At 49.1% G+C, this 142,421-nt stretch overlaps 2 protein-coding genes across 6 annotated transcripts; both read left to right on the top strand.

The window, feature by feature from the left end:
• The first annotated feature begins 49,044 nt into the window (after window positions 1-49,044).
• Window positions 49,045-82,066, top strand: LAPTM5 (lysosomal protein transmembrane 5). 5 transcript variants are annotated; one of them, XM_058819784.1, is made up of 9 exons: window positions 49,045-49,208; window positions 55,058-55,151; window positions 62,847-62,923; window positions 64,001-64,129; window positions 66,560-66,685; window positions 67,335-67,430; window positions 73,740-73,832; window positions 80,614-80,676; window positions 81,874-81,990. In XM_058819784.1, the coding sequence occupies exons 1-8, from the start codon at window positions 49,122-49,124 to the stop codon at window positions 80,659-80,661; spliced, it is 750 nt and encodes a 249-aa protein (XP_058675767.1). In that variant the 5' UTR covers window positions 49,045-49,121; the 3' UTR covers window positions 80,662-80,676; window positions 81,874-81,990. The 5 variants fall into 5 exon arrangements, with proteins under 5 accessions (XP_058675767.1, XP_058675765.1, XP_058675764.1 ...); XM_058819782.1 differs by lacking the exon at window positions 80,614-80,676 and having other exon boundaries at window positions 66,563-66,685; window positions 81,874-82,066; XM_058819781.1 differs by lacking the exon at window positions 80,614-80,676 and having other exon boundaries at window positions 81,874-82,066.
• A 6,781-nt stretch (window positions 82,067-88,847) lies between these two features.
• Window positions 88,848-112,328, top strand: MATN1 (matrilin 1). Its single transcript, XM_058819837.1, has 8 exons — window positions 88,848-88,935; window positions 93,155-93,501; window positions 99,605-99,827; window positions 103,449-103,574; window positions 103,818-104,231; window positions 107,595-107,747; window positions 110,024-110,104; window positions 112,279-112,328. Exons 1-8 carry the CDS (start codon window positions 88,848-88,850, stop codon window positions 112,326-112,328), a joined length of 1,482 nt encoding a protein of 493 aa, XP_058675820.1.
• Window positions 112,329-142,421: the final 30,093 nt, after the last annotated feature.

Raw genomic sequence — 142,421 nt, 5'->3', positions numbered from 1 at the left:
TGGATTTATAAATCCAGGCATGACAATATCAGATAAAAACCCCTTCTGCCAGCCCAGTGGGACAGGAATGCCCCAGGAACATTCCCTGTGGTTCCATCCTTTTCCCAGTGGGTCTGAGCAGCCTCTCCAGTCTGATTTGGGAATCCAGGAGCCGCTAAAATTGTTCTGAGCTGTACCCAGCTCATCAAGGATTCAATTGGAATCACAGCATTTCTAATGGATTTAAGGGGAAAAAAATAATTCCCTTCATGAATTATTTATTTACTCCACAAATTTATGGAGTGGGAAATGTGCTGTGTGAGCTGGGAGAAGTGCACAGCCAGCACAGGCAGGGGAAAAGGCTCAAATATTCCCTTCACCATCAGGGTCAGGGACATTCCAGGTGCTGCTGTGTGACCATGTTCACAGGGATTCTTGGATGAGTGAAGAGATGATCTGACTCCACGTTTTAGAAGGCTGATTTATTATTTTATGATATATATTACATTAAAACTATACTAAAAAAATAGAAGAAAGGATTTCATCAGAAGGCTGGCTAAGAAGAGAATAGGAAAGAAGAATAACAAAAGATTCTGTCTTGGACAGAGAGCTCGAGCCAGCTGACTGTGATTGGCCATTAATTAGAAACAACTCTTTGAGACCAATCACAGATGCACCTGTTGCATTCCACAGCAGCAGATAATCAATGTTTACATTTTGTTCCTGAGGCCTCCCATCTTCTCAGGAGGAAAAATCCTAAGGAAAGGATTTTCCATAAAAGATGTCTGTGACACTGCTGGATGGAGGAAATGCCAGCCTGAGCTCAGGAACTGATCCCAGCTCTGATTTCCAGCCTGGTGCTCCAGGTGCCGTCTCAAATCCCAGGCTGAATGGAAAACAACTCCTGGGGGAACAGAGCCTGGAGCCCTCCCTTGCCCTGTGCTGTTTCTATTGTGAGCTGGCAAATCCCTCCCCTGGAGGAGTCCCAGGCTGCAGTTTGGGATCTCAGCTCCTTCCAGGAGATGGGAAAAGACTCCAGGAAATGTTTGGGAGGGTCTCACATAAATCCTGGGAGATGCAGGTTCCATGGAAAGAGCAAAAGGCACCTTCCCTGGAGGAGTCTGGGGCTGTTCCTCGGGATGTCAAGGGCCTAAACCAGAGAGGAAAAGGCTCTGGAAGATTCCTGGGAAGAATCTCAGGTGAATCCAGGAGAATACAATTCCCTGCCAAAGAAAAAAAATCACCTGGAGCAGCTTCCTTGGAGGAATCTGAGGCTGGTTTTCCACCCAGAGATTTTGGGATGACCCTGTGGGGGTGGATGCTCCAGGAATGGCCCCACAGACAGGAATTCCTGCAGGGAAGGATGGAATGCTGAGCTCCTCTGGCAGGGAGAGCTGGGACTGCTGCTCTTCCAGAAGCTCCTGAGTGCAGTAATTAATTTTCTCCTCATTCCTTCTTTCCCCCAGGCTGAGTTCCATCCCCTGGGCCTGGTGACCTCTCCCTGCCCTGGGAGCAGGGTCTCCACCAGCCCCAGAGCAAAGGAATCCTGAATTTCCATCACTCCTGAAAATAAATGACAGGGAATTAACGTCCCCTAATGAGCCAATTTGTCACTGCTGCCAGGCCTGGCTTTACCGGGGTGGGAGGGTTAAAACCAGCACCAGGAGTTCCTGGGCTTTGCTATTCCCTGTTAAAGGGTGGGTTTTCTCTAAGTTTTCTGTACGCAAAAACATAAGTGTTATTGCATAAGCAAAAACATAAGCATCACACTAGTGTTTCTTCATGCAATAACACTTCAGTCTGGACTAGAAAATTATTAGATTCTAAAGATTTCCATTGTATGAGCAATAAATTATTTTCATTCCTTATATATATATATATATCAGGCGTGCTGCCTTTTCCTATAAACAATTTGGAGCAGAAAAACTTGTGGCTAAACAATGTCCTGAAGATATTTCCCTACTATACATCATTTACAAAAAAATTATAGGACATATGTAATCAGATTTGCTTTCCAAGAAATTAATTTCACCTTAGAGAAATGAAGGAATTTACTGGGAAAGCAGGGAGACAGAGGGGGATGGATCCAAGGATGAACACAAAGGAATGAGGCACTGCCCATCAGCTGTGGAGACAGCACAAGAAATTTGGGATTTTCCTGCACCCAGGAATATCCAGAGAGAAATTATTAGACCTTTTCACACAGTACCAGTGGCACAGCTGCTGATTGATTGGAAAAACTCAGTTTTCAAATTTTTTGGGAACAAGGGATTGAAAATCTGCCAGGAAAAGGCTGTGCAGAGCTGGAGCTGAGATGAGATTAAATTTCCTCAGAGCTGTCACTGTCGGGCCAGGCTCAGATAGAAAATGTCATTTTTAATGTTAAAAATCCTGGGAAAATGTGGAGCTCTCCATATTTATATATTTAAATTTAGGGAATATACACCTGAATGTTCAACTTTTTATTCCCCAATTCTACAGAAGTTTATATTGAAGAAATTCTGCGGAAAAAAAAGTTTCCTGCAGTTTTTTTTTTTTTTTTTTTTTTTTTTTTTTTTTTTTTTTTTTTTTTTTTTTTTTAATGAGAACCTCAGAGTTTTCAGCTTCTCTGGAAAACGTCACTGAAATCAGGAAAAAAATTTTTTATTGGGATAAAAAAATGAAGCAACCCCATGTTTTCCAATAGGCAATGGATCCCTTGGAAGAGCAGAGCCACCCTAATTCCCAGGAATTCACTGAGAGTGACCTCCAGAGTTAAAACATCAACCCAGGGCAACGCCTGAGGCTTCAGGGTAAATCATTGCTGCCATTAATCCATCCTTGGCTTTGCAGGGGCATCCATGGGATGGGGAAGAGGGAAGGGAAAAGTTCCCCCACATGACCAGAGGTGCTGGAAATGCATCCCCACCTTCACAAACCTTTGCTCCCAGTTTTACATGGAAAAATCCAAATCCTGTGGAAGGGATTTCTGACTTGGAGAAGTCCCTCCTGACTGAGAGGTTTTCCAAGTTTTCCAAGGAAAAACCTGAATCCTGTGGAAAGGCAGAGCCCCATTGAAGGGTTTGCGCTCAGTTTTCCAAGGAAAAAAGCAAATCCTGTAGAAAGTCAGGGTCTGACTGAAGGATTTCCTCCCAGTTTTCCAAAGAAAATCCTCTGGAAGGGCAGAGCATCATTGAAGGATTCCAGGAGGAAGAGCTGCTCAGCCCCTAGAGCCACGGGAACTTGAGATGCTCCTTCCAAAGGCCAAGGACATGGTGAAGCATAGACAGACAACTCTTCAACGAATTAAAGTTGAAAAGAGGGTTCATTTATTGCAGCACTGGGCACATGGGGAGTAACTTTCCAAAGATGTGTAAAAAAGTCACAAAGTCCTGCTCTCTATTTATCCAAAAAGGTTTTACATGTTCAGATGGATTCCAAGATGGTCTCTACAATGCCTATTACATAAACATTAGCTCTCACCTCGTATTATAATTAGCTGAATGTCCATTGGCTGCACAAAATCCTCAAACCAACTAAAAAACCCCAAGAAAAATCCCATTAAAAATGTAAATCCTGCCATGTTTTACAGCCTTTTTTTCTCCTTGCAGGAGACAGTGAGGCTCAGCCTCAGAGATGATTCCCTTTCCCTGGGCACAGGGAGCAGCAACATTCCCAAAATTCTCCCATCATTCCCATCCCATTCCCTGGGCTGTTCCAGGCAAGGAAACCCTGAAATCCACCCAGAACTTCCTAATTCTAGCCAGGATTTATGGATCCCAAGGGCATGCTGTGGCCCAGAGCCATTAACATTCCAGGGCAGTGAAAACTTCCAGCCTAAATCCGCTGGAGTTGGGATGTCAGGAGCATTTCCACGGTTGAGAGCAGGAGAGGAGATTTCAGTCCTGAACACAGCAACTTCCATGGAGTTTAAATCCAAAAGTATCCTGCTTTTCTCTTTCTCTTTTTTCTTTTTTTCCCCCTCTTTATTCTTTATTTTTGGCCTCTCGCTTTGAAGGAGAAGTAAGGAAGAAGGGAGAACATCGGCGCTGATCCCATCATTCCAATCCTGGGATGGAATTGGGGTCAGGATGTTATTAATCATTTCAAAGGGAATTTAATCAGTCATTAAAAAATCCAGGAGTGAGGAGAGAAATGTCAAGGAGAAGGAAAATACATTCCAGAGGCAACATTGGGAATATTGGACCTCCTGCTCTGGGACTTTCAGCAAGGAAAGAAAATTTTCCTCATCAAAGTTAATTAATTCCTAATGAGTTCCTGGTGGGAGTTGCCAGGTCAGGGCAGGGTTTCCTGGGATTTATCTCCAGGTAAGAGCCACCCCTGCCTTCCTGAAGGGCTCATCCCAAATCTAGAAACCAATCCAATCCCATCCCACCTTCCCGCTGGGAGAACCAGCCTGGAAAAATGGGAATGACGCTCTGACATGCTCTAGAAACAGAACAACCTTATCCCAAAGATGGAATTCTGGAGCTAAATGGAAAAGGCCAGGAAAGACAGAATTATGGATCTAAATGGAAGAGCCCAGGGATCCTTGGGGAACCGCCAAAGCCCCTGAACAACCAAAGCCTTGGGGAACCACCCAAAGCCCTGAATTCCTCCATGTCCCAAAGTGTCCTCACACAATTTGTCACCCAAATCCTCAAACAGCACAGGAATAGCCACCAACATTCACACAGAATTCCCAGAATCACTGGGTTGGAAGAGACCCTCAAGACCATCGAGTCCAACCCAGCCCCAGCACCTCAACTCAACCCTGGCACCCAGTGCCACATCCAGGCTTTGTTAAACACCCTCAGGGATGGTGACTCCACCACATCCCCGGACAGAACATTCCAGAACTTTATCACCTTTCTGTAAAAATCCTTTTCCTGATATCCAACCTGTATTTCCCTTGGTGCAGCTTGAGGCTGTGTGCTCTGGTTCTGTCAGTGCCTGCAGACAGAGCCCAGCCCCAGCTGAGCTCAGGCACCTTTCAGGAGCTGTGACAGTGATGGGGGCACCCCTGAGTCTCCTTTTCTCCAGGCTGAGCACCCCCAGCTCCCTCAGGGCTTCCTCACAGGGTTTGTGTTCCCAGCCCCTCTCCATCCTCGTTGCCTCCTCTGGATGGGCTCCAACCCCTCAAGGTCCTTCCCAAGCTGAGGGCCAGCTCTGGACACAGCACTCAGGGTTTGCCCTCACCAGTGCTGAGCTCAGGGGCACAATGACCTCCCTGCTCCTGCTGGCCCCACCATTCCTGCTCCAGGCCAGAGCCCTTGGCCTTCTTGGCCACCAGGGGACTCTGATGGCTCCTGTCCAGCCCATTGTCCATCAGTGTCCCCAGGAATGCCAGCAGGATCCATTCACGGATAACCCCACGAAGGGGGAGCTGAGGTTTATTTGGGAATAATCACTGACGTTTGCAGCCAGCTGAGCTATTTATAGAAGCCCATTAAAACAAATCCCAGCTCCTCACGCCTCGTTCTCCTTCATCCCGTTCCAGAGCCTGGGGCCATGGGGATCGGGGCTGGTATCCACAGCTGGGAACTGGGTTAGAATCCAAAGGAATAAAATCAGGCCAAAATAGCACAGCTCCCACCTGGGATGAGGCCGTGGACACCAATTCCAGCACAGCTCCCACTGGCAATCTGGGGAATTGTTACCTGTTCCCAAGCTCTGCCTCCTCTGGATTTACACCCCTTTCCTCAGCACCAGGATTTTGGGATTATGGGAATATCACGAATCATTATAGATATGTATGTATATGTATATAAATATATATATAAATATATATATACACACACATAATACAGTGTGCAATATATAAATACATAATATATAAAATATATTATATTATATATTATAGATATAATAATTCATATGCAATTGCATATATTTATTAATATTCATATATTATAACTATAATACAATACAATATTTAATATGTATAATGTAATGTGTATTACATATATATTCATTATATGCATATATCTATACATATTTATATTTATATAAAATATTGGAAGAGGTATTTAGTGAAAATATCAGTGCTGAGCGCCCATGGGAGTGTAAGAGTGGGAATGAAGAGGTGATTTGGGATGGGGATCCATACCCATATCCATGTCCAATGCTTTGCTTGGAAATAGGGATGGGTTGGAAATTCAAACCCTGTCTGATCCAAGAAGAAATTCCTCCCAGCTCCCCATCAATCCCAGCTGGGAGCAGGTATCTCCCGCTCATCCTGCAGCCTCTGGAAGCCCCATTTAGCTCCTGCCTTTCCCCCAGGAAAATCCTGGGGGAATTTTCCATGTCCTCAGCTCCTGCCTTTCCTCCAGGAAAATCCTGGGGGAATTTTCCATGTCCTCAGCTTCTGCTTTTCCCCCAGGAAAATCCTGGGGGAATTTTCCATGTCCTCAGCTCATTCCCACCCCTCCCCTGTGGTTGAGCAGGGCTCAGGGCACTTGGCCTGGCTCAGCAAAGCCTCTCCTCTCCTTGGAAATTCCCAGCCCTCATCCCTCAAAGGTCTTTCCCCATCCCAGCTTCTCCAGACCTCCAGGGAGGCAGAGAAATCCCCCTCATGGAGGGATCCGCGCTCTGAGCCCTCATCCCACCAGATCTCCAGGCATTTTGCACTTTTTGGGAGCCACAACCAGCAAACCCATGAAGAATATCCCAGTGCCCTGGGTTAACTGGGATTCAGGATGTCCTGGTGACGCTCTGGGAGCTGTCACCCTCTCCTGAACCCCAAACCCACCTGAGCACACCCAGCGCCCCCAGAGCTGCCAGGAGCAGATCTGTGCCTCACAATTCCAGCTGTTCCATGCTGAGGAGCCTCTGGAGTCCTTGGATATGAAAAGTTGCAGGCCCAGAGCCAAATCACCCCCCAGGCCACAATTTCTGGGGTTTTTAAAGGGAAATTGGAGTGGAATTGATCTCTGCAAATCTCCCCAGAAAACCCAGCTCTGTGCCAGGCTTATCTCAGCCCTCTTCCTGCACCTCCCATAACGGGGTTTATTTATGGCCTCCTCAGAAATAAACCACATTTTAAAGCCATTTCCACAAGATCAGCTCTGCTTCTCCAGCAGATGGATAAATAATGATAATGCAGCTCCCAACATGGTTCAGATCCAGGGCTTTGGCAGCACGGAGCTGCAGGAGCCTCTGCAGATGTTCCACCTCCATGGGCAGCACATGGAGTCTCTTCTCAGAGCACAAAAGCTCCTTTGAGCCTGGAGGAGGGGCTGGAATTCCAGCCCTGCCTGCTGGGAACGCTGTTCCCACCCCAACACCAACGCCAAAGTTACCTCTCTTTATCTCTCACTATCAGCACCTGCTTCTCCAGAGGTGACAAATGCTTCCAGAGCCTCTGGAAGTGGCACAAACCCATCCCATGGCAGGGCTGGGAGTGGGGCAGGGGCTGCTGTCCATGAAGGGGATGGGGCCTGGTGGGCAGAGCCTGGAAAACTGAAATTCCAACAGTCCCATAATTATAACACTCCCATAATTATGATCTATAATTATTAAACATCCCTGCAGAGTTGGGGTCACTCCCTGAGCAGCACAGAGGGGAGATGTTCCACTGTGGGCTCTGACACCTCCTCAGAATCCCAGTCCTGATCCCAATCCCAATCCCAGAGCTCAGGGAGAGCTGTGACTTTGGCACCACTGCTCTTCAACCCCAAACCAAATTCCCAGCCCTTCAATTCCAATCCCAAGCCTGATCCCAATCTCAATCCCAATCCAGGGTTCAGGAGGAGCTGTGGCTCTGACACCTCCCCAGCCCTTCCATCTCAATCCCAACCCCAATCCCAGAGCTCAGGGAGAGCTGTGGCTCCTGCGCTGCCGCCCTTCAATCCCAATCCAAATCCCCAGACCTTCAATCCCAATCTTGATCCTGATCCCAATTCCAATCCTGATCCTGATCCCAATCCCAATCTCAATCCCAATCCCAACCCCAATCCCAGAGCTCAAGGAGAGCTGTGACTCCTACACCTCTGCCCTTCAATCCCAATCCCAACCCAAGTCCCCCATCCTTCAATCCCAATCCCAATCCCAATCTCAATCTCAATCCTAATCCCGATCCCAATCTCAATCTCAATTCCAGTCCTGATCCCAGTCCTGATCCTGATTGCAATCCCAGTCCCAGAGTTCAGGGAGAGCTGTGGCTCCTACACCGCCACCCTTCAATTCCAATTCCAATCTCAATCTCAATCTCAATCTCAATCCTGATCCCGATCCCAATCTCAATCTCAATCCCGATCCCAATCCCAATCCCAGAGCTCAGGAAGAGCTGTGGCTCCGACCCCTCTGCAGCCATTCCTGGCAGGATCCTGTCAGTCAGCTGCTCTCCTCACTCCCAGGCGGATTTTATTCCTACAAATTGCCTTCCCAGGAGGCTGCCATGAATATGCATTTTCCTGCTCTCCCTTATCAATTCCAGGATATCTGCATCCATCCCAGACTTCCCTGATAGCCCCAGTGCTCATGTTGATTCTGCCTGGGCAGGGCAGGGCAGGGCAGGGCAGGGCAGGGCAGGGTAGGAGGCAGCAGGAATTCACATCCTGCTGGATTTATCCCTGTGCTGGTGGTGTGAGAAAAACCATGCTCACTTCCAAGAATTTAACAGGTTCATTGAAACCTTATCAAAAACACAACAGCAGACTGAATAGAGAAAATATCCCAGCACCAGGAGCAGAGGATGTTCCCCACCATGTGCTCACCCACACCATGGAGGTTTCACCTTTTAACCCTTAGGCCCCCCCAAAGTTCTGTCCATGACTCCTCCTGCCCTGCCCAGGGGTGGAGATCCCTGCCTGGCACCTGGATTGGGGGGCAGCTGTTGCCATGGGAACGAGTGACCCTCCCAAATGTCCCAAACCCACCCAGGGCACCCCTGAGAACAACACAAGGGGGTAAAACACAACTATAAATCTATAAAACTGCTCCTGACACAGATACAGGATATTTGTCTTTTAATGTGAGCGTCAGCCATGGCATTGCTCATCTGTCGCAGTGGGAAGCCCCACAGGGCTGGGCTTGTCCCCATGGATGCAGGGGGGACACTGGAATGTGCTATTGGATCCTCAATGCCCTCCTGGACTGCTTGGAGTGAAGGGCAGAATTCAGAGGAACAATAAAAATATAGGACGGTATTGAAGAAACCTGAAAGCCAGTTTGAGATTTGGGGTTTAGCTCTGCCTGTGCTGCAAAAGTTTTGGGAATGTGGGTGGATCCTGGGATGTCTCTGCTTCCTTCCTCCCATCCCGCTGCTGCCTCGTGGAAAGGATGGACGGGGCTGTGGGATGGGTGGAGAGGGGCTGGCGACAAGGATGGAGGGACAGGAGGCAGGGAATGGCTGCCAGTGCCAGAGGGCAGGGCTGGATGGGATCTTGGCAATTGGGAATTGTTCCCTGGCAGGGTGGGCAGGGGCTGGGCTGGAATTGCCAGAGCAGCTGTGGCTGCCCCTGGAGCCCTGGCAGTGCCCAAGGCCAGGCTGGGCATTGGGGCTGGCAGCACCTGGCACAGTGGCAGGTGTCCCTGCCATGGCAGGGTGGGATGGGATGGGATTTAAGGTCCATTCCCACCCAAACCAGTCTGGGATTCCTTGAAATCATCAATTCCATTAAAAATCCCTTTCCGCTGAGTTGAAGCTGTAGCTTTTGTCCAGTTTGAGGTTCTTTTATTCCACTTTTCCCTCATTTTCTTCCACCTGGGACAAAAGTACCACTCGAGGCTCTTCCTGCTGAAGATCCTGTGACCTTCCCTGAGCCTCCACTGAGCATCATCAAATCCCCCCAATCAACATCAGCAATTTGGGCCCCGCTGGGCATCCCGGGGTGTGACAGTGACACCCTTTAATGTGTAACCACATCCCCGGGGCTGTGACAGTGACACCTTCGAGAGGTGACCAAACCCCTGTGAGCGAGGAGCTCACTCCCAGAAGTAGCAGAAGGATTAGAATCATCCTTCTAAAAATGTCAGGATATTTTTGTGACATTGTCCCCCTCTCTCTGTTCTCATTCTTATTTTTACCCTTTTTTTTTTCCCATTCCCCTCCACTTGATTTTCCCCATCTGGACAGCTGGGTCCTGTTCACAGCAGATTTGTGGCTGCTTGGGCTGGGTGTGATGGATAAATCCTGCTGGGATTGATGTTTGGGGAGCCCTCAGGGATTTTATTTCATTCTCCATGGCTGGGGCTCTCCCTGGGCTCAGCATTTCCCTGCTGGAACTGCTCAGGTGTCTGATTATCCCAGCAGGGCTCAGCAGCCTGAATTCCTCACTCAGGTGGAGTTTATTTCTTTTCTTCCCCAGATTTATTATTTAAATCCCCCAAAATGATGCCAGCCATGGGCATGGTGGGAGCTCCATGGATTTATGGACACCCAGGAGCTGAATATCTGACCCAGGACAGGTGAAAACTTTTTGATCCTCAGCCCATGTAAATTTATTTGAGGCTCACTGAGATCCCTCCTTGCTCTGCCCTGGCCACACCTGGCTGGGTAAAGAACCCTCCAGGACTGCCAGCACTGACACAGCCTGGATCTGCCAGCATTTTCAGGAAAAAATTGCTCTGAAATGCTCTGATTTCTGCACTGCTGTTGTTCCCACCCTGTGGGAAGGGGCAGGGCTGTGACATTTCCTCCTCCATTCGGGAGGTGACAGCACAAAGCTCCAGTTTGGGCACAGTTGAATTAAACACCAATTTTAACAGATTTTTTTTTTTTTTTTGGCTCGGCGAGGCAGAGCTGACAGGAGATCGTTGGAGCTCTGCTCTGCCAGGTGAACCCACAGCAGTGCCCAGTGCTTTTCCAGGCTCTGCATCCATTGAATTTTAACCTTTTTGGGATGTGTGGCACTCCCGGAGTCGGGGAGGGATTTCCCTACTGCAGGAACCCCTGAGCAGCAGCAAACGCCCTAAGAGCAATTTCCCCTTCCACCTCCTGAATATTTTGAAAGCAGAAAAGCAGAGGGCGTGAATTTAAATGAAGACAAGGAAAATTATCCCCCCCAGCCAGCCCAGGCCCAGCTTCCCATCCTTCCTGAGCTGTTTGAACAACAGGTGCCCAATTTGGAAAATTGCAGCAGCCCCAACAAAAATAAACCCAGCAGGGGACGAGCTGCAATTCCCGAGGCTGCCACGGACAGAGCTGGGGTGGGAGGAGGAGGAAAAATCCATTATCCAGCTCCTTGTGTGTATTCCAGAGCCTGGGAGGACCTTGATTGCAGAGCCAGGGTGAATCTGTCCCTTGCTCTGAGCGTTATCTGCATGGCTCTGATAATCTCTGCAGATAAACCAATAATTCTCCTCTGGCTGTGGCTGAACACCAACCAGAGGTGACAATAATCCTTCAGTTTGAGCCTCTGGGGTTCCCAAGGAGGGCTCCAGGGGCAGATCACCTGGTGGATATTCAATTTTCAGCAAGGAAAACTGATGGGGGATATTTCTTTATTGCAGAGTGATTCTCCATCAAAAGGTGACTGGGGAAAGGAGGGGGAGTTTTACCACTGAGGAAATCCAGTCCGTTGAGGCAGAAATTGCTTCTTTTCTCCATTAAAACCCCTAGAACAACAACAAACCAGGAAATCTCACAATGTTTGGATGTTTAGGGCAGCTGGGTTTGAAAATTGCTTGGAATCTTTTGGGGAATCATTCTTTATCTGAGGAGAGGAACATTCAGCTCCAGCTTCAGTGGAAATGAAATGTCCGACCCAAGGCGGGTGTTGATACAGCAGGAAAAATCCTGTCCTTGGGAAGGGAAATGTCTCGTCCTTGTGGGGAGAAAATCCTGTCCCTGGGAAGGGAAAAATCCCATCCTTGGGGGGGAAAATCCCATCCTTGGGATGGGAAATGTCCCCTCCTTGGGATGGGAAAAATCCTGTTCTTGGGATGGAAAAGATCCTGACGTTGGGATGAGAAATGCCCCCTCCTTGGGACAGCAAAATCCCATATTTGGCGGGGAATATGTTCCATCCTTGGGATGGGGAACGTCCTGTCCTTGGGATGGGAAATGTCCCCTCCTTGGGATGGATGTGCCTCATGCGCCACCTGAGCCCCCTCCCACCCTCGGGAAAGGCTGAACCTCTCCATGGTGCCGATTTCTCCAGGGGCTGGAAGAGGATCCCAGAGTTCAGAGAGTTCTCATAGAACTTCATTAATGGAAAAACCTGGTAAAAATCATGGAGTCATCAAATTATTGAGGTTGGAAAAGAGCTCCCAGAGCATCAAATCCCAGCTGTGCTCAATGCTCACCTTGTCCACAGCCTAGAGCACTCAGTGCCACCTCCAGGAATTCCTGAGACACCTGCAGGGATGGGCACTGCAAACCTCCCTGGGCAGCCCCTGACAAGACCTGAGCCCCCTTTGCATGGGGAAATTTCCCCCCAATATGCAAAAATGGGATTTTAAGGGCCTTCAGGGCTCCTTTTCTGTTGTTGGTGTGAGGGGTTTGGAGCTGTGGGGAACAGGAAATGTTCCCTGCCAGAAGGGGCTGGGGCAGGGACACCTCTGCTGCTGGGCTTGCACTGGATGGATATTCCCTTGTGGGAAAAGCCTTTGGGATTCTGGTGTTCAGGATGCAGAGATGAGGTGGGAAAAGAGCTCCAAGGACATCGAGTCCCAGCTGATGCCACCTTGTCCCCGGCCCAGAGCTCTGAGTGCCACCTCCAGGAATTGCTGGGGCACCTGCAGGGATGGGCACTGCAAAGCTCCCTGGGCAGCCCCTGGCAAGGCCTGAGCCCCCTTTGCATGGGGAAATTCCTGCTGTGCCCACCCTGAGCTGCCCTGGCCCAGCCTGAGGCCGTTCCCTCTGCTCCTGTCCCTGTTCCCTGGGGCACAGCCCGACCCCCCCGGCTGTGCCCTCCTGGCAGGAGCTGTGCAGAGCCACAAGGGCCCCCTGAGCCTCCTTTGCTCCAGGCAGGGACGTGCCAGGCCATGAAATCCAAGGAATTGGGGATTCCTGAACTCTCTGGGCTGGATCTCGGGCTCTCCCACCAGCGCAGAGATTTTGGGGAGCTCTGCCCCGTGTCCCAGCCTGTCCCACACCCCAGCACCCGCATCCCACCCTGGGCTCCTCATCCCCGGTCCCTCTCTCCCGCTGCCCCCGGGGCTCCAAGGAAGGCTCCAGGAGCCGTTTTGGGCTGAGATTCCAAACATTTGGTGTTTCCAGGCTGGGATCCCTCCTACAGGAGCCTCCTTCCCCCTCTGCTGTGAGGGGCTGCGGACACCGCCTCGCCCTCCAGGCAGGAACATTCCCCTGGAAAAGGGGGAAAAGCGCGTTTGAGAGCGGACTTTAGGGCAGGGACCCATCCCAAATAAATCCCCGCTGTAAAAATCCCAGGGGAGCAGCCTTAGGGCAAAATCCAAGGAAGAACAAAATCAAAGGAAGTGGAAAACCTGGATTTTGCTGGAGTCAGGTGGGATGGAACCAGGGGAATCTCTTCCAATCACTCTAATAATTGTGTCGTTAATTGCCCATTGATTTAATGAGCTCGTGCTGTCACCACTTGACTCCCACCGATTGTGTCACTGCCATTCCCGGGATCGGTGACACCAGAGCTGCTCCACGAGGGGATTTGGCCTTGCCAGGGGTGGCTCCAGGCTGGAATCCCTCACAATTCCCTGCAAACACTGGGCCCTGCAGCCTTGCCAAGGCTCATTAGGGCCCCTGGACAATTGGATATTTTGATCTGAGATAATTAAGTAATTATTGTGTGTAATGGAGAGAGCAGTCAGTTGGACCCAGGCTGCTTCTATTTCCATTGTGGTAGGAAAAAGGAATATTTCCATGGGTTTCCCTTGCCTTGCCTTGCCTTGCCTTGCCTTGCCTTGCCTTGCCTTGCCTTGCCTTCCTTTCCCTTCCCTTCCCTTCCCTTCCCTTCCCTTCCCTTCCCTTCCCTTCCCTTCCCTTCCCTTCCCTTCCCTTCCCTTCCCTTCCCTTCCCTTCCCTTCCCTTCCCTTCCCTTCCCTTCCCTTCCCTTCCCTTCCCTTCCCTTCCCTTTCCCCTTTCCCCTTTCCCCTTTCCCCTTTCCCCTTTCCCCTTTCCCCTTTCCCCTTTCCCCTTTCCCCTTTCCCCTTTCCCCTTTCCCCTTTCCCCTTTCCCCCCTTTCCCCCCTCCTTTCCCCCCCCTTTTTCCCCTCTATTTGGTGCCAAATTAACCTCGACAACACCAAAATCTCAGTGAAACAAAAGCAGCCAAAGCAGCCCCTGAGCTGGGGTTTCACTCCCAGCCTGGCCCGAACTCTCCCCCGCACCGGGGATGTTGAATCCACCTCCGGCCTCTCCCGGGGCCGTTCCCAGGTGTCCCGGGACGGGGAGGATGCTCAGCCCCGGTTCCCGCTCCCGGCCAAACCTCGGGAGCCTCCCGAGTGCTTTCGAGAGCTTGGATCTCCCTCTTGTGGCTGCACCGGGTGGATTCGGGATGGACATTCCAGGCTGGGAACCTCAGAGGTCTGGGGGGAGAGGGGCTGGAGTTCCCTGGGTGCTTGTGCCCTAATCCATGGGAAAGGGGCTTGGAATTAGTTTAGTTCAAATTCATTTTAATTTTAATTATAGTTTTTAGTTTTAATCTTTATTTAATTTTAATTTTAATTTTAATTTTAATCTTGATTTTAATTTTAATTTTTAGATTTTCAAATTTTATTAAAAAATCTTTAATTTTAATTGGTTTAATTTTTAGTTTTTTTAAATTATTTAAATTCTTTTTTTTCTTGAATTCTTCAAATTCTTGCTTTTTCCCTGCTGAAATTCTGCTCAGTTTCTGTCTTGCTGTATCCAGGTCCTGGCACAGGGAATATGCAGGGATCCAAACTCAGGCCTTTTCTGCATCACCCCCATTTCCACAGCCATTCCCTGCAGGAATGCAGAATGGTATTTTTTGGGATCATCAAAAAGCAGAGCTGTGAAGGCACATTCCCACTGAGGAGAAATCCAGGATATTCCCAAGAGAAGGGGAAAAAAGGAGAAAAAAAAAAAGGCAGCAAATAAACCCAAACAATGGAAAAGAGCTATGAAATGTGAGGAATTAAAACACAAATCCTGGCTCAGGTTACCCAGAGCAGCTGTGGCAGCCGCTGAATCCCTGGAAGTGTCCAAGGCCAGTTTGGAATGGGATGATCCATAAATTGCCTCCCAGCCCAGCCAGCTCTGGGGTCTCTCAGGGGTTTCCAGGCCGGCCCCTCTGGCACTGGTGGGATTCTGCTGCATCCCAGGAACATCTCCCATCCCCTCTGCCTCCCATCCCACTTAAATTCCCACATTTCCTTTGCACCTCGGCCCTTCCCTCAGTTCCTTTCCCAGCTCCGCTTTTCCCATTCCGGTTCTCAGCTGGGAGTGGCTCCCGAATGGGCTGGACACAAAAATTCCTTTATTTGAGAGCAGGGACCTCCCACGACATTCCTGGCACTCGGCCGCCCTTCCCAGCCCCGAGGGGAGCCAGGATGGGAAAGGGGCTGGGATGGGAAAGGGGCCAGGATAGGAATGGGGATGGGGATGGGGATGGGGAATGGGGATGGGGATGGGAATGGGGACGGGAATGGGGATCAGGATGGGGATGGGGAGGGGGATCAGGATGGGGCCAGGCTGGGGAAGAAACTGGGATGGGGAAGCAGCTGGCATGGGGAAGGGGCTGGGATGGGGATCAGGAAGGAGCTGGGATCAGGAAGGGGCTGGGATGGGGATGGGGATTGGGAAGGGCCTGGGATCAGGAAGGGGCAAGGATGGGGAAGGGCCTGGGATGGGGATGGGATGGGGATGAGGATTGGAAAGGGGCCAGGATGGGTAAGGGGAAGGGGCCGGGATCAGGAAGGGGCCAGGATTGGGAAGGGGCTGGGAAGGGGATCTGGATGGGGATGTAGATGGGGATTGGGAAGGGGATCTGGATGGGGATGTAGATGCAGATGGGGATTGGGAAGGGGCCGGGAAGGGGATGGGGAAGAGGATCTGGATGGGGATGGGGAAGGGGCTGGGATGAGGATTGGGATCGCAATGGGGATGGGGTTCTGGGAGGCGCCAGGATCTCAGGTCCCTCTACAAACACCTTTCCCCCTTTCCCGATCCCTGGACCAGCCGGGAGCGTTGCCAGGGTGACGCTCCTCGTTGCCATGGCTCTGTCACTGTCACCCCCTCCTGCTGCCACCTCCTCCCGAATGTCCCTTTGACGGCGGGGACATCAATGGGGCGATGGAACTGCGGCCCTGGATGGGATCTGTGGGACACAAACCAGGAATTCCCATTTCCTCGGGGTTTTCCCTCCCAGGATCCCTCTGCCGGGGGCTCTCAGGTGGCACCAGGGGTGGGTTTGGCCCTGGTCACCTCCAGTTCCTTCCAGGCACTTCCAGACTGCAGAAATTTGGGATAATCTTGGATATCCTTGGCTAAAAACATGGTTTGATGGATGATGGCCCTGCTCAGAGAATCAGGGAATTAGAGAATTAGGGAATCAGAGAATTAGAGAAAATAGAATAATAAAATTATAGAATCAAAATTATGGAACCATAGAATTATAGAATAATAGAATTGTGGAATTCTAGAATTAGAGAATAATGTAATTATAGAATCACAAAATTACAGAATCATGGAATTACAGAATCAGAGAATAATGAAATTATAGAATTACAGAATCATAGAAATATAGAATCATAAAATTATAGAATTGTAGAATCAGAGAATTACAGAATCATGGAATTACACAATCCCAGAATTATAGAACCACAGAATGACAGAATGATAGAATTACAGAATCACAGAATTACAGACTTGACAGAAGAACTAAAACTTCTTTTATTCCATGGACAAATGCCAATAATTTTAAAATATCCAAATCCCAAATCCAGTAATTTTAGGGCATTACAAGAATAAACAGAACAGGGGATCTCCTTGGCTCCACAGAATAGAAATCTTTCATTAAGGATAAATATTTTAATCCCTATAAAATAATTGCATTAATAATGTCCTTAAAAGGGGTTTGTGGGGTGCTTTTGAGAAGACCAAAGCCTGATTTAAACAAAATGAGCACTTTCCATCCCGCTGCAGCTTATTAAAAACAAAACAAAATAAAGGAACAAATGGAAATTCAGCTTTTCTAGGTAAATATTCCTTTAGTCCAAAAAAGAACCAACTTTGAGGAGCCCCCTCCTCTCAGGGAGCTGTGCAGAGCCACAAGGGCCCCCTGAGCCTCCTTTGCTCCAGGCTGAGCCCCTGCCCAGCTCCCTCAGCCTCTCCTGGGGCTCCAGACCCTTCCCAGCCCCTCCAGGTCTGTTTCTGATGGGCCCAAAATTGAGTTTTAGAGCTTGACCTCAGACTGAGGAGAGCCCAGAACAGCCCTAAACCTGTGATAATCCTGTCTCTGACTGGAATTTAGGAAAAGGATCAGGAAAAGCCTCATTTGATTCCAGTTATGTGGAAATCCAGAGCAGCGACTGATCCACAATAATTCAGGAGCCAGGGCAGCTCTGGACAAGCAGCAGGACTTCTGTCACCTCCAGAGGCTCACAAGAACTTTCCCAGGAAAACAAGGATTCCCATGGATTTCCATCTCAGACCCATCTCGAATTGCTGAGCACACCCTGGGATTTTTTTCCTTGCTCATCTTGGGAGGAAGAGATGGAAAATTCAGTTCTCAGGATGGAAATTCCAGTTCTGAGCTTGTGAAATCCTGGGAATTCATTGAACCTCACCCCCTTTCCATGACTGGATTTCTCAGAGGCTCCCAGTGCATTTCCCATCCCAGGAAGCAGCAGTGGGATTAATTTTCCTGCTGGCCCAGGTGTCCTGGTTTAGGGCAAATTTGGGAGAAAACTTCCAAAGGGGCCCCTCCAGAAAGCAAACCCACACAACCACTTCAGGAAGGATTCCTTGGAGAGAAGTGGAAAGAACCTGTTTATTTAACAGGCACAGCACCCCCAGCACACAGAATGAACAATACCAGATGACACCACTCTGTCACCGCTCTGACAAAGATGACAAATTCAGAAAGTCTCTCTGGGGGTGGTCGCTCTGTTCTCAGTCCCTCCTGTGCTGGGGCAGCTGCTGCAGCCACAAGGTGCAAACTCTCGGTGTTCCCAGGTCCCAGCCCAGAGCAGGTTCGAGTGGGTCCAAAAAAGGGAAAGGAGAAACAGTCCAGGGAAAATTTGGACTGCTGAGCTAAACTAAATAATGAGCAGGAGCAAAAAGCAAGAGCAAAGCAGGAGCAAAGCGGGAGCAAGAGCAAAGGGAAAAGCAAAGCAAAAAGCAAAAGCAGCACCATGCCCTGCCCTGTCTGTGTGTCCCACCAGCCGTGGGGGAGCGGCTGAGAGCAAAACCAAAACAAAACATTCACTCTGCAGAGCCAGTCTGGAAGGCACAGAACAGATATCCAGCACGAACAGAACACAGGAATAGGGATACAGCATCATAACCTCACCCTAGGACTCCTGGGCTGGATTAGACCTGAGAGATTCAGAGCTGAGGGATCCAGATGTGGAGCACAGCTGGATCAGATCCAGGTGTGTTTGGGATCTCCTTGTGTCTATAATGAAACACTTTGGGATCAAGATGGGAATTTGCTCCATGACTTTCTGGCTCCCTACTCTGCTGGAATAAGTTCCTTTCCATCTGGAAAAGCTGGATTTGAAGTTGATTCACTCCTATCACAATAATTCTTTCTTTTTTTGAGGATCCTTTGTGTTCCTTCACTGTCCCTGAACTCGGCTGCCTGCAGGGATTGTGTTCAGCTCGTCCATACAAAACAATCTCTGAGCATGAAAAATTCACTCCAAAAGATGAAAAAGTGGGAAAATGTTCGGAGTTCATGGAAAAAGGGATTTCTGCAGGATTGCAGCCTCCCCTGGAGCTGCCCTGGGCTCCCTCACACTCACAGGGCCAAAGCTCCAGCAGCTTAATGGATCAAACTTGGAGCCTAAAGCCTCGGGAATAATCATCCCATGGGATCCTTCAGCTCAGAGGAGGTGGGATAATTCCCCGGAATGGGAAAGGCCTGATGTGCAACTCCCACTGAAAATCCCAATGGAGGAGTGGTGCCTTTCCCCCTCCATGGCAGGGAGCAGAGCTCTGGATTTGGGGCTGATTTTGGGCTGCTTCACTTCAGAGGAGCTGCAAAGTCAGCAGGATAATTCCTTGAATGGCAAAAATAGGAATCTGGAATGGGAAAGGCCTGATGTGCAATTCCCACTGAAAACCAAATGGATGAGTGGTGCCTTTCCTTCTTCGTGGGAATGAGCAGAGCTCTGGGTTTGAAATGAATTTGAAGTGGATTTGAAGTGAATTTTAAGTTGATTTGAAGCTGATTTGAATCTGATTTTTAGATGATTTTAAGCTGCATCCCCACCCCATATCCTTCCAGATATCCTGGACAGGGATTCTGAGCTGCTTTCAGAGCTGATTTTGGGCAGCTTCACTTCAGAGGAGCTGCAAAGTCACCGGGCTAATTCCTTGAATGGCAGAAACAGGAATGTGGAATGGGAAAGGCCTGATGTGCAATTCCCACTGAAAATCCCCCTGGAAGACTGGTGCCTTTCCCCCTCCATGGCAGCTAGCAGAGCTCTGGATTTGAAGTGGATTTGAACCTGTTTGGATTTGAAGCTGATTTGAATTGGATTTCAGGTTAATTTGAAGTGGATTTGAAGTGAATTTTAGGTTGATTTGAATCTGCTTTTTAGATGATTTTATGCTGATTTTAAGTTGCATGCCCACCCCAGATACTTCTGGATATCCTGGACAGGGGTTCAGAGCTGCTTTTCAGGAAACCCTCAGAAAGAACCAGAGGCTCCAGCCATGAATAAATGTGATTTATGAAGCACTAAGAGCCTTTTGGGAGCAGCGTGAACGATTCAAATCCAATCCAATTAGAGCCCAATCCCAATTAAACAGCTCCTGGGGTTCAGGCAGCCCCTCCCATGGCCAGGGGAGGTTCAGCTCCTTTGTTTGTGGCATCAAACCCTCCCTGTGAGCAGATCCTGAAGCTGTGTGGGCTGAAGGATTTGGATTAATAGAAATAAGAATTATATAAATAATCAGAATAATAATTATATAACAACAACAACAACAACAACAACAACAACAACAACAATAATAATAATAATAATAATAATAATAATAATAATAATAGTAATAATAATAATAATATAATTAATAGGAATAATCAGCAGAGCAGCTGAGACTGGAATGGGGGGCAGGGAGGGCTGATTCTTGTGGCATTCCAGTGCTGGTCCTGTCCTTGGCACACAGCTCCAAACCCTTTTATCAGAGTGTGGTTTAATTAATCAGGTTTAATTAATCACAAGACAGATTAGTTTTTGGGTGGCCTTGGGAGTGGCACTTTCAATTTTTGGGTTGGTTTTGTGAACAGAACAAACTCCTCAGCATTTAAACAACAATTCCCAAATGAGTGTGACCTCCTGAGGGAAAACTGGGGTTGTTTGGGGCTTTTCTTGCTGAAGTTTGCTCCAGGAATGGCAAAATGAGGATTGGGATCGATTTGTGTCCCTCAGATCACCAGGGCTGGGCTGGAGTCCCAGGAACACGTGGGACAGAGGGCAGATCCTGCTGGGGCAGCACTGATACCACAGAGCTTGGGAATTCCCAGTTCCTTGGATTTCATGGCCTGGCACGTCCCTGCCTGGAGCAAAGGAGGCTCAGGGCGCCCTTGTGGCTCTGCACAGCTCCTGCCAGGAGGGCACAGCCGGGGGGGTCGGGCTGTGCCCCAGGGAACAGGGACAGGAGCAGAGGGAACGGCCTCAGGCTGGGCCAGGGCAGCTCAGGGTGGGCACAGCAGGAATTTCCCCATGCAAAGGGGGCTCAGGCCTTGCCAGGGGCTGCCCAGGGAGCTTTGCAGTGCCCATCCCTGCAGGTGCCCCAGCAATTCCTGGAGGTGGCACTGAGCTCTGGGCTGGGAACAAGGTGGCATCAGCTGGGACTCGATGTCCTTGGAGCTCTTTTCCCACCTCATCTCTGCATCCTGAACACCAGAATCCCAAAGGCTTTTCCCACAAGGGAATATCCATCCAGTGCAAGCCCAGCAGCAGAGGTGTCCCTGCCCCAGCCCCTTCTGGCAGGGAACATTTCCTGTTCCCCACAGCTCCAAACCCCTCACACCAACAACAGAAAAGGAGCCCTGAAAGTCCTTAAAATCCCATTCAAAGTCCCATTTCCATTTTAGAACAATTAATGTCACCTGCTTAAAATAAACAGCTTAATTAGGAATGATCCTTATTAACATCTGCCTGGGCAAGGCCTGGGGGTTGGAGGTTGAGTGAGTGCTGCACATTTTTCATCCCCAAATGCTGTTTGGAGGACACTGGGGGAGCTTGTGTCCTCACTGATTATGCACAGGGCTGTGATTTGCATAGGGAAGTCAAATTTCATTTCTTTTTTCTTTTTCAGGGGGGAACGTTTCCTGGCAGGATGGAATTGTACAGGCAGCAGAGAAGGACTTGGGGAAGGAGAAGAAAACAATTAAAAATTAGGACTGGGAGAGGTGGGGCTGCTTCAACCCGTGTTGGCAGGGCAGAATGAACTCCCCATCACATCCAGAATTTTGAGGGATGTGGGTTTTGAAGGGAATGTTAAGCAGGGATGGAGCCCCAGGAAATGAAGTGAGAATGTCCTGTTGTTGGAAAGAGGCTGGGCTGAGCCTGGGTGGAGGTTTCAGTTTGAAACCAGGTGGAAACACCAATTTTGTGTAGGGGTCTTGGTTTGCCAATTTGAGATTTTACCAATTTGAGATTTCCTGGCCAATGCACCGAGTGTGTGCATACTGACAGCCTGCTCAGAGAGATAAAGCCAGATAAACTTTCCCAGGAATTGTTCTGAGGAGTTGTCACAATCTGCTAGGGCAAGTGAGGTCATGATGGTTCATTTCCAGATCCCTAAAATGCAAAAGACAAAAAGCAGGGGACTGTCAGTTTAATCACAACAAATGCACTTTTATTGAGGGCCAACAGCAAATGCGAGGGATCAGAAAAGGAAATAAAGGATAGAAAGAAAAAGAGGGCAAAGGGAATATAGCTACCAATGAGACAGAATCCTCAAGGTCCAGCCACCCGATTTCACCATCATCCATGGGGGTTCACCAAAGTGATGTCAAAAGTTACATTTTATACAGTCTCAATCCAAAGTGAGTGGCTGTAGCCACATTTCTCTTCACAGAGAAAAGCAAGGCACAATTCTTCCCAAGAATATTTCTGGGTTTCACATTCTCTGAACGTCAGAGAAAGAAAACACAATTCTTATCTCATTTGCTGTGCCTGTGTTTGTGCCAAAGTAGAATGCAAAATGGAGATTGTTCACCCACAGTGATGGTGTTTTGGTTCCTTGGCCTGTCAGGGCCAGGTGTGTGTGTGTGTGTGTGTTGGGACTGTGGGGTGACAGTCATGAGATTCAGTGCAGTGTGTGCAGGGTTGAGTGCTTGGCAGATTCAGTTTTAGATGTATAGAATAATATAGTATAATAAAGTAATTAATTAGCCTTCTGATATCCATGGAGTCCTCCTCATCATTCTCTCCCCTCGCTGGGGCCATCCCAGCATTGCTGTGTCCTCATGGTTCAGCCACACAGATTCGCCGTTGTCTGTGGGGGTTCACCAAAGTCATCTCAAGAGTTACAGTTTATACAGTCTGCATAGTTTATATAGTCTCAATCCAAAGGAGTGGCATCTGGCCAAAAGGTGGGGAAGATTAATGGCCCATTGTGTTGAGACCTCTTGGTCTGTGAGGGAGGTGTGAGCGTGCAAGGACAAACCACCAAGTAAGAACTCATGGGGCAGGTGCAGGTGTGCAAGGACAAGCCACCATTCATCAGAACCTGTTCAAAGCAGTGTCCTGTGAAAGCACAGCGAGCACACCTACAAACGATCAATCACTTGGAAATGTCCACCTCAGCCAGGCCAGAACTCCTGTTGGGGTCTTCAGGATCCTCGGACGATCATGAGGCAAATGCAGGAAACCTCAGACTGTCTCTTACAGGAATTTTGAGAAGGCTGAGAGAAAGAATTAATGCAATCTTGCAGCTGGTGTTTTGAACAGTTGTTTTCTCATAAGATGTTTACCAAAGGGGGTCTTCTTAATTAGCCAACAATGACAGTATGTTGATTAAATGACCAATGAGGTCTGTAAGACTCTGTCTGGACGGGCTGTTTGGGTCCAACCTGGCTAGCTACGGACCTTAGCCCACATGAGCTTACATGGATGAAAGCAAAGGACTGGAAGTGCTCTTCTCCATGTGGGGATGAATGTCCTCTGCTTATTGACTTGAGTACCACCAGATGGAAAAACCCACATTGAAAGAGGACAGCTAGGTGCCTGTAGGGGGCTTTTATACCTGGGGAATGGGGGTGGAGGAAGAGGACCACGGCCAATGGGATACCAGTGAGGAGTGGTGAGGGGGCACTAAATGAGGGAAGAGACCACCAGGGCTGACACCAGGGTGGGGAAGAGGAAGACTGTGTGGTCATAGGATACAAATCATGTGAACACTGCAAATCACCAAACACCCAGTGCAAACAACTAAATAACTATTTAGTGCAACACAACAGAGGTCCACCTGTATTGGCGCAGTGTATAAAAAAGAATGTTTCTAATAAACTCAGTATTAGCCTCCTGAAGAGAGTTAGACTTTATGTGTCACCTGACTCCTGTTGCTGACCCAACATGACATGACTGTGGTGGTTTCAGGGCTGGCCCTCACCAGGATGCACTCACCCATTCCTGCTGTGAGCCAGGACCAGGAGAAAGGAAAAGCAGGCTCAAAACTCTAAAAGGGTATAAAGAAAAATTTATTAAGTGTAACTAAAAGAAAGAGTAACAAGAATCAGAACAAAACCTTCAGAGCACTTCTCCTCTCCCCACAACCTTTTCTTTCCCATTGACAATGTATAGAAATAAAATTTAAAATTTCAGTCAGTTTAGAATACTCTAGAATAGTCTAGACCTCTAGAATAGTCTTTCTTCAGTTCACTTAGGGAGAGAAGTCCTTCTTGTTCCTGTTATGGAGACTTCTCCACAAGAAAAAAAAAATTCTCTCATGGCTCCCTCACAAATAGCAGCCATGTGGGGAAATCTGGAATTGTGAAATCCCTCCCATTCTCCACAAGCTTTTCCCACAGCTGTGTTTATGGGCCGTGTCAACTTCTGGGGTACCATTTTAAAGATGAGCTGTTCAAAGGCAGAATTCTCATTATCTATCTCTAAAATCATCTTCATCCCTGGGAACCGAGATCTGCTTCTCATGGGGGCACAGCGTTTTCATTACTCTTCTTCCTCTCTGCTCAAACTTCTCATAGATCACAAATACTTTAATAATATCTGCTCACTCTGGCATGGGGGGCCTTTCCTCGACGTCAATTTAAACCCTTCAACTCCCCAGGCTTTTGTGTATTACAGTGAAACAGAGCATCAACAGAATATCAGTGAAGTATCGATAGAGTAGCAACTGGGTTTCAACTGAGTATCAACTGAGTATCGAAGCCAGAGATGTATCCATTATATCTTTCTCCAAGGCTTTACAAGAGGATTTCAGCCGGCAGCTCTGGATCTTGGTTCTGGAGCAGAATTTGAGAGATTCTGGAGCTGAATTTGAGAGATTCTGGAACTGAATTTGGGGTTGAGGGCTGGCCCTGTGTGGTAACTCAGTCTGAACTCCTTCAGAACCCCATCAAAAAGGTGGGATTGCTCTACCCAGTGCTCCAAAGGTTTATCCCAAGCATTTCTCTCACCTGAGCTACCACACAGCACAACTGAGAGTTAAAATCCCTTTTTTTTTTTTTCCTGTGGAGCCAAGAATGGAGCTGATCCTACAAGTGGTTGGACTGTTCACACAGAGGGAAAACCCCACAGCGTGATCAGCCAAATTTTAGGTATCACATAATTTCATTGGAGCTCAAATTATTCTCACACAGGAGCTGGATAACCCAATCCAGCTGGAATTCTGCTCTCCTGTTCACCCAGGACTGGGGGGGCATCACTTCAGTCCTTAAACCTTGGGTGCTGGAGGAATAAATCTTGAAAATCTGACCAAAAACAGCCATGAAAAATTCCCCCCTTCTCCCAAAACTCTGAAAGCTTTTGCAGCAGTGGAGAAATCAGGTGATTGATGATATCAGTGCTTCTGGAACTGGGGCAAGATAAATACGGAGAAAATGAGTGAGAGATGGACAATGGGGAATCCTAAAGCAAACAGGATTTAGGAGGGAAATTTATTGGATGTTTGGAGCATTTCTGGGCTCTTACAGAGCACCTGTTGTTTTATTTCCTTGAAAATTAATATCCAGGGTTTGCTGCACTCAAACAGAGCCTGGAGGAATTTTGAGACCTTAAACTTCATCAACAGGACTTGATTGAGAGCTGGGACTCTTCTATGAGGAAAAACTCATCCTAAACTTTATTTGGCTCATTCATCCCTATTTATTAAGTGGCTTTGGGGATTTTCCTGCAGATTTAGGGAGTGATTCTTTCTAATATTCCGCCCCAAAATGATGATTTTGCTGTGTCCATGAAGAGTTCCTTGGTCCAGTCAGCAGAGGGAATACTTCCCTCAGCAGAGAGGCCACAGGGATCAGGGCTCATGGAAAGGCTGGAATTATCTCTGCCCTTGGAATTTTGGGAGCTCTCCCCTTGGCTCCCTGCTCTGGCTGTGCTGGAGACCCCCAGGATTGGGGCAGGTTCAAAGGTTGTGGCATTTCCCAGATTTCCAACTCAAAACCAGATCTGGAAATTCTCCATGGAAATTCCTGCTCCCCCTGGAAGGGTGCAGAGCTGGCCTGTGGCCTTCCGGAATCAGACTGAAAGATTGGGAGGATTAAATTAAATTAAATTAATTGATTTTAAACATAGATTTCTCCTGGATTTTCCAAATCCAGCTCTATTTAATGAACACAAGTTTGAGAGCTCCAGCTCCAAAGGCAGATAAAGGGAATGGGGATGGGAGAGGGATTGAGTGACATCAGAAATTGCAGTCTGAGCATTTTTCATGGATTGAAGGGTGCCTGGAATAACAGGGAGAGTCCTGGATACAGGAAACTTTTCCTGCAGGAAACAGGGATTTTGGAACTGTCGTTCCACAGCCACTTTTTATGCAGGGTTCCCATTTTTCTCCAGAAAAGCAAACACACAAAGAGGAAATTGGGTGTTTTGGTGAAATTTTCCTTATTCTGGTCCGGCCCTGGCTGCCCAGAGCAGCTGTGGCTGCCCCTGGATCCCTGGCAGTGCCCAAGGCCAGGCTGGACATTGGGGCTGGCAGCACCTGGCACAGGGGGAGGTGTCCCTGCCATGGCAGGGGTGGGTGGGATGGATGGATGGATGGATGGATGGATGGATGGATGGATGGATGATGGATGGATGGATGGATGGATGGATGGATGGATGGATGGATGGATGATGGATGATGGATGGATGATGGATGATGGATGGATGATGGATGGATGGACGGACGGATGGATGGATGGATGGATGGATGGATGGATGGATGGATTTAAGGTCCATTCCAACCCAAACCATTCCAGCATTCTGGGATCTCCAGGACAACTCAGCTTCCCAAAGGGATCTCTCAGGGCCTCCCAGTGCCCCTCCAGAGGAGAAGTGTTCTCCTGACATCCTCTCCTGCATTTCCCAGGCACGGTCCATGCCTCGGGTGCCCTCAGGGTGCTCCAAATGAAATAAATTCTCAAGGAATTGAATTGCACCCAGGATCTTTGGGGACTCTGATGGGAAGTTGGACACTTGTGGGACCATGGGCCTTAAATCCCCTTAATCTGCAGGTAAATCCTTTCCAAGTCCCATGGGATAAATGGGTTCTCCATGGAGAGGGACATTTTGTGTCCCTTTGAAACCTCTGACCCCACAGTGGCAGCTTTTTAGCAGAGGAGCTGCTTCCCAAATTCTCCCTTCCCAAATCCTTTGGGGAGCGATCCCATCCAGGCATCACTGCTGCCATTCCTGCCTCACGGAATCTCAGAATGGATTGGGTTTGAGGGACCTGAAATTCCATGTCAGGGACACCTCCCACTGTGCCAGGTGCTCCCAGCCCCAATGTCCAGCCTGGTCTTGGGCACTGCCAGGGCTGGGAACCCACAGTTCCTCCATGCCAGGGCTTCCCCATCCAGGTCTGGAGACTTTTCCTGGTCCCTGAAGTGTTCCCAGAACTTGGATGCTGCAGAAACCCAAACTGGGGCTTTCCAGAGCTGGCCTAAAGCAATTCCTGCTTTTTAGGGCTTTTCCTGATGTTCAGCAGCATTTCCAGAGAGCCTGAGAAGGATCTGCCCTTGTTGTCTGCAAGGGAAGTGATTTTGGGCAGCTTTGGTTGTTCCCATCTGAGATCTCCACGTAGGATCCCAAATATCGCCCATGGAAAAGTGGAATGTGCATCAGCCCAGGATGAAGGCAGAGCTTGGGGTTCAGAAAAGGTTTGAGCTCTTTGGGGAGCAGAACCAGCTCAGGATGAGAGCTTGGCCCCAGGAGAGGCTCAGCAGACATGTGGGAGCAGCTGTGGAGCAGCAAGGAGCCAAAAGAGAAGGAACCTTTCCCTGGAAAATGACGGGATCGAACCCATCTTTGACCTTTCCCCAGATCAGGAACATTTCCCTGGAAATACAAGGGGATTGAACTCTGTTTCTGACCTTTCCCCAGGGAAAGAAGAGGGGATTTAATCCATTTAGACCTTTCCTTGGAAAAATTAGGGTATTGAACCCATCTTTGACCTTCCCTAGGAAAAGGAGGGGATTGAACTCATCTTAGACCTTTACCGAGATCAAGATCCTTTTCCTGGAAAAAAAAGGGGATTGAACCATGGCTCTGACCTTTACCTAGGAAAATGAGGGGATTTAACCCATTTTGACCTTTCCCTGAGAAAAGGAGGGGATTGAATCCAGACTTTGACCTTTCCTGTATCAGGAGCATTCCTCAGGGATTGAATCCAGCCACAAGTCCCTGTGAGGTGAAAAATTCCCCCGCTCCTTCACCATCCCAGCCTTCTGCAGTGTCCTCAGCCCCAAACTGGGGGATTTGGGCTCTCCAGATCCCAAATCCAGAGGCAGCTGGATCCAAACCCTCCCAGTGTGAGTTCGGGGCTGAACAAGAGGCTCCTTTTTCCTTTTTCAGCCAAACCTGGATGAGCTTCACCTTCATTCCCTGGGAGTCATTCAGGATTTGTTTTCCCAGATGTGTCCCATCCCTGTCCACACTTCCCTCCATTCCCAAGGAGGGGCTGGAATGAGAGCCCAGGCTCTGGGAGTGAGGTGGGAGCCAGCCAGAGCTTGTCCTCCTGCAGATTCCCAAAAAAACATGCCAGGGACAGCCTGTCCTCCCGGATCCAGGTATGCCATGTTTACATTTAGTCTGGAATTAATTCAGTCCTGTCTTTCAAATGCAAATGTCCAGGGAAGAAATAACCCCAGATTTTTGGGGAATGTGTATAAATAACAGATATAAATATATGTATTTTTTCTCCCCTTCAGAAATGGGTTGTGCTGGAGCTGTTTGCAATCCCTCAACCCCACAGCATTCCCAGGTGAACAGGACGTGGAAATGTTCCTTTTTCTCCTCTTTAATAAATATAAATAATTCAAAACTGGCACTGGCTGAAGCAAATTCTGCTTTAAAAGTAACTGCTTACTTGTGTTTTGATTTTTCCTGGTGACCTTCCCAAAAACCAGAAATGCTGAGACAGAAGGATTCAGGAATCAGCAGAGTGTTGAGAAACAAGGAAAGATCTGCTAATTAGTGATTTTTGCACCAGGAGCGGAATGTCCTTGGCTTTTCCCACCGGAGCTCACCTGGAATTTTTGAAGGCTCAGCAGCATTTCCTCCCCATTGGATGTGATATTCCATTATAAACCCATTGATACATGGAATTCCTGGAGGCACAGCAGCATTTCCTTTCTATTGGATTTGTGTCTTGGTTTGAACAGACAGGTGCCTGCTAAGGAAGGCAGGAGCCTCCCCTGAAATGGAGAATGTAACACCCCTCCCTCTAAATTGCTATGAATTTTAAATTAAGGGTCTTTCAGGCAAAAAATAATATGGGAGCAGGAATAACAGTTCTTTAATAGGGAAGAAAATAAAGGATAAAATAAACAATGCAGTGAACTAAACCAACAGTGGCAGAGTCAGAACCCAACCTGACACCCTGTGGGTCAGGCTGTTGGCAGCAGTGCCATTGGAATTGTGGCTCAGCCCTCCTGCAGTGTCAGGGCTGGTTCTGCTGGAGCAGGGATCCTGCAGAAAGGTGCAGTCTCTGCCTCTGAAGATCCAGGGGCAGAGGCAGCTGCTGTTCCTCTGGGCAATGCAGTGCAGAAGCCGTGCTGGTGTTGCAGAATCTCCAGATTCTATCCGGGTAGGAATGCTTGGCTCCTCCCTCTGGGCTCCCATCTCCCAATGGGATGCTGTAGTTCTTATCAGCCATGCAGGGACATTCAATAGCTGTTATCAGCAGGGGTCTGCCTAGAGGGAGGAGTGGGTGTGGAAGAGATAAGGAAAACTGCCCATGAACAGAAGCCAACTGCCACACAGATGGCAAATAGAATCCATATTGCCTTGTGATCTGGGACAATGTGATATTCCATGATAATCCCATTGTTACATGGAACTACTGGAGGCTCAACAGCACTTCCTTTCCATTGGTTGCTCCATTGTGGTATTTCACACCCTGATTCTGCCTGAGGATGTTCATATCCATGGAGAAAACTCTCCTTTCCTCCTGTAAAGTGGATTTATGTGGATTTCTCATCCCTGAACTTGTCCATCCTTCCCTCAACACTCATGGCAGGAGTTTCATTTCCCAATTCTGCCTGAGGCTGTTCATGTCCATGGAGAATCCTCTCCTTTGCTCCTCTCTCCCTTATTTTGATGCTGTCTGGATCTCCCTTTGGATCAGGCAGTGGTTGATCCATTCCTGGGCAGTTTTCCAATGTTTTTTCCAATTCTCCCTGAGCAAAAGGAAGAATGTTCTTGGTGTGGAGGGGGCTCTGGTGTGGGAACAATGGGATCAAGGCCTGTTCCTGGGCAAAGCCAGATGGTTCTGTGAGGGTTCAGCAGAAATTCCAGGAGAATTGGGGCTGGAATTGTCCCTGAGCCATCTCAGAATGTCCAGAGCAGCAGGAACGTGCTCCTGCCTTGCAGGCAGCAGCAGGAGGTGTTAATTCCCTCCTCAAACAGGTTTATTATGGAACATGATGTCCCAAAGCCCCTTCCAGACATCCACAGGGACCAACACAAATCCCCCTTTGTGTGTCCTGGAGCTGCTTTTCCAAAATTTTCCCCCCCAGGAACCCCTATCCCTGGGAATGTGTTCTTGGACTTTTCTTTGCATTTCTAGGACCTTTTCCTAGTGCCACAAATCCCTCTGGGAGCACAGCTGGGATCTGTTGGGATCAGAGTCAGAGGCACCATGGAGGAAAATCCACACTGAGGTTCCATTCATGGGCTCCAGAGGCCTGGGAATGAGCAGGGTTTTAGGGAAGGGCTCTTGTCTTCCTGCCAGAGGCTGCTGATAAACACTGGCAGCTCATTCACGCCCAGGGCTGAGCCAGCAAACAGCTGGCACCTCTGGATGTGGGGCAGGAAAGTTTTGGGATTTGAGGGAAATGGCTTGGGGGAAAGCTGGAGTGACTGGGAAGGGCAGGAATTCCATCCCTGACAGGGATGAGACACGAGGAGAAGCCGCTCAGGGGCTTGTGTTGGCCAGGAAGGTTTGGCTGGTACAGTCAGAGCACAAATAAATCCAAATATTCCTGGCTCAGCCTTTTTGCCTGTTTGGATCCAAGGTGCTGATGGGGGAATTTTGCTGTGAACTCAGGGGGTTAAAGCAGAAGGAAAAAACAAAACCCCAAAACCTGTGGTGATTTCAGAACCCTCTGCCTCATTCTTGGCTGTGCTTAACCACAAACAAACTCCAGTAAATCCATTTTCACCCAGCTCACTCCCACCCTCCGTGTCCTTGCTGACTTCTGGGAATGCCAGGTGAATTCCCATCCCGAGCTGCAGGACCAAGAAAAGCTGTGAGAATTCATGGAGAGGCCAAGAGCTGATCTCCAACCCAAACGCTGCCGCTCCAAGCCTGGCCCTGCAGCCAAGGTTCTCACCTCACCTCTGTGAAAAGCAGAATTTCAGGCTGCAAATGAGGGGTTTTGGTGAAATGTCTGAGCAGGCTGGAAATTAAACCCCTTGCTACCCTCTCCAGTGCATTTTTCCAGTGGTTTTCCCAGCATGGGAGTGCTGCATTCCCATGGGATGACACAGGACAAGGGGGTGACAGAGGAAATGTGAGGAAAGCCCCAAAAATCGGCAGAATTCCTGGCCTCAGCCTCATCCCCCATTCCTGAGACCTCAAATGCAGCTGGTTGGGAACCCAAAAATCCTGTGGCTGCCAGGCCTGGATGTGGAACTGATGGTGGGGAAGAGGGAGAGCAGGGAAGGAGCAGGGGAAAGGTGTTTTAAGGTGGTTTTATGTCTCATTATTATTTTCTTAGCAATAAATCCAATTAAAATCCCTAATTCCAGCCTTGTTTCCCCATGATGGAGGGATCTCTCATGATCCTGAACTCGACCCACAACATTTTGTTCCATTTGCTCTCCCTGTCCAGCTCTGAGAGAGGCTTTGGTGGAGGTTTGGTGTCCCCAGGGTCACGCCACCAAGGGAAGAGCTGGCACAGGATCTGATTCACTCCATCCTAAAAAAGAGTGGATTTGCTCTGGTTCTGTGCCAGAAAAACCTCAAAATCCTTAGGAATTAGGAGGAAAAGTCATTGATATTCCAGGCTTTTCTTCCCCAGAATAATTCCATATCTCCAGTGCTGGCCTGCAGCTGTGGGGGATAACGGAGGGACCTGCTCCAAGGTGACAAAATTGGATTTTCCAATGAAGAAATTAAAGACTGGAACCCCTTTTTGGAATGGAAAGGAACAACTTGAACTCTCTCCAAAAATAAATTAGCTTGGTAAAAAATTTGGGAAATAAAAAGAGCCTGATTGCCCATGGAGAGGAAAATTAAATTGGATTTGTTTCCACTCAGGGGTTGTGGTTGTAGGGAGAATTCTTAAAGGGAAAACCCCAAATAAAGCCATAAAGAATGATTTTACCACTCCAAATCCTTAATTTTTTGTGGATTTCTTGTTGTTTCCCTTTCTTCTCCCAGCAGAAAATTAAAGCAGATGAGATTTTGTTATGAAGGGAATTTTTGAGGTTCTAAATTACCAAACCCAGCTTCATAAGAGGTAGAATTAGTCACAATTAATTACACCTGCAGAGAATGGCTTCACCTGTCCTCATTAGCCCTTGAGAGATCCTGCAGGGAGGCCTGGCCATCACCTCTGCTCTGGGGAAAGGCACAAAATGTTGGGAATATTTCCCAGAGGGACAGAGCTCCCTCTTCCCCAGGGATGGGGTGGGTGCTGCAGGTCAGATCTCAGTGGAAAAAGTTCCAATTTATTTAAAACCTCAAATTTCCACATTTTCTTTAGTCATTTCCATTTCAATCTTGCCTTTTTATCAGTGCTGTGTTGAACTGCAGCCCCAGAACAGACCTGAGGCACGATGAAAGGCTTTGGGGAGAATTCCTAAATAGGAGAAATCCTAAATAGGATTCCCTACCCTGGGAGCACTGACTCCAGCGTGTTCCACACTGGTGGATATTCAGGATCCCCTTTCCCCAGTCAAACATTGCCTTTTCTCCTTTGCCTACCTCTTCTTGTTGAGCAGCCTGGAAATCTCTGGGATTTGTGACAGCCAGGGTGGAAATGGGATTGATGCCTTTGGAAAGTCAGAGTTGGGATCTCGCCATCATAATTTTCCCATTTGTAGGCAACTCCTTGTGTGGGGAGCTGGGCAAAGGAGTTGCCATGATCCAGGCTCCTATGGATCACAGGAGGTTCTTTTTGGGAAGAAGGGTGGGGAATTCTGTCACCCTTAGGTTCTTGGCTGCAGGAATGGGATTGAGGAACATCCCTGAATCCAAGTGTGTGGTTCCATTCTGGAGTGTCACAGCTGCTGTGGGGAGTACAGGCCAGTGAAACTCCACCTTTTCTTCAGAGTCACAGGAAAATTCTTGGATCTGCTGGAATAAAAGCCAGGAAGAACAGGCAGGCAGGACACAAGTTCAGATTCTGCTGTGTCCTGGAGTTCAGGAATGTTCTGAGAGAGGAAAATCTCAGAGAACTCCTGTTCCAGGCTGCTTTGGCAGCTCTTGGCCTTATCTTGGGTGCACAACTCTGAGCACCCCAGAAATCCCCTTTTATTTCCTCCAACTCCCACAATTTGCATCTCATTACCCACCTTGGCACTCCTGCATCCCAAGGATGCGCTCAGAGCCCACATTCCCTGCTCCAGATCCCACTGGGATCACCTGGACCTTGGCAGGAACATCAGAACCACCCAAAGCATCCCCTCAGAAATCCCAAACCTGTCCCAAATTGATGCTCCATCCCAGCCATGCTCCACTGGTGGCTCCTAAGGGACACTCACTGCTAAAATTGGGAATTATCTCCTCTCTGCATGCTCTCCATTCCCTGGCTCCCACAATTCCTCATTAACTCCTTCCATTTCTCTACAATGTTCATTGAAGCAAACAGGAAATTCTGATTTTTATTCTGTAGATACTGCTCAGGAATTTTAGGTTTGGAGAGATCAATGAAGATTCCCCTGGTTAACGCCGATGGCGCCGCCGCTTTTGTTTGGGCATCTTGGTTTGAACAGCCAGGTGTCTGCTGAGGGAGGCAGGAACCTCCCTTGAAATGCAAAATGCAAACCTCCTCTCTCAGAATTATTATAATTTTGAAATTAAGGGGCTCTCAGGCAAAGATATGGGAACAGGACTAACAGTTCTTTATTAGGGAAGAAAATAAAAATAAAATAAAAAATGCAGCAATACAAAACAAAGTATTCTGCCCTGGCAGAGTGAGAGCAGGCCCTGGCACGCTGTGGCTCAGGCTGGTGGCACAGCCCCATGCCATGGGGGCTCAGCCCTCCTGCAGTGCCAGCTGTGGCTCTGCTGCAGCAGGGATCCTGCACAAGGGGGGAGTTTTCCTCTGCAGCTCCAGGGCTGCTGCAGATGGGCCTGGGCTCCCTCTGGCCATGCAGGGCAGCAGAAAGCTGCTCCTCTGGCAATGCAGGGGGCAAAGGCTGCTGTGCTGTGCCAGGCTCAGATTGCATCCAGGCAGGAATGCTTGGCTCCTGCCCTGGGCGCAGCATCTGCCCATGGGATGCTGGAATTGGATCAGCCCTGCAGGGACACTCAGTGGCCATGGAGAGCAGAGATCTCCTGGAGGGAGGATTGGCTGTGGGAGAGATGAAGAAAACTGCCCCAAGCACAGCAGAGAACTGCCCCAGCTCTGACAGGTGGGCACAGAACACACAGCCCCAGACACATCTTACAACTGAAGGCACTTGGAAAGACTTCATCCAAACAAGTCCCATTCTGTGAGCAGCACCATTAATGCTGGGATTCAGGGAATTTTGGGGAGGTGGAGATGGCACCAGGGCAGACTCCGCTCTGTGTTTTCCGGAGCAGAATCCCAGAGTGAGGCGCCAGAGGATGATGGAGCTCCAGCTGCGCCACACACACTTGGTGCTCATTCACGGTTAAACCAGGACACGGGGAAGGGGGGAAAGATGAGATGCAGGGTTGAGATGACTGGGATTGGAAGAGGAGAAGGAGGGAATTCATGGTTCAGATGTCTGGGATTGGAGAAGGGGTGTTTGTGTTCCCAATCCTGGATTTGATGGAGTAACAATAAAAGAACTGGGAGGACAACAATGGAAAATAATCTGAATTTGGCCCCCCAAAAGCAGTATTTAGATAAATTGGAGCCCTAAATATTGGCTGTGACAGCAGCAGGGCCCATCTCAGATTAGCAGGACTGGACAGCTCCTGTTGCCCTCCAGGATGTTTTGTCTGCGGGGAATGTGGTGGTGATTGGAAATGTCAGACCAAGGCTCCTCCCTGGACTCCTGTAATGTGGATTTGTATCCTCCCTTGGAAGTGTCAGTGGGGCTTTTCAGGAGTGTCCTCTTTGGGGTTTTGGTGCTCTCCAGGAATATCCTTTTTGGGTTTTTCCTGAAGTGTCCTCTGTGGGGTTTTGGGGCTTTCCAGGTGTCTCCTCTTTGGGGTTTGGAGCTCTACAGAAGTCTCTTCTCTGGAATTTTGGAGCTCTCCAGGCATTTGGGTTTTGGAGAGCAGCTTCTCCACGGGTGGCCTGGGAGTGAGGAGAGGTCAGATCAGGGATTCCCGGGATTCCCACCCTGACCCTTTGGCTTGGCAGGGGTGGAGCTCTCCCAGAAGAGGCTCCTCTGAGTGTAAATCAGAAATTCCTCCAGGGAAAGCTGCCCCTGGCACCAAACCCTCCCTGCTGGAGCTGTGGAGCAGCTGTAGAGCTGAGCCAGGTTGGGAAAATCTGGCTCCCAAAATTTGGCTCCAATCCCAGGAGAGCACAGAGTCCCCTCCCTGCCCTGCCCATAATTCCTGCAGTCACTCCCTTGTGGGGATGGGGTTTTCCCTCAGCAGGAATTCCCTGTGCCTGTGGGATGGATGGATTTGTGCCCAGGGACTGCAGCACCAGAGCCAGTAGAGAATTGTCCTGTGGGCTCAGATTTCCAAAGTTCATCCCTGGAGACAAGAGAACCCAGGAATCCTGAAGCACTATCCCAAAAAAGAGGCAGGTGGACACAGAGCTGGCAGTGGAATCACTTAGGGAGTTTATTTTTGATCTAAGAAGTCAAACCATTGGGGGGAAAAATTCCTACCTATTCCCGTTTTATTACAGCTGCTTTAGAGGAACAAAACTTTTTCCCTGCAAAAACTTAATTCTAGCATTTTAAAACTAGGTTTGCCAAATTTTTCATTCAGTGCATCCAGCAGGGAAAGGAGCAGCCCCAAAGGCTGGATTGGGATGCCAAGGTTGGGTTAACCCCAGATCCCTCCTTGGGTTCAAAAGGCACCAGGAAAGGAGGAATTGCCAGAATTAAATGCTTCCAAGGATCCTGGGCTGAGTTTCAACCTTTGAGGAGAAAACCTGTAAATCAAAGTAGGATTTTGGACAGGCACCAGCATCAGAGGGCACTCCCAGCTGATGGGGCTCCTCCAGAGCTGCTCCCAAAGCTGTGGAACATTGAAAATCCACAGGAACATCCAATGGGTACGTGAAGAAGGGATATTTCTATTCAAAAAACTTCCCATCAGCCCCACCTCTAGGCCCTCCCAACTGGATCCATGAAAACAGATGAAGTCATCAGTGAATTTCATGGAATCTCAACTCCTTTCTCCTGCTGGGTTTATAAAAACTCTGCTCAGATCACTTTTCTTGGAGTGCAGAAAGGAGAGGAAGAGGCAGCTCTGTGTTTTGTTCTGGTTCAGGCTGTGCTGCTGAAGAAGAATGGGTCAGTAATTGCCAAACGTTTCCAGCTATTTTTCTCCCTTTCCTTCACTGAAATCTCAAAAAAAGGTCCAATCAACTCCACAGTCCCACAACTGCATTGAGAAGCTCTCAGAGAAATTCCTTTCAATCGTTTTGAAGAACTCCTGATCACGGTTTTAAAATTATTGTTATAAATTCCACTTCTGGGGATGAAACTGCCTCTGATCATTGAGGAGTTTCACCCAAAGTCCATGGCAGTGAATCATGGAGGTTTTTAAGCCAAGGTCCATTTTAATGAGGAATTGTTTAAATCTGAGGTAGTTCCAGTCTAAGCTGACATGTCCACTCTGCCTTACTCTAGCTGGAATTTATCTGAGCAAGCTCCATCCCAAAATTCACCATCAAATTGGATTTTGTTCTCCATTCAGGTTTCTGTTTTAGGTTAAAGTACTAAAATGACTCAAATAAAGGTACTCATGTGAGGGCTGAGTGCTCCATTCCCAAAAGCAGGAATCAAACCCACACTAGAGGAATCAAAACTCTCCATACTTCCTTTATATTACTTTCTAGTAGAGTCAGCTAAACAAGCTATCGGGCCCATACCCTGAAAATGATGGTTCAACTCCTTCCCCTGCTAATGAACCCCCAGGCAAATCTAACCTTCACCACTAACCTACTCCTAGGAACAACCATTACTATCTCAAGTAACCACTGAATTATGGCCTGGACCAGCCTTGAAATCAACACACTCGCCATCCTCCCATTAATCTCAAAATCCCACCACTCACAAGCCATTGAAGCCACCACCAAATACTTCGTGACCCAAGCAGCAGCTTCTGCCCTTGTCTTGTTCTCCATCATAACCAACACATGACATACTGGACAATGGGACATTACCCACAATCTCCACACAGAACCCTCGATCTTGCTGGAAAAACTCCTATTGGAGTAACATTTCTCCTCAAAACTCCACCCAAATTGTGTTTTCCAGGCAGCAAAGCACCTTCAGAAATGAGTGTCAGAGTGGCCTTGGGGCTCTGCTGACCTGGGGCAGTGAGGGTGTCCCTGCCGTGGTGGCACCGGGAGCTCCATTCCCACATCACCCATTCCACGATCCTGTGAGGGATGTGGGACCTGCCCTGCATGGGGGCATCTCCAGCTGTCGCACTGAAATCCCTGCAGGATTTTGGGATGTGGATGTTTGGGATGAAGGATGAGAACAAAGGAGGGCTCTGTGAAAGAGCTGCACCCACTTCATTCAAAACCAAATCCAAGTCCCACCCCAAGGCCTCATTGACCCGATGGGAGCAGGAATTGGAATCTCAGCCCCTTCTCAAGGGGCTGCAGGATAAATTCCATTTGTTTCTACTCTAGATGGAATTAATCTCTGGCCAGGAAATCAGCTTAAGGCCTCTTCCCTCCTTCAATCCCTGCAAGGCCTCTGTGGCTCACTCGAGTAATCATTGATTGGGTTCTGGAGAGCTCTGGCTAATTACAGCTGGGAATGACTCAAGTGAGGCCTTGGGCAGTGCTGAAATTTGGAATTAAAAAAGAAAGAAAATCAGCCTGAAAGGATTCAAAGCTGTGGTGTCCTGAAAAACCAGGCTGTCAAAATCTGGTCAAGTGAAACGTTTTGAGTTGATTGCTGCAGGGTTTTTTTTCCCATATATAACTCAGAGACATATTCCGAGGTCAAATGTTTTCTCAACCTGAGGAGGTGAAATGTTTCATTTGGAAAATGGCAAAACAAAATGCTCCCGTTCTTGTATTTGTGGGTGGATGAATTTTCTTTTTAAAAACTCTGCAAAGTTTTCATGCTTTTGGAGAGAGCTCCAGCTTCTCCTCAGCTGAGGTTTGGGCTTCAAATATTTTGGTTTAGACTTCAACATTTTGTGCGATCTATACTAAAGGTGAGGCACCTGCACAGGGGCTCTGTCACCAATAATTGTGGGAATATTTGGAGAACATGGATTGCTCTTATCCTTGCAGAAAAGATGGACTTTGTGTGATCTGAGCACAAAACACAGAATTCAAACAAGAATTTGGGATCAGTGTGAGTGAGGACATGTTGGGGAAGACAAAACAGGAAAGCCTTATAAATATGATTGCCTGGCAAAAGAATATGAAAATATGGAAACTATAAGCAAGATTTAAATGAAAGCAAGCTTTAAGATCCCTTATTTACTGAACAACTGGAAAACAATGGCAGGGCCAGCTGAAGGTGATCCCCTTTGGATCAAACAATCCCCTCTGCTTGCAGACAGGCCCAAGGCTCAGAGCAGACCCTGCCAGCTTGGCAGAAGGGGCCCAAAGAGGAGTTTTTAGGGTTTAAAATGTAACCCAGTGTGGGAATGTAATGATTCTTATAGGCTGTATGGAAATGCTGTAGGATTTGTATCTTGTACTAGATTGGTTAGTGAGAATGAGAATATTCAGCACAGAAAAAGATTTATTGTATTGTAACAGGAACCTCACTCTCTTATGCTTTTGCTCTCTCACCCTTTTTACTCTCTTACCTTTTTTACTCCCTTATGCTCTTACTCTTTTACCCTCTCACCCTCTCTCCCCCTCTCTTCTCTCAGCCTGCTCTGAGCTGTGGCTGGCAGCTCCCAGCAGGGCCCTGCACCCAGGCCCTTTGCAATAAACCCCAAGTTCCCAGCCCTGGCTGCAGAGATCTCTGGTCCCTGTCCATCCCGACCATCCTACCCCCCAACGCTCCTACAGGGACAGCCACAAGAACTTGCAGCTCAATGCAAGCATCATAATGTTGATGTTTCCTTGTAGGAGTGGGTGAAACTGCTGGGAAGGTTTCTCCCAGGCAGACCCAGAGGGTTGGGATCAGCTGGGATCAGCTGTGCTGTGGGGACACCCAGAGCCACAGCTGTGCTGGGGACTCTGCCAGCTCCCAGAGCGGGAGGTGGGGACAGCAGTGCCACTCTCAGGGACATCCCTAAGGCCAGGACACAGCCCAGGGTGACCCTGAGGTGCCACCTCCCAACCCTGACCTGGCCAGCACCCCCTGTACTGAGGCAGAACAGAGCAGGGATGGGGCTGTGCTGAGTAAATGCCCCAAAAATGGGATTTACTGGGAAGCCCCTGCAGGCCAGGATGAGCAGGAGCTGGAGCCCTGCAGAGGCACAGCAGGGTCTCCAGCCTTGGAGAAGGATTTCACACTGAGCTTTTGAGGGGAAGAAAAAGATGTTGTTTCTGAAAAATGCACAGCTGGGTCCTCTTCCCATTTCCCGGGAGAAAGCAGCGCAGGGATCAAATGGCGAAGTCTCCTTCTCCTGTGGAATTTTACCCAGCTGCTCATGTCAGCACAGCAAAACTTCCCTTTCCACTCAGGACAGGGGGGATTTATTATCCCATTTTCCCTCCTTCCCTACGACTCCACCAACACAACAGCTCCAGGAGCTTTTAGCTTTTCTGAGCTCGGCTTACAGCTCGTGCTGCTTGAAGAGGCTTCACTCTGCTGCCCAAAAATCCCTGTTTTCCTACATTTCCTGGCTGTTGCTGCTGGCTGTGGCTGGTTTGTTATAAAAACCTGTCAGGAATTTCTCTCCCTGCTGCGAATATCTTTGGGAATGGGGGCAGGAGCAGGAGCAGGAGCAGCCTCCCTGCCCCAGGCTCAAGGAACGTGGAAACATTGGAGAGGTCACTGAGTTACCCACACAGGGTGTCCTGCCAAGCTTGGTGCAGGAACTCTCACCTTTTTTGGTGTCTCCTAATAAATATTTTGGGGGTTGCAGGCAGAGCAGCAGCCATGCTCCCTCTCCAGCTCAGTAACCCACTGGTTTCTTGTTTTCCCTTTTGCAGAGCAGATCAGGGATGGAGAAGTGGGAATGGGAGGGAATTGCAGATGGGACAGTGAGAGAGGAGGGCAGGCTGGGCACAGAGCTCAGGAAGGGATAAGGTTTTCCCCTGGTGATTCAATCCCAGAAATATCTTGTTTTCCCACTGTGGGAAGAGCTAATGGAGCAAATGTCCTGTGGTTTGCAGCGGGCAGGGCCCAGCCCTGGGCTGCCCTTTGCCCTCAGATGAGGTGAGTTTGGCTCTGCATGTGAACCCTCCCATAGAGTTTTGTCTCCTGGCCCGAGCTGATCCCTGTGCTGGAGCAGGACCAGCACTGCCCAGCATTCCCAGTGCTCTGGAGCTCAGTGGATGCTCCCAGGGATGACCTGGTGCTGCAGGAGCCTGGAGCTGGGTCCCAGGAGTGCTTTTTGGGGTTGTGGCTACCCATGGGATCATGCCCCGTGTCCCAGCCCCTGCCAGGCACAGAACCCCCTGGGGGCTCTGAGGGGTTGTGGGACACACTCTGAGCCCCAAATCCTCCCCATTTTGGGGTGATCTGCTCAGGGTGTCTGGAGCACTGCAAAAGGGATCCCTCTCTGCCAGTGAGTTGTTTATGAGCAAGGTGCTGCTCCAGGCTCCTCATCCAGGGAGAAATCATCCCAAAGATCTCAGACTGGACACTGAGAGTGGGAATCAGCTCCAGGTGAAGGAACAGCATTTTGGAACAACATGGGACAGTGGAAAGTGCCCCTGTCCATAGCACAGGAATGATATGAGTTTCAAATCCCTTCCCTCCCAACCATCCCACGATCCTGTGTGGGAAGCTGAACCCAGCATTTAATTTTTTAAGGTTTATCAGCGTGGGAGGGATCTCTCCATGAATCCTCCATTAATAAAAATTAAACAGCAGCAGTGGTTAATTGATTTATCCTTGCTGGGTGAATCTTGCAGGGAAGCTGCTGCCTCCCTTCAAACCAAAGTATCATCCTGTCCTCGCAGAGCTGTGTGAGGAAAAGGCAAAGCAGCAGCTCCCTCCATCCAGCTGAATGACAACAATGGACTTGCACCTCTGTGAGCACTTAAATATCCTCCAGATTATGATTTTTTATCTCTGAGTGAGGCAGGAGCCGTGCAAGGTAATGGATAAATCCAGGAAGGTGGATCCACGGGGAGGCTGCGTGGACATCAAGCATAGCAAAGCTGCTATAAAATATAATGAAGGAATAAAGCAGGGAAGAGGCTGCCATAAATCCTCAAGCAGGGCCCAGCGCGAGGAGAAAAGGAATAATAAATGGCCAAACACACATCAGCACAGACATAAAGCATAATGAGCTGCTGGCTGAAAGTCACATTAACGGAGAGGTTCTGTTGTCACTCCCAATAAGCAAAATGATAATTTTGTCTTTGGAGCCCTCAGAGAGCTCCTGGCTGCTGTGGGAGGGGTTGGGATTTCTCACTCAGCAATGAATGATTTCTGACACCTGCAAATCCTTCTGCTGGATGTTAGGAGCAGCCCCAAACCCCTGCCAGGCTGGGAACGTTTGGTGTGGGGCTCAGGGGGGGTTGGACACAGCAGGACAGGCTGGGGACACAGGGCAGGGACAGGACAGCACCTCCAGGTCCTGGGAGGAGGGGCTAAATGTCAGATTGAGCCCTTTTCTGACCCAGAGATGGGGTAATTGAGAGGTGTTTTAAAAACTTTTATTCCATTTTCATTCTCATGGGAAGGGTGAGACAATACAGATGTTATAATTCATGCTATTACAATCAGAAGCCAATTATTTCCTAATTACTGTACACTGAAAGTGTTTCTTGGCCTATCAGCTTTAGCACACCATGCTGTAAATGCGCAGGTAAAACTGGGAATGCTGGAAAGTCCAGGCTGTGCACAGCCCCCTCCCCATGGGAATCACTTGGGTTTAACAAGGCCAAGTCTGGCGCTGACCCTGAGATGGAGAAACTCCTGGGATGGATCCAGATGGAGCAGCCCTGGGAGAAGGATTTGGGGGTGGTGGTGGGTGAAACTTGGCATAACCCAGTCCAGAACCCCCAGCCCTGGGCTGATCCCAGGGGGCAGCAGGAAAAAGGGGATCGTGCCTCTGTGGCCCCCTCAGGTGATTCCCCACCTGCAGAGCTCAGAATTCCAACCTCAGCAGCACCTGGAGCTGCTGGAGAGAGCCCAGAGGAGCCCACGGAGCTGCTGGAGGGCTGGAGCCCCTCTGGAGCCAGGCTGGGAGAGCTGGGGGTGCTGCCCTGGAGAGGAGAAGGCTCCAGGAGAGCTCAGAGCCCCTGCAGGGCCTGAAGGGGCTCCAGGAGAGCTGCAGAGGGACTGGGGACAAGGATGGAGGGACAGGAGGCAGGGAATGGCTGCCAGTGCCAGAGGAATGGCAGGGCTGGATGGGATCTTGGCAATTGGGAATTGTTCCCTGGCAGGGTGGGCAGGGGCTGGGCTGGAATTGCCAGAGCAGCTGTGGCTGCCCCTGGAGCCCTGGCAGTGCCCAAGGCCAGGCTGGAGAGTGGGAGGTGTCCCTGCCATGGGATGGGATTTAAGGTTCCTTCCCAGTCAAACCATTCCATGATCCCATAATTCTGTGACTTCTGGAGAAAGCCCCATCTGCCCCCCTGTCCCCCCAACACTTCCAGCTGGGATCTGGCAGATCCTGTGATTACATCACTGCACAGTTCCTCACCTCCATCCCACCCTTTGGACCAACCTCCCTGTGCAAATCCATTTGGGATTTTAAAACATCCATGTCATTTAATTAGGGCACTCAAGAAGCAGAACCCATTTCCCTGCCACTCAACCTTTTCCCTGGCAGCAGCAGAGCCTGAGTCTGCCTCAAATTGGAGCAGAAATTTGTGGTGGCAGCCCCAGTGCCAAGCTCTGGCAGGGATTTATTGCATTTATTGCTGGCAACAAATGCAACATTCCCCTCGTTAGGGCCCTTACGTTGTTTGGCTTCTTGTGGAGGGAGGGTGAATCCACCATGCAAAACCTTGGGAGAAGCCAGTCAGGAATGGTATGAATAACTATATTTGTATATAATAAATATATTATATATAATACTATATAATAAATATATTTGTGATAAATATACATATTGATATAAATAAAAATATAATAGAAATAATTATATATAGAATAAAATTATATAATGTGTATGCTGAAATTATTTATAATAATAAATAATTATATAATAATTATATATTTTATATATAATAGATATTGATGTATAATATAAATATATATAAAAATATACAAAATATATGATCTATTTTATATATAATATATTAAATACATATTATATATTATAGATTTGTTATTTGTTATATATATTTATATTATACATAAATATTTATAATATATAAATATATATTGAATATATAGTATTATAATATATATAATGTCAATATAGTTATTGGCTATCACCAATATATAAATATTAATTTGTATATTAACTTTTGTTTTGCAAGTTATTATTGATCACAAAAATCCTGATATAGTACAATTTGTAATTTCTGCTTTTGATATAATCTGTCAGTTCATGTATGCACTGTATAGCTTTTATAAATAGTAGTGTAATACAGTGTAATATATACTATTATATGGTGTAATAATATTATACAGTGTAAATATAGTGTAATATATACTATTATATGGTGTATTATGATTATATAGTGTAAATATAGTGTCATTTGTATTATATGGTGTAATAGTATTATACAGTGTAAATATATTGTAATGGATATTATTACATGGTGTAATGCTATTATATAGCGTAAATATAGTGTAATATATAGTTATATGGTGTTATTCTACTATATAGTGTAAATACAGTGTAATACATACTATTTTTGACTGAAGCATAATAGAGACTGTGAAATGTTGGAATGCTTTTTCATATAACTAACTCAGGAAATGGTGTAAGAGAATTAGGTGATTTCCCACGTTTGGGGACTATCTTATCTGAAAGACAAGATAACGGAAACAAAAACCAGAATACTGAAAAAGAAAAAGAAGAATTTGTTGACCCTCGTTATCAGGGAGTGAAAATACAACAGGGTGGAACCACAAGAAGAAATATTAGTTTAATCTACAGGATGGCATGAAGACAAGTCAAAGTTTAAAACCAAACAAAAAACCTCAGAAACTAAACTAAAACTAATCTAAACTCAAAGGAATGTTTGAATATGTATAAATTTTATGAATATGCATGTCCCCCTGAAATGTAACAGCATATAAAGAGATGGATTAAGTTAAGGTGTGCTTCTAGCAAAGAGCCAAGCACCCCAGCACTAGATTTTGTCCCTTTTACCCCTTAATAAACTTTTATTTATAAAATTTTCAACAGTGAGCTGTGTTTCTCACAGGAAGGACAGAGGAAATGTTTCCCAGGGCTGGTGGGGACTGAAAGCTGGACAGGAGATTTGGGCAGGAGCTGAGCCCAGCTTGGATCTGGGACAAACTCGGGAATTTCCTCATGCTCTCTTTGCCCACCCATGATGGCAGCACAGACCCAAAGCTTTATGTCCCAACCCCACCTCTTGCCCCTTCCACAGAGCAACGAGTGCCCCAAAACACCTCTGGAATGGGCAGAAAGGGTTTGGCAGGGAAATTTCCTGAGTGCCTGCCAAACCCCGAAATTTCCCCCAAATCCACCCCCCAAAAATTCCCCAGTCTCCCTAAATTTTCTCCCAACCCCACCCAAATCCCCTCTAAATATCTCAAATCCGCCCTAAACCCCCAATCCCTCCCACATTCCCCCAAACTCCCCCAAACCACCTTAAATCCCCTCTAAACCTCCCCATGCCCCCCAAATCCCCCCTAAATCCCCAATTATTCCCATATCCTCCCCAAATTCCCCCAAAACCCTTTAAATCCCCTCTAAACCTCCCCATGCTCCCCAAATCACTCCTTAACCCTCCCAGTTTTCCCCAATCCTTCTCAAATCCTCCTAAACGCCCTCAGCCTTCCCAAAACTTCAGAAATCGTCCCAAACTTCCACAAATGCCCCTCAACCCCCGTCAAATCCCCCTGAACCCCCCAATCCACCCCAAATCTCCCTCAAATCCCCCCATGGATTTTATAGTTCTCTACTTTTTTGGCATAGATATTTATTTGTATTTTTATATTTAGGTATCTTTAAATAATATAATAAATATATCTATCAAAATACATTATTATATTGTCTTAGGGTGACTTTATGACACTTGTATCCCCAGTCTGTTCTGTTTATGCTGGATATCAAGTTTAACCTTTAAGCCTGATTCCAAGAGTAAAGAGGGGAGAACTAGTTAGAGGAGAGCCAGCTTGAATTTATTTTCTAAAGAAAACCACTTCAAAAGTTTCCTCCTAAATTTGTCCTAAACCAAGACATATATTTATATCTATTTATATTTATTTTATTTGACATTTTTATATTTACCTATACTTATATAATATAAACATTCAGATATTAATATTATATAAATAGAAAATATTAACATATTTCAATAATATAATATTGTATATATTATATCTATTATGTCCGTTACATCTTATTTATTTTTGTGTATTTATATAATTACATTGTTATATTGTTATGATTATATTTATATTGCTATATTTATATAGAACATATTATGTCACATATATTCTATCATATAATGATATTATATTTATTTTTATTCTTATTTATTTTATCTTTATTTATTATTGGCATGTTAATGTTTATTTACCTATTTATTTATTGTTAGATTTATTCCCAATGGCTGCCCCACTGTCCAGCCCAGCTTTCCTTGAGGAGCAGCTCACACAGGGCTGGAATTCTTCCCTCCTCTGGGGACAAGGGACAGGACCTGGTCCCAGCCTCTCCTGGTGGGAGATGCTCTGATGACCTCTCCAAGGAGAAATTCCAGCTGGAATTGCTTCCAGGAAGGAGTCACAGACAAAGCACCACAAAACACCTCAAATCCATGTCCAAGGCTGTGGCCATTTGAGCAGAGTAACCTCCTAAAACCTGGACTACCCAGAGGTGACACGAGGGTGGCACTGCCAGGCCTCAGTGGCCTCCAGGCTCCAGCAGCACCCCAGGCCCAGCTTTTGCCAGTTTTCATCATTCATAAAAACACTTCTGATTCTTGGAGATTGCTCCATGGCCTGAGGAACATCAACGAGATCACAGAGGACATCGGGCCTCTGCAGCCTGGACTTCCCTCTTTTTCAAAGAGAGATGTGGATGTGACAGGCTGGTCAGAGAGAGAGAAAGCCAGATAAGTTTTTCCAGAATCAGCCTGGGAAGCTTTAGGGAGCTGGAGATAAACAATGATAGCCAAATATTAAAACAGACTGCAGGTGGTGTTTTTCTAATATCTGTTTTCCTATTATTCTCATAAGATTGTTCACAAATGGGTGTCTTGTTAGTTAGCTAATCATGTGAAATGATTAAATGACCAATCTGATCCACCTGTATCAGACCAGTTTATAAAAGAAGCGGCTTCAGTGAAAACAGCATGCTCATGCAACTCAGCCTTCTGACTAACTCTGTGTCATTTCTGACTTAACAGTGCCAAGAGACAGGCCACCTGTTCTCATCAACTTAAAAGATTGTGTTCTCAGCATTCTACTGCATGCAGAGGATGCTCCTGGATTTGCCTTTTTGGTCCCAAAAAGGTAAAACCGCTGCAAAAGTTTTACCTCGAGGTTTTACCACTGGACAGTTTTGCCTCAAGGGATGAAAAAGTTTGCCTACTATTTGTCAATATTTCATGGCAAAAGCTTTGTCTCCATCCCGACAAAAACGCCCATGGTCAAGGATTTCACACTACATGGATGATTTGCTCATTGCAGCACCAACTTGAAAAGAAATGGAACAAACTTGTGTCTGTTTGTGTTTGTTTTTCCACAGCCAGAGCTCAGTTTGGGTCTGGAATGCTTGGGCACACAAGGAGAGCTCTGTGTGCCCCTGAGGGGGCAAGGGGCAGGGGCAGATCATAAACCAGCTTTTCAGATCTGCAGGAAATGCTTCATCCTCCTGCACCTCCTTCCACAAACCGGCTTGGAGGGGAGGCAGCCCCTGAAGAAAACACATTTCATGTGGGGAAGGCAAAGCCAAGCCTGTTGTAAAGGAAAGATGCTCAAAATTATCTATTAAAAAAAAAAAAAAAACCTTATTTTTAGCTCTATTTATCAGGGGTGGAGACAGCCCCTAAAGAAAACACTTTTCATGTGGGAAAGGCAAAACCAAGCCCGTGTTTGCATCTGGTTTGTAAAGGAAAGATGCTCAAAATTATCTATTTATAAAAATAAACCTGATTTTTAAGCCTATTTTGCACGGGTGGATGCAGCTGCAGGGGTGCTGGTGGATGTGGTGCCCTCAGTCTGCACCTGCAGCTTTGTACTTTCCCTGCTGGTGAAGAGATTTCACCCTCCTGCTCCACCAAGGATTCATCAAGGAGCATTTGCAGCTGGATTTGTATTTGTGAAGCACCCAGGTGGAGTCTCTGCATTTAATTCCGTAAAAAACACCAAGAAGCCCCTCTGCTGCATCACTGCAGGGATGCTGTGCTGGGAATGCTCCTGGAGGCATCAAACAGCAAATCCAGGGAGCGTTTTTGGGATCTGACACCCACAAGAGCTCATGTGAGCCCAATTCTCATTTATTTACCTGCATTTCCCTCCTGGAGAGCTGTCCCCTGCTGGGACACATCAAACCTTTGTCAGAAAGCCCAAAACTCTGAGCAATCCACTCCACAGTGGAGTCTAAAGAGGGAATTTCTGTCCCATGGGGTGGGGGAAGAGGAAAAGAGACTTAAAAATGGGGGTTTTAATGAGAACAGTAAAAAATCTCTGTCAAAGCGCACATTTTGGTTAGTTCAGGCAGGGGGACACCCCGATGTCCTGCACAGTGACAAAGCCACCACGCTCAGATCCTGCTGGTTTCATTTCCAGGAGATGAGGACACAAATCACATCCCCAGGAGCTGGGACCAGAGCTGCAGATTCCCCAGCCAACACTGATGCCTTAGGATTTTAGCTTTTATATTTTTCGTACATTTGTAATCCTGCAGTTCCTTAGTGTGTAACTCTAAGCTCCATGTACAGTGTGAGCTGCTGCTTCCCCATTTTGGGCAGACACAACAATTCCTCTCCAGGCCTGGCAATCAAGGACACCTCACTGCCTCAGTGAGAGATGGAAACAAAAGTGAGTTGGGGGCAGCATAGTTGGGGTCAATGACTTCATTAGCTGAAGTAATTGGAACAGTAACCCCCAATATGCAAATGGACCAAATTTATTAAAGTGTGAAAACCAGTGACCCCTGGTCCATTTTTGGGTGTAGCCTCTGGGGAGCTTTGTCTGCCCTAAATGTACCTGAAGGCCCTTCAATAAATAGAACTGCTTTTTATTCCCTTAATTTTGTCTGGCCTGTGTTTTTAGGTAGCCCCAAAGAAGCACCAACACCCTCTGCCATCCTCCTTCTCCTTGCAAAGCCTCTGGGGGCCTTTGTCTGCCCAAAAGGTACCTGAAGGTTCTTCAATAAATATAACTGCTTTTCATTCCCTTAGTTTTGTCTGGCCTGTGTTTTTAGGTAGCCCAAAAAGGCACCAACACCCTCTGCCATCCTCCTCCTCCTCCTCACAGAGCCCAGGGCTGCTCCAGCAGCAGCTCCAGAGAACGGAGCCTTTGCTGGCAGGGAACGCCAGCTCAAAGGGAGGAACTTGGATGCTTCACTGCAAAAACAGCAGGGTGAGTTTGAGGTGAAATTCCTGGCCCCTGTTTTATTCCTGAGGATTTTTGTAGGACAAAGCCCCATCCTGCTCCTGATGGTTCTCTCCAGACACCCCGTGCTGGACACAGCACTGGGGCTCCGATTTCCCAGCTGGATGTGCTGAAAAAGCCCCCCAGTTTTGCTTTCTTTGTGATTGAGAAACCCTCATGTGACTTTGTAGATGACTTCACACATTCAGAGAGCAGGAAGGAAGCCGAGCTGCTCTCACTTCGTGTTCCGTGGGGCAGCTGCAAATCCGACCTCATTATCTCAGGAGCACCCATAGGGATCTGAAAATGAGCCCCCAAACCCCCCCTGAGCCCCCCAAATGCTGCTGCTTCAACATCAAGACAGCAACAGTGGCCCTGGGGATCTTCCACATGGTGAGTCCTGCATGGGGGACAGGGAGGCAGGAAAACAGAGGCGGAACCTCTCCAGGAGGTGCCTTGTTGTGGTTCACAGGGCTCCTGACACTGGAATGTTCTCTGTTCCCAAGAGGAAAACCCAATGAGTTAAGAGGGATGAACAAAAGGTGGTGGGGGACAGGGAGAAGCAGAATTCGCTGCACTGGGAGGAGTTTTGAAGAATTTTTTTCCTGACTCTGCCAATTGGAGCTCAGGGAAACTCGCTCTGCTTCCTGTTTTTCTGCTCAGTGCAGGAGCTCCTACCTGAGTGTACCCAGAGCCTGCTGGGTGGGAATGGGCAGCACTGGCAGTGGGAATGTGGGAATGGGGCGCTGGAGGGATTTGGGAGCTGGATAAGCAGAGGGTGATGGGCAGAGCTGCCTCCTCTGGGCCTCTTTTGGTTTCCACTGGGATCATGGCCGTGTCTAGAAGCTGTTCAGGGCAGGGATGGCAGAGCAGGACAGCCTGGAGGCCCCTCTCTCCCACGCTCCTGGTGGCACTGAGGAGTTTTAGGTGTTTTCAACCGTCCTGAGGATGTGGTTTCTTGCATGGCTGGGTTATTAAAATAATCCCTGTGCTGCCCTGGTTGTGCACAGTCATGGTTTGGGAGCCCCTGGGGTGGTAATGGGGCTGTCACAGGTTCCTGGGACAACAGAGGGGGATCTGGGGACCTGCAGCCTGCAGGAATCCTGTGGGACCAGCAGCTGTGGCACAGGAAGGACATTCCGTGATCCCCCCACAGCTCTGGCTGTGCACAGTCAGGGTTTTGGGCCCTTGAGGTGATAATGGGGCTCTCAGCACTCCTTGCCCAGCAGAGGGGCTCTGGGGAGAGCTGCAGCATGCAGGAATCCCATGGGAATGGCAGCTGTGGCACAGGAAAGACATTCCAAGGTCCCCCCTCTTCCCTGGAGCAGCAGGAGCTGTGCCATCCCTCTGGCCCTTGGAAAACAGGGTCATTTTTGGATAGATCTTGTCTTGCTTTAAGAGCTGTCACACAATACCCATCATTTCTCCCCCTGCCCTCTTCTCTCCCTTTCTGATGGTGCAGCTGGGCCGGGAGAGGGAAAGGGAAAAGGGGATTTCTACCTTGGCTGATTTGCTCCAGCAGTGCTGGGGCTTTGGGTCAGGATAAATTCCTGCTGCAGGTGCCAGGGATGAATCCCAGCCATGCTGGGTGACAGCAGTGCCACCAAAGAGCTCTCAGGCTCTGTGGCAAGGTCTTCTCCTCCCGTAAATCAGCTCTGCCTCGCTGCTGATCTCTGCAGAGACAACTGGAATAAATCCTGGGTGTTCTGGAGCAGACAGGGAGGGAGGAGGGGAGTGAGGAGAGGATGGGGGTGTATGATCAGCAAAGCTCTGTGGTGTGGGGAGGTGACCTGCAGGTGACTTTCAAAGACAGCACTGGGGAGTTTGTCCTGCTCCTCAAGCCTCGAGGTGCTTGACAGAGAGATTTGAGGTCAGGGCTGGAAACCTGCTCTAGTGCAGGAACAGAATTCCCTTCCTGCTGCTCCTTGATTGGAGCCAGAGGAGCCTTGGGAAGCAGCATCAGCACCGTGTCTGGCCTCAGCTGCACTCCAGCCCCACTTTTGGCAGCTCTGTAACTCACAGAGCAGAAATTCAGCTCTGGAACCCTCCCAGGCCCTGTCATCACCTCTGGATGTGACTCAGGTGAGCTCAGAGGGATTCACTGAGCTCTCACCAGGCTGGACTGACCCAGGTGTCCCACAGAGCCCGAGCTGCTTCTCCTGGAGCAGCTCAACCAAGGAGGCAGCAGGAGGAGATGAAATGTGAAAGGAAAGAAAATGAGAACTCCAAGCTCTCCTCACTTCACCCGCGGCTGCCACAAGAACCACTCAGAAATTCAAGGGAGAAAAGGAGAAGCTGTGACAGGGCAGCGTTTTTGGGTAGTGCTCTTTGTGCTGGTGTCCCCAGAAGCTCCCAGGACCCAGAGCACCCTGTCCCTGTCCTTTTCCCTGTCCGTATCCCTGTCCCTGTCCTTTTCCCTGTCCGTATCCCTGTCCCTGTCCCTTTCTTTGTCCCTATTCCTGTCCCTGTCTCTGTCCCTGTCTCTGTCCCTGTCCCTGTCTCTGGCCCTGGCCCTGGCCCGAGGGGCTCCTGTTCCCCACAGCTTCAAGCTCCCCTGGCAAAAACCCCTCCTGTGAAGCAGCAGAGGAGCAACCTCGCACCAGGGCCATGTGCACGAAGATAAATCACCTGGAGATCAGTCAAGCTGCAAATATTTCAGAAAAAAACCTGGCACCAAGTGACCTCAAAGAGCAGTTGAACCCCACTGCAGCTGCAGCAGGATTGTCCCCAGGGAATGGGGGCTCTGTGTGTCAGACTCTGCCTTCAAGATTCCCTTATTTATCTCCCGCAATTTAATGACTGGATTTATCTCAGTTCTACATTATTTCAGCATATCATGGAATCCCAGAATGTCCCGAGCTGGAAGGAACCCACAGGGATCATCCAGTCCAGCTCCTGTCCCTGTTCAGCCCCCCAACAACCCCACCTGGGCATCCTGGGCTGGAATATCCACAGGGATCATTGATCCAGCTCCTGGACCCAACAACCCCAGCCTGGGCATCCCTGGAGCTCTGGCAGCCTCGGGGCCGTGCCCATTGCCTGGGCAGCCTGGGTAGTGCCAGCACCCTCTGGGGGAAGAGCCTTGCCCTGATCTCCAGCCTGAGCTGCCCTGGCCCAGCTCCAGCTGTTCATTTCCTGGGGGTTCAAATTTCTTCCACCAAGAAATGTGAAGCTCCTTTTACAGACAGGCAGCAACAAAAGTTGTTCCAGCTTGAGGAGATCAGGGAGGAAGGGCTGGAGAGGGCCTGGGAATGGAGTACCTGGAAGTGAAATCCTCCATTTTAAACCTGCATTTGTCCTGCTGTGGCATTGCAAAGGGAAAGGAAACTGAGGTGTTTTTCTGTGTGAAATGAGAAGTTTTTGGTTTGTGCTGAAGCTGAGCAGTGGATCTGCAGTGGGAGCAGCTGAGCAAGGAGAGCAGGGCAGGCACCACATCCATCTTTCTCTGCCTTTCCCCAAAAGGCCCCTCTGCAGAGGGTTCACCCCCTGGATGCGCATTCCCTACAGGAATAAGGAAGGCTCCACATCCCAGCTGCTGGAGAGGTGTCCTGTGCCAGCCTGGCTCTCCATGCCAGGAGAAAGACCTGGAGGGCTCTGCCTGCTCGCAGCTCAGTGCTTCTTTCTTTCTACACAAAATGGAAAATTTTAAACCCACTCTTGCCTTAAAATTCTCCTGAATCTCTCAGGCTGGGCTGGGGTTTCCTGCCATGTCCTTATCTTGTGTGCCTGCCTTGGTCTGGGCTGTGTGGCTCACTTCCCCCAGAAAGGAAACCAGGGCCTCGTTTTTCTCTAGCACACATCAGAGAGGGTTCCTCAACTTCAGCCTCCAGATCTGCTGGATGGGATGGGGGAATTTGGGGTTTGCTGTCCTGCTCTCAGCCACTCCTCCTTCAGAGCAAAACTGATATTTAAGGCCCAGCTCATCCATTTTGCTCAGGCCTCTTTTAAGTTGAACCTGAAAAAGCAATTTCTGCCCGTATTTCCCAAGCTGGCAATTGAGGGGTTGGACCAACAGCAGAAATAAAAGGAGCAGAATGTGTTTGGGAGCCTGAACACAAAACCTCTCAGCCACCTTGCAGTCAGGTGTGATCTCCATGTGTCTTCATTAAGAGATCCCTCTCCTCCCAAGGGGCACCAGCAGCTGCAAAGACACTTTGGATCGATGCAATTTCATCCTTGACAGGGTTCAGAGCTGCCCTGGGAGCTGAAATGCTGTTCCATTAGGCTGAACTCGTGTTAACTTTGTCGTGTCCTCGTGTAATGAGATCTGGATATTCCTCCTTTTCCTGCCAGCTCATGAGCAAATTGCAAAGTTCATTTACTTAATTGGAAAAAAGGGAAGACAGCAGAGTGACTCTTGAACCAGCTGGTATCAGACAGGCCCAGGGAAAGCCTGACACATCCTTCCTTCTCACTCAGACTCTGGACAGGATTTTAAATTGGGAGGGACAGGGTGGACAGGGGGCTCCCAGTCCCCTCACAGCTCTGGGAGCTGCAGCTGGGGGCTCAGAAAGTTGATGAATTCGGTTTGAAATTATTTCTAGGTCTTCTGCAGCTGACACAGAGGCAGAGGGAGGGGCTGTGCTCAGCTCCTGTGACCTCCCAGCCTCCCTTCCCCTTTCTGGGCAAGGCAGAGCCTTCCCCCATAGCTCCTTTGCAAGCTCAGCTCCCCAGGCTTTTGCATCCAGCTGCCCAAAGTGTGTCTGGATCCCTCTGAAATGCCAGCCCCATGCTCTGCCCAGCCCAACCCGTGCAGCAGTCGGCTCTGAGCTGCTCCAGCAGCCCCAGTTTGCAAACACAAGCTCAGACCACAGCGGTGCCACTTCCTCCTCACCCACGGCACTGCTCAGGCTGTGGTTGAAGCGAAAGGTTGGTGCAGCTCTGGTGGAAAAATTGTTTCATCTCTGCCCGAGCTGGTGCTGATGTGGGTGGCAGATAGGGCCTGGCTCCTGCATCACTGAGGGGCAGAGGGCTCGGGCTCATGGAGAGGGGCAGCTGGAGGGACCCCAGGGTCACTGGTGGCACTCCCTGCTCCAGCAGGGCCATCCCAGAGCTCAGGGCACAGCAGAGTGTCCCTGTGCCTCTGGAATGTCCCAGGGAGGAGACTCCAGCCCCTCTCTGGGCTCTGCTCAGGGCTGGCACTGCCCAGGGCAGTTCCTGGGCTCAGGCCCTGCCTGTGGCTCTGGGGCCATGGCTGGGCCTGGAGCAGAGCCTGGGGTGGCTCTGACCTCTGCACACAGGGACAAACAGACAGGGACAGACAGACAGGGACAGACAGAGGATGGACAGAGCAGCTTTAGCTGCCCCTGCATCCCTGGCAGTGCCCAAGGCCAGGTTGGACAGGCCAGGAGCAGCCTGGGACAGTGGGAGATGTCCCTGCCCATGGCAGAGATGGGATGGGATGAGCTTCCCAATCCCTTCCAACCCAAGGGCAAATCCCTTCCAATGTGGGCAATGGTTCCCAGGTTTCCCATGGAGCAATATTCCCAAATATTCCCATGGATGGGTTGGAGGCTGCTCTGCTCAGCTCAGTCCCAGTGCAGGGTGCAGAGCCCTTCCTGCAAAGCTTTCCCAGGAAATGATCCAGCAGGGAATGACCCAGCCAGTTCCATCCTTTCTGGGATTCCCTGATTCCATGGAGATCTCCTAAGCTGGGCTCAGACATCCCTGGCTGAGTGCAGAAGTTGAGGGCCAGGACTGAGCCCACAGCTCTGGACCTTCCTCCATCTCCCAGCTCATTAAACTCCACACAGAATGAGGCTGGGGTTTGATGGTCCGCTTGGAAAACTTGGGGAAAATCATTCCAGTTCAATGTGAAAAAAGAACATTTGGAGATTTTCCTCAAATAATAAAAGAAGGAAAGTGATGATTTTGTCAGTGGAGTGGCACAGCTGCACTTACAGGGAGATCTTTCATCTCTTTTGTGTTTCTTTTTACACTTTGGAATACTGGTATTGCATTTTCCTCAACTCTGGAGCAAAAGGCAATTTCAAAACATAAAACCAGGATAAAAACCATTGAAACAAAACTCACTACCTCTGTTATTTCTCCATCTTCCTTCTGCTGGCAGCTAAATCCAAAATAATGACAAACTGATAACTTGTCTCAGAATTTCCTGGGATTTAAACCCTTTGTGTTTGGCTCACTTGGAGACTCATCCATCCAGCATCCCATGGAAATAAATTCACTGCTGGGAATTTGGGCCAAGGCCCCTGAATTTTGTTTTTTGCTTTGTTCTCCAGGTCATGAGCATCCTGCTGCTGATCGAGTATTCCCTGGAGGTGGCCAACGGGAAGGGCTTCTGCAAAGACCTGGAGAAGGATTACTACAGAATTGGTGGGTCCTGAGAAGCAGCTGTGGGGCAGGGAGGGATCCCTCAGTCCTGCAGTGCTCCCTCTGCCTTTTCCATCAGAGTTTGGAATTCTGGGTCAAAAGCTCAGGAAGGAATTTAGACTCTGTTTGGGATTTGCTTTAGGCCAGGGCTGTGTTGGAGATCAACGTGGAGCCCAGAGCAGTTTTTATTTCAGAGGATCAGCCCAAACTCTGTAGCACCCGCAGAGTCCTTCAGCTCCCTCTGGAATGTCCTGTGGATTCCCCTGGCAATCCTGATTTGCCTTCCTCTCCCTTTCCCCCAGCTGTGCGTCATTCCAGCCTCACACACACTCCTGACTTCCTTCACATTCTGGACATTTCCAGGGAAACACTGAAGTGTCCCAGAACTCCTCAATGGACAGAGGGGACAAATCCCACCCCACACTGATCCCATGGATGTGTGGGCTGTGGGACACTGCCACCAACACACCAAAACCCCTCCATGGCATGGAGCCATTCCATAGAGCCATTCCCATGGAACCATTGCCATGGAGCCATTAGCATTGAGCCATTCCCATGGAACTGTTCCTGTAGAACCATTGCCATGGAGCCATTGCCATGGAGCCATTGCCATGGAACCATTGCCATGGAGCCATTCCCATGGAGCCATTGCCATGGAGCCATTGCCATGGAACCATTGCCATGGAGCCATTGCCATGGAGCCATTGCCATGGAGCCATTGTCATGGAGCCATTGCCCTGGAGCCATTCCCTTGGAGCCATTCCCATGGGAGCCATTGCCATGGAGCCATTCCCATGGAGCCATTGCCATGGAGCCATTCCCATGGAGCCATTGCCATAGAACCATTGCCATGGAGCCATTCCCGTGGAACCATTGCCATGGAGCCATTGCCATGGAACCGTTGCCATGGAACCGTTGCAATGGAGCCATTGCTATGGAGCCATTCCCTTGGAGCCATTGCCATGGAGCCATTGCCATGGAACCGTTGCCATGGAGCCATTGCCATGGAACCGTTGCCATGGAGCCATTCCCTTGGAGCCACTCCCATAGAACCATTGCCATGGAACTGTTGCCATGGAGCCATTGCCATGGAGCCATTCCCGTGGAACCATTGCTATGGAGCCATTGCCATGGAGCCATTGCCATGGAGGCATTCCCATGGGATCATTGCCATGGAGTCATTGCCATGGAGCCATTGCCATGGGAGCCATTGCCATGGAGCCATTCCCATGGAACCATTCCCTTGGAGGCATTCCCATGGGAGCCATTGCCATGGGGCCATTGCCATGGAGCCATTGCCATTGAACCATTCCCATGGAACCATTGTCATGGAACCAATCCCATGGAACCATTGCCATGGAGCCACTCACATGGAACTATCTCATGGAGGCATTTGCATGGAGCCATTCCCATCAAACAATTGCCATGGAGCCATTGCCATGGAGCCATTGCCATGGAGCCATTGCCATTGAACCAATCTCACGGAGCCATTCCCAAGGAACCATTCCCTTGGAGGCATTCCCATGGGAGCCATTGCCATGGGGCCATTGCCATTGAACCATTCCCATGGAACCATTGTCATGGAACCAATCCCATGGAAACATTGCCATGGAGCCACTCACATGGAACTATCTCATGGAGCCATTTACATGGAGCCATTCCCATCAAACAATTGCCATGGAGCCATTGCCATGGAGCCATTGCCATGGAGCCATTGCCATTGAACCAATCTCACGGAGCCATTCCCATGGATCTCCTGCCTCTCAACTGGACAGCCCCACCACCCCGCCCTCCCGCTGTGACCTCCGTTCCCAGATTTTCCCAGCCCCTGGTGTATTTTTCCCGAGCATTGGTGGCTGGAAGAGGCAGCCAAGCTGTCCCCTAGCTCACAATTCCTGAAGGATTGAATTCCTCCAGAAGGATCCAGCTCAGCTCCTCGCAAAGACCCAGAGCTGCCTCATGAGGTGCCTTCTAAAAAACCAAAGCCCTCAAATATTGCCCAACCAGGATGTTCTGCCAGAGCTGTCTGGAAACAAGTGCAGGGGAGTTTTCCTTTCTTGAGTCATTTTCTATGAAAAACCACAAGCTGAGAGAACCCTGGGAGAAAAAGCAGGAACCCAGGCCCCCTCCCTGCCCTGTCCATGCCCACGGAGAGAAAACACAAACCCTGGCAGCCAGGAATTGCTGTTCCCTGTTTTTCCAGAGGCTGTTCCTGGGCTCAAAATTCTTTGTACATGGAGGAAAAGGAGGATGAGTATACAGATCCCTGCACATTCCAAACCTTCCTGTCCACAGGACAGGAGTCAGAAATAGGGAAAAGTGCCACACCAGGAATAGGCACTGCCTGGTGAAGTTATAAAAGCTGGCTTCAGGTTTTTCCAAGGAAAAATGCACCCTGGGATCCCCCAGGGCTGTTTGACATCAGCACTCAAAGGTTTGGTTCAAGAGAATCATGGAGTGTCTGGATTGGAAGGGACATAAATCACCTGGTTCCAAGGGGAATGGCATCAGCAGTGAGCAAAAAATGAGAATTTGGGTGAGTCCTGCTGATAGGAACCCGAGCAAGGGGCAGTGCAGTGGTTCCCAGGTTTCCCATGGAGCAATAATCCCAAATATTCCTGTGGATGGGTTGGAGGCTGCTCTGCTCAGCTCAGCCCCCCGTGCAGGGTGGAAATCCCTTCCTGAAGAGCTTTCCCAAGAAATGACCCAGCAAGGAATGACCCAGCAGGCTCCAGAGGCAGGGCTGGGAACAGCACAAGGAAACCAGGAGCATCCATCCATCCGTCCATCCATCCATCCATCCATCCATCCATCCATCCATCCATCCATGCATCCATCCGTCCATCCATCCATCCATCCATCCATCATCCATCCATCCATCCATCCATCCATCCATCCATCCACCCATCCATCATCCATCCATCCACCCATCCATCATCCATCCATCCATCCATCATCCACCCATCCATCATCCATCCATCCATCCATCCATCCATCCATCCATCCATCATCATCCATCCATCCATCCATCCATCCATCCATCCATCCATGCCGTATCCATCCATCCCCCATCCATCCATCCATCCATCCATCCATCCATCCATCCATCCATCATCCATCCATCCATCCATCATCCATCCATCCATCCATCCATCCATCATCCACCCATCCATCATCCACCCATCCATCCATCCATCCATCCATCCATCCATCCATCCATCCATCATCATCCATCCATCCATCCATCCATCCATCCATCCATCCATCCATCATCCATCCATCCATCCATCCCCCATCCATCATCCATCCATCCATCCCCCATCCATCCATCATCCATCCATCCATCCATCCATCCATCCATCCATCCATCCATCCATCATCCATCCATCCATCATCCATCCATCCATCCATCCATCCATCCATCCATCCATCCATCCATCCATTCCTGTAAAACATGTTCCCACTTCTAGTTTTTGATGGGAATTGAAGAACTTGATGCAAGTGTAACCTCAAGGGTTTCCTTCCTCTTTCAGGGTTTTGTTGTTTTGCTGTTTCATGGGAGGTTTTTGGGTTGGTTTTTTGTTTGGGTTGGTGTTTTCATTTTTTTATGTTTGTGGGCTTGGGAGTTCTGTTTCTTTGGTTGGTTTTCTGTTTTTTTTTGTTTGGTTTTTTGTTTATTTGGGGTTTTTGTTTGTTTGTGCATTTGGGTTTTTATTTGCTTGGATTCTTTTCTTTCTTTTTGTTTTTTTTGTTTGTTGGTTTGGGGTTATGTTTGTTTGGGGGTTATGTTTGTTTGTGTATTTGGGTTTTTTCTTGGGGTTTTTGTTTGCTTGAATTTTTTTGTTTTGTTTTTTGTTTGGGGTTTTGTTTGTTTACAATTTTTGTTTGTTTGTTTGGGATTTTTGGTTTTGTTTGTTTGGTTGGTTTTTTTGTTTGTTTGTTTGGATTCCTGTTTGTTTGGGGTTTTTCTTTGTGTTTTTTGTTTGGCTTTTTGTTTGTTTGGGGGTTTTTGTGTTGTTTGTTTGGAGGGGGTTGGGGATTTTTTTTTTGATTGCATTTTTTGGGTTTTTGTCCATGGCACCAAGCCACCCCTGCTGCCAGCAGGGAGGATGACTCTGTTGCCTGGGAACAAACAGGAGGCAGCCAGCTCATGGAAAGTTGTTTTCTCTTGGTTTTCCTTTTCTTTCCATCCCTTTGTGTTTGTGGGGGTTTTGTTTGGAGGGGTTTGATCTGCTTGGAAAATCCAGCTGGGCAATTAGCTGGCAATGGCCGCTTCCCAATTAATTAGGGATCCTGCCAGAGAGCTGGAGCAGGAGCCCATGGAGAGAGAGAGAGAGGCAGGAAAATGTGGCTGTGCTGGACCCCAGAAAATCCTGGGATAAGGAGGGAAATCCTCTCTGGGCAAATTCCTGAGTGCTGGTGCTGGGCAAAACCCAGGGAAAAACCTTGGGAGATTGGGATTTAATGGGATTGGGATTGGCTCCTTTAGGAAAAAGGCTTTGGGAGTTTGGGCTTTAATGGAATTGGGATTGACTCCTTTAGGGAAAAGGTTTTGGCAGATTGGGCTTTAATGGGATTGGCTCCTTTAGGGAATAGATTTTTGGGAATTTGGGCTTTAATGGGATTGGAATTGGCTCCTTTAGGGAAAAAGCTTTGGGAGTTTGGGTTTTAATGGGATTGGGATTGACCCTTTTAGGCAAAAGCTTTGGGAGTTTGGGTTTTAATGGGATTGATTCCTTTAGGGAAAAGGTTTTGGCAGATTGGGCTTTAATGGGATTGGTTCCTTTATGGAAAAGGCATTGGGAGCCTGGCTTTTAATAAGATTGGGATTAGCTCCTTCAGGCTTGGTCCCACAAAGGCTGAGTCTGGCTCCTTTTTTAAGATCTGTTTGGGGTTTAGGCCGTTCCTTGTTAATCTTTGGCTCTTTGTGCACCACATCCCAGCCTTGGTTCCACTCCCCTGCTCCTCAAAGCTGGGCTTGTTGTTCTGCCTTGGAATTCCAATTGGAATTCTCTTTCCCACACCTGTGGGAGCAGAAGGAAAGCAGCAGTGGCTGCCTTTGGAGGACGCTGCCCTTTGTGTTCCTGATTTTCTCCAGGGGACAAAGCCCTTTCCCCCTCTTCCTCAGGGTTTGCTGGGTTTGGGGTTCTCCCTTCATTGTTTAAGGAGATTTCTTCCTCCTCTGGGTCTCAATTCCCAAGGCCTGAGAAGGAGCAGCATCAAAGAGCAGCCATCAGAGCCATGATTTCCTTTCCTACCTGGGCATATTGTGATCTCAGAGGTCTCAATGTTGTGTTTTAATGGATTTTATGTTTAATCATTTTATATTTACTGGATTGTTGATCCCAGTCCCATCCCAGCATTGTTCTGAATTCATGGAATAAATCACTTTAATAAATTTATATTTTTATAAATGTATATCTATATTAATTAATCACTTCATATTACTTTTATTGTTCTTGAATTAATGGAATCCAGACTTTATAACCTGCTCTGGAAAATGACATCAAGGCCACGCTTCCCTTTCCTGCTCAGGATATTGTGCTCTCAGAGCTCTCAGCGCTGAGTTTAATGGGGTTTGTGTTTAATCACTTCATATTTACTGAACTATTGATCCCAGTCCCACCCAGTGCCGTTCTGAATTCACTGGGGTTTTAGCAGGTAATGAGGAAAATCCTTTTCCTTGCTTTGCACCATTGCAGCCCTCCTTTCCTGGCACAGGGTGGGTGGATAATCCGGATCATTCCTGTATCCCACCCCTCCAGATGGCTCCAGTCCCCCTCAAATCAGCTTTTTTTTTTTGTTCCTGGGGGGTTGCATCCTCCCCAGAGGGTTTTTTCCCCAAGCCTGAGGAAGGAACAGGCTCCTCATGCTGGGGGAGGAAGTGCTGGGCAGGGCTTTGCTCACTGAAAGTTTCCCATCAGCAAAGCTCATTTCTGGAGGAGATTTAAAGAGGAGACAGTAGAATTGAAAATCTCTTTTGTATCAATTGAAATGAATTTAAATTGCATTTAAAGGAACTCTGTCAGCAGAGGGAGGATGGGAGGGGTGGCACTACTGATGCCACCTGCCCAGATGTGGCTCAGGAAATTTTTCAACAAACCTAGAATTATTCCAGATCTTTTCAGTGACATTTTTGGTCCTTACTCGAGCTGGGGGTAGATTTTAGTCACTTTACCATAGGGAGAATCTTTGCATTTTCCCCTAAACACAGCAAATGTCCAAATTCTGATAAAGTTATCATTGTTGGGGTCACCTGCCTGAAAAACAGGGACAGGTTTCTCTGCCTTGATGTCTTTAGGAAGGACTTTATCCTCTTGGCACCAAAAAAACCCCAACCAAAACAAACAACAAAAAACACAAAAAAAAAAAAACCAAACCCAAAACCAAAACAAAGAAAAAAACCCACAAAAAACCAAACCCAAAAAAAACCCCAAAAAAAAGCTTCCAAACCAACCAACCAAACAAAAAGAAATATATTAAATTAAGAAATATTCACTGAGATAAAGATTATCCACTTCTAGAAAGGGAATAAAGGATGATTTGAGATCTGCCCAAGCACTGAAATCTTCCCTCACCAAAGCTCCAGGTGAACACTCAGAACTGGGGGAGATGGAGATGAATTTTCCTGGGGGAAAAATGGTGACATGGAGAAGTTAAGGATTTCAGAGCAGCTGGAATGTGGCAGGGATTCTACAGGCACAATTCCCAAAGTTCTTTATGGAAACAGTGAGGGCATCATGGATAAAACAGAGTTTGGCACTGGATTTATTCATGGCTGTGTGGAATCCTCAGCTGAAAGGGACCCCCAAGAACCATCAGTCCTGTGCACTTATGGGAAGGATCAGCTGCTTTAAAGAAAAAAAAAAAAAAAAAAGAAGAAGTAAAACTTTGGCTCATTTCTAGCAGAATTAAACCCCTTCTTGAAGCACTTTGGAACTGAAGAACCCAAACTGGCCAATGCTGATTTAAACTGTAGAATCCCTGTCACATTCCAGCTGCTCTGAAAGGTGAAACAAAAGGAAAGGAGTTGGAGGAACCTCTGGGAAAGGTTGTGCAGAGACAGATTTTAAAAAGCAACAGAGTTTTGCCTCTGGAGAGGTGAATCAGCAGCAGGGCAGGCTGTGATTCCAGGAGGGAAAGCTGCTTCCAGGCAAAGGTTGAGCAGGAACTCTGTGGATACAAAACATCACCCTCACACCCAAAGCAGCTGCCAAAAATCACCCTAAACCCCCTCACGTGGCATTTTTGAGGTGTCCCTTGCATCCCAAAGCTGCAGAGTTGGGGGACAGATCCCCCCCAACCCTCTCTGGGGTGAAAATTTCTGTTTTTCTCTGAGAGATCCTTCACTGCTGGTTCCTTTATCTGCCTTTCAACCTCTAAATAATTTCCAGCTCAGAGCTATGAGCCAAAAGCCCTCTGGGTTTTTTTAATTCTTCATTTTGTAGCCTGGGGTATTTAACATTTCAGGCCTTGGTTCCCCCAAGCTCACAACCCACAGTTCCTGGATACAGGAACTGCAAAGAGAGATAAAAATGGGTGTAAAAAGGGAAAAGAGAGTTAATTCCAGCTGTGTGCAATAATTCCTGCACAGACACAATTCTTTGTGCCAGGTTGAACCCTCCCTTAGGGGTGTGATGGAGTTGGGACATCTTTTGATGATGTGGTGATTCCTTTTATCATTTTTATCCTTTTCAGCTGATATCACCACCAGTTTCCTGCTGATCCTCATGTTGTTTGTCATCAGCTTCCACCTCCTGCTCGGGGTGCTCAAGGTACGTTCCTCACAAATGATACTCAGGGTTTGGGTGGTGATCACGGGAATTGTGGTCAAAAAAAGCAGGAAAACCTCCCAGAATCACAAAATCACACAGGGAAAAATGCAGATAAAAATCCCAGAATCACAGAATCACACAGGGAAAAAATGCAGATAAAAATCCCAGAATCACAGAATCACATAGGAAGAAAAGGTAGATAGAAATACTAGAATCACAAAATAACACAGGGATAAAAGGCAGATAGAAAACTCAGAATCACAGAATCACACAGGAAAAAAGGCAGATAAAAATCCCAGAATCATATGGGAAAAAAAGATAAAATTCCCAGAATCACACAGGGAAAAAAAGACAGATAAAAATCCCAAAATCACAGAATCACACAGGAAAAAAGGCAGGTAAAAACCCAGAATCACAGAATCACACAGGGACAAAAGGCAGATAAAAATCCCAGAATTACACAGGGACAAAAGGCAGATAAAAATGTCTCTGTTGCAGGGGGGGGAGAGGGACTGGTTTGAATCTTCAGGTTCCTGGGAAAAGCTTCGAACACCCAGATATACCAAATCTGGGCAGCATTTCCATCAGGGCTATGTTTGGTGTCAAATGAAGGAGATTTTATGATTTAGAAAGGTTTTCTTGCCTCATTTCCTTGCCCTGTTGCAAGTCAGGTCCTGTGAGAGAGCTGTCACTGCCCTGCTGCAGCGGGGACTCATTCCCCAGGGTAGGAGGAGGAATGGCCAAACCTGGAAACGCCAGGAATGTGAACCCAGTTCTCCCTCTGCAGAGGTGAATTTCAGGGACAGTGGGATGACAGCTCTGATGGGAAGTGCCAATGCCACAGAGTGAGAATTCACAGGAATTTTCGAAAGGGGTGAAAAAAAATCAACTTTGATGATTTTCTCTGGATCATTTGTCACTGAAATCAGAAATTCCAGGGAAGTGTTAATTCTTGGAGCACCATCTAAGGTGCTCCATTCCAGGTATTGCCAGCTGGTCTCGTTTCCCAGTTGGAATTAAAATAGCCATTAAATATAATGGTTATATTAAATAACCAGCACTGCTTTTCCTCCTCAGATGAGGGAGCGGTTCCTGATCCCCTTCCTGGCTCTGCAAGTCATTGATTTCCTCCTGAGCCTCCTGACCATGTTCAGCTCCTACATCCAGGTGCCAGCGATCATCTCCGTGTCCTCCCTGGGCCACACGGTGGGTGACAGCTCCTCCTCCTGGGGGCTCTGGGTGGGTGACATCTCCTCCTCCTTGTTGGAGCCCTGGTCACTGAGAATTTGAGACTTTCTGTGCTGCCAGGCACTGACCCCCAGGAGAACACTGCACTGAACTGAGGCCGTGGAGAAGCTTCCAGAATGGAATGACAGAACTGGGATTGTGGGTGTGGAGTTTGGATAGAAGTGTGTGAGATCACAGGGAGGGAAACTCAGAGTTTGGGGTTTTAGAATGTAGTAATAGATATAGAGCAAGATGGAGGCTTTGGGGTGGAGGCTCCTTCTCCTTCTCCTTCTCCTTCTCCTTCTCCTTCTCCTTCTCCTTCTCCTTCTCCTTCTCCTTCTCCTTCTCCTTCTCCTTCTCCTTCTCCTTCTCCTTCTCCTTCTCCTTCTCCTTCTCCTTCTCCTTCTCCTTCTCCTTCTCCTCCTTCTCCTTCTTCTCCTTCTCCTCCATGAGTTTGGGTGGTTTTGTGTAATTGGATAAAAAGTCCCCATTGCAGATCACAGGTGGTTGGTTATTGGGTTAAAGGTAAAAATAATTTATGTGTAATTTCTTAATTGGACAGTGTATCCTTCAAAGGCCTTATAGAGAGAGAGAGACAGGGCTCCATTTTCAGTGTGTCAGAGTGAAGTGCTGCCGAACTCAGGGTTTGTGAAACTCTGACAGAGATAAGAACTAACAAACATCTGAGTCCAAATGAGAAATACCATCTCACGATTTAGCCCTGACCTTGGCAGAAAAGAAGCAAAGATTCCTCACCTCCTGGAGGCTCCTGGCTTTCCTGAGGTGGGGAGTGCATGGAATGGAGCATCCTTCCCTTGGGCTGTGGGGAATGATTCCATTCTTCGTGGAATCATTGAGGTTGGACTGAAGGATCTTTACCCCAGGCTGTGTTTGTCATGGAATCCTTTAGTTTGGAAAATATGTTTAGGGTCCTGGAAGGTTAGAATAAAGGATTATTATCTTGGGCTGTGGTTCTTCATGGAACCCTTTAGGTCAGAGTAAAGGATCGTTATCTTGGGCTGCAAATCTTCATGGAATCCTTTAGGATGGAAAAGACCTTTAGGATTCTGGAAGGTTGGAATGAAGGATCACCACCCTGTGCTGTGGTTCTTCAGGAAATCATTTCGTTTGGAATAAAGGATCATTATCTTGGGCTGCAATTCTTTATGGAATCATTTAGAGTAAAAAAGACCTTTAGGATCCTGGAAGGTTAGAATGAAGGATCATTACCTTGGGCAGTGGTTTGTCACAGAATCCTTTAGGAAGGAAAATACATTTAGGGTCCTGGAAGGTTGGAGTAAAGGATGGTTACCCTGGGGCTGTGGCTCTTCATGGAATCCTTTAGGATGCAAAGACCTTTAGGATCTTGGAAGGTTGGAATGAAGGGTCATTGCCTTGGGCTGGGGTTCTGCATGGAATCCTTTAGGTTGGAGTAAAGGATAATTATCTTGGGCTGCAATTCTTCATGGAATTATTTAGGGTGGAAAAGACCTTCAGGAACCAGGAAGGTTGGAATAAAGGATCGTTATCTTGGGAATTTTGTCATAGAATCCTTTAGTTTGGAAAAGACCGTCAGGATCCTGAATCCAGATGTGAGATGGTTTCTCCTGGCCAGACAGGATGCAGTCTTGGAGGCTGAAGGAAACCAGTGGCAGCTGGGATATTCATCATCCCCTGTCTTGAAATGTTGATTTCCTCCTGGCTTTGAGGGAGGTGGCTCTGCATGTGCCCCTGACAGGAGGGGTTTGCTGGTGATGCCTCAGTGTTTAAATTTTATATTTTCAGGTTCTGTGCTGCTTTGGTGTGTGGGTCTGGGCTTCACATTATGGGATGGTGAGCTGTGTGCACAGAGCAGGGAGACAAAACAATTCCTGCTCCAGCTGGGGACCAAGGACAAATGATCCAAATCTCAGGCCCAAGAGCACAAACAGCGTGGGCTGGAGAGAGAAAACCAAGCAGGATGGGACTGAATGGGCTAACTCCAATTAACTCCAATATGCAAATGGATTAGAACTTATAAAAGTGAGAGACCCCATGAGCTCATCCATTTTTGTGGCCATTTTGGGTTGTGCTGCCCAAGGTAGATCCATTGAGGACTTTTAATGAATCCCTGCTTTATTCTTTAGCTCTGTCCAGCCTCTGTTCCAGGTCAGCCTTCACAAGGCATCACTGGAGATAAACTGAGATTGTCACTGCCCTGGCCAGAGGCTTCTGTGCAGCTCTGATAAAGCCCCACAAACAGTTTGCTCACTCTCTGGGCCAGCAGAAGGGGAGGTTTGGGCCAAATTTACAGGAATTTAGTGGTTTAGACTCCCTGTGAACCAGCCACAGCTCTGTGTAAAGTGTGAATGATCTGCAGAGCAGAAGTGACCCAACGCTGTGATTGTAACCCAATTCCTGTCTCCTCAGCAGGGCCACTCCAGGACTCCCCTGCTGGCGCTGCAGCTGCTGGATTTCTGCCTGAGCATCCTCACCCTGTGCAGCTCCTACATGGAGGTGCCAACCTTCCTCAGCCTCAAGCCTGTGGAGAGTGGGGTAGGTCTGGAGCCAGCTCTGCTCATTTCCCACCCTGGAACTCCTATAAATTCTCATTGCATGGCTGTGCAGCTCCTCTGGAGCATCCAGAACTGCTCAGTCTGACAACAAAGAGGATTTTCTGTGTTCTCCCAGCATTGCTCCTGACTGACAGCTCCCATGTTCCTTAAAAATACACCTTGTTTCTCCTTGTAAGAATCTGATGGACGCAAATTGTGGAGCTGCTGGCATGGAAAATGCCTCAAATTTCATCTTTATTAAACAGTCACATTTAATAAGTCCCACCTCAGTGTTGTTATCAACCGATGGAATCATCACATTCCCAGGGAAGGATGGAGATACTGATTTAAGGCTCTGGGATCATGGTCCCAAGTTTCTCCCTCCAGACAAAAGAGCAGGGAAATCCCAGGCTGGTGGCAAAAGTGGAAATTAAAATTTTTAAAGTTCATTTAAATAGGGCTTTGCCCAAGGAGTGGAAACAGCAGGTGGAAAACAATATCCCTGTGATCCTGCTGCCAGTGAAAATCCCTCATTCCTTGCTCTGCCTGAACCTTGAACCCCTCTCTGTAGGTGCCCCTGGCAGAGGGAACGAATGTTTTGGGTTGAGACCTGAGCGGTTTGGGCTGAGACCTTCTCTCTTTTCCCCCAGGGCTCTCTGCCAGCCCTGGAGAAGCTGCCAGCGGAGGAATATGTCAAAGTGATGATCACCTTCACCATCGCCTTCGTGGCTGTGCTCGCCCTCAAGGTAAAAGGCTCTGAAGTGAGGCTTCCCCAGGAAATTCAGCTTTTATTCTCTTCCAGATCTGCCCTGTTGGGCTCTCCTTGGATATGGGAAACTTTGAGATAAAAGATGCTGACGTAGAAATGCCATGGAATAGGGCAGACACTGTTGAGTGAGAAATGGAGCTAGGAGCAAGTTTCAAAGGATGGCCTTGCAAATAAGGCTGGATACTTTGGAGAAACAGAACTGTGAAAGACACATTGTAGTGGGACCCACGAGGGGTAATTTTAGATGATTGGCTTTAAGGCATTTACAGCATGGTGTGGCTAAAGCTGATAAACCAAGAAACACTTATATTTATTAATTAGGAAATAGTTGGCTTCTGATTGTGATGGTGTGAATTATAACATCTGTATTGTCACACCCTTCACATGAAACTGAAAATAGAATAAAATTTTTAAAACACCTCTCAGTTACCCCATCTCTGGGTCAGAAAAAAGCTTAATCCGACACTCAGGCACAGTGGGAGCTGTGCCTCTGTATGGTTTATCCAAATCCCTGCCTTTGCTCCTCTGTGTGAGTTACCAAGGAAAATCCCTCTCATATCCTCAAATTAGCCCGTCCATTCCTGTCTAGAAGGACAAAAAGGGTGAAAAACCCACAGCAAAGTGCTCTGCTGTAAAGTGCCCAAATAAATGAGATTATTGAGCAGCCGGTGAGATCTTTCATGGGGTGAGTGGCTGTGTCCTCTCTGATGGGAGCAGAATTCTCCACCCTGACACTCTCAAAGTTCATTAAAATTGGGGGCTAAACCCTGCTGGCGCCTCAGGAAGCTCCACTGGAGAGGGATTTTATTCTTTTATTGCTTCATTGGCTCAGAGAACTGATTTTTCACCTTCAGCCCCGTGAAGAAAACCAGAATCTTGCAGGTGCTTGGACAGAAAGTGCTGCTTGTGAGCTGGAAACCATTTTATATTCCGAGCCCTCCAGGTGGGCCAGATAAGCCAGTGGGGAATGGAGAGTTTTGTGTGGATGCATTTAAAGCTTTAAAATCTCTTTTTAATATTTGCATGGAGTGTGCAGCTGGAGCGAAGATAACCCCGAGCCCCAGCTGGCAGGAATCTCCCTGACCTGGCACATGGATTAATTGGAATTTTCCACACCTCTACCCACAAAATGCTGGAATTTCAGTGGGTTTTTGTGCTGGGGTTGTAACAGGAGGGATGGAGTAGGATAATAAAACCCTAAAAAGCCATCAGGACCCCCATCCTTTAATCCCAGTGCCACTCCCTCTCCTTTTCCATGGGTAAAATCCCATGGAATTCTCTCCCTGCAGCCTCCCAGCTCAGGGCAGCATGGGGCTGGCCCTGCATTACCTGTGGGGGCAGAACCAGTTCAAAATTCTATGAAAAATTATTCCAAGGGCGGTGTGTGGCTGGGGCTGTGGGACTCCAGTGGAAACGGGATCAGTTGTTTGAAATTCCTTGGAAAAAATATTCCAAGGGCAGTGTGGGGCTGGGTTTTTTGCTGCCCGTAGGGCTCTGACAGGATCTGTTATTCAAAATTCCTTGGAAAAAATCTTCCAAGGCCAGTGTGGGACTGGGGCTGTGGGACTCCACTAGAAACAGGATCAACTGTTCGAAATTCCTTGGAAAAAATGTTCCAAGGGCAGGGTGATGCTGCCATTGCACCATTAGGGCAATTCCATGAGTGATCCTAAATCCACGGGGTGAGGTGGGCTGGAGGCACCTTCGGGTTCATCTCACTTCCACTGTGCCAGGAGTTCCAGCCTGGTCTTGGACACTGCCAGGGGTGGCAGGTGGGCAAGTATTCCAATAATCTTTACCTCACTTTGGAGTCATAAAGGCCTCCAGCACCGCAGGGATAAGAAAGCAGAAATTAAGGGGAAAAAAAATATTCCTTGTGATTTTGATTTATTTCAAAACCAAAATCGGGAAGTGCATTCCTTGTTGTATGATTTTAATTTATTTCAAAGTCAAAATGAAGGAATGCTTTCCTTTGTTGTATGATTTTGATGTATTTTAAAACCAAAATCAAGGAATGCAGCCCTTCATTGAATGATTTTTATTTATGTCAAAGCCAAAATTGAGGAATGCATTCCTTTGTTGAATGCTTTAATTTTCAAAACCAAAATCAGGGAATGAAATCCTTCGTATGATCTTATTTCAAAACCAAAATCAAGGAATGCATTCCTTCATGAGTGATTTTTATTTATGTCAAAACCAAAACTGAGGAATGCATTCCTTTGTTGTATGATTTTATTTCAAAACAAAAATCAGAGAATGAAGTCCTTTGTATGATTTTATTTCAAAACTAAAATCAAGGAATGCATTCCTTCATGAGTGATTTTTATTTATGTCAAAACCAAAACTGAGAAATGCATTCCTCTGTTGTATGATTTTATTTCAAAACCAAGATCAAGGAATGCATTCCTCAATTTTGCTTTTGAAATAAATTAAAATCACTCAACAAAGGAATGCATTCCTCTGTTGTAAGATTTTATTTCAAAGCCAAAATCAGGGAATAATGAAGTCCTTTGTATGATTTTATTTCAAAACCAAAATTAGAGAGTGCATTATTTTGCTGGGTAGTTTTTATTTCAAAACCAAAATCAGGGAGTGCATTCCTTCATGAGTGATTTTTTATTTATGTCAAAAGCAAAATTGAGGAATGCATTCCTTTGTTGTATGATTTTATTTTCAAAACCAAAATCAGGGAATGAAATCCTTTGTATGATTTTATTTCAAAACCAAAATCAAGGAATGTATTCCTTTGTTGAGCGATTTTAATTTATTTCAAAAGCAAAATTTAAGAATGCATTCCTCTGTTGTACGATTTTATTTCAAAGCCAAAATCAGGGAATAATGAAGTCCTTTGTATGATTTTATTTCAAAACCAAAATTAGAGAGTGCATTATTTTGCTGGGTAGTTTTTATTTCAAAACCAAAATCAGGGAGTGCATTCCTTCATGAGTGATTTTTATTTATGTCAAAAGCAAAATTGAGGAATGCATTCCTCTGTTGTATGATTTTATTTTCAAAACCAATATCAGGGAATGAAATCCTTTGTATGATTTTATTTCAAAACCAAAATCAAGGAATGTATTCCTTTGTTGAGCGATTTTAATTTATTTCAAAAGCAAAATTTAAGAATGCATTCCTCTGTTGTATTATTTTATTTCAAAGCCAAAAACAGGGAATAATGAAGTCCTTTGTATGATTTTATTTCAAAACCAAAATTAGAGAGTGCATTATTTTGCTGGGTAGTTTTTATTTGAAAACCAAAATCAGGGAGTGCATTCCTTTGTTGTGTAATTTTTATTCATTTCTTAGATTTATTTTTCAGATTTTTCAAATTTCTAGGTTTTTTCCCATGAGTGAGTGGAGGTTCTACTCAGTTTCTATGGCAGCTCCAGGTTTGCTCTCAGGATGAAGAGGCGTTGGAAGCAGGAAGGGTTTTGCAAACATTCCCAAAAGATGCTCAAAGTTTGGATTTACCTCCGAACTCTGGAATGTTGAGATGGATTTTTTCACCTCAGATATTTCATTCATTTTTTTTTTTTTTTTCTCCTCTTTCTCTTGGCTTGGTGCCCACACAAAGAGCCCTCACTGTCCTGGGCATGCTCAGCTGCACTGCCCTGCTCTGGGATCTGTGGCTCCCTGTGTTCCCTGAAAGTCCCAACTGCTCCCAGCCCCTTCCCAGGCCAACACAAACACCAGGCACACGACTGGAGCTGCTCAGAGCCGGGAAAATATTGATTTAACAGGGCCAGCCCCACAGACCCCACTTATTTCCCTGGGCCACAGCCCCTCAATCAGCCCTTTTTCCTCAGCAAATGGATAAATATCCATTTATTGCATGGATAAATATCCATTTATTGCATGGATAAATATCCATTTATTGCATGGATAAATATCCATTTATTGCATGGATAAATCCGGGGGGGTGCCAGGAGGTCCTGTCAGGGAGGTGCAAAAATGGGAGTTTGCTGAATGTAGGGATTTTTGGGGCAGTCCTTGGATATCTGTGGTGCCACTGGTGCTTTTCTGAGGCATCCAGGCTTTGTAACCTGCTCTGAAAAATGGCATCAACACCACGATTTCCTTTCCTACTTTGGGATGTTGTTATCTCAGAAGTGTCTATTGTTGAGTTTTTAATGGATTTTATGTTTAATCCCTCTATATTTACTGGATTATTTATCCCAGTCCCATTATTTTATGCTTAATCATTTTATATTTACTGGATTTCCAGTCCCACCTCAGCGTTTTCAATTAATGGAATCCAGACTTCATAATCTGCTCTGAAAAATGACATCAAAGCCACGATTTTCCTTCCTAACCTGGGATATTGTGATCTCAGAGGTCTCAATGTTGTGTGTAATGGATTTTATGTTTAATCACTTTTTATTTACTAGATTGTTGATCCCAGTCCCATTCCAACATTGGGATGGGATTATTTTATGTTTAATAATTTTATATTTACTGGATTTCCAGTTCCACCTCAGTGTTTTGAATTCACTGAATCAAGACTTCATAACTTGCTCTGAAAAATCACATCATGGCCACCATTTCCTTTCCTGCCTTGGGATATTGTGATATCAGAGGTGTCCAATGTTGAGTTTTTAATGGATTTTATGTTTAATCCCTCTATATTTACTGGATTATTTATCCCAGTCCCATTATTTTATGTTTAATCATTTTATATTTACTGGATTTCCAGTCCCACCTCAGCGTTTTCAATTCATGGAATCCGACTTCATAATCTGCTCTGAAAAATGACATCAAAGCCACGATTTTCCTTCCTAACCTGGGATATTGTGATCTCAGAGGTCTCAATGTTGTGTGTAATGGATTTTATGTTTAATCACTTTTTATTTACTAGATTGTTGATCCCAGTCCCATTCCAACATTGGGATGGGATTATTTTATGTTTAATAATTTTATATTTACTGGATTTCCAGTTCCACCTCAGTGTTTTGAATTCACTGAATCAAGACTTCATAACTTGCTCTGAAAAATCACATCATGGCCACCATTTCCTTTCCTGCCTTGGGATATTGTGATATCAGAGGTGTCCAATGTTGAGTTTTTAATGGATTTTATGTTTAATCCCTCTATATTTACTGGATTATTTATCCCAGTCCCATTATTTTATGTTTAATCATTTTATATTTACTGGATTTCCAGTCCCACCTCAGCGTTTTCAATTCATGGAATCCGACTTCATAATCTGCTCTGAAAAATGACATCAAAGCCACGATTTTCCTTCCTAACCTGGGATATTGTGATCTCAGAGGTCTCAATGTTGTGTGTAATGGATTTTATGTTTAATCACTTTTTATTTACTAGATTGTTGATCCCAGTCCCATTCCAACATTGGGATGGGATTATTTTATGTTTAATAATTTTATATTTACTGGATTTCCAGTTCCACCTCAGTGTTTTGAATTCACTGAATCAAGACTTCATAACTTGCTCTGAAAAATCACATCATGGCCACCATTTCCTTTCCTGCCTTGGGATATTGTGATATCAGAGGTGTCCAATGTTGAGTTTTTAATGGATTTTATGTTTAATCCCTCTATATTTACTGGATTATTTATCCCAGTCCCATTATTTTATGTTTAATCATTTTATATTTACTGGATTTCCAGTCCCACCTCAGCGTTTTCAATTCATGGAATCCGACTTCATAATCTGCTCTGAAAAATGACATCAAAGCCACGATTTTCCTTCCTAACCTGGGATATTGTGATCTCAGAGGTCTCAATGTTGTGTGTAATGGATTTTATGTTTAATCACTTTTTATTTACTAGATTGTTGATCCCAGTCCCATCCCAGCATTGTCCTTAATTAATGGAATGGATCACTTTAATAATTTATATTTTTATAAATTTATATTTATATTAATGAATCACTTTATATTATTTTTATTGTTCTGAATTCATGGAATCCAGACTTTATAACCTGCTCTGAAAAATTACATCAAGGCCATGATTTCCTTTTCTACTCAGGATATTGTACTCTCAGAGCTCTCAGTGCTGAGTTTAATGGGGTTTGTGTTTAATTACTTAATATTTACTGAATTATTGATCCCAGTCCCACCCAGTGCTGTTCTGAATCCATGAAATCATCACATTCCCATGGAAGGATGGAAACTCTGATTTAAGGCCCTGGGATCATGGTCCCAAACTTCTCCCTCCAGAGAAAAGAGCAGGAAAATCCCAGGCTGGTGGCAAAAGGGGAAATGCCCTTTTTGCCCTGCAGTGTCATAGGAAAATGTCCTTTTCCTTCCCTTTTCCCTCTTTTCCAGGCCTACATGTTCAAGTGTGTCCTGAGCTGCTTCAAGTTCATCAAAGCCAGCAGGAGGGAGGAGGTGAAAGTGGAGCCACACGCAGTGGAAAAGGTGAGGAAAAGTGAATTTACCCCTGAAAGTGGACCCAAACCAGAGGAAAAGGTGAGGAAAAGTGAATTTACCCCTGAAAGTGGAGCCAAAACAGTGGAAAAGGTGAGAAAAAGTGAATTTACCCCTAAAAGTGGACCCGAAAAAGTGAGGAAAAATTAATTTTTTCCTGGAAGTGGAGCCACAGGCAGTGGAAAAGTGAATTTTCTCTGGGATAACCCAGCCCTGCAGCTCTGCCAGCGGAATTCCTACATCAATGGGATCAGCCAAAAATCCCCCAGGAACTGCACTTCCACTTCCACAAGAAGTGGAAAAGGGGAATAAAAGTGAATTTATTCCTGAAAATGGACTCAAAAGCAGTGGGAGAGGTGAGGAAAAGTGAATTTATTCCATGAACAGGAATCCTTTAGATTGGTGATCCTTATCTCTGCTTTTTTGGGATCTGAGAGAATTTCCAACCCTTCAAATCCCCAGTAGCAAGTGGTAATAATCAGCTTTTAATTACAATATATCCACTTAATTTCACTTCTTTATTTTCTGCATAAAATCTTTAAAGTCAATGTGCAAGGAAGGTGAAACTCAGGCACAGCAGATAAATGGGAATGGATTCCCTATGATCCCTGATTCCAGAATTTAGGGGCAATTCCAGCTGGACTTTGGTTTCCATGGCTAAAAGTGTTTAAAATCAGCTTTTTCTTCACTTTTCTTATGAGAGGTTGGGATTTTCAGTGTTGTAAGGATGCGTGGGACATGGAATGCTGAGGGATGGGGAACGCTGAGGGGATGGAATGATCAGAGAAGGGAATGCTGAGGGGACAGGGAATGGTGAGGGATGGAATGGTGAGGGGATGGAACGATGGGGGATGTGGAATGCTGAGGGGATGTTCCAAACCTTGCTGAAGGGGATGGAATATTGAGGGATAGGGAACACTGAGGATATGGAATGCTGAGGGATGTGGAATGCTGTGGTTTGGCTTTTATCTCCGCCAATCTGCTGGGCCCTCCCTTGCCAGCAGCAGTGCCCCAGCTGTGCCCCTGTGCAAAATTCCTCAGCTTTCCTTGGGAACGAGGCTGGGATTCCGCATATTCAGGAGCCCTGGGCCATTCATTGCCCAGGGAATGGGAGAGGCACTGGCACAAGGTGCATCCAAACCCTGCTGGATTTCTGCCCTTTGTGCCCTAAAGCCCAAGTGGTTCTTTGTCCCTGCTTGGAACCCGACAGAGGTGTTGTATTCATATTGTCGTTATCTGATTTCTACAGTCCCATACCTTCTAGGTGGTTTTGCTCACAAGCAGCTCTTCACAGCAGTGTTGTTCCTGCTTCTTCATCAGGGCTCCTCCAAGGCTCTCCCTGACCAGCCAGCCCACCCCCTTTTATCCCAGTTATCCTCATTAGCCACAGGTGCCACCCAATTAAGGACATCACAGCTGCAGCCCATTTAGAACAACTAGGATTGGGGCAAGACCACTTATACAATACATAGATTTTACTAGGACTCCTACTATATAGATGAACTCTGATTTGTGGAAAAAACCAACTCTACAACGTGTAAAATTGTTAAGTTGGTCTGATTTCTTTCAGGGTTGGACACATGTGGGATAGCTCCCCCAATGGACACATGTACCTCTGAGAATTCCTGAGTCTAGTTTATCCCCTAACCTGTTGCATATGCATAAAGTTTCACGATAGGTTCATGCATATTTATTTCCTAGTCCCATTTCATATTAAAACTGTCTCATCAGTTTTTTTGAGCCTGTGCAGCTCTCTAGTAACGTTGTTGTAACGTTGCTGTGTCTGCAACTCAGCTTTAGTTTTGTTTTTAAGGTCAGTGGGGCCCCTCTTTATCTCTCTTTAGTTTAGAAACTTGTGGTTTTTAAAGTAACTTTAACTTTTTTTTTGTTTTTTTCTGTAGGTTTTTTATGAGCACAGTAAGTTGGTCGATTAAATAGGTTTAGCAAGCTATAGACTAAACAAGTTGAAACAGCACTCTTCAGCTAAATCTAAAAGTAGTTTCTACTTTAAGTTCAATTTCTAACTCTTTGTCTCAATTCTCCAGGATGAAATCCCTGTGATCCCATAACCTCTGATCTCTTCCAGGCTATGCTGCCATCCTATGAGGAAGCCCTGGAATTGCCTTCCAAGGATTGTCCCCCTCCCTACGTGGCCATCTGAGCCCAGCCTGGGGGAGCTGACCGTGGGTGCTGCTGGCACCTCCCCCAGCCGAGCCCCAGTGCTCACCCAGAGCAGTTCCCTGGCTTTTCCAGCCACATCCTGCCAGGGAACAGCTGGAGTCTTGTCCTGCTCTGGCACCCCAACTTCCTGACTCTGGCTCCCCAAATTCCTGACCCTGGCACCCCAATTTCCTGACTCTGGCATTCCAAATTCCCCATCCTGGTACCCCAATTTCCTGACTCTGGCACCTTGATTTCCTCACCCTGGCACCTCAATTTCCTGGTTCTGGCACCCCAAATTCCTGACTCTGGCACCCCAAATTCCTGACTCTGTCACCTCCACTTCCTGACTTTGGCACCTCAATTTCCTGGTGCTGGCACCTTAATTTTCTGACTCTGGCACCCCAAATTCCTGACTCTGGCATCTCAATTTCCTGACTCTGGCACCCCAGTTTCCTGACTCCGGCTCTGGTTGCCATCCCTGGAATCTGAGATTTGGCTGCTGTGGGTGCAGGGCTGGCCTGAGCCCTGCCAGTTTTGCCCTGTGCCATGGTGGTTCTCCTCTGGCTCAGCAGGGAGACCTTTAGGAATTGGGATTAAGGGATGGTCCTGGTTTAGGGCAATTTTGGGAGAAAAACTTCTAAAGGGATTTCTTCTAGAAAAACAAATTCAAGTGGTTCCCCCCCAAACTGGTTTGGGAAATAGATTTCCTTGGAGAAAAGCGGGAAAAACTGTTTATTTAATAGGCAAAACATTTATCAGCACAAAAAAATGAACAATATTAAACAACAAAACCTCTTGCCACTCCAAAAGAGATGACAAACTCAGAAAAGTCCCCTTGGTGGGCTCTAGCTCAGCTCACTCAGAGTCTTATCAGTCCCTCTGGCCAAAATGGAAAATGGAAATGTTCCATGGAAATGGAAATGTTCCATGGAACATGGAAGGAAAATGGAAAAGTTCTATGGAAATGGAAATGTTTCTATGGGACGTGGAAGGAAAATGGAAATGTTCCATGGAAATGGAAATGTTCTATGGGACATGGAAGGAAAATAGAAATTTTACATGGAAATGGAAATGTTGCATGGGACATGGAAATCCCATGTCAAACTGTGACAGGGATGAACAGGGAAGGAATTTTCTCTGGGATAACCCAGCCCTGCAGCTCCTCCAGCAGAATTCCTACAGCAAAGGGATCAGACAAAAATTCCCCAGGAACTGCCACCCTCACCCTGTCTGCTTGTGGTGATTGACACAACCCAGAATATCCAACTCTGCAGTTTCATACCTGAGTGGGTGCATTTTTCTCTGCTTTTATATCACTTGGAAGACGAGTTTCAATTAAAATAAAAATGTTAATGGCTTCCAAACTGTGAGTCTGGTTTCTGAGGGTGTCTAATTGCTGAGTAAGGAAGAAATAATTTGATTTCTAAAAAAAATTAGTGAGCAAAAAATAGTGCTTTGACCTTGGCCTAATCTTTCTCATGCTTGTGCTGCTTGCAAAGGAAAAGCTGATATTTCTGCTTCAATTTCCTCTCAAGACCTGCCTCTCTGCCTTATCAGCAGTGATAAGGATCTGTGCCCTGTTCACCAGTGACTCTGCACAGCTCAGGCCCTGCAGATGTCACAGATGGCGCTGCTGATGTCCCTGGAATTCCACATCTGCTCCCCATTTGGGATAATTTCCTGCTCTTTTCAAACATCACAGTGGGAAAAATGTGGGGTTTTCTCAGTCTTAAATAAAGTCTCCATTCCAGCCTCATGCAGAACTCAGATCACAGCCCAGAGGGGGCTGCTCCACTCTGAACCAGCACAAACCAGGCTTCAATGGAATATTTATCAGCAAACTTCAATGGAATATTTGCAGAGGATGAATAAGAAATGTGTTGCTGCCCCTGCTCTTTTCACTCGATGTGCGTTTCTGTAATGGGGATGAAGAAGATAATGTTGGTTGTATATTTCCCAGCTGATTTTGCCATTAAGGGGGGATAATTCTGTTTTTCTGTTCTCCATCTCCTTGTTATGGGCACCAGGATGCTCCACAGCAGACCTGGAGTCTGGAAGGGTGCCCTAGATGACATCTCAGTGGTTCCAGTGCTTTTAAACATGCTCAGAAATCCCCCCAAAAGCTCAAACTACTCCAGTCCTCCTAGCAGAAAATCAATTTTGTGCCCCTACATCTGCCAATCGTTTAACTGTAACCAAAGAGTAAGAGAGCAACTGGAAATTCCACCAGGAAACTTCACAGGAAGGCCCAGATTGTTGCAGCAAGGCCCAGGCTGATCTCCTGCTTTTTTCTGTGGAGAGATTAAATGTGATCTTTGAATTATTAATTGGTTACTGAGCACCCACACATCTCTTGTTCACAGCCACAGGACCAAGCTGGGTGCTAGAGCTGTTCTCATTTCCCTCCATGGCTGCTCCAGGACAGGCCTGGAGGAGGCCTCAGGATGGGCCTTTGCTTTGGAAAAGCACTAAATATTCCGTATCAGAGCCTGGGATGCTGTGGGACAGAACATTTCACACTTCTGCTCTTGCTCACAGCCAGGAGACCAGGCTGGGTGCTGGAGCCGTTCTCATTTCCCTCCATGGCTGCTCCAAGCCAGGCCTGGAGGAGGCCTTGGGATGGGCTTTTGCTTTGGAAAAGCACATCCTGCCCTAAATATTCCTTATCAGAGCCTGGGATGCTGTGGAACAGAGCATTCCACACTTGTGCTCTTGCTCACAGCCAGGAGTCGGCTGGATGCTGGGCTGTTCTCACTTCCCTCCTTGGCTGCTGCAAGCCAGGCCTGGAGGAGGCCTCAGGATGGGCTGCCAGGGTGGAGATTCCCTTTGGAATTCCCACATGCTGCCCTAAACATCCTTTATCAGAGCTTGGGATGTTGTGGGACAGCTCTGGGATAGAACATTCCACACTTCTGCTCTTGGTCACAGGCACAGGACCAGGCTGGGTGCTGGAGCCATTCTCATTTCCCTCCTCAGCTGCTGCAAGCCGGGCCTGGAGGAGGCCTCAGGGTGGGCCTTCGCTTTGGAAAAGCACTAAGTATTCCATATCAGAGCCTGGGCCAGGTCTGGGACACAACATTCCACACTTCTGCTCTTGCTCACAGCCCCAGGACCAGGCTGGGTGCTGGTTGCTGGAGCTGTTCTCATTTGCCTTCTTGGCTGCTCCAAGCAAGGCTTGGAGAAGGCCTTGGGATGGGCCTTCCCTTTGAAAAAGCACATCCTGGCCTAAATATTCCTTATCAGAGCCTGGGGCAGCTCTGGGACAGAACATTTCACACTTCTGCTCTTGCTCACAGCCATGGGACCAGGCTGGGTGCTGGAGTTCTTCATATTTCTTACCATGGCTGCTCCACGCCAGGCCTGGAGGAGGCCTGGGGATGGGGCTTCCCTTTGGAAAAGCACATCCTCCCCTAAATATTCCTTATTAGAGCCTGCGATGCTGTGGGACAGCTCTGGGACATCTGACCAGGCTCCTCCCACCAAAACTCCATTAACTGTGGCTGCCCAAATGAGAAATGTTGGCAATTCTCTTGGTTTCCAAACCAGAGGAGGGCTCCTCAATGTGGTCCTGCTAAATCCTGTTAAAACCCCTCTTCTGCCTCTTTCAGTGGTTCAGATGCTCTCTCTAATTAAATTCCTGCTAATAATGGGAAATGTTCCTGGCTGTTGAGTGGCTGAAGCAGGGTAAATCAGTCCCTGGGCCTCTTGCTTTAATTGGCTTTGATAACAGAGCTGCTGTAGCCGAGATATGGTCAGGACGTGTCTGGCAGAGCTGGGGTTGGTTTCAGTGTGGGTTCACACCTGGTCTAACTGAGCCTGGCTCTAACCAAGCCAGCCCATCTCCTGCCTGGGCTCTGCTTTCCCTCCAGGGCTCAGCATTCCAGCATTCCAGTTTCCCCAGCCCTGATAAAATGTGTGGATTTAATGTGAGTTCCCAGCCAGGCTGAGCTGCAGACAGGACGTGGGGTTGGGTTTCTGAAATGCCACAGGGCTCGGCCAACACAAACTGAGCCCTACCTGGCCCAGGCTGCTCCTGAGCCCCACCAGGGCTGGGTTGGAGACTCAGAAAAGACCCTTTTAAATGCCCCTGTTATTCTGGTTTGGCTTCTCCAAACTGATTTATGGATGTGTCCCCAGCCCAGACCCAGCTCACACAAAGATCCCAGCGCGGCTCCAAGCTGGATTTTGGTCAGGGCAGAGGAGAAATGAGCAGCAGTTCTCTGGTGGAGGGGAAGATTGAGCTGATGATTGAGCTGAGGATCTCAGCACAGATAAATATGAGGGTCTTAACTGAACCAACAACATCATCTGAAGCTTGGGATGTTCCTGGACTCTAGGGATGACCATTAAATTCCCTGGCTGCCTGTGGCTTTTCCACCCAGCAAAAGCTCCAGTGAAAAAGGGGATTTTGTAGAACATTCCTGCCAATGGAAGTATTTTACAGTGATTTTGGATGGGCTTGGAGCAACCTGGGAGGGTGGAAGGTGACCCTAACCATGGCAGGAGGTGGCACTGGATGGGCTTTAAGATCCCTTCCAGCCAGAACTATCCCAGAATTCTGGGATCCTCTGATTCATGGGGTTTTTGTGGCCTTGCTTTGATCCATCAGGTGTTTGGGGTCATTCCCCTTGGAGAAAAGGAGCTGCCCACACAGTGACCATATTTGCAAATGGTAAATCCTATCCTTATATTCTTTCATAGGATCATCAAATCATGGAATATTCTGAGTGGGGTGGGACACATAGGATCATGGATAGAACCCTGGCCCTGCCCATACCCCCACCAATCCCACCCTGGGCATCTCTGGAGCTCTGCCCAAATTTCTCCCCCATCCTTCATCTCCCCCATCCCTCACTCTCACACAGCCATGGAATGTGCTGAGCTGGAAGGGACCCACAGGGATGATCAATCCCAACCCCAAACCCTGCCCAGAGCCCCCAGCAAGCCCAGCCTGGGCATCCCTGGAGCTCTGGCAGCCTCGGGGCCGTGCCCATTGCCTGGGCAGCCTGGGCAGTGCCAGCACCCTCTGGGGGAAGAGCCTTGCCCTGATCTCCAGCCTGAGCTGCCCTGGCCCAGCCCCAGCCATGCCCTGGCTGCTGTCCCTGTCCCAGAGCAGAGATGGGAGCTGCCCCTCGGGAGGAGCTGCAGATCCCTGAGCTCTTTGCTCCAGCTGGACACTCCAAGTGCCCTCAGCTGCTCCTCCAAATCCTTCCCCATCCCCCTGTCCCTTCTTGGCTGCTCTTTAACACCTTCAGACCTTTTTTCAATTGTGCCACCCAAAATTGCACAAAGTTCTGGTGCCATCCCAGCCGTTTTTAGTACAGAAACAACCTCAGAGGCTCCTGGTCCAGGCCAGAAATGAGGAATTGCACAGGTGGAGAAATGCAGGCAGGGATGGAGGAGCAGAACCCTGCAGGTGGCCAGCAGGAGAGGCAGGAACCGTGCCCAGGAAGCAGCTCAGTCCCAGGGGAAGCTGTGGGCATGGGGAACAAACAAAAAGTGATCCCCGTGAAATAAGTGTGACCCATAAAACACACAAACAAGGCCCAGCCATAAACAGCATTTGCTATTTCCAGCAGCAGCCCCAGGGATATTTGCCAGCTCTTTGCAGCTGGAAGGATAAACAGAAATTCCTTTGATCCTGACTCGGTGCAGGGGTTATTTTCAAAGCCACTCCTGCCTCCCCAGCCTTTCCTTTGCATCATTTGTTGGATGCTTTGCTCTGCCCCCACTGCTGTAATTCCTCATTTCCAGGGTGGGAAATGGGGATGCAGGAGGTTGGGAGGGGTCCCTCCATCCCCCAACCAAAATAGAAACATTATGGGGGTAAACCACAAGAATTGGAGCTTTTGTCATCATTTCTCTGCAGGGTGAAAAGTGGAGCTGGGAATTCAGCTTGGAACACTCACCTGGGACATCAAAGGAAACCAGAAATAGGCAGAAATTACAGAGCATTTGTAAAACCTTGGAACTTCCTGGAGGCTGGAGGGCAGCAGGGCTGTGTTTACTACAAATCCTGGGTTTGTTTAGAATGAAATAAAAACCAACAGCAAACAACTCGGAATTTGGCTGCTGCTCCCTTCCCAGCCTTTTCATTCTGCCTCATCTGTGGGACTCAGGCACCCTCCAGATCCCTTTGGAGAAGAATTTCTGGTCCAGGGCTACAAAAAAATAAAGAAAAATCCAGTGTTTAACTATGGCATTGTTAAGGTTGGAAAAAACCTTTAGGATCTTCATGTCCAGTCATGGTCACCACTAAACCACATCTTAAAATGCCCAATCCACAGATTTTTTGAGCAATTCCAGGGATTTGATTCCACCACTACCCTGGGCAGCCTGTGCCAATTCCTGACCATAATGAAAATTTCATTCTTTCCATTATGAAAATTTTCTCAATATCAATTCAAAACCTCTCCTGGCCCAACCTGAGGTGATTTCCTTATCCTGCCTTCTGCTGGAACTCCACTGGAAGTTTGAGAACATCTTGAGATCCCTGATTTCCTTTTTCCTCCCCCAGAAAACCTTCCCATTTTTCTGGGTCATTTCCATAGCAGTGCCTCGGGGACTGCTGCTACATTTTGATTTTAACACTTGGGCTCGCTGCAGGGTGAAATTTACAGCAAGATATTAAATGCAGTCAGTGGTGTCTACTGGAAATAGGGAAATCCAAAGCTAAAATGCAGTTTTGAACTAAAACCTGAGCAGAACAAATGGCGTGAGTGCAATGCTGCTTCTAAACAAGAATTTCCAGTCCCATGGAAAATCTAGTGGTGTTTTTCCTGGCTTTTCCCAGCTGATCAGCATTCCTGGGAAGGGCTGTGATGGAGGAAGATCTGCATTTACATAATTTATTCCATCAGTTATTTGTGTGATGACAAATGAGGAGTCGCCACCTCCCCCAACTTTAATTTTGCTTGAATGTTTTCATTTTAGTGCTTTCAGGACTTATCCTTAAGCTGGACTTTGCTTTCCCTGCTCCAAGACTGGCAGATTTGGCACTTTAAAGGTGAAGGGGTCCAGCAGAGTGGAATTCTGCCACGGGGAATTGGCAAATCAGGGATGTGCAAACCAGGAAATTTCTCTGGAGAACAACAGAGGAGCTGAAGGACAACAAGAACCACGAGGAAACCACGAGGAATTTGGGGAATCTTGCAGAGCTTTGGAAGTGAGGGGAACCCAAAGCTCTGTCCTGCCTGGGTGCAGATGATGATTCCCAGTTGTTGGTGCTGGGGAGGACAAACTGCAGCTCCTAAGCTCACACTGGAATATTGGAATCACAGAATTCCTCAGGCTGGAAAGGACCTCTGGGATCACCAAGTCCTTCTGTCCCCCAACGCCACCACTGACACCACTGACCGTGTCCCCAAGGGCCACCTCCACACCCTCTTAGGACATTCCTGGGATGGGGACTCCAGCACTTCTTGATTCCACCTGAACCAATGCTTCACAACCCTTCCCTGAGAAAATGTTCCCAAATACCCAAACCCTGCCTGAGGCCGTTCCCTCTGCTCCTGTTCCATTTCCCTGGGGCACAGCCCGACCACCCCGGCTGTGCCCTCCTGGCAGGAGCTGTGCAGAGCCACAAGGGCCCCTGAGCCTCCTTTGCTCCAGGCTGAGCCCCTGCCCAGCTCCCTCAGCCTCTCCTTGGGGCTCCAGACCCTTCCCCAGCTCTGTTCCCTTCCCTGGACAGGCTCCAGCGCCTCCATGTCCTTCTTTTCCAAACCTGCCCCCAAAATTTGAGATGTCACCTCACCAATACCCAGCATGGGGGACTCTGAACCTTTTGCCTCCAGCAGGAGCAAGGTGGCACCAAAATTTTTGGGTTCTCCATCAGTGGAAGGAAAGGGAGCATTTAGTGTTTCAGAGTCACCAGCTGTGGGTTTCTCTGGGTCTGGATTGAAGGTACTTGAGACAGTAGTTCATGTTGGGGCTCAGGTGTTCATTATTTCTTATCAGTAAAACAATCTCACTACTGTGAGTTTGGCAGCTTTTCATTAGAAAGCACAAAATGGCCAACAATCTCTGGTTACAAGGTCTTTTAAGACTAAATTATCCACTTAAGAACTGACACCTGGATTATTTTCCTTTTAACCCAATAACTGATCCCCAAGAGCCCCCAATAGGACTTTTCCACCCAATTACAAAATGCCACCCAAACCCATGAAGAAGGAGGAAGAAGTGTCGGAACTCAGCACATCCCTCCGGGTGTCCAGAGTTGCCAAGGACCCCGTCGGGAGGCATGGAGAGCTTGGCATGCTGCCCAAAGCACCTGGGGATTTGATTGTGACCCCTGGAGAAAGTTGCCAGCTTTGTATGAAGACGTGAAAGTCACAGAGGTTTGAATAGTGTAATAATAAAATGATCACAGGGTGAAAATGTAGATTTTAGGATTTTTGGTATGGGGGTTATGGGGACAAGATGGAGGAACTTGGGTGTGTCCAGCCTTTCTTCTTCTTCTTTTTGTTCTCCATTTTCTGCAGTGATGTTGGCACTTTGGGATTGGTTTAAAGTAGAAGTTCACTGTCTAACATAGGTGATAGGTATTGGGAATTAAGTGTAAATATGTTATACGTAGTTTGTAGTGTAAAAGGACAACAGGGGGTGGTCAGAGTGCCTGTGGCTGCCCTGCTGAGCAGACCTCAGCTGGGCAGAAAGAAAATTTTATAGATAAGAATTAATAAACAACTTCAAGACCGAAAACTGAAGAGCTCTGACTCGTTCTTCGGACGCACGGGCTGAAACAGAGACATCCTGCACATCTCAGGGCAGAAAATATCAACAGCAACCTGAGAAAGAAGCATGAAGAAGAAACCCAGGACAGCACCCTGTGCCCTCCATCTTGCCTCCATCCACAACACACTAAAAATCCCAAAACCTCAATTTCTCACCAAATGATGCACCTACACTGCTGTCTAGAATCTATTTCACACTTTTGTGGATTCCAGCATATTCTGGAGTTTAGGAAACTTTAGGAAACTTCTCCATGAATGAGGGTGTCAAAGTCAGAGCTCCCCTGGGAGTCAGGGCAGAGCAGACAGAGAAATATTCCCAGTGTTCTGGGTTTCCACATTAGAGCATCGCTTTTGGAGTCAGGATCCACGGGTTTGAGGGTGCTGGAGGAGAGGCAAAGCCTCCCCCTGCCAGGACACGTGAAGGCCACAACAGTAGCAAGGGCCATGCTGGGGCCAGCACGGGCTGTTCACAGTTTATGTGTTTACCTTGCAGGAGGCTAAGGAAGAGCTCAAAATGCATATTTTCCTCTTGAAATATTGACTCCAGTGTTCTCCTTCTCAGGAGCCTGGGGAGAAATGATGTTTCATATTTTAAAAATAAACACTGCTTTTCCAGAGGCGTCAATGCAGCCCCAGAGCTCCCAGCACACCTTTGCCTCTCGCCCTCTTTTCAAAGCTTTAATGCTGCTTGTGTGCCACAAGCTCTGCTGGTGAAAATATCCACCTGAAATGTATTTATCTTTGCTAATTAACAGCAGAATGACACAGAGCAACTTTATATTTTCCCCGCAAGAACAGCCATAGAGGCTTCATTTACAGAGGGCTCTGAATGATCGCCATTCATGGGGAGCAAGTGCTGTCTGCACCAAGAGATCCTTGTGTGCAGGGTGGGAAAACAGGAGAAACCCCAGCCCAGACGGGTCCAGGGCAAAATCTCCCAAATTTCAGGCTTTTATTTCACTCTGGGCCTCGACAGTCATAAATGGATGGGGGCAGTTTTATTTGGGGAGCAAACTCTATGTATGTGAACACGGGAGGGGATTGTTGTGTTTGCACTGCCCTAAATCCCTGGTTTTATAAATATATCCATGAAAGCATCCACAGAGGAAAGGAAGGGGGTGGAAGGGACCTGAAATCCTACCCAGTGCCACTCCTGCCATGGCAGGGCCACCTGCCACTGTGCCAGGTGCTGCCAGCCCCAATGTCCAGCCTGGCCTTGGGCACTGCCAGGGCTCCAGGGGCAGCCACAGCTGCTCTGGCAATTCCAGCCCAACCCCTGCCCACCCTCTCAGGGAACAATTCCATCACAATATTCCATCCAATCCCATTTTTTTTCAGTTTGAGGGCATTCCCTGTGTCCTGTCCCTCCATCCCTTGTCCAAAGTCTTTCTCCATCTTTCCTGCAGCTCCTTCAGGCAGCAGAAAGTTGTGGGATCTCAGCACCTCAGGATGGAGGTGCAGAGAGGCCGAGACCACCCTTGGGGGGCTCGGGAGTCCTGGAATGTTGCCAGAAGTGTCTGGTGGCAGGATTTTGATCCTACACAGGAGATGAGACCTGTATGAGGATGGGAGGAATTCACTGGGTGAATGGTGAAGGGATAAGTTAATTAGAGTGTAAAACACAGGGTTTAGGATTTTGGTACAGGGGGTCTAAAGAAGTAAGATGGAGGAATTGGGGCGTGTCCTGTTCTTCTTCTTCTTCTTCTTGGCCTCCATCTTCTGTGGTGATGGTGGCACTTTGGGATTGGTTATTACTAAAAGTGCACCGGTTAATAAGGGTAGAAGGTATTGGGGAGAAATGATAAATATTGTACACGTAACTTCGGGTATAAAGATAAGGGACCGCCCCGGGGGCTTGCAGAGTGTGCCCATGGTTGACTTGCTGTGCAGACCTCTGTCGGGCTGAAAGAAAATCTTTTAGATAAACAATTAATAAACACCGAGACCGAGACAAGATCAGAAGTCTCTCCTCGTCCTTTGAAGCGCTGGGCTCTTCAAGGCCATCCCTGGGCCTTTCCAGGCCACCTAAACAGCACAGAAAACCTTACAGAAGGTCTCAGTGAGGTCAACCCAATCCTTGTCTTCTCCAGGCTGAGCAATCCCAATCCTGCCATCCTTTCCTCATGGCACAGCTGCTCCATCCTCACCTGCAGCATTTCCTCCTCCTGGCTGAAAATCTGTCAGCTCCAGAGCTGGCTGAAAGCTTGGGACTGATGCTGTGGCAGACAGTGGGACAATTCCATGCTGATTTTGCATGAGAACATTGCCAGATATTGATATTTTAATTAAAATCTTTAATGTCAAAGAATTAAGAGGGGCCTGGGAGCTTCAGTGAGGGCAGGTCCTTCTTTCCCCTCATCAAAGAGCCTTTCTCCCAGGGAGCTCCCAGGCTGCTGAAGAGCTTTTGGAAGAAAGACTCTTGATAAGGGAAGAGAAAGTGTGCTTTGAGTTAAAGGTACTTTGCATGGCCCTGCACTCACACAATGCAGATTAAATGGATGAGGGATCCAAGGATGTGCTGCTGGGAAAGGTGAGCAGAACCCAATCCATGCGAGGAGCACGGCTTTAATCAAGTGACAGCAGTGTAAAACAGTCGTTAAAAAACCAGAAAAAGATGCACTGCTTTGTGACAAATCCATCATTAAATCTCTCTTCCCCCGCTCCCAAATCTCCCTGCTGCTCCTCCACAAAGGAAATTTCGCCTCATTTGCAGCACCCTCAGCCTTGGAGGCTGATTGAGACTGCTGGGTTTCTGTCAGGAGCTGCATCTCCCTCGTGTGTGCGGAGCTGAACGCTGCACTGCCAGCTCAGTCAAAGCCCGCAGCTGTCTGTCTGTCTGTCTGTCTGTCTGTCTGTCCGTCCCCAGCCTCTCCTGTTTATCTGCTTTGGGCTCTGGAGCCCACTCTGCTCACAGGGACTCAGCCACACAGAGCAGCGCCTGTTCCCTGCAGGTAAATTCTTCTGCATCGCGGATTGTGACCGTGCTCCCAAACCCTCCTCTGCCTTCCTGAGCCTCTCTCCGCTGCTCTGAGGGCAGCAAAGCCCCTGGTCCCACAGGATGCTGTCCTGGGCTTGGCACAGGTGGGATTGAGAGGGGACCGTGTGACACTGGTGCTCTCCCCTCCCTGGGCTCTGCAGGAGGAAGGACACGAGCCTGGCACCCCGAGCCCTTTTGCTTTCCTGAGCCCCTGTCCGCTACTGCTCTGAGTCTTCCCCCAAGGCAGAGGTGCCAAAGGGCTTCCTGCCCTTGGCACAGGTGGGACTGAGAGGACACCCGTGTGACACTGGCGCTGTCCCCTCCCTGGGCTCTGCCGGGAGAAAGACACCAGCCTGGCATTCCCAGCCCTCCTGTGCCTCTCTCTGCTGCTGTCCCGGGCTTGGCATAGGTGAGATTGAGAGGGGACTGTGTGAAATTGGCACTGTGTCCTCCCTGGGCTCTGCAGCAGGAAGGACACGAGCCTGGCACCCTCAGCCCTCCTGCGCCTCTCTCCGCTGCTGCTCTGAGCCTTCCTCAGGCCAGGGATCTCCAGCCCTGTCCTTGGCACAGCGGGGACTGAGAGGGGACCCGTGTGACGCTGCCGCTGTCCCCTCGCTGTCCCCTGGCGCAGAGCCTGGCACCCAGCCCTTCTGCTTTCCTGTGCCTCTCTCTCCGCTGCTGTTCTGAGCCAAGCCCCTGGTCCCACAGGATGCTGTCCCGGGTTTGGCACAGGCAGGACTGAGAGGGACCGCGTGACGCTGCCGCTGTCCCCTCGCTGTCCCCCCGGCCCTGTTCCCCAGCCCTGCGGGCGGACAGCCCCTCCCAGGGCTGCTCTCAGTGCTGCCACTGTTCCAGCCCCGCATTCCGCACCTTCCCCCGCTCCCCAGAGCTCCCGGCGCCCTCGGCAGCAATGGGGCCATTGTGGGGGGCTGGGGGCCCCGGGGGCAGGGCAGGGCTGGGCATCGCCCCCTCCCCACCCTGCGGCAGCATCTCCTCCTGCTCCTTCTCCCTGCCCCTCTCCCCTCGCTGCCCCCCCGGCCCCGCCGTGTCAGGGGCTGGCTCGGAGCCTCCGCAGAAGGGCAGGTTAATACTCGGGGCCAGCGCTCTGCCCCGCACTCGCAGCCCGGCTCAGCCATGGCCAGGATTTGCTGTGCCCTGCTGCTCTCGCTGCTGCTGCTCCTGCACAGCCCGGCCGCCTGCGGGGCCCCGCCGCAGCCCCGCGGTGAGTGGGGACCGGGGCTGGGGGGCTGGGGGGGCTGGGGGTCCCTCTGTGCCGCCGGGGGACGGGGAAGGGTAAGGAGTGCCCAGCAACAGCCAGGGAAATGCAGGAGCTGCGTCCGGTGTGTCCCCAAGGCAGCGGGACATGGGGCTGGGATGGCTCCGTGGGGACAGCACAGGTGGCTCCTGTGAGGACAGCACGGGTGGCTCCGTGGGGACAGCACAGGTGGCCCGGTCACCCCTTGGCGCTGGAGGAAGCCCAGATGGGACAAGGGCTCTGCCTTCCCTCCCCTCTCCATCTCCACAGGGGCTGGAGCAGGAGCTGGCCCAGCACCGGGGTCACCTCCTGAGCAGGAGGGCTGGGTCGGGTTGCTGGGAATGGGACTTTCCCTGGATTTCCTTCATCCGATCCTGAGCGAATCCTGCTCTGTTTGGCTTCCCAGGTGGGCAGCCAGGAGCAGGGGAGCTGCCTGCTCTGCAGCTTGCACGGGCTCCAAACCCAGCCTGGAATGAGGGCCAGCAAGGGATGGACACCCAGGGAAAAGGATGGACACCCCGGGCAGGGATGAACATCCGGGACAAGGATGGACACCCAGGGAAGGGATGGATGCTGAGGGAAGGGATGGACATGCAGGGAAGGGATGGACACCCGGGGCAGGGACGGAGACTCAGGGAAGGGATGGACACCCAGGGAAGGGATGAACACCCAAGGAAGGGATGGAGACCCAAGGAAGGGATGGACACCAAGGGAAGGGATGGACACTGAGGGAAGGGATGGACATCCAGGGAAAGGATGGATACTGAGGGAAGGGATGGACACCTGAGGAAGGGATGGACACCCAGGCAGGGATGGACATTGAGGGAAGGGATGGACATCCAGGGAAAGGATGGATACTGAGGGAAGGGATAGACACCCGAGGAAGGGATGGACACCCAGGCAGGGATGGACACCCAGAGAAGGGATGGACATCCCGGGAAGGGATGGACACTGAGGGAAGGGATGGACATCCAGGGAAGAGATGGACACTGAGGGAAGGGATAGACACCCGAGGAAAGGATGGACACACAAGGAAGGGATGGACACCCAGGCAGGGATGGACACCCAAGCAGAGATGGACACCAAGGGCAGGGATGGACACCCAGGGAAGGGATGGACATCCCGGGAAGGGATGGACACTGAGGGAAGGTATAGACACCCGAGGAAAGGATGGACACACAAGGAAGGGATGGACACCCAGGTCAGGGATGGACACTCAGGACAGGGCTGGACATGCAAGGAAGGGATGGACACTCAGGGAAGGGATGGGCACCCAGGGAAGGGATGGATAACCAGAATAGGGCTGGACACAAAAGGAAGGGAGCGTCTGATCCTCAGGAGCATCTTTGCTCTTTCCCGGGCTCCAGGCAGCCCAGGGATTCCTGGATTTCTCCAGAAATCACTGCAGGAGAGGCAAACTCAGCTGCAAGGACAGACTTGTGGGAATTCAAAATGTTTGGACGGTGTGCTGATGATGGCTCAGCCACAGCCATGGGCAGCCTGAGCTGTGCAGGTGTGACAGTGACTGCAGAGGCACCTGGGGCTGAGGGAGAGGGGATTGCAGATAAACTGAGCCCTTTCTCCACAGGAATTTGGGAAAGGAGGGTTCTCTTTGCTGTGCAAAGAGAAACAGAGTAGTGACTGAGCTGAGCCCTGCTGTGAGCAGTCAGCTCTCTAAAATAAACCTCTTTTACTCCTGGGTTACTGAACTGTTCTCCCAGTGCTTTAATGGATATGACAAAGATGCCCCGAGAGGAATTTTCTGCTAAGTCAGGGCATTAATTCAGCTTTTCCTGAATGATTCCTAGTGTGGATATTTGTAAATATAGAGTAAGATTTTATTTCTGGTTTAATTCCAATTTGAACTAAACTATGCTGAGTCAAAGTGCCAATCAGAGCAAGCGACTGTCACCCCCTTCAGAGAATGGGCCTGTCCTGCAGACCCTGACCATGGCTGAAATCCCAAAAATCTCCCACCTGATATCCCTCCTTTACTCTTCCCTTCTCTGAAATAAACTCCACTCTCATAAAAACAGCTTGAAATTTTTATTTAGGGCCAAATCACAAAGCAGAAATAAATAAAATAGATAGACTTCAAAATTTCTATTGGCTCCAGCTGTTCTTACGGAAATAAAATAACTTCTGCTGCTTGGTTTGTCACTAAATCCAGGGATGATTCATCAGCACAAAGGGGGACTTGTGTTTTATTTCTGGAGGAATTAATTGAGCCTTTCCCTGGACCTTCATTTCTCACCTGTAAACTGGCCCCCCCTGGAACAGGGATTCCAGTGCTGCAGATGGATCTCCCTGGGAGTTTTCCTTCCTTTGCAATGAATTATGGGGGGAAAATGAAGTTCATCCATATGGGAATATGTTAGATTGGATTGTGGTGGGAATTAGAGTTCCTGACAAAGTGACCACTGCCTGCTTTGCTCCCACCTTCCCAGACCTTTCTGGAGCAGATTCAGCCTTGATGCCTCTCAGGAAACAAACCTGATTATTTCATTTACAGATCCATCATTGAGTATTTATTTTTATCTGCCTCAAAGACTGAAAGACCCATTAGATCTCACACTGAGGACCAGCTGTAATATTTATGCCATCATTTGGAGCAGATTTGTTGGCCCAAAAGCTCCCATTTAAAAATCTGTCCACAGAAATCTCCTTTATGACAGGAACTCCCTGGGCCCTGCAGAAATCAAATATTAACAGAGCACTTGACAGAGACAGGCTAAATGAGAAGAAAAAAATTTAAAAGAACAGGATGCCATAGATCTGCTGGAGGAAATGGGGCCATTCCTTTAGGAAATCATAAAAAAACACCAGCCTTTTTTTTTTTAATGTCTTGCCACAGCTGAAAATGAAGATGGAAAATGGCATGAAAGCGAGAAATTAAAACAATAATAATAGTAACAATTTATTCAGTTTGTTGCATTGCTGATGCCTCCTGATAGCCTCTCCTTTTCACTGTGGGTATTTATGGGGCTGTAGAGATTAATTATCTATTATTAATTATCAATTATGTGTTCCAGATTTCTCTGTTGTTTCCCCCTGACAGATGTGAACCAGCTCTGTGCTGTTACTGGGGTTTATTATTGGTGCCATCATGGGATAACAGGGCTCTGTCTCCTGCTCTGCTGGGAATGTTCACCCTTGACCTGGGAACGTTGTTCCCAATCCCAGCTGATTGCTGAGTCTTGTGCCTGGTGCTGGTCCCATTCCCATTGACTGACACCTGTGGGGATTGGTTATCCAGGTCTGAGGTGCAGTAATTCCTTTCCAGCCTTTTTTTGGATGCAGAAATGCAGCTCAGGTTTCACACCACAGCTTCATCCTTCCTTCCTTCCTTCCTTCCTTCCTTCCTTCCTTCCTTCCTTCCTTCCTTCCTTCCTTCCTTCCTTCCTTCCTTCCTTCCTTCCTTCCTTCCTTCCTTCCTTCCTTCCTTCCTTCCTTCCTTCCTTCCTTCCTTCCTTCCTTCCTTCCTTCCTTCCTTCCTTCCTTCCTTCCTTCCTTCCTTCCTTCCTTCCTTCCTTCCTTCCTTCCTTCCTTCCTTCCTTCCTTCCTTCCTTCCTTCCTTCCTTCCTTCCTTCCTTCCTTCCTTCCTTCCTTCCTTCCTTCCTTCCTTCCTTCCTTCCTTCCTTCCTTCCTTCCTTCCTTCCTTCCTTCCTTCCTTCCTTCCTTCCTTCCTTCCTTCCTTCCTTCCTTCCTTCCTTCCTTCCTTCCTTCCTTCCTTCCTTCCTTCCTTCCTTCCTTCCTTCCTTCCTTCCTTCCTTCCTTCCTTCCTTCCTTCCTTCCTTCCTTCCTTCCTTCCTTCCTTCCTTCCTTCCTTCCTTCCTTCCTTCCTTCCTTCCTCCTCCCTCCCTCCCTCCCTATTCCACAAATTTATCCCTCCCTCCTTCTCTCTGTGCTGCCCTAGGCAGATGAGGTTTCCTCAGAGACAGCCTGGGTGACAAGAGACACTCTGCTCACCACATGTCCATGTCACCCCCCAGGAACTCATCTTCTTCCCTAGAAAACCATTAAGAACATTTAAAATATTCAGTTAAAGCTGTGAAACAGAGAACGGACCAAAACCTGATCCTCGTCTCCACCCAGTGCTGCTTTACCAGCACCAATCTCTTCTTCTCAGGACACTTTTCCTTTGACACTTTCCCTTTGATTTCCCCTCTGTCCCTGCTGTCCCCAGGCACCCTGTGCAGGACCAAGCCCACGGACCTGGTGTTCATCATCGACAGCTCTCGCAGCGTGCGGCCGCACGAGTTCGAGAAGATCAAGGTGTTCGTGTCGCGCGTGATCGAGGCGCTGGACGTGGGCCCCAACGCCACCCGCGTGGGCATCATCAACTATGCCAGCGCCGTGCGCAGCGAGCTGGCCCTGCAGGGCCCCCAGAGCAAGGCGGCGCTGCTGCAGGCCGTGCGCAGGATCCAGCCCCTCTCCACGGGCACCATGACCGGCCTGGCCATCCAGTTTGCCGTCAGCCGCGCCTTCAGCGCCGCCGAGGGCGCCAGGGGCAGCGCGCCCAACTTCAAAAAGGTAAAATGGGGCTGGTTCCTCCAGCTCCTCGCTTGGGATTCGTGGTGGAGTGGTTGAGAAAAGCAGAAAGGTGGTTTTTTTAGGTTTTGGTTGTGTGTGACACCTGAGGGTTGATTGTCGAAGGTGGAAACCTCTGGGAGGAGCAAATGGGAGGTTTGAAAACCTCCAGGAAGTTCATGCCTGTCAATTCTTCTTGGAAACTTCTGGGAGGTGCAAACGGGAGGTTTGAAAACCTCCAGGAAGTTCACACCTCTCAATTCTGATTGGAAACTTCTGGGAGATGCAAACGGGAGGTTTGAAAACCTCCAGGAAGTTCACACCTCTCAATTCTGATTGGAAACTTCTGGGAGATGCAAACGGGAGGTTTGAAAACCTCCAGGAAGTTCACACCTCTCAATTCTTCTTTGAAACCTCTGGGAGGTGCAAATCCCTCAATTCTTGAAAACCTCTGAGAGTTTCAGACCTCTCAATTCTTGAAGACCTCTGGGAGGTTCAAACATCTTAATTCTGCTTGGAAACATCTGGGAGGTTCAAACATCTTAATTCCGCTTGGAAACATCTGGGAAGTTCAGACCTCTCAATTCTTCTTGCAAACCTCTGGGAGGTTGAAACCTCTCTATTCTTGGAAGCCTCTGGGAAGTTCAAACCTCTCAACTCTTTTTGGAAACCTCTGGGAGGTTCAAACTTCTCAATTCTTGAAGACCTCTCTGGGAGGTTCCAATCTCTCAATCCTTGGAAACCTCCAAGAGGTTCAAACCTCTCAATTCTGCTTGCAAATCTCTGGGAGGTTGAAACCTCTCAATTCTTGGAATCCTCTGAGAGGTCCAAACCTCTCAATTCTTGGAAACCTTCAGGAGGTTCAAACCTCTCAATTCTGCTTGGAATCCTCTGGGAAGTTCAAACTTCTAAATTCTTGAAAACTTCTAGGAGCTTCAGATCTCTCCGTTCTTGAAAAATCTCTGGGAGGTTTAAACATCTTAATTCTTCTTGAAACTCATCTTTGGGGCTTAGTGAAAGAAAATACAAAACTCATTATAACACAGTCAGTCTTTGTCTCAGTTTTTGTTCTAAATGCAGTCTGACAGCTGCACACAGCATTGGCCGCTGCTGCAGATTGGAGAGACATTTCCACTGAGCTGTCCATGAAAGTGCTGGGTCCTCATCTCTGGAATCTCTTCCACACCATTCAACATCCCTCTCTTCATGCACTCTTTTCCTGCTGTTAGACAGCTCCCCCAAGCCCTGCTGTCTCCTGTCACCTCTGGTTGTATGGAACAAACTGCCATGGATTTCCAGGGTCTCCCTGAAACCTTTCCTTGACAGCTGAAAGAGCTGGAGCAGTGAGCTTTGGAATGATTTATCCGAGGCATTAAAAAAAGGGGGAAAAAGGAAAACACTCCTTGTTTCCCTCTTCCCTTCCACTCTGGAGCTGATCCATGAGTCAGAATCACAGAAGGAGGTTGGGAGGGGTCTCTGGAGCTGATCCATGAGGCAGAATCACAGAAGGAGGTTGGGAGGGGTCTCTGGAGCTGACCCTGATCTCCAGCGGGGCTGCCCAGGACCATGCCCAGGTGGCTTTTCAATGTCTGCAAGGTGGAAAACTCCACAACCGTTTGTGTTCTTGGTTCCCTGGTTATTTTTTCACTTTCCCCCTCTGTCTTGAATTCCAGGCATCTTTTCCCTTCTGCTCAGGGTGACCCCATCCCCTGCCTGGGAAGAGGAACAGGTCGTACAGGGATTTAGGGAGGTGAAGCTTCCAGAAACACCGGACACGGTCCTTGCTCCTTCCCACAGCAGAAATCCAACAAATCCTCGTGCAAATCTTGTTGTCAACATCCCAAAACATCACACGGTGCTTTGCTCTTACTTTGTGCAGCAAATGTCACCCCGGGGCAGGGAAAAGCACAATTTGTTTCTGGAGGAGCTCCGAGAAAAACCTGCTCCCACCTTCCTCAAAAGCCGCAGGAAGCCCAATTACTTCCACCTTATCTTTTAGGGAAGAACAACAAATAAATTGGCAAATTGCTGAGCAAATCCAGGGCTTTATGCAGCTTCCTGCCTGATTCTCCTTGGAGCCTGCTGGAACATCACGTTCCCAGGGCATAATGAGCCATCACTCCCTCATTAGCTGGGAAATGCCAGCCCGGGCTGGGGATAGCAGGGAATGCTCAGGAATGCTCAGGAATGCTCGAGTGTCTGAGATAACCAGGAATAAATTGTATCAGACCACGTGGGATTTCTGTCTGACAGAAGGATGAGGGATCCAGAATGTCAGGAATTCACAGGGAAAGCTGCTGGTTAAATGAGCAAAAGGTTTGACCTTGAAAAGCAAAATTTCTGAGTCTTCCCCTGGTAAAACTGAGGATCAGGGCAAAATCCAGCTGTTGGAGGCAGCAGAAGCTTCACTTTTCATAATTCCCCTCAAATGGCTGAGCAGTGCCAGCCTCCCCAGGATCCAGAGGCTGCTCTTTCCCTCCAGGCCTTTCCCAAACCAGGCATGCACCAGGACTCAGCTTTTTCAATGGCAGGGAATTACAGAGATACTCAGACTGCAAATAATTTGGAGGTAGGTTTGAAAATAGTAATAATAAAAAAGGGACATTTTTTCATATTGACTCAGGCTGGATGCAGGGAAAATATTTATGGTAAGAATCCTAGGAAAAAAAACAGGAATTCCTGATGATTGGGTTAACCAAATGTGATATTAAGAGAGACTTTTACACTCTTTCTGTCAGGTTGTCACAGACAGGTGCCCTGGCTTCCTCTCACTGTTACATTCATTTTCCCCATGGGTTCTCTGATTAATTCCCAATCCAGACTCTGTATGCAGAAGTTTTGTTTTCTCCAACAGCAGAGCAGAAAGCAATGTGAATTTTGAGTCCTTTCTGGCAGATTTCCACACAGAGGCATTATGAGGATCTTCCCCATCACATCCATGTGTGGACTCTGCAGCCCCACCCCATCTGGGGTTTATCTGGGCTAGGGCTTATCTGGGCTTGGGTTTAGCTGGACTCAGGCTTAGCTGAAGATGGAGAGGAGCAGATAAAACCTGGAGAATTTCTTGACTTAGGAAGAAAATTGCAGGAGGACACACGGCTGCTGACAGGACCTGCTGGCAGGGTTTGGTGCCTGATTTGATAACTCTTCTGTTCCCTGATTTGATAACATCTCTGATCCCTGATTTGATTTGATAACTCCTCATTCCCTGATTTGATAACTCCCCTCATTCCCTGATTTGCTGACTCCTCTGATCCCTCATATGCTGACTCCTCTCATTCCCTGATTTGATGACTCCTCTGATCCTGGATGTGATATCTCCTGTGATCCCTGATTGGATAACTCCTCTCATTCCCTGATTTGATATCTCCTGTGATCCCTGATTTGATGATGCCTTGCTCCCTGATTTGATGATGCCTTGCTCCCTGATTTGATGATGCCTTGCTCCCTGATTTGATGATGCCTTGCTCTCTGATTTGATGACCCCTCTGATCCCTGATTTGATAACTCCCCTCATTACCTGTTTGATAACTCTCCTCATTCCCTGATTTGATAACGCTTCTGATCCCTGATTTGATGACTGCTCTGATGCCTGATTTGATATCTCCTCACTCCCTGATTTGATATCTCTTCTCATTCCCTGATTTGATATCTCCTCACTCCCTGATTTGATATCTCTTCTCATTCCCTGATTTGATATCTCCTGTGATCCCTGATTTGATGATGCCTTGCTCCCTGATTTGATGATGCCTTGCTCCCTGATTTGATGATGCCTTGCTCCCTTATTTGATGATGCCTTGCTCTCTGATTTGATGACCCCTCAGATCCCTGATTTGATAACTCCCCTCATTCCCTGTTTGATAACTCTCCTCATTCCCTGATTTGATAACGCTTCTGATCCCTGATTTGATGACTGCTCTGATGCCTGATTTGATATCTCCTCACTCCCTGATTTGATATCTCTTCTCATTCCCTGATTTGATATCTCCTCACTCCCTGATTTGATATCTCTTCTCATTCCCTGATTTGATATCTCCTGTGATCCCTGATTTGATGATGCCTTGCTCCCTGATTTGATGATGCCTTGCTCCCTGATTTGATGATGCCTTGCTCCCTTATTTGATGATGCCTTGCTCTCTGATTTGATGACCCCTCAGATCCCTGATTTGATAACTCCCCTCATTCCCTGTTTGATAACTCTCCTCATTCCCTGATTTGATAACGCCTCTGATCCCTGATTTGATGACTGCTCTGATGCCTGATTTGATATCTCCTCACTCCCTGATTTGATATCTCTTCTCATTCCCTGATTTGATATCTCCTCACTCCCTGATTTGATATCTCTTCTCATTCCCTGATTTGATATCTCTTCTCATTCCCTGATTTGATGACTCCTCTCATTCCCCGATTTGATAACCCCTCCAATCCCTGATTTGATAACGCCTCTGATCCTTGATTTGATATCTCCTCCGATCTCTGATTTGATGACTCCTCCGATCCCTGATTTGTTACCTCCTCATTCCCTGATTTGATATCTTCTCTGACCCCTGATTTGATGGCTGCCTGCCCCTGCCCGCCGTGCTCTGGGGTCTCTCCCCGGCAGCCCCTGGTGCTGCTGGCGCTGCTGGGGCGGAGCAGCCCGGCCGGAGCTGAGGCTGAGCCGAGGGCTCTCTCTCCTGGCAAAAGGCTCCATTGCACGCACGGATCCAATCCCACCCCAGGAAAACCCTTGGGCACGTCCATTCCCCCACACCTGCCACAGGGGCTGCTTTGCCTTATTTTTGTCACACTAGAAGAGCAAGGCTTGAATTTGTTTATTTTTCCCCCCGCGGAAGCACCAGTTGCAGAATTATGATGCTCCTGGGAATTTTTAATTGTGCAGCCCTTAGGAAGTGCAGAAAAACAGCTGAAAATAGATTGCAAAGCTCCACATTTTTCCTGTTTCTCCTGGTTTTTACAGAGAGAAAGCTCTTTCCCCATTCTGCATTCCAGCCCAAGCCATTCCTTTGGAGTCAACAGTGGTGTCACAATAAATTGGTTGTAAGGAAAAGTGGCAGGGGCAGAAGAATTGGCAAAGAGCAAGAATTCAGGTCTTGTGACAAAGTCTCTTTCAGAAGAAAAATAAAGAGGGAAAGGGATAAACCAGGAGCAGGACTCTGCGAGGCTTTTAGCTGGTTCAAGGCACCATTTAATCCAAGCTGAAATCCAGTTCCCACTTAAACCAGCTGCCACTTTAATGCTGGGGCTAGCAGGGGTGGGGTTTAATCCCTGCTGTTAATTTGGAACAGAGAATCACAAACCCTGGCAGGCCCTGACACACAGTGTGACCTCAGGCCTCTTCCCTCTCTCCCCATGGAGATGGTTCCAGTTCCATCCTTCTGCTCCTCCACCTATAAATGGGATGAGCCCTTCATCTCACATTTCCGTGGCATTTCCTGAGAGGCTGTGAAGGCCCACACTCAGCTGGGCTTGTCCGGAGTGTCCTGAAGATCTTCAGTTTGGCTTGAGCTCAAGTTTGGCCATGAACAACATAAATTTTAATTTAGTTTCCTTGGAGGGGGATGCACCAGTTGTCCTTTGGTGAAACCATTCAATCTATGGCAGCTGTCCCTTGGTGAAACCATTGATCCCTGACAGTTGTCCCTTGGTGAAGCCATTCGATCCATGGCAATCGTCCCTTGGTGAAACCATCAATCCCTGGTACTGTCCCTTGGTGAAACCATCAATCCCTGACAGTTGTCCCTTGGTGAAGCCATTCGATCCATAGCAATCGTCCCTTGGTGAAACCATCAATCCCTGTCAGTGGTCCCTTGGTGAAGACATCAATCTTTGGCAGTTTAACTTTTTCATCTCGGAAAGAAACAAATTCCACCTCAAAAAACCATGGTTGGTGTGATCTCCAAAGAATGGGAAAAGCTGGTGGGATTCCCTTTTCCCTTAATTTTAGAAATGCAAGCCCTTCCCTCGTACCCCAGCCTGTCCCACCAGCATTCTGGGAACACAAACAAGGATCCCAGTGCCCAGGCAGGCTGTCCCATCCCATCCCATCCCATCCCATCCCATCCCATCCCATCCCATCCCATCCCATCCCATCGCTCCCCTGCAGGTGGCCATCGTGGTGACGGATGGGCGGCCCCAGGACGGGGTGCAGGACGTGTCCGCCCGGGCCAGGGCCGCGGGCATCGAGATCTTCGCCATCGGCGTGGGCAGGGTGGACATGGGCACGCTGAGGCAGATGGCCAGCGAGCCCCTGGACGAGCACGTGGACTACGTGGAGAGCTACAGTGTCATTGAGAAGCTGACCCACAAGTTCCAGGAGGCTTTCTGTGGTGAGTCCTGGCCAGGGCAGCTGGAATTGGGAATGGTTTGGGTGGGAAGGACCTTGAAGCTCTGCAGAGAATCCTGGAATGATTTGGGTGGGAAGGGATTGGAGAGCACATCCCACTCCATCCCTGCCATGGCAGGGACACCTGCCACTGTGCCGGGTGCTCCAGCCTGGCCTTGGGCACTGCCAGGGCTCCAGGGGCAGCCACAGCTGCTCTGGCAATTCCAGCCCAGCCCCTGCCCACCCTGCCAGGGAACAATTCCCAATTGCCAAGATCCCATCCAGCCCTGCCCTCTGGCACTGGCAGCCATTCCCTGGCTCCTGTCCCTCCATCCTTGTCCCCAGTCCCTCTGCAGCTCTCCTGGAGCCCCTTCAGGCCCTGCAAGGGCTCTGAGCTCTGCCTGGAGCCTTCACCCTGTGCCAGGGCCTGCCCACCCTCACAGGGATGGATTCCTTCCCAGTATCCCATCCATCCCTGCCTCTGGCAGTGGAGAGCCATTCCCTGTGTCCTGTCCCTCCAGACCCTTTTCCAAAGTCCTGCTCCAGCCTTTCCCATGGAAGCTGTACCTGTGACCACCCTTCACCCCTCTGCTTCCTTGCTCCAAGCCCTGCAGGTTCAGAGCCCTGTGAAAATCAGGGGCTCTTTGAGGTTGCCTTTCCAGAACTGCAGGGTTTTGCTCAGGGGATTTCAGGTTTTGGTTAAAGAAATCTCCAGATTTCACCGGCACTGGAGAGTTTGTAAACACGATCCACACACTCCTGGAGGCACTGGAAAACAACCTGGAGAAGAGGGTTTTAGCACACTGAAATCACACCCTTTTGGGGCAGTGGAGAGAATTTGTTTTGTATTTCCCCCCACCAGCATTGCCACCAGAATTCCCAGTTCAGCTGGGGTGGTCCCAGTTCCTGTCAGAGGCTGAGCTGCCTTTGCCTAAAGCTGCTTTTGGGGTTGGAAGCCTTGTGGGGCAGGAATCTCTCCTGGCTGGAGCAGGATCTAATTCCTGTCTGCACAGCACATCAAAGGAGCCTGAGCATCCTAAAAACATCATCTTAAAACCAAAATATTATAAAAACAGCATCCTAAAACTGCCATCCTATGAAAACAGCATGCTAAAACCACCATCCTATAAAACCACCATCCTCCAAACTCAATCCTCCAAACCCCATCCTACAAAAACAATATCCTACAAAACAGCATCCTCCAAACACCATCCTACAAATGCAGCTTTTCTCCTACAGGAGATGCTGAAGGACTGGGAATATTTTATTTCTTCCAAATGTGCCCCAAGGCAGCAGGAATGGGCCATAAATTCCCATTTTCTGTCAGCAGAAGAGGGCCAGGGGCCTTTCCCTGGAAGGAAAAATGTGTGGCAACACTTACTGAAAGGTGTGATCCACCTGGAACTCCAAACACACACGGCTGGGCCTGGAGATCTCCCAGTTTCTGACAGGCGTAAAACCTCCTGGTCCAGCTCCAAGGCTGAAAGTGATGAAGGGGAGCAGCTTTTTGTCATGGAAATTTGGCTCCTCTGTGGAAAGGAGGGAAATTATCCTCAGGTGATAGCACAGAATGAGTCAGGCATTACCAGCTATCACTGCAGCAGCAGCTCATGGCAGAGGGAACAAACACCTCAGACAAAGGGAGGGAGAGAGACAGAATTTGAGGAGTGGAATCCAGGCCATGAATGTTTGTTTCTATGGGCTGCCCTGGGATCAGGAGGCAGCAGCAGTGCCGAGGCCTCACAGTGTGGTTTGAAGTTGTGGGGAAAATCCTTCCTGAGCCTCCCTGTGCAGATGGCAAAGCTCTTCCCATGGGAAAGCCCTGGGAGGTGAGGGAAGCACTCAGGGCTGATGCAGGGAGCAGAGGACAGCCCTGGGGGAATGCCCAAGTCTCTGTTACCCTGCTCTGCATGTGCAGCTGCCCTAAACCATGCTAGGGATGGACCCAGACCCCCTGCTCGGACACAACACAGGATCTGTGGGACTGAGAGCAGGGAAAAGTGCTTCCTACAGTGCCCAGCAAATTCATGGGGACACGGGAAACCCTTGGTGCTCCAGCCTGTGGTGAGATTAACCAAAGCACTGAACCACAGGCAGCTCCAGGGGCACTGAAATTCCCAATGATCTGGGCTGGAACAATCTACCAGTGCTGGCACAGTCGCTGGAAGTGGAAAGGCCAAAAAAATGTACAGAATATGAGTAGAGCAGAACACAAATGGCTCAAAATAACAAACCTGAGCTCAGAAAGACTCAGCTCCACCTCCCATTCGTTCACTACAACCCAGTGCCTGGATTTCTGCACATTTTCCCTGGCATTTGTAGCTGAATTTTCCTCCGCAGCCCTGTTTGCTCTGGAGTTTGTTTGCCATCTTCGGGGTGACACTGTCACCCCCCAGCTCCCGGTGCTGCCACTCAGCTGCTGCTTGCTCAGCATCCCAGGAGCCACAGCAGGGCAGGAGGGGCAGCAGGAGGGTTTGGAGAGCAGGGATCTGAGAGCTGCACATGCAGGGAGAGCTCTGAGGTGAATCCCAGGTGTGTTCACACATGAATGCTGTGCAGGAAGGGCAGCTGAGCTCCCTGCTCAGGATTGTACTGCAGAGCTGCAAAAATTGGGCACTGGGCAGCCTGGGGGGCAGCTGGGACCCAAAGCTCACCCAGGGGCTTTGCAGAGTGAGGAGTGCTGTGATTTGCCCCACACCCAGCTGGGTTTGCCCTCAGGGAAGATTTCCAGTCCTGGCTGTGCCTTGGAGCATCGAGACTTGTGGGAATTTCTTCCTTGTCTTTGTGCCTGTCTTGGTTTGAACAGCCAGGTGTCTGCTGAGGAAGGAAGGAACCTTCCCTGAAATGGAAAATGCAAACCCCCTCCCTCTGAATTATTGTAATTTTGAAATTAAGGGGCTCTCGGGCAAAGATATAAGAATAACAGTTCTTTATTAGGGAAAAACTAAAAATAAAATAAAAATAAAATAAAAATGCAGTAATACAAAACAAATCCCTGCCAGAGTGAGAGCAGGCCCTGGCACGCTGTGGCTCAGGCTGGTGGCACAGCCCCATGCCATGGGGGCTCAGCCCTCCTGCAGTGCCAGCTGTGGCTCTGCTGCAGCAGGGATCCTGCACAAGGGGGGAGTTTTCCTCTGCAGCTCCAGGGCTGCTGCAGATGGGCCTGGGCTCCCTCTGGCCATGCAGGGCAGCAGAAAGCTGCTCCTCTGGCAATGCAGGGGGCAAAGGCTGCTGTGCTGTGCCAGGCTCAGATTGCATCCAGGCAGGAATGCTTGGCTCCTGCCCTGGGCGCAGCATCTGCCCATGGGATGCTGGAATTGGATCAGCCCTGCAGGGACACTCAGTGGCCATGGAGAGCAGAGATCTCCTGGAGGGAGGATTGGCTGTGGGAGAGATGAAGAAAACTGCCCCAAGCACAGCAGAGAACTGCCCCAGCTCTGACAGGTGGGCACAGAACACACACAGCCCCATTTCCAGCCTCAGACTCTGCCTCAGCACCGTCCAGACTCAATGAGCTGTGTCCCATTGCAAAGCAGAGTTAATTATGGGGCCAATGTGGGGCTGTGCAGAGCTGGGTGTGGGTGGGGAGGCCCCTGCTTGAAGCCACCCCCTCCTCTCCTTGCAGTGGTGTCTGACCTGTGTGCCACGGGGGACCATGACTGTGAGCAGGTGTGTGTCAGCACCCCAGGGGCCTACAGGTGTGCCTGCAGGGACGGCTTCAGCCTCAACAGCGACGGCAAGACCTGCACTGGTACGTGATGGCTCCCTGAGGGGATGGTGGTGACAGCACTGGGATGTTCTGCTCAGGGAAGGCAGAAAGGGAAACCCTTCTCTTACAAGCCAGAATCACTTTCAAAACATTGCTGTGCTCTCTTGTTGGGTTTTCATTGATTAACGCTCAGCAATAAATGGCATTAGGGTTCTATTTTCCTACATCATTTATTGAGGCCTTTGCTGCTGTTTTGTTCTGCCTTCTTCTCATCTTTTCCTTCAGCTTGCAATGGTGGCTTGGGGTCTGCTCTGGATCTTGTGTTCCTCATCGATGGCTCCAAGAGCGTGAGGCCTGAGAACTTTGAGCTGGTGAAGAAATTCATCAACCAGATCGTGGATTCTCTGGAGGTGTCGGACAAGCAGGCGCAGGTGGGGCTGGTGCAGTACTCCAGCTCCGTCCGGCAGGAGTTCCCCCTGGGCCAGTTCAAGAGCAAGAAGGACATCAAAGCAGCAGTGAAGAAAATGTCCTACATGGAGAAGGGCACCATGACAGGCCAGGCTCTCAAGTACCTCGTTGACAGCTCCTTCTCCGTCATCAACGGAGCCCGGCCCGGCGTCCCCAAGGTGGGGATTGTCTTCACTGATGGGCGCTCACAGGATTATATCTCAGATGCTGCCAAGAAAGCCAAGGACTCAGGTAGGGCTCCTCAACTCCCTGGGGCTTATTTCTCCCTTGGCCCAGGCAGGACTTTTCCCCTGGATCTGTGTCTTGGGATACACACAGATTATACTGAGTAATTCTGGGGAGATATTCCCTGACTATCCTTGCTCACAGAGAATCTGGAGCACCTCAGTCTGGGTGTCAGGTGTACCTTGGTTTGCTAAGAGCTGGTTTTAGTTCCCCTCTGTGTCTTTGGAGGAGTTTCTGCTGGTCAGGGTGGAGTTTGGGATGGACAGGGTGGAGTTGGGATGGGATGGACAGGGTGGAGTTGCATCCCTTAGGATGGGATGGGATGGGATGGGATGGGATGGGATGGGATGGGATGGGATGGGATGGGATGGGATGGGATGGGATGGGATGGGATGGGGTGGGGTGGAATGGAATGGGATGGACAGAGTGAAATTCCAATCCCTGGAATGAGATGGACAAGATGGAATTCCATCCCCTTGGGATGGGATGGACAGCATGGAGTTTTACCCCCTGGAATGGGATGGACAGGATGGAGTTTTACCCCCTGGAATGAGACGGACAAGATGGAATTCCATCCCCTTGGGATGGGATGGACAGGATGGAGTTTTACCCCCTGGAATGAGATGGACAGGATGGAGTTCCACCCCCTTGGGATGGGATGGACAGGATGGAGTTTTACCCCCTGGAATGAGATGGACAGGGTGGAGTTGCACCCCCTGCAATGGGATGCACCCAGGTCTAATTGCTCCACACAAATGTGGAAGGAAGCTGCAGGGGGAATTTGGAATTTGGAGGTTTCAGCACCATTAGGGTTGGACAGGGCTTGGAGCAATCTGGGACGGTGGAAGATGGTGGAGCAGAGGAGCTTCAAGGTCCCTCCTAACCCAGCCCTTACCCACTCTGGGATTTGTCTGGGGCTGGTCAGGAAGCCCAGCCCAGCACCAGAGGCACACAATGAACCCCAAAGCAAGGACAACTAACCCCAGGGTTTGTAGGGCCAGCACCAGAGGCACACGGGGGCAAACACAACCAACCCCAGGATTTGTAGGGCCAAGTGTGGCTGGGCTGCATCAGCCTCAAGGCCTGGAAAAGGCAGAGAAAAAGCAACAAAACAATAAACAAATCCCAGACATGGGTTAAGGAGGAACCTCAGGCACATTAATAAGGATTTTTCCTCAGCTGCTGTTGTAGGAAAAACACTCAGTGGCCACACACTGATGGATTCCTGTGCCTGAGCCCCATGAAATATTAATGCCTTGAGAGCTGCCCCTCTGCTGACCCTCTGAGCACATTCCCAGGCTCTGACACCCCGTGTTAAATGCATCCAGCCCCTGGGAATTTACTCAGGAATTGCTGAATCCTTCCCTTCCTTTTAACTTCGCTCTCCACCACTAGATGGGACTCGGGGCCAGCACATAACCAGAAAGGTCAGGGAGCTCGTGAAAAACCAATGTTTACAAAGCACTCTGACATCTTATGGGGCTGTTCAGCTCTTATAAAACAAAAGGTTCTTATAAAGTGTATTTATAGAATTTATTCCTCCCTGGTGATAAAACTTTGTGCCTTGTCTCTCTCTCCTCTCTTGTCCCTGCAAGGAAATCTCTTATCTGTCCATGAGTTATTGCTGTGGGATAAACAAGTGCTTAAAATGAGACTGCAAAATTGTTCAGTGAGCTGAGCCTCGGCAAAACAACACATATTGGATATATCCAGAGAAAGAAAGGCACAAAGGGGATCAGGGAAACATTTCCTGTGCCTGGGCATGGACAAGTAGAGACAAGTATTTCAAATCAGGGCTAATTAATACCACCCAAAATGGGGAAATTGCATTTCAGTTCAACAGAAACAGGTTTAATGCAGATCAATCTCCTGACAGAGCAGGACAAGTTGTGAACTCCCAGTGGGGGCAATTTTGGACAGAGCTCAGTTCTGCTCCACTGCAGGAGGACTTTGCCACTCAGGGGCTCGTTAACAGGGATGATTAACAGTGGCTGAGCTGTTCTGGAAACTCCCACAGGTCCCTTTTCCTACATTATCACTTCCATATCAGTGGCATGGTGTTACCATCACCTGCCCTTTCTTGCATCTCCAAAACCTTGCTCTTGTTGTCATTGGCGGGGAAATTCTATTTAAACTCTGTCTGCAAAAATATTTTGGCCCCTGTTTGACCTGGCTGAAAGGAGCATCTCCAAAACCTTGTTCTTATGGCCACTATGTCCATGGCCTGGTAAATTTTAATAAAATTTCTGCCTCTAAAATTATTTTTAGCCTGTTTGACCTGGCTGAAAGGAGTCTGGAATAGTGGGGGTGGAGGGGGTGTCACGATCTGTCCTCACAGACAGGTTTTGTGATGGTTCATGGATTTGATCTCAGGGTGCAAAAAACCAACATGGCACAGGGTATAATAATAAAGGTGCAGTAATAATCAAAACAAATGCACCTTTATTGAATAACCACAGCAAAATGCAATAGAGGGATTAAGGGAGAGAAAAGATAGAGAAAGAGAGAGAAAGAGGGGGATATAGCTACCAAATGTAGAGACGAAGTCCTTTGGTCCAGTCCAGTCGAGGATCCGCCTGTTTTGTCAGAGAGATCTCAAAATCTCTCGCTAACTCAGAGGTTTTTATTATGATAATTCTATTGGAAATTGTGAGGGGGGTGGGGGGGAACAGATACAATAAGGAATAGATGTAGCAGGTAGTCCATGCTCTCAGCAGTTCTTGATAGATGTAACAGGCAGTCCATGCTCTCAGCAGTAAACAAGAGCCATTGTATTCGTGGTCCAGTGGTCACAACCTGCAGGCAAACATCTCGCTTTGGCCAGCTTGCCTCCCCCACACACCTGCCCCGGGCTGGGGGTTCCATGTCTCAGTCCTTGGAAGGAGCAGAGGGGCCTTTTCACACGGGGGTTCCATGTCTCAGTCCTTGATGGAGAGGCTCCTTACATCTCAGTCTGTCTGACACGGTGGTTGTAAAACAGGTGAGGGTCTTCTGTGGGAGACCACCTGAAACTCAGGAGAAGTCCAGCCAGGCCGAGAGGTGGGACAGCTGCCAAGGCTGTTGTTGCACTGTTCTCATTGGGCTCAGTGCAGCATACAGCAAACACCTGTGAACAATAGCTTAGCACTGTGCTCTCAGGTCTCAGGACCTTGTGACTTTCTCCTACAGAGAAGACAGGGGAGTCTTCTCTTCAGTGGTCCTCAAATGACAATTGTGAGGCAGATGAGGGAAAATTCAGACAGACTCTCTCAGGGGGCAATTCTCAGTGAGGATCTGGAGCTGTGTGGGGCTGGGGGCTCAGGGATGCCCAGCCTGGCAGGGTGGCCCCGTGCCAGCCCCGTGGTGCTCACAGGATCCCGTTCCTGGCAGGATTTCGGATGTTTGCCGTGGGAGTGGGCAACGCTGTGGAGGATGAGCTGAGGGAGATCGCCTCAGAACCCGTGGCTGAGCATTATTTCTACACTGCTGACTTCAGGACCATCAGCAAGATCGGGAAGAAGCTGCAGATGAAGATCTGTGTTGGTGAGAGGGGGCTGGGGTTCAGCCACAGCATCTGAAGGGTGGAGCAGAGGGGGGAAATGCCCCTCCAGAACCCACCAGGTGAAGATCTGTGTGGTGAGAGGGGACTGGGATGGAGGGGCTTTGTCCCAGTGTTTGAAGGCTGGAGCAGAGAGATGAAAATGCCCTTGGAGAAGCTGCAGGTCTTCAGTCTGTGTTGGTGAGAGGGGATTGGGATGGAGCAGAGGGATGGAAATGGCCTTGGAGAAACTGTAGATGGAGATCTGTGCTGGTGAGAGGCAGTGGGGATGGAGGGGTTCAGTCAAGGCGGGAGTGGAGGGATGGAAATGCCCTTGGAGAAGCTGCAGGTCTTCAGTCTGTGTTGGTGAGAGGGGATTGGGATGGAGCAGAGGGATGGAAATGGCCTTGGAGAAGCTGCAGATCCTCGATAAGGACCCTTGGTAAGAGAGGACTGGTAAGAAAAATGATGCTCACTTCCAAAAATGTAAAAGGTTTATTAAGACCTTATCAAATCCACAACAGCAGACTGAATAGAGAAAATATCATAGCACCAGGAGCAGAGGATGTTCCCCACCATGTGCTCACCCACACCACGGAGGTTTCACCTTTTAACCCTTTATCCCCCCAAAGTTCTGTCCATGACTCCTCCTTCCCTGCCCAGGGGTGGAGATCCCTGCCTGGCACCTGGATTGGGGGGCAGCTGTTGCCATGGGAACGAGGGACCCTCCCAAATGTCCCAAACCCACCCAGGGCACCCCTGAGAACAACACAAGGGGGTAAAACACAACTGTAAATCTCTAAAACTTCTCTTAACATATTCATAATATTTGCCTTTTAGTTGTGAGAGTCAGCCATTTAATGACTCATTTATCCCAGCTGGGATGGAGGGGTTCAGTCAGTGTTCAAGGCTGGACAGAAGGGGTGGAAATGCCCCTGGAGAAGCTGCAGCTGAAGGTCTGTGCTGGTGGGAGGGGGATTGGGGAGGGAGGGGTTCAGTGACAGCATTTGCAGCCTGGAGTAGAGGGATGAGAATGCCCTTTTAGGTGGATGTGATAAAAATCTCCAGTTCCCAGTGTGTGGAGCTGGCAGAACACACGGGAGCATCAGGAGACATTGATATTTTGGGTGGTTACCTGAGGCAAAGCAGCCTCCACACCTCAGACGTGTCCCCCTCTCCCCAATCTCCATCGCCTTCCTTTCTCCTCCACCTTTCTGCCCTTCTTTTTCTTCAGAAATGATGAATTTGTCTCCAGGTTCCTTAAGATGGGATTTCCTTTCCTCCTGGAGAAGCTGGAGAGGGATAATCCCCATGTGTGCAGAGCCAGGATTGCAAGGCAGGGACTCTTTGACAAGTCTCATTAAAAAATTAGGATCCATCTAAGAACAAAGGATGGGATATGTATGAAACCCCCAACAAATTGTACTTTAAAATCATTCAAATACATTTAATCTTCAGCCTTCAAAGAAAAAAGTAAATTTCAGAAAAACTGTTTGTTTGTAAAATATTAATTTGGATAAATATGTTTACATTTAAGTATTAAAATAAAAAGGAAGGCAAGGAGATATTTGCCTTTTTTCCATGCCCAGTGCCAGCTTGTATTTCTCAGCAGCTGCCATAAAATCTTTTGGTAATCTCCAGCTTTAGGTTACACCTGGCTAGTTTAGACCTGTTGAGTTTTGGTGTAAGTGATTAATTTCCTTTAAAAATTCTGTCTTTTATTTACTCCTCCTTTGCTCAGAGTGGCCTTGTAACCCCTCCCTTTCTTTCCCAGGCATTTTTTTCCTTCTGTTCCAGTCTGAGTTAATTTTCCTTGAAGAACAGATGTAAATTAGTGACATAAATTAGCAAAGTGATTAACGCTCGTGGTTCCACCCCCTCAAGGAGTGGAGTTACTGAAGCAAAGCTCAAAGCAGTCCTGATGGCAGCAGTGCCTCCAGTTTTTATTGGATCTTGTTGGGGAGACAGAGGTTGGTTTTATTTGGTCAAACTCCAATTTTAGGGCAAACTTGAAGCATCAGGAGCAGAGCTCACTGGGTTTCCAGAGAGACGGAAACCCAGGAAAGACTTACATGGCTGGAATAACAGAAAAATGTGACATTCTCTGTTCATCTGAGGTTAAACTAGAAGGCATCAATCAGATAATTAGAAATAATTATATTTTGATTTCCTTCCTGTTTCTGACATAGAAAATAAGAATTGTGCTGTTTCACTGGGCTCAGGGATTTTGATTAAATCCACTTTTTTGTGCCACTCATCCTCTTGCTGTTGTGACCCACAGAGGAAGATCCGTGTGAGTGCAAATCCATCATGAAGTTCCAGACCAAAGTAGAAGAGCTCATCAATTCCTTGCAGCAGAAACATATCCTTTGGAAGTGTGGCCAGGACTGGGTGGGCTGGCAATGCAGAGGGACCATGGGGAAGGTCTGTCCCGGGGGATGGAGTTGGGTTGGGGCTCAGGAAGGTGGGAATGAGGCACCTGGGGGTGAAATCTGGCACTCAGAGCTCCAGGCTGGTGACAAGGTAGGGGATGGTTGAAAGTTGGATTTGATGGCCCTGGAGGACTTTTCCAAGCTTTTCCAAGCTCTGGGATTCTGGGGTTGTGGGGAGATGGGTCCTGAGGCAGCGGGAATGGGAGGCAGGGGGTTCCTTCGGAGCAAACATCCAACACAAATTCTTCATGGACTGCGGGGACAGAGGGATATCACAACACCTCAGAGTGTAGGAGGGTGGTGTGGATAATCCAGATGGACACAGCCCCCTGTGACAGTGGTCACAGGGGTCTTAGGATGAGGGAAAAGACGTAGATCTGACTCTATGTTACAGAAGGCTGATTTATTATTTTATTATACATATATTATATTTTATCATATATATATTATTTTATTATATATTTTAAAACTATACTGAAAGAATAGAAGAAAAAGCTCTCATCAGAAGGCTGGCTAAGAACAGAAAAAAATGATAACAAAGGTTTGTAGCTTGGACAGAGAGAGAGCCAGCTGTGCCGTGATTAGCCATTAATTCCAAACATCCACATGAGACCAATCACAGATGCACCTGTTGCATTCCACAGCAGCAGATAATCATTGTTTACATTTTGTTCCTGAGGCCCTTCAGTTTCTCAGAAGGAAAAAAATCTCCAAGAAGGATTTTTAATGAAAAGATGTCTGTGACATCCACCCATCCCAGGTTCTCCCAGCTGGCCAAAACTCAGTGCTGGGAGATAAATCCTGATGGGATTGTTCTCTGGAAGCGTCTCCAGCCAGGGGAGTTGGATCCCATCAGAACCCACCTGGTGGGACTGAGTCCTGCCATGCTGGGCCTTTCACTAAGTGGCAGAAAGAGAGAAAAATCCACCAAAAAATTGTGAGTAGGATTAAAACTTTTGAGAAACAGAATTCACGGAGCCTCGGGGTGGCTCGCAAGGGCAGGGGAGATGTCTCACCACTGAGGATCAGGAGAGGATCTAATTTTAAAAGGAACATTCTGATTTCTTCACACATTTCTGGGCCCTGCTGTGGCACAGCTCCGTTCCTCCTCCCAGGAGTGAGATCTGGGTGAGATTTGTGACCTGCGTGGTCCAGAGGCCACGGGAAGTCACAGCTCCCACCTGGTGGGTGGCTCTCCAGGCACACCGTGAACAGGAATCAGTGAGAGGAGCAGAAAATTGTTCTGGAACGCCAGGAAAAGCTCTTGCTGCTCTTCTCAGGGTCAGGGGCTCTGTCAGCCCCTCCTTTCCCTCCTCCTCTGGGAGTGAGCCTGGGCAGTGGGAGGATGTGTGAGCACAGGAGCTGCTTCCTGCAGGGAGCTCCACCAGCCTGGGAGCTCTGGGAAACCAGAGGGGATGGGCACAGATCCCCTCTGCTGCTGCTCCCATCCTTGCCCAGCCTGGGACTGGGGAATCATTGAGAGGTTTGGGTGGAAGGGACCTTAAAATTCCTCCCAGTGCCACCCCTGCCCTGTCAGGGACACCTCCCACTGTGCCAGCCCAGCCTGGCCTTGGGCACTGCCAGGGGCAGCCACAGCTGCTCTGGGCACCCTGGCACAGCCCAAACCTCTCTAACCAGGCCTTGCCAGCCTACAAACCCCCTGTGGCAAATGGCACTGGGGGCACCTGGAACCAGCCAGGCAATCATTCTTTCCTTTCCTTTCTCCATTTGCTGCAATGGGTTTTGGTGCTGGTTTCCATCCTTGGTTCAGGAATGTGAATGCCAGAGTGGTTTGGGTGGGAAGGGATCTTCAATGGCAGCTGATTGCAGCCCAGGGACACCTGCCACTGTGCCAGGTGCTGCCAGCCCCAATGCCCAGCCTGGCCTTGGGCACTGCCAGGGCTCCAGGGGCAGCCACAGCTGCTCTGGCAATTCCAGCCCAGCCCCTGCCCACCCTGCCAGGGAATAATTCTTTCCCAAAATCCCATCTAAATCTCTCCTCTTTTAGTTAAAACCTTGGCCCATCACTCTGTGCCCACATAAAAAGTCTCCCTCCCAGCATTCCCAGAAAAATTGCTGCTTTTCCTCCTTAATTCCTCCTCACTGGAAGCTGTGGCCAAAAGAATCGAAGCCCTGGAGAACAAGATCATCTAAAACCCCACTCCAGCACTTTTTCACCTCCTTCCCAAAGTAACAGAACCAGAACTGCTCCATTTTTCAGGGAGGGCAGCTCAGCCCCAGGGCTCTGGGCAGCTTTTATTAAGGTCTAGGCTACCTGCATTTGTTTAAAAGGAAGAATTATTACAGTAAAGCAGACTTTGTATAAAGGGCAGAGCACAGGGTGTGACTGAGAGTTAGACCAGGCTCGAGTTTGCTGCATCCTATAGAGTGCATATATTCAAAGAAAAAAAACCTTGAAAGATTTTTTATTTAAAGCTTAATATATATACAGTGTGTTACTGAGTACTTGATGATGAGTTCTGTGAATCCTCTGCTGCAGCTTTTGTTCCTATGCATGAAATAATTTAATTTAAAAGTCAGAGTGACTCAGTCACCCTCAGCTGCTGGGTGTAAAGGCCGAGGCTGAGCTCCTGGTGGTTGTCAGTGATTAAGGTGAGGTTTAGTCCTCATCTGAGTGTGCTCTGTAGGCAGGCTGGGCCAGGCTGCTCCTGCCTGGGCTCCTCCTGAGCTCTGGAACTGGAACGGGAAAAGCTTTCTCAGCAGTAAATGGTGGCAGTGTCCCAGTGCCTGGGCTGAGCCTGCTCTGGGTGATGTGCAGGGACCTTCTGTGACCCTGAGTGCCACCAGCTAGGAGATGTCCCCTGCTCTGGGTGACCCTGACATTGTGCCAGATCCGTGGCTCTGAGTGCCATGAGGCATGAGATGTCCCCTCCTCTGGGTGACCCTGACCAGGCTCAGGAACCCTCTATGGCTCTGAGTGACACCAGGCAGGAGATGTCCCCTCCTCTGGGTGACCCTGACCAGGCTCAGGAACCCTCTGTGCCTCTGTCACCTGCCAGGAGATGTCTTCTGTTCCAGGTGGCCCTGACATTGTTTCAGGTCTGTGGCTCTGAGTGCCACCAAGCAGGAGATGTCCCCTCCTCTGGGTGATGTACAAGGACCCTCTGTGGCCCTGAGTGACACCAGCCAGGAGATTCCCCTGCTCTGGGTGACCCTGACACTGTGCCAGGTCTGTGACCCTGAGTGCCACCAAGCAGGAGATGTCCTCTGCTCTGGGTGACCCTGACCAGGCTCAGGAACCCTCTGTGGCTCTGCCACCAGCCAGATGTGCTCTGCTCTGGGTGACCTTGACATTGTGCCAGGTCTGTGACCCTGAGTGACATCAGCCAGGAGATGTCCCCTACTTTGGGTGACGTGCAGGGGACCTTCAGTGGCCCTAAGTGACACCAGGCAGATGTGCCCTCCTCTGAGTGACCCTAACATTGTGCCAGGTCTGTGGCGCTGAGTGCCACCAGCCAGGAGATGTGCCCTGCTCTGGGTGACCCTGACATTGTGCCAGGTCTGTGGTCCTGACTGACACCAGGCAGGAGATGTCCTCTGCTCTGAGTGACATGCAGGAATCTTCTGTGGCCCTAAGTGACACCAGGCAGATGTGCCCTGCTCTGGGTGACTCTGACATTGTGCTGGGTATGTGACCCTGAGTGACACCAGCTAGGAGACATCCCCTGCTCTGGGTGACCTTGACATTGAGCCAGGTCTGTGGCTCTGAGCACATCTGACAGGAGATGTGCCCTGTTTTGGGTGACCCTGACGAGGCTCAGGGACCCTCTGTGGCTCTGCCACCAGCCAGATGTGCCCTGCTGTGTCCCCACACCCTCAGCTGGAGCTCCAATCCATCCCCCACCCCGGGAATGCTGCTGGAGCTGCCCTGGGATCAGAGCCTTGGTCCCTGCACCCTCCCAGGCTCAGCCCAGACCTCGGAGCACCTCCAACACCTCGGAGCACCTCCCAGGCTCAGCCCAGACCCTGCAGACTCTGCTGCTCCTGGATTCCCTGGCAATGTGGGCTGGGGGCACCTCAGGCTGTCCCTGCAGCTGTACCTGGCCATGGATCCCCACGGATGCCTTGGGGGAGGTTGATGGGGCTTATGGGTTTCTTTACGGGGTTTAATTTTTTGTATCAAAATATTTATACTTGAGACTATGTGAGAAAAGCTTTTCGGGGCATCTTGGCCCGTTCAGAAGCGTCACCAGAGCAGATGTGTTTTGGTTTTGGGGGAATATTAAAAGTTTGCTGGAAATTTGGGGAGCCAGTGTCGTCCTTTGTGTGAGTGCTGAGGAGGTTGCCTCACAACAGCAGCTCCCCAAAGGCTCATTAGCAGGAGGGAATCATCTCATGTCACATCCTCTTATCTCTGTGAAAGGGAAGAAATGAGTTCAGAGAGAAAGGCAGACCCTTCTCTCCAAACAGAGCCTCTTTTACAATAAAAATCATTTCTTTCACTCCTGGAGATGCGGGGATGAGTCGGGCCCTGAGTCAAGGGCTGCAGGCAGCTCCTGATGGCCAAAGCTCCTGGCAGGCAAATCCTGAATATCCCAGATCCAGGGTGACCCCTCCAGCCCCTGAACTTCTTGGGATGAGTTCTTGTCTATTTTTCCACACAAATTGCAGATGTTTCACATTTGTGTCTCGACAGGAGCAGATCCTGTTGTGATCATTTGTGGGATTATTCCAAGTGCACCTTTGGGAGCCCATAAGCCATTTCTCTTCATAAATTAGAACAAATTCAGATTCAAATTGCTCTGGTAGGCCAGGAAAAGCTCTCGCAGGTGACTCCTGAACCCCTCTTTAAGGGGAGCAAGTCACCCCTGCTGCCATCCAAGGAATCCTTTTCCTCATGTGGAATCACTTTCCCTCTTAAATATATTTAAAATGGGAGCAGAAAAACCCCTGCAGACAGTAGGAGTTGTCTCTGCATGTTCTGGCTCTCAGCTTTTTTCCCATCCTTCACTTTGTTTTTCTCCTCTTCCATTTTCCTCTCTCTTCAATCAGCTGATCAGAATTAATCCCCAGCTGATGAGGTTAATCATTGATTAATTTTCTTTTATTTCCAGCCATAACCCCTTTGTCCATCATGGAAATGAGCTCCTGTGGGTAATTTCCTTATGTGCTTATTTATTTATTCTTTAAATGCCCTAAAAGTAAAAATTTAACGTCCTCAGGATCTGGAAGATGGATTTGATTTTAGTTCTTGCCATGGCACCATGGAAATGCCCACATTTGAGGTTTTCTCTGTTGCCATCCTGCAGCTGAAGCCCTTTCCCTGATTTTGCAGGAAATGGGAAAAATTCCTGGCTGGATCTTTGCCTCCAGCACTCAGCCCACTTTCAACGCATCAACTTCCATAAAACTCATTTTTTGGGGAAAGAAAACAATTTCCAGCCTTTTCTGGGGAGGCTGAGCCAGGCAGGGCCGTTCCTGGGGCAGGGGTTGCAATCCCAATTCTTGGGCTGATCCTGAGCTTTGTTACTTCAAGGCACCTCCAGGCAGGACCTGGGGGATTGGATCCGCTCTAAATCCTGCAGTTCCTTCTTTCAGGAGTGCAGACACAGCAGATCTTCTTCCCTGTGGTTTTTTGGGGGGAGAAGACCATTCTATCCATGTTTTGTTCAGCATTTCCCCCACTTTCTCTGCCCATCCATCCCCTCCATCAATCAGGGAGCAATCTCCAGATTTCCCTGGTTATTACTCATTAAAACCCCAATCCCAGCTAAACTCTGGATCACCCCTCACCCAGGAAAATCCCCTTCAAGGAGCCCGACCTCAGAACTAGCCATAAAGAACAAAAACAAAACGAATTTTCCTCCCAGTGCTCCAGGGCCAAGATCATTGTCAGGCCCAGAAGAGTTTCTGTGAGGAATATTGTGGTTGAGATAAAGCAGAACTAAACTAATCAACAATCCTTCTTCCTCCCTTCTCCCATCCCCTTAAAACAACAAAAGTCAGCGCAGAAGTCAATTAGTCACCGGGTTCTGATGTCCTAATTAGCGTCATTAATGGATTGCCCAGGGCAGGGGGATGGAGCTGGCAGAGGAGAATCCTCAGCTGGGTGTGGCTGATCTGGGAAACAAAGGATCCTGCACAGCCAAACACAGCCTGATGTCCCCAGACATTACCTGATGCCCTGTGAAGAAAACTTTCACTATCCTGTGAAAATTTACAAAATTTAACGCTTACAAGTTTTAAAAGTTTTAAAGTTAAAACTAAAGTAAGTAAAAGAAAGTTTAAAAAAGGACAATAGGAGGCAAAGACAATAAAGAAAAGATTATGGCCGGGTGCATCTTGGCACTCAACTAGGAGCCCCCCTGCTATTTTGGAAACCCTTTATTTACCATTTCTAGTGCATCAGCCTGTTACAAATTCATAAACAACTATGCACAGTAAACTGTTCCCCAAACTAGTTTCCATTTTCCAAGAGCTGTTTAGCCTGGCTCCTCCTCAGATCTGCCTTTTTAGAGCATGTGAATTCCTTGGCTGTGGTTTCAGTCCATTCTCATCCCCTGCAGCTCTGGGCCCTGGCCCTCACTGCCTTCAGCCGGTGAGTGCTGATGGTGGCAGATGTGTCCAGGTGTGCTCATCCTGTGTGCATTGGGTGTTATCCCATCCCAGCAGGCATTTTAACACAGCACACTGATAGCAGCTATTGCACTGAGCTTAATAACAACAGAAATAATAAAAACCATATAGCAAAGTTACTTTAACACCACGCAGATAAAATCCATTTTAATATTTGTGAAAAGCCAATATTATAATGTGTATCTGTAACATCCCAAATCCCGCAGGGATGGGCTGGGAGAGGTCTGGGTGCAGGAGGGTGAGATGATCCTGCTGCACACAGGGAGCTCCTTTCCCTTCCATTCGCTGCCTCGTCTTTGAAGGACGTTTTCCAGAGAAAAATGTGGCTGATGCCACATTCCTGGAAATATTCCAGGCCAGTTTGGTTGGCGATGGAAGCAAACTGCTCTCCTTGAGGATGTCCCTGCTCACTGACCAGATGACTTTTAAAGGCCCTTTCCAATCCAAATCATTCCATAATTTCATGACCTTACACATGCCCCATTCCTTTTCACTTTTCCACCATGTGCAAGTTCCTTTAGACTTTCAAGCAAAATGAGTTATAAAATGTTGTCCCCAAAATCCTAAGTTCCTTTAGATCTCCAGGCCAAATGATTCATAAAATGTTGTTCTCAAAATCCCAAGTTCCTTTAGATTTTCAGGCCAAATTATTTATAAAATATTGTCCCCAAAATCCCAAGTTCCTTTAGAACTCATGGCCAAATGATTTATAAAATGTTGTCCCACCAAAAGTCCCAAGTTCCTTTCAGTCTGCAGGAAAAAATAATTTATAAATTATTGGTTTTTGGGCATGGGAAAAATGTTCTTGGCTGCTTTTCCCTTGCCTCCCATTGGTGCTGAAGCCACAGGAAGCCTGAAGCTCCCCAAGGCACAGGGAAGCTCTTTTCCCTCTGGAGAAGCCGTTTCCTCCTGCAGGGCACTGATGTCATAACACAGGGCCATTAGTAATCAAATTAAAGAGCGCTTTCAATTAAACCCAGGGCTGGGAGCTCGCTGACATCTTTCAGCAGCAATTTGTAACACTCACACACTGTAATTGCTGCTAATGAACAGGCAGGGAGCACCAGCACTGTTGTGGTTTTCCTCCAGGCCCTGGAATCAGGCTGGGATCCCAATAAATGGAGCAGTTCCCTGTCCTCTGGGGTTCCTGGGGAGGATCAGGTTGGTTTCCCCATTTCCTGGCTGGAGAAAGTGAACTCCAGGAATTCAGAGCATCAGGAAGTGCTGGAGCATCCAGGTTTTTCTCCAGGGCCTGGAATCTGTCTGGGGCTGGAGGAGTTTCCTGTTCTTTGGGAACAGCAGCGAAGTTCCTCTCCTCACTCCTGTGAGGTAATTCAGTGATCAGGCAGCTGAAGGTGCTGCTGGATTTATGTTGTGCTGTCTTGGTTTGAACAGCCAGGTGTCTGCTGAGGAAGGCAGGAACCTCCCTTGAAATGCAAAATGCAAACCCCCTCCCTCTGAATTATTACAATTTTGAAATTAAGGGGCTCTCAGGAAAAGATATGGGAATAGGAATAACAGTTCTTTATTAGGGAAAAAATAAAAATATAAAAATGCAGTAATACAAAACAAAGCCCTGCCAGAGTGAGAGCAGGCCCTGGCACGCTGTGGCTCAGGCTGGTGGCACAGCCCCATGCCATGGGGGCTCAGCCCTCCTGCAGTGCCAGCTGTGGCTCTGCTGCAGCAGGGATCCTGCACAAGGGGGGAGTTTTCCTCTGCAGCTCCAGGGCTGCTGCAGATGGGCCTGGGCTCCCTCTGGCCATGCAGGGCAGCAGAAAGCTGCTCCTCTGGCAATGCAGGGGGCAAAGGCTGCTGTGCTGTGCCAGGCTCAGATTGCATCCAGGCAGGAATGCTTGGCTCCTGCCCTGGGCGCAGCATCTGCCCATGGGATGCTGGAATTGGATCAGCCCTGCAGGGACACTCAGTGGCCATGGAGAGCAGAGATCTCCTGGAGGGAGGATTGGCTGTGGGAGAGATGAAGAAAACTGCCCCAAGGACAGCAGAGAACTGCCCCAGCTCTGACAGGTGGGCACAGAACACACACCCAGACACGTCTTGCATTTCCAGCCCAAGCCATGCACAAATTATTATTTCTCACTTAGACTCAGGGAGAAGCTTCACCAGGGCTGAGAACACTCTCTGGAATTCCTGCAGTGAGGAACCTCCCAAGGATCAGAGCTCAGGCCTGAAAGTGGAAGTGGCTCTGTACTGCAAGCAGTCTCTGGCATTTATTGATGTTTTCGTCACTGCTCAGGGCAGAAGCTGTTCTGTGGGGTTTGCAGTGTTTATGGTGTTTGGCTGCTCCCACCATCCCGCACAGATCAGTCTGGATCCCAATAAACAGGAGCAGTTCCCTGCCCTCAGGGCTTCCTGGGAGGATCAGGTTGCTTTCCCCATCCTGGCTGGAGGAAGAATTCCCCAAGAATTCCGAATGTTTAGGGAAATGCTGGGAGCGTCCTCAAAGGGCTGTAGGGATGGGCAGGAAGGAGGAATTCCTGCCCTGGAGACCAAGGGCTGTCCTGAGGCAGCTCCTGAGAATCCTCATCCCCTCTGCTTCTCCATCCTGCCTGCTGGGACCTGAACATGTGTGACGGTGTTCACAGGGGTCTCAGGTTGAGGGAAGAGAGAGGATCTGACTCCATGCTTCAGAAGGCTGATGTATTATTTTATGATATATATTACATTAAAACTATACTAATAGAACAGAAGAAAGGATTTCATCAGAAGGCTGGCTAAGAATAGAATAAGAAAGAATGATAACAAAGGCTTGTGGCTCAGATAGAGAGTGCCAGCTGACTGTGATTGGCCATTAATTAGAAACAACCACATGAGACCAATCCCAGATGCACCTGTTGCATTCCACAGCAGCAGATAACCATTGTTTACATTTTGTTCCTGAGGCCTCCCAGATTCTCAGGAGGAAAAATCCTAAGGAAAGGATTTTCCATAAAAGATGTCTGCAACAAACATGACCCCAGCAGCAGCTCTTGGCATGGTCTGAGCTGGCAGGAATGGCCCTGGGGTCACAGCTGGAACATCCCTGAGGTGACAGCAGGAATGTCCCTTTGGTGGCAGGGTATCCCTGGGGTCACCAGGGTGTCCCCGGGATCACAGCAGGAATGTCCCTGAGGTGACAGCAGGGATGTCCCCCTCCCTCCCTGTGTCCCCCTGGTGTGACCTTATCCTGGTGAAGCAGTTCCCATTCTGGAGAGAGGGAAAAGCAGAATAAAAGCTGCTCTGCCTTCCAGACCCAGCTGGTGCCAGGGCTGGAAACTGAGAACTCCACACTCCTCATGAACTGGGAACAGGGGATTTGGCACCCAGCACAGCCTGGCAGGGCTGGGGTGGCACAGGGAGCTCCTGGCCCAGAGCTCTGGGGAATCTCAGAGGTTCCCCCTGGGCTCCCTGGAGTCTCGGGGATTCTGTTGTTGGACCTTCCAGAAGAGCACAAAATTAATCATTCCCATGGGAAAATCACTCCCTGCCCTTTCCTGCACCTCCAGTGCAATCACCTGGATTTGGGATTTTATCAACATGCCCATAAATTAGCCACTGTCTCAGCAGCTAATTGGAAAAAAGTTAATTACTGATAGCAAGGTCTGCTTAGGGAAATAAAGGATTCATTTCAGACCTGTATGGGGGAGATCTTGATTGCAGCAGGTGGAAGGGAAAAAATTAAGGTGGATTTAAACTGGGGCAGAGAGATAAAGTGGTAAAGGTGGAAGCGATTTTGGAGCTCAGTGCAGCCCTTAGGGCAGAGATGGAAAATGCTCAGCCCACAGAGCCTTTCCTGCTGGAAATGGGGGAGTGAGGTGAGAGCTCCCAGAGGGCAGGGACAGTGACAGGGACATGGGTTTGTCACAGCCCCAGGTGCTGCTCCAGGGGGGCACTGGGGCTTGGAGGGCAGCTCTGGTCCCACCTCTCACTCTGTGGGGTCATGGGGGGCACGTTCATTTCACCAACCCCTCCAGTTTGTCCATCCACCAAACTGCTCTGGAAAGAGCCATAAACTCATTTCTTATTAGGGATAAGAACATTTTCACCCTGGCACATTTTGTCCTATTTCTCTGGACCCTGGCACAGATTCCCAGAGCAGCTGTGGCTGCCCCTGGAGCCCTGGCAGTGCCCAAGGCCAGGCTGGACATTGGGGCTGGCAGCACCTGGCACAGGGGGAGGTGTCCCTGCCATGGCAGGGGTGGCACTGGGTGGGGTTTAAGTCCCTTCCCACCCAAACCATTCTGGGACAACAGCAGATGCCCAGCACAGGGAGCTGGGCTGTGACAGGGACAGTGACAGTGACAGATCCAGGGGGGGAAAGCTCCAGGCCTGGAGCAGCATAAAATGCAACAAGAGCTGGGTTTGTCCTCTGCAGGTGAGGCTGTGTGAGCAGGGGACATTTGTGACAGCAGGGACGGGGGCAGCCCCCCAATCAGCAGCTGCGGGGTCAGAGGTGCCCACAGGACACCCAGCTCCAGGTGACACTCAGCTCTTGGTGACACCTGGGTCCAGGTGACACCCAGTTACAGGGGACACCCAGCTCCAGGTGACCCCATCTCCTGGTAACACCCAGTTACAGGTGACAGTCCTCCAGAGGACACTTGGCTGTAGGGGACATCCAGCTCCAGATGACACCCCGTTCCAGGTGATCCCCAGCTCCAGATGACACCGGGCTCCAGGTGACACCACAGCCCGGGCCGTGCACAGGACGAGGCTCAGTCCTGAGGGAGGCCACAGGAGCAGAGGCCAGGCTGCCTCTGCCATGGGGTTGGGATTTATCCAGAGCTGAGGGGCACTGGGACCTGCAGGAGTCTAACTGGGAGCACTGGGACCCTCCTCTTGCCCAGATCACCCCCGGTGTGGTCAGTGGGGGCTCAGGGCTGTCCCCTGCCCCTGTGGCTGCCCCTGGGCACCAGAGGAGCCCAAAGCTGTGCCAGGCTCATCCCTGCCCCATCCCATCCCGCTGGATGGAGCCTGGCAGGGATCCCGCGGGGGTGGCACAGCTTTGGGGGTGCCCTGCCCCAAGGTGAGACACCCGAGACCAAACCCATTTGGGGACACGGCCCGAGGGTGTCCTGGGGTGACAGGGAGCGGGAGCAGCAGGAATTCCAGAGCTGGAATGCAGGAGGCCGGAGCGGCTGCGATCCAGGCTTGCCATCCCCGGGATGCTCGCACTTGTCGCCGCCGTCACTAGATGTCCCCACGCGAATACAAATCACGGCTGGCGTCCTCCCAAAGCCCTCGCCTGGCTCCCGTCCGTGACACCGACGGTAATTAATGACAGCAGCAATTAGCCGCTCCTCATCGGCGCCGCAGCGCAGAGCTCTGGTTCGTTTAACCCGCCGCGAACAAAGTGGAACGGACAGATAAATAAATAAATAACGAAATAAATAAATAACGAAATAAATAAATAAATAAATAAATAAATAAATAAATAAATAAATAAGGAAATAGGCAGCTCGGCGGGGTGTACGGCGCCAGGAGGCTGCGGGAGGCTGGGGTCGCTCCCGGGATCCAGGGATGCTCCCCGTCCCTCCCGGGCCACGGGAATGCCCTGCCCTGAGCCGCCTCCTCAGCCCTGCCCGGGGAGCTGGGAAACGGTGCTGGATCCTCCCGGGATGAGCCAAAATGGGCTGGATTGGCATGGGAACACTGGGAACACTGGGAATGCTGGGGTGGGGACATTGGGAACTGGGATGGGAATACTGGGAATACTGGGAACTGGAATGGGAACACTGGGAACACTGGGAACTGGAATGGAAGTACTGGGAACATTGGGAACACAGGGATGAGAACATTGGGAACACTGGGAACTGGAATGGGAGTACTGGGAACATTGGGAACACAGGGATGAGAACATTGGGAACACTGGGATGGGAACACTGGGAACTGGAATGGGAGTACTGGGAACACTGGGAACACTGGGAACTGGGAACACTGGGCACTGGAATGGGAACACTGGGCATTGGGAGGGGAAAATTGGGACCATTGGGCATGGGAATGGGAATGTTGAGCATTGGATTGGGGAGCATTTGGATGGGAACACTGGGACATGGAATGGGAACATGGGAAACCTGGGAATAGGAATACTGGGCTTTGGGATGAGAACATTGGGAACCCTGGGCACTGGAATGGGAACACTGCACATTGGAATTGGAGCACTGGGCATCGAGATGGGAACACTGGGAATGCTGGGCACTGGAGTGGCAACACTGGGCACTGGGATGGGAACACTGGGAGCATTGGCATGGGAGCACTGGGCACTGGGATGGGAGGTGTGGAGTCCCCGTGCCTGGAGGTGTTTGAGGAAAGCCTGGATGTGGCACTCGGTGCCCTGGGCTGGTGACAAGGGGGTGTTGGGTCTCAGGTGGGACTCGATGATCCCAAAGATCTTTCCCAGCCCAGCTGATTCCATGATCCTGTGATAACCATGGCTCCCACGGCCCTGCCCGTGCCTGGAGCATTCGTGAACCCCGAGGTGATCAGGGCAGGCCAGGGAAGGAGGAGATGTGAATTCCCAGGGTTAGGGGACTGCCCTGGGGGCAGGAATGAGGATGGGCAGAGAGCAGGCTGGGAGGGAGGGAGGGAGAGGGACCCAACTGCATGGATTGGGCACAGGTAAAGGCTGGATGTGAGAATTCCAGGGCTCAGGGGTCCAGCTTTGCCTGGATATGGCAATTCCCAGCGCTCAGGGGATCAGTTTTGGCTGGATGGAGATTTTCACTGCTCAGGATCCAGCAGTAGGATTGTAATATTGGATATTAATTGGATATTGGATTGGATATTATTATTAATCCCCAGCTCATTAAAGCTGTTTTATTTCCTAGAGGAGAGGACAGTGCAGACTGTGACTGGAGCTGATCAATCCTTGTGCTTTGCACTCCCCATTTCTCTGCTGGGGCTGCTGCTCTCATTTCTCCAGGCTGGGAGCTCAGTTTTCCTGGGAAACTGAGGATGATCCCATGGGAGATACTCCTCCTGCTCCTGCCCTCCTTGGGCTTGCTGGTCTTTGGGGTTGCTGCTCTTTGTGGTTGCTGATCTTTGGGGTTGCTGATCCTTGGGCTCAGGGTTTATTCCCTCTCCAGTGCTTGATTTTGTCACACTCGACATCCCCAGGGCATATTTTGCTTCTCCCTCCCTCCAAAGATAGCTCACAGAGGTGCTTGGGCTGTGTGACAAGGCTGACCCCATAAAAAGTCTGGGAACTTCATGACATGGTTTCCCACATCACAGGAAAATGGCCCACAGCCATCAGAGGGGAAAATATAAAAATTGAAATCCAAGCTGCTGTAACAGCAGCCCCTTATCTGCTGCCAATGGTTCTGGTAGCCCCTGGGCCCTTCTGATCTGCCCAGAAATCCCAGACTCGAGCCCAAGGTGCCAAGGGGAGCTCAGTGCTTCTGTCCAAATGGAGAATTGGGAAGTGGGATTGGTCCTGCAGGCTCAGAGGAATGGACTGAAAAATGCATTTGGAAAGCAGGAATGGCCCCAGCCGTGCTGCAGGTGGGCTCATCTGGGATTCCAGGCAGGCTGGGCAGGATTTCATTTGCCAATCAACATCTGATTTATTTCCTGGGAATGCGAGATCTTCATTCTGTGGCTGCCTCTGCTCCGACATCTCTGGAGATTGCAAAATGAAGCTGTGTGCTCTTTTTTGTTTTGGTTTGGTTTTTGTTGTGTCCAGAGCATCAGGAGAAGGAGGAAAACAGGGATTCAAGGAGAGCTGCTGGGCAGGGTGGGGTGAGAGCAGAGTCAGCTCTGGGTCACCCCTGTGCCTGCTCAAACACTGGGATCACCAGGGTGAGGCTGGAGCTCAGATCCCAGGGATCTGACCTTGATCCTGGCTGGAAATCTCCACCCAGGAGGAGAAAAAAGGCTGGGAAAGCAAATCCACTTTTCCTGCCTTCCATTCCCTGCCCACATCAAGGGATCCCAGGTGGTTCATCCTGGTGGCCACTGTGACAGGAGAAACCCAGGGCTCCTGCAGGGAATGCTCTGGAAAAATCAGGAAAAATCCCTTGGGAAGGGCTGGGGCTATGCAGCCAGAGCCTGGGGGCTGTTTAAAGCCCAACCTCTGCCCTGTGAGAAGCGTGGTATCCAAGGAAACACGATATCCAAGGAAATGTGGTGTCCAAGGGATCATGACATCCAAGGAAACACAAAATCCAAGTAATTGTGGTGTCCATGGGATGGTGGCACCCAGGGGAATCCAATACACAAGGGAATGTGGTGTACAAGAGATCAAGGTATCCAAGGAAACACAAAATCCAAGGGATTCTGCTGTCCAAGGGATCATGACATCCAAGGGAACACAAAATCCAAGGGAATGTGGTGTCCAAGGGATCAAGGTATCCAAGGGAACACAAAATCCAAGGGATTGTGGTGTCAAAGGGCTGGTGGCACCCAGGAGAACCCAATATCCAAGCAATTGTGGTGTCCAAGAGATCATGACATCCAAGGAAACACAAAATCCAAGCAATTGTGGTGTCCAAGGAATAGTGGCACCCAAGGGAACCCAATATCCAAGGGAACACAATATCCAAGGGAATGTGGTGTCCAAGGGATCAAGGTACCCAAGGGAACACAATATCCAAGGGATTGTGGTGTCCAAGGGATGGTGACACCCAAAGGATGCCCCCATCCAGCCCCTGGAGCTGGAATAGCTGTGTCCCTTCAGGACCACTTGGATATCTTCATGGAACATCCCAAGGCCTTCCTGGATGCTCCCAAAAGTCAGAGCCAGCCCTGGTGTTCTGCAAAGGCGAGGGTGTGATGAGGGGAACAGGCTCAGGTTGTGCCAGGGAGGTTTGGGCTGGACATCAGCAGGAATTTCCTCATGGAAAGAGGAGTCCATCACAGGAAGGGACTACCCAGGGCAGAGCTGGAGTCACATCCCTGGAAGTGCCCAAAAAATGGGTGGATGTGGCACTTGGAGATAGGGTTCAGTGGGATTCAGTCAAAGTTTGGCCTTGATGCTCTTGGAGGCTTTTCCATCCATAACTGCTCTCTAATTCCATGATTTCCCCAGCAGTCTGGGCATCCAGAGGCTGGGGATTGTTTCAGGGAAGAACAAACCAAACCATTTCTAACAGAAACAACTGTTTGAGGTCGTCTCTTCTTTTTGTTTTGTTTTATTTTGGTTTTGTGTTTTTTAAAGCTCCTCCACCAGTCCCAGTGTGCGAGAGAGCATTCAGATCCTCATTTTCATTCTGCTCAAGACAGAAACCTTTTCCTGCAGTTGTTTCATCAGAAAAGAATCGGATTTTTTTTTCCCCCACTCACCCTCCCTGAATCAAATAAAGAAAAAAGGTCATTTAAATGAAAGCTGGTGCTCAGAAGGTTTAATACATTAAATTAGATGCAGGGAAATAAAACCACACCGGAGCTGTTTCCTCAATGAAGGATTTGGATAAAAGAGCTCCCTATTAAAAATGTTTAGCCACTGTTTTGCTCTGAAAATATCTGAACTCCAGTACAAAAGAGACAAAAAAAAAAAAAATAAAACACTTTCCAGAAAGAACCATCAGAAAATAACTCAGAATTCAAATTAATGTAGCATGTTTTGGTTGGGATTTGGGGACTGAAAAAATGTTATTTGGGAAAAAGAAGCTGAGCTTGCAGACAATGGGGAAGAAGGGCACAGACAGAGACATTTAAAAAATGATTTTTACTTAAAACAAAAAATCAAAATGCACAGATTTGGGTGAAAACAAACAACCAGCACCATTCAAGGCTGGTTGGAAGAGCCAAGGGAGTTCTTTGTGTTTGGTTTTCCAAAGCTCCCTGTTCCTCACCCTTTAAAAAAGTGCTGTAGGTTAACAAAATATTCCCCTCACCTGGAACTCGCCCAGCCAGAGGTTTTCCTGCCTCATTTTCTTGGGAAGCTCTGGGATGGGCTCTGGGCTCTGCTCCAGACCTTCCACACCCCTACAGAGACCAGCACCAGGAATGGGAATTTCTGCTCCCTGAAGGTCTCTGTGGCAGGAGCTGGGAATTGCTCATTTCCTTCTGTTCCCCTCATCCCACCCATCACCATTCCCCACATTGCAGCACCGCCCCAGTGCAGCTCTATCCCCACTGCACCAGCTCTGCCTCCAGCCCTGCTCTGCTGCAGGGCCCAAAATGCTGGAGGCGCCACCCCAGGGCACCATCCCTGTCTTGGGATTGTGGAATCCCAGGATCACTGAGGCTGGAAAAGATCTCTGAGACCACTGAGTCCAAACTGTGCCCGATGCCCACCCTGTCCCCAGCCCAGAGCTCTGAGTGCCACCTCCAGGCTTTCCTTGGGCATCTCCAGGGATGGGAACTCCAACCCTCCCTGGGTAGCCCCTGACAAGCCCTGAGCACCCTTTCCATGCAGAAATTTTCCCCCAATATGCAAAATTTGGACTTTAAGGACTTTCTGTTGTTGGTGTGAGGGGTTTGGAGCTGTGGGGAACAGGAAATGTTCCCTGCCAGAAGGGGCTGGGGCAGGGACACCTCTGCTGCTGGGCTTGCACTGGATGGATATTCCCTTGTGGGAAAAGCCTTTGGGGTTCTGGTGTTCAGGATGCAGAGATGAGGTGGGAAAAGAGCTCCAAGGACATCGAGTCCCAGCTGATGCCACCTTGTCCCCAGCCCAGAGCTCTGAGTGCCACCTCCAGGAATTGCTGGGGCACCTGCAGGGATGGGCACTGCAAAGCTCCCTGGGCAGCCCCTGGCAAGGCCTGAGCCCCCTTTGCATGGGGAAATTCCTGCTGTGCCCACCCTGAGCTGCCCTGGCCCAGCCTGAGGCCGTTCCCTCTGCTCCTGTCCCTGTTCCCTGGGGCACAGCCCGACCCCCCCGGCTGTGCCCTCCTGGCAGGAGCTGTGCAGAGCCACAAGGGCCCCCTGAGCCTCCTTTGCTCCAGAATAAAGGAGGATTGGAGGAGATTTCCTTTTAGCCAGGCCTTGCCAGGGGCTGCCCAGGGAGCTTTGCAGTGCCCATCCCTGGAGGTGTCCCAGCAATTCCTGGAGGTGGCACTCAGAGCTCTGGGCTGGGGACAAGATGGGCATTGGGCACAGCTTAGACTCAGTGATCCCAGAGGTTTTTTCCAACCTCAGTGATCCTGGGATTCTCAAGGCTACTCTCAGCTTGGGGAAGCAATGAAAACCAACTCACAGGAAGTTCTGGAGGGAAAAAACGCTCTGTCCTTTTATTGGGAGCACAAAATCCAGCCCAGACCCACCCCAGCTCCATCTGAGCTCCAGAAGCGGCCTGGCAAACCTTCAGTGGAGCCGGTGTGACCCAGAATTCCCATTCAGCGGGAGCCGGTCCCACCCAGAGCGGCTGCTTTCCCTTTCTTCCCTTTCACTCCTTCCTTTCATCCTTCTGGGAAGGAACCCAAGATGAAATTTCAGCCCCTTTAGAGCGCGGGGCAGGAGGGAAGGAGCCTCAATGCGGATCGCGAGTGCTGATGAGGAGGAAGCACATCTGCAGAGGAGCCTTCCAATGGAGCATTGTCTGCGGGGTGTCGCCGGCCCATTTCCTCCCATCGGAATTCTGCTGCAGGAAGCACTCCCGGGGAGCGGCCCCGCTCCACATCTGCAGCAGCCCCCGAGCTGCGAGCTCTCAATCCCGCCTTTCAAACGCCAGGCGGGAGGGAGGAGAGCGGGGGAGGCGAAATCGCCGCTTTTATTGATGAGATTCCCCCTCCCTTCCGCAGCCATCCCGCACCCGCAGGGGCCGGGAAGCTCCGGGCATCCTTTGGAGGAGCAGCCCCAGGGACTCAATTTGGCAATGCCAGGGCTCTGGCGGCTCCCGGAGAGCTCTGCCCGGCTGGGATGATCCATGATCCGTGGGCAGGACAGGGATAGGGTAGCGCTGAGCTGCGGAGCATCAGCGATTCCGGGGCCGTCCGCGCTCGCAGCAAAGCGGAGCTGCCCGAGGGCAGCGCGCAGCCCCGGGCGGAGCAGGCTGGAAAAGAGACAGCTGTCAGGAAGTACAAGGGAAGAGCAAATCAGCCAGGCAGGGGCAAGGTCAGCAATCAAAGATCTCCTAATGCTCCCTGGCAGCGCTGGGAAAGCAGCTGCAGCTCCCTGCCAGGGAATGGATAAAATGAGGATGTCTGTGCAGGAATCAGGGCAGCGATGCTGCTCTAGAGCTGGGGCAGGGATCAACCTGATCTCAGAGCCTGATCAGCCGTTCCCGGGAACTCAGAGCACCAGGAACTCCTCGTGCGCTGTAGCTGGGACCAGTAAGGATCAGTAAGGATCAGTCTGAAATGTCCTGGTCACATCTAAGGGTGGCAGCTGCAGCACGGCAGGAGGAGGTGACCCGGCTGCTTTGGCACCACCCAAACCCATCAGCACCGAGCTGGGGCTGGGTTTGAGCCCGGGAATCCCTGAGCCTCTCCTGTACTGGAGATGATCCTGGAAATGACATTGGGGACAGTGATCCTGGAGATGACATTGGGGACAGTGTCCCCTACAACCCCACAGTGACCCCAGGCCCTGAGCTCATTCCACAGGTGTGAGAACTGCTCAGCACTGCTGCTGCTCGCTGCTATCCCTCATCATTCCCACCCTTTTTTATTTTTTCCCTCTTTTTTTCCATTTTTTTTGAGATTCCTTTGACAAGCCAGTGGGCTCAGCTGCAGAGCAGCAGCTTCTCCCAGGCCTGCCAGGGAGGAAATTCCTCCCCTCAGAAAGGAGGCAGCTGGGAGACAGTCCAGGGATCAGAATGGGAATTTCTGCACTGCAGAGGGGCAGCAGGAGCAGACACAGGAGCACCCAGATCCAGGGAGGGGACAAGGAGCAGGAGCTCAGGTCCTGCTGCTCCTCAGAGGGTGGAGATGCTGGAGAGCCCCAGACAGGCACCAGGGACCACTCAAATCATTGGAGGAGCTGATTCTGAAGGGTAAGAAGGACTAAGGGTCAAGGGAGTGGGTTTGAGCACTTCTACAGGTAAAAATCTGCAGTGAAAAGGGCCAGACTCACCCCAAACACCCCCAGGGCTCTGTGGCACAGATTCCTTCCAGCATCCTGCAAGGACTCCTCTGACTGAGGCACCACATCCATTCTATTATTGAGGACAGAGCCATTTGCAGCTGGACTCGAGGGTAAAAGGATTTGTGGAGCTCTGTGGTGCCAGCCAGGACCTGGGATTCCCAGCAGCAGCAGCAGCAGCAGCAGTGATGAACCCGCCGCCCCAGGGGGATAAAACCCAGCACATCCCCGGATAAAAGTGCCCCCGTGTCAGGGATAATGCAGCAAAGCTTTTAATCAATCCCATTAGGGAGAAGTGGAGTGGAGCCTGCCCCTGTGCCAGGCTGCCTCAGAGCAGCCTCTGCAGGTGCAGAGATTGCCCTGTGCTGAGGTGAGATTGAATTGAGCCAAAACAAATCCGAGGATGTTTCAGGCATTAAAGTTCCTCGGGAATGTCAGTGGTTATGTGGTACAAGCATCTCCTTTTCAATCTCCCCTCGAGTTTCAATTTGGAGGAAGATGGAGTGCTCTGATTGCTGCCTTCAGAGGGAAGTGGAACAAATGAGCCCTGGCAGGAGGGTTTGGATTCGCTGGAGCAGCTCCTGGGGTTGTGCTTGGAGCTTGGATCTCCAGGCTCAAAGCTCATTCCTGGCTGGTGGGAGCTGAAAGAAAACACAAAACCAAAGAAATTTTGCTGCACTTTGGTCCTTGACAGAGAATCTGGTGCTGCTCCTCATCCCTGGGGCCTTGGGAAGACCAGGGGGGAAGGAGAAGGGAGAGAGGGAAGGTGGAGACTGCAGGTGAGGCCTGAGAGACTTCAAACTCTTGCATGAGGTGCTGTAAAAAAGTTCCTACACTGACCCTGACCCCTCTGAGGAGCTGCTGGGATGGGAATGTGGCAGGGAATGATCCCTGGTGTGACACAGCCCCAGGGAGCCCCAGCAGAGGCTGGAAATCTCCTGGAGGAGGGTGATGAGATGGAGGCACTGCAGGGGAACTCAGAGCAGTGCTCTGAGAATTCCATGGGAACAAGGTTTGCCTGGAGAGGGAACAGCTCCTGTCAGAGCAATTGGTGTCACTAGGGGGGAAATGGTCAGCTGGGAGCAGCCAGAGCCGTGGGACAGAAATGGGGTGAAGGATTGGGGCAGTGGAGGAAGGAGCTGAGGCTGGCAGGGACCGTTCCCATCACAGCCACAGGGATGTCCTTGCCTCGTGTGGGTCTCCCACAGCCACAATGTCCCTGCCCCACGTCACCCACAGCCCCCAAGGTTGTCCCTGTCCCAGAGTGGCTCACTCATGGCCACAGTCCCCAGGGCTGTCCCCATCCCTATGTGTGTCACCCCCATCCACAATGTCCCTGTCCCAGTGTGCGCTGCCCCCCAGCTGCAGTCCCCAGGGCTGTCCCTGCTCTCTGTGTGTCACCCACAGACCCACAGAGGTGTCCCTGTCCCTGTCCCAATGCGTGTCACCCACAGCCACAGTCTCCAAGGTTGTCCCTATCCCAGAGTGGCTCACTCATGGCCACAATGTCCCTGTCCCTGTGTGTGTCACCTACAGTCCCCAGGGCTGTCCCTGTCCGTGTCCCCCCAGGCCACAGCCCTGCCTGCCCTTGTGTACACCCTGACCCAGAGCAGGGCTGTTCTCCCAAATCCCAGTGAAGGTTTCCTACTCCCTGTGGTACCCTGGGAGGGAATTTCTGCATTCCCACCCTCCGGCTGTCACCTCAGTGTGGTGACAATCGGCTGATGGCATTTAGCACCCCTCAGCTCCTCATTAGGCACCTAATTGAAGCCTGTCAGTGATGAGGTTTCCTTTAATTAAGGCAGGATAGTGGGAGCTGGATGTGGAGCAGGAGACTCTGGGTCCCTGCAGGGCTGAAGGCCCTGTCCTGTCCCCTCTGTCCCTGTGGCATTCACATTCTCTGAACATGATTCCTTTGCCCAGGGTTTTCCTCCTGGAACGCTGAGAAGCCTCAGAGAAAAGGAAAACAATTCTTATCTCATTTGCTTCTCCTGTGCTGTGCTCATGTGGAATGTGTTTGGAGATTGTTTACCCACAGGTGATTGTTCCATTGGATTCTGCTGGGAGTTGTTTTCACTCTTTGGCCAATCAGGGTCAAGCTGTGTCAGGACTCTGGAGAGAGTCACGAGTTTTCATTATTTTCTTTTTAACATTCTGTCTGTATCCTTTCTGTATTCTTTAGTATAGTTTAGTATAGCATTCTTTAATATAATATAGTATAATAAAGTAATAAATTAGTCTTCTGAGAACATGGAGTCAGATTCATCATTCCTGCCTGCCACAGGGCCTGCTGTGCATTTACGATATGCCCCCTCTGATTCTTCCTGCACGGAGAGTCTTAATTAAGAATAGTGTCCAAGGTTCATCAGCTGAGGCTCCTTTTTAATTAGCACAGCCCTGAGCAGTAAAACTGTCCCCCAGACGGGGTGTGACACCTCCCACCCCTCCAGCCTGGCTGTGGGACAGGAATGAGCCCAGGCGTGTTCAGCTGAACTGCAGTGAGATTTTGGGACAGCCCTTCCTGCCTGAGTGTCCCCAGTGTGTGGATGGGGGACATTCCAGGGGTGTCAGTGTCCCTGGGACGGCTGGGGTGGCAGTGGACACAAGCTGGGCACAGGGAAAATCCTTTCCAGAGGGGCCCCAAAAGCCCAGAGCAGCAGAGAAAAGAAGGAATGCAGTCAGTCAGAGATGGATGTGCTGGGGCTGAAATCTGTGATCTCTGCACCCGTCACCTCCAGGGGACAGCCAGGACCCTGCTGGGGATCAGGGCACAACATCCGGGTGTTCCAGCAGGGATTCGAGACAGAAATGTGGAATTAGGCTTGGAAAATGCTCTCAGGGACAGGATGGGATTTTGGGGTGCCTGTGCAGGGCCAGGGGCTGGAGTCCATGACACCTGTGGGTCCAGCTTAGGATACTCTGATATTCTGGGATACTCCACCCCACTGTGCAGGGCCAGGAACTGGACAGGATGATCTCTGTGGGTCATTTTCCAGCCTGGAATATTCTGGTGTCCTGTGACCTGTGTGTGTCATCCTCAGCCACAGTCCCCAAGGTTGACTCTGTCCTGTGTGCAGGAGCAGGGATTAGATTCCATGATCCCTGTGGGTCCAGCTTGGCATATTCTGATATTCTGGGATACTCCACCCCACTGTTGCAGGGCCAGGGGCTGGACAGGGTGATCCCTGTGGGTCCTTTTCCAGCCTGGAATATTCCCATATCCTGTGGCCTCTACCCAGGACCAGGGGTTGGATTCCATGGTCCCTGTGGGTCCCTTCCAGCCTGGAATATTTTGCTATCCCATGATCTCTGTCCCACTGGGGATGGACTCTGTGTCCTTCCCTGGCTAGGTCCCCAGGATAGCCCCAGGATGTCCCCACGGTGTCCCCAGGATGTCCCCAGAGTGTCCCCAGGATGTCCCCAAGATGGCCCCAGGGTGTCCCCAGAGTGTCCCCAGGATGCCCCAGGGTGTCCCCAAGGTGTCTCCAGGGTGTCCCCATGATGTCCCCAGGATGTGCCCAGGATGGTCCTAGGATGCCCCAGGATGTCCCCAGGATGCCCCAGAATGGTCCCGGGTGTCCCCAGGATGTCCCCAGGGTGTCCCCGGGATGCCCCAGAGTGTCCTAAGAGTGTCCCCAGGGTGTCCTAAGGGTGTCCCCAGAGTGTCCCCAGGATGCCCCCAGGATGCCGCAGGATGGCCCCAGGGTGTCCCCGGGATGCCCCAGGGTGTCCCCAGGATGCCTCAGGGTGTCCCCAAGGTGTCTCCAGGATATCCCCAGGATGTCCCCAGGATGCCCCGGGATGTCACCAGGGTGTGCCCAGGATGGTCCCAGGATGTCCCCAGGGTGTCCCTAGAGTGTCCCCAGAGTGTCCCCAGGATGTCCCCAGGATGCCCCAGGGTGTTCCAGGATGTCCCCAGGATGCCCCCAGGATTCCCCCAGGATACCCCAGGGTGTCCCCAGCATGTCCCAGGATGTCCCCAGAGTGTCCCCAGGGTGTCCCCAGCCCTGCAGCCTCCTGTGCTGGCAGCTCCCCCATCCCAGGGCTGAGGATTCCCTGGCAGTGCCTGTGGCTGGGAATGATGGAGAGCGGCAATTCCCGAGTTCTCCGGAGGAATGCAAACCCTGATATGATATTCCAGCACACAGCCACCAAGCCCCTATTAAGAGGCTTCTCTTCATTGTTCTTTGATTTGCATGGTGCTGTCTGAAGGCAGCCAAAATGTGATTATTCCTCGGTGCTGCCTGTGTTACAGGGAGCCAATGCCACGGGGCCTTGTTCAAAAACCGCCTGGATAAATATTGTTAAAAATAAATGCATAACATTAATTCTCCATCGTTCATGTCGCTGTTTATTTAATGCTCTAAAAAGCTAATTACCACTGATTTTATTCTACATCTTCTTCAGGTCTCCCAGTCTCGGCGCTGGAAGATAAAAGAATTAATTGTTAATTAGCATCCCTTTCTGGGAGAACACTTTTTTCTTTATCAAAGATTACAAGAGGAGGGAGAGAGGGAGGGAGGAGGGAAGGAATGAAGCTCTCAATATTTCTGCCAGCCACGGTGCCAAAATGGGATTTTTTTTCCTAAACAGCAGCACTGAGCTCTTATCTGGCCCTGGGGAGGAGAGGGCTGAGCTCTGGGGTGTGAAGGCAATAAAATCATCCCTGTCAGAAGAGTTCTGCTGCCCTGGGTGCCTGAACACGCTGCACTGCTGCTGTCTGCAGCCAGGGAGTGGAAAAGGACATTCCTGGAACCTGAGACTGCCAGGGGGCCTCAAAAAGGAGCCAGGGCAGCTCAGGCTGGAGATCAGGGCAAGGCTCTTCCCCCAGAGGGTGCTGGCACTGCCCAGGCTGCCCAGGCAATGGGCACGGCCCCGAGGCTGCCAGAGCTCCAGGGATGCCCAGGCTGGGCTTGCTGGGGGCTCTGGGCAGGGTTTGGCTTTGGCATTGATCATCCCTGTGGGTCCCTTCCAGCTCAGGATATTCCAAGGTTCAATGAGGGGCAATGCTGAGCTGGGTTTAACCCTGACAGAAATTTCCTTGCCCTTCTCCCAAGTTTTCAGCCATCCCTTGGCAGCAACCCCCATTCCCTTCCCCTGGAGCCTCCTCCATTGATGGGAACACTCCCTTTGCTCCAGCCTCACTGGCTTTGGGATGTTTTTAGAGGTGCTTTTCTCTCCAGCTAATTGGAAATGTTGGGGAAGTTTTAATTTGTAACAGTGAAATGAAAACTCCGCTGCCTCCGTATTTACATAAATTAGGGAGACTTTGCACACAAACGTTTCCTCGAAGAGAAGACAAAAAGGAAACAATTTCAGGATGAGTTTCCAGCTCAGAATATTCATGAAGTAAGGCATAAAAATATGGAAAGTGACTGGAGAGTGTTGTCAAAACATAAAATTAGGGACAGAGGGGTAGGGATGGTTCATAAAGATGTCCTGGGTAAGGCTGGGAGAGCTGGGGGTGCTGCCCTGGAGAGGAGAAGGCTCCAGGGAGAGCTCAGAGCCCTTGCAGGGCCTGAAGGGGCTCCAGGAGAGCTGCAGAGGGACTGGGGACAAGGATGGAGGGACAGGAGGCAGGGAATGGCTGCCAGTGCCAGAGGGCAGGGCTGGATGGGATCTTGGCAATTGGGAATTGTTCCCTGGCAGGGTGGGCAGGGGCTGGGCTGGAATTGCCAGAGCAGCTGTGGCTGCCCCTGGAGCCCTGGCAGTGCCCAAGGCCAGGCTGGGCATTGGGGCTGGCAGCACCTGGCACAGTGGCAAGTGTCCCTCCCATGGAACTGGAGTTTGAATTCCCTCCCAACCCCAACCATTCCAGGATTGTTGCCCTTCCCGCTCCTTTGGGGTGCACTCTGCATGCCCAGGGTCCCTGCTCAGCCCCAGGCAAGGCTAAGGGCTGGTGGAGCTGACAGATTTTGGGGCTGGAAAATGGGAATTTGTTCCACAGCAGAAACTGGTGGATTCTGCTCCTCCTCAGAAGGATAGGACAGCCTAAAATATTCAGTGCTCAGGGCTTGTCCTGGCTTCATCTGCTCACATCCACATCCTCCAACATATTCCCAGTGAATTCTGAAATCTCCCTGTCTTGGTTTGGGAAGCCAGGTGTCTGCTAAGGAAGCAGGAGTCTCCCCTGAAATTGAGAAAATGACCCCCCCCCCCCCTTCCAAATTGCTATAAATTTTTAAATTAAGGAGCTTTCAGGCAACAAAAATTATGGGAGCAGGAAATAACAGTTCTTTATTAGGGAAGAAAATAAAAAGATAAAATAAACAATGCAGTGAACTAAACCAACACTGGCAGAGTCAGAACCCAACCTGACACCCTGTGGGTCAGGCTGGTGGCAGCAGTGCCATTGGAATTGTGGCTCAGCCCTCCTGCAGTGTCAGGGCTGGTTCTGCTGGAGCAGGGATCCTGCAGAAAGGTGCAGTCTCTGCCTCTGAAGATCCAGGGGCAGAGGCAGCTGCTGTTCCTCTGGGCAATGCAGTGCAGAAGCCGTGCTGGTGTTGCAGAATCTCCAGATTCTATCCGGGTAGGAATGCTTGGCTCCTCCCTCTGGGCTCCCATCTCCCAATGGGATGCTGTAGTTCTTATCAGCCATGCAGGGACATTCCATAGCTGTTATCAGCAGGGGTCTCCCTGAAGGGAGGAGTGATTGTGGTCACTCAGAGAGAGAGATAAGGCAAACTGCCCACTTGACAAAAGACAATCTGCCATCCAGATGGTAACAGAACACATGTTGCCTTGCAATCTGGAACATCCCCCCAGTTTGATCTCAGCATTTGGGGATGGTTTTGTGGCTCCTGCAGGCAGAGCCCAGCCAGGGCAGGGATTCCTGGCAGAGCTCACACCCAACGCTCTCCAGCACCATCCCATGAATCTCCCACCAACATGAATAATTCCATTAATTCAATATTTATCTCTGCTGCTGTTAATGGAGTGTTTGATTTAACAGTACATGAATATTGCATCCAGCAGGCAGCAGGGAAAGAGGAAAAAAATTTTAAAAAGGTGAAATTGGAATTTAAACCCAGAACAGGGTGATTGCCAACCTAACACATTTGCAAAATTGTTAAACACAAATGGTGCCAGGCCTCTCCTCACCACGGGGCTGACATTTCAGTGGAGATGCAGCAGTTTGGGATTCCTTCAGAGGGAGCCCCCAGACATTCACATCTGCTCCGCATTTCCTGGGATTTGCTGCAGCTCCACCAAAAAAAAAAGAAAAAAAAGAAAAAAAAGAATTCAAATCTGAGGCTAAAAAAAAAAAAAAAAAAAAAAAAAAAAAAAAAAAAAAAAAAGAAATATGTCTTGGAGGAGCAATAAGAGCTTGAGTCAATCCGGAGCCTTTGGTGGCAGGACATGAGGACACAAGGCCTGGCCCCACACGGACTGCCCAGAGGGAGGAGCAGGGCTGGGGGAACAACTCTGGTCCCTTTTCTAGATGTTCCTGGTCTGGGGGAACAACTCTCTTCCCTTCTTTAGGTGTTTCTGTCTCCAAAATCACTCAGAATTTCCTGCTTGCATCCCCTGGGAGTTCCCTGCTAGACTGAACTGAAGCAGAAAAATGGGGAGAGAAGAGAGAAAAATGGGGGGGGGAAGGGAAAAAAAGGGACAGAAAAGGAAAAATTAAGGAAAACATTAGAAACTGGGGGAAAGGGAAATTAATAAAGGTATAAATGTGGGGTTCTGTGATTCTGCCTGTAGAACAGTGATTTTGCAGGGATCTGGGGGCTTCTGGGGGGATTTGGAGGATTTTGTGGGAGGAGAGGGGTGAGGGCACAGACCTGCCATGTGAAGCACAAATATTTATTTATCCTCCAGGCCTGGAGAGAGCTCTGAGCTCTGTGCAGTTCTGATCTGGGGCAAAAAAATGGGCACCCAGCAGATGTTTGACCAACAACCCCCAGATGTGCCATATTTTTATTGGAAACTGCTAAAAATTGAGCTTTTCACAAGGGATGGAGTGACAGGGTGGGGGGAATGGTTTTAAACTGACCAAAAGTGGATTTGGAGGGGATATTGAGGACAAACTGCTCCCTGTGAGAGTGGGGAGGCCCTGGCACAGGGGGTTCCATGGGATTCCATCCCATCCCATCCCATCCCATCCCTGGGAGTGTTCAAGGCCAGGGTGAACAGAACATGGAGCAGCCTGGAGGAGTCTGACATCAGCTCACCTTGAGGTTTTCACCTTTATCACCTGATTAGATCTTAGAACTGGGCTGAAATGTTCGAAGAAAAGAAAAGAAGAGAAAAAGAACAAAAAGTGGAAGCTGCTCCAAGGTGCTGCCCTCTGACCCCTTTGTTCCATGGCTCCGGTCCAAACCCTGCAGAGCCTCAGGGCCACCCCACACTGAGTCTGTTCCAGATTGTGACCCCAAAACCTTCCTGGAACCCCTGTCCTGCCCCAGGGACACAGGAGGGGACTCCTGTCCTGCCCCTCTCGCTCCATCCCTGAGGTCCTTGGCCACCTCTGCTTCCTTTTATTGGAAATATTCCTGCAGATTCCTGGCTGAGGTTTCCCCAAGGTGTCTGCAGGGGATTCCTGCTGGGTTTTGTCTTCATTCCACACCTGGGGACGGGACCTGGAGCTCAGTGGGCACAGCTGGGTGAGGGAGGCTCATCCACCCCTCACACCCTGCCCTTGGCTCCAGCCCAGCAGAGAACACCTCAGGCAGGTGAGTTTGGGGCAGGAGGGACCTGTCCCTCCCCTCCCTGCTCCGTGCTCGGGATTTGCCTCCAATTAGTGCTATGCCCCTGTTAATTACCTAGCTGATAAAGCAGCAATCTCGCTCTTCTGCTGCTTGCCAGAATATTCATGAGGAGTTTGTGCCGTGTTCTCGGAGCTGCTCGAGCGTGTAATGAGGCAAGGTTGGGATTTTATTGGGTTTTTATTTTTGGTGGGAGTTGAGATTCTCATTCCATCAGAGCCACATTCCTGCACTCCGGGGGAAGAGGAGGAAGGGATTTATTCTGTTCCTGAAGGATGTCCCGAGCTGGGAGGCATTTCCAGGTGAACATCCCAGAGGAAACACCTCTGAATGAAGGTCTGATCCCCTGGAGCTGAAGGGAAACCTGCCCCAGCTCTCTTCGGTGCCATTTCCTTCTCTCTCCTCCTGCTTTGCTCTTATCACTCCCTAGAAAATCATTAATGAGGTCAAATTCAGGGGTTTGTTATTGGATATGCACTCAGCCCTTCAGCCCTCAGTGAAGGGTGACTCCACTCAATATTCCCATGGAAAACCATTCCTGTCTCTCCTTTCCATTCTCATGAGAGACCTCTGAAGGGAATTCTGATTAACCATTAATTCTGAAGGGAATTAATGATTCCATTTTTCCTTCAGGTGGAGGGAGCCAGGCAGAACGTGGGAGTCTCCCTGGAGGTGCGGTGAATGCCAACCCCACTCGGAAAAAGTGACAATAATTGAGGCTTTGGCTCTTTGGTCAGCCCTGAGGAATCCTCCCCTCACCCAAAGCACCCCCAGAATTACAGGTCTGACAATTCCAGGTTTGACAGTTCCAGGTTTGGTGCTCCCCTCCCAGGATGAGAAAAGCATCAAGACCCAGCTGGGAGATCACAGAGCACTCTGGGATTAAACTGAGAGGAATCAGTTCAGGGTTGAGGTTTCTTTGAACCTTTAGAAAAGTTAAATTTAGGTCACTATCAAAGCCAAACCCCCTTGCACCATGTCAAGGCCAAGCACTCATTTTGCCTGGGTAGAAAGGGACTTCTCACATTTTTATGTGATATTGTCTCTCTTTGCCTCTTTCTCTCCTCTCTGCTTGGAAATCTCAGACTCATAACTTGTTATTTATAGTTATATATTTATATAGTTATATATATATTTATATATAGCTATACTTCTATAGTTATATATAACTATATTTATATCGTTAATTATATTTATAGTTATTTATAACCTGGGCAGGAACAGAGAGAGCAGAGCTGCCCTCATTCGCCATCATCCCCTGACTCAGGGCTTGGAGCCGCATAGAATTCTGAGCCTTGGAACAGCAGCAGGATGGACCCAGGGTGGTTCAAAAGGGGAATTTTCCTCCATTTTGCCCCTCTCAGCTGCTTGAGCTCCTGGCAGGGTGGAAGGCCATGGTTGAGGCGTGGCAGGTGATTCCTCCTGCCTGTTCACTAATCCAGCTGCCCCAGGAGAGCAGCCCGAGCTGATCCCTCCCTCCCTGCAGTGAGGAACACTCAGAGCATCTCCCTTCCCACCAGGAATTCACCTCCACGTGCTGTGGCTGTAATTAGCACAGCAATTAGCACATTCCTGGCCGGGCCCTGCTCTCCACAGCTCATTTTTCATCCCTCTGATGATTCCCTGCTGCTGGCAGGGGCCATTTTCCACCTCATCAATGACAGGAGCCTTGTCAGCACTGGGAATGTCTTACATGGAAAAGGAGCCCCCAGGTGTCACAGACATCTTTTATGGAAAATCCTTTCCTTAGGATTTTTCCTCCTGAGAAGCTGGGAGGCCTCAGGAACAAAATGTAAACATTGATTATCTGCTGCTGTGGAATGCAACAGGTGCATCTGTGATTGGTCTCATGTGGTTGTTTCTAATTAATGGCAAACCACAGCCCAGCTGGCTTGGAGACAGAGCCTGAGCCACAAACCTTTGTTATCATTCTTTCCTTTTCTATTCTTAGCTAGTCTTCTGATAAAATCCTTTCTTCTATTCTTTTAGTATAGTTTTATTGTAATATATATGATAAAATAATAAATCAGCCTTCTGAAACATGGAGTCAGATCCTCGTCTCCTCCCTCATCCTCAGACCCCTGTGAACATGGTCACACCCAGTGAGCTGGGAACCAGGGAAGGGAGGCACGGTTTGGGTGGGATAATTGTTCCCAAGGATTTTCCCACATGGATGTGGCCTCACAGGGGATGTGCAGAGGTGATAAATCCACTGTCAGACCCAGGAGTCAGGAACATCCTTCTCCTTCAAACAGCACCATCCCAGAATTGTTATTTCTGCAGCACAATCAGCAGCAGGATTTTCCAGGAGCTCAGTGGGATCTGAGCACTCCCACAGGGACAAACCCTGTCCAGATGTGCAGCTCCAGCAGGACTGAGAATCCTGGGATAACCACTGGAATAGCTGGGGCTGGTGGAACGCATTCCACATTCCTGAATAATGGATGCTCCAGCAGGGAATGTGTCACAATAGGACACGAAATAAAACAGGGACACTGGAATTCCAGGGTAAGAAGAAGGGAAATTTCTTTTATTGACTCCAATATCTATAGACTTTCAAAAGTGACAGTGGATTGGAGGGTGAAAGTGCCACCTCTCCAATAACACTGGACAAACCAACAGTCCATCAAATTTCTCCTCCTCCAGAGAGGAGAAGAAAAAGAATAAAACAATAATGATTTACATAAACAAAACCAATATTTATTTAAAAACAATTATTTTTTACATAACAAACCCAATAATTATTTACATAACAAAACCAATAATTATTTACATAAAAGTGCGTGAGAAACTCCATTACAAGAATGTAAACATCAGAAAGCTTAGAAGAATTTAAAAGAACAGGGTGACAGGAATGTTTCCAGTTCTGTCCAGGGGTTTTATTGGCTCTTCCCTGGCTCTGACCTGGCCTGGTTATGGACAAACCTTTGGAACACACTGAGGTTGCTCCTCTCAGTGTCCCCTCAGCCTCACTTCCAACATGCCTTTGTCTCCACCACCATTCCCACCAGGAAATTCCAGAGCAGGAACCATCCCAAAGCTTTGCCGAATGCTGCCCAGGTGTGGATCCTGCAAGGGCAGGAGCTGCGGGGATGGAAAATGTTCCCACACTGGGAACTCCGTGCTGAGCACCCCAGGGAACACATGGAAAGGACATTTCCTGCCTCCTGCATCCCACCCAAATCCCCCTCCCTCCCCCTGACAGAAACGCCACGCAGAGCCACTTTGGGTTTACTCTGCCCCTATATTTGTGAGCACATTTAGCAGCTCCAAGCCCTGAGCTGGTAATTAACACCTGTCTAATTAGCTGGAGAGACACCAGGAGGGTGATCATCACCTTGTCCGGTCCCCCTCCTTCCCTGGGTGAGCAGTGACCCTGTAAAGCCACACAAACAAACAGGAGCAGGGAAAATAAAGGAGAAACCATTTCATGTCTTCAAAAAATCAGGTTTTCAGTGGTTCAGAATGGGCTCTGGATCAGCTGCATCACCCAGGGAAGATCACAGCTCTGTCCTCTATGACGTGGAAAAAACTGACAAAATATCCCCTTATCCCAGAGTTCCTTCAGTGATGCTATTGAGTCAGGGATGGAGAGAAGGCTCCAGTCCTGAGGAGGATCAGAAGGCAAAGGCATTTAAATCAAAAGTAGCAGGTCTGTGTTTAATGAAAGTAGTAGGTTTTTGTTTAATGAAAGCATCAGGTTTTTGTTTAATGAAAGTAGCACATTTTTTTTTATATTGTGACTCACTAAGGTGAAACTTGATTGGTCTCAAAGTGAAAACCTCTCATACTATTGGTGACTATGAATAGCACACTCTGGAGAACCACAGCTGTAAACAATGGTTACAGAAAGAGAGATAATAATTGTTTGAATTCTTTCCTCTAAGTTTCCCACAGCTTCCACACAGCTTCCCAGGATTTTCCTGGGAGAACCACGTCTCTCTCTGTTCACAGGATCTGTAATTACTGCACTTCAGTT

The sequence above is a fragment of the Ammospiza caudacuta genome, chromosome 25 (assembly GCF_027887145.1).
Source record: "Ammospiza caudacuta isolate bAmmCau1 chromosome 25, bAmmCau1.pri, whole genome shotgun sequence".
In the NCBI taxonomy this organism is placed as follows: Eukaryota; Metazoa; Chordata; class Aves; order Passeriformes; family Passerellidae; genus Ammospiza; species Ammospiza caudacuta.
The sequence above is the reverse complement of the archived record's forward strand: the minus strand, read 5'-3'. Positions and strand labels throughout refer to the sequence as shown.

What these genes read in the sequence shown, in the direction of transcription:
- LAPTM5 (XM_058819781.1), top strand. Translation starts at nt 49,122, where the DNA reads ATGAGCCCCCAAACCCCCCCTGAGCCCCCCAAATGCTGCTGCTTCAAC. An exon ending in TGGCTGTGCTCGCCCTCAAG is followed by an intron (nt 67,431 to 73,739) that starts GTAAAAGGCTCT and finishes CCTCTTTTCCAG; the next exon opens with GCCTACATGTTCAAGTGTGT. An exon ending in AGCCACACGCAGTGGAAAAG is followed by an intron (nt 73,833 to 81,873) that starts GTGAGGAAAAGT and finishes ATTTCTCTGCAG; the next exon opens with GGTGAAAAGTGGAGCTGGGA.
- MATN1 (XM_058819837.1), top strand. Translation starts at nt 88,848, where the DNA reads ATGGCCAGGATTTGCTGTGCCCTGCTGCTCTCGCTGCTGCTGCTCCTG. An exon ending in CAAGAAAGCCAAGGACTCAG is followed by an intron (nt 104,232 to 107,594) that starts GTAGGGCTCCTC and finishes CGTTCCTGGCAG; the next exon opens with GATTTCGGATGTTTGCCGTG. An exon ending in CAATTCCTTGCAGCAGAAAC is followed by an intron (nt 110,105 to 112,278) that starts ATATCCTTTGGA and finishes ATTCCTCCTCAC; the next exon opens with TGGAAGCTGTGGCCAAAAGA.